The sequence below is a fragment of the Morus notabilis genome, unplaced genomic scaffold (assembly GCF_000414095.1).
Source record: "Morus notabilis unplaced genomic scaffold, ASM41409v2 Scaffold1568, whole genome shotgun sequence".
NCBI lineage: Eukaryota > Viridiplantae > Streptophyta > Magnoliopsida > Rosales > Moraceae > Morus > Morus notabilis.
The window spans coordinates 107,259-249,607 of NW_010368046.1; the positions used below are offsets into that span (position 1 = coordinate 107,259).

Genomic DNA, 142,349 nt, shown 5'->3' on the forward strand with positions numbered 1-142,349 from the left:
TGCTTGATTTTGCTTCGTTTGGTATTTACTACTACTAAATTGTTGAAATGCTTATAGAACTGCTAAATGTGATTGAGTATTGTTGCTCATGGAGAAACATGGTATCTGTTATTTGCTAATATACTCCCTGTCCAAGTAAGGACCCTATCAACATATAAACATTATGCAACCTATCCTAATCATTGTAAACATAAAGCATTATAATTATGATTATGATTATAATCATCTACCAACATTGTACCACAATTCAATGATATTAATGAAATTAGACCAATTTCTTACTCAGGAAAATTATCAAGCAACTGCTCAACGGAATCATCCAAAGGATGACCGAGTTTCTTTTCCATCTCTTCCTCATCTTGCTTGAGATAGAGAATGGCATGAACTCTCTGCCTCATAATTCTATAATCTTTTGCGAGCCTCTCTACTGTGTAAACCTCAGAGTTTTCCTTGTGCAATCGATACATCTCGGCCTTCTCCGAGTCCTTGAGATAAGATCCTCTAGCACCCGGTTCTCGCACTTGCTTCAACAGCATAGCGGTCTCCCGCATCCGTTTGTCCCAACCACCCACTACCTTCCTACTTCTTCGGTACTCCTGTTTCAAATTTTTCACCGGATTGTCAACATTTTGCGACTCAGCTATCTTTGCAGAATAAGTAGGGGCGCGATGGCCCGCGACCTCCCCATCAAAATGCTCCTTGGTCAGTCCAATCGACCATGAGGACACTGAATCCCAACCTAGACCATCTGACGGAGAACCACCAAACGTTTCGGCTGCGGACTTGTCTCCACCATCATTTACACCACTAGGTTTTTCTGAAAAAGCTCGGGAGGTGACAAGCTGACGAGCATCAACACCATTCTCCGAGGGCATCACAGTGCCAATTCGAAAGACGCACTGGGTTTTCTCACAGACAACTCTTGATGCAGATGAGTTCATGCTAAATGAGGTTGAGGCTAGACGAGCTATAGCACGATGAAGATTCAGCATATTTGTAGTACTATTTGAACCTCAAACCAGAAGTTCTAAGAAACACCTGAAGTTAAATAAATAAAGAAGAAAAAAAGTTCTTATTACATAGTTGTAAAAGGCAGAATTGGTAGCTAAGCCCCGAATGAAAGGCTTTTTACACAATAACATCAATCAACAATAAACAAATTCCACATAAAACTAATTCTATAAACTAACATCTATATCAAAGAAAAAACTTGAATAATGTATAAACCCAACTTCAAGTAAGTTGAAACAAAAATGACAAACACAATGGAAGCTCTTTTCATTCGTATAGTCAACAACTTAACGAAAATATCCATATCTCCTTGTAAGTTCAAGTTCTAACTCTCCTATTTTGTGTTCTCCCCAAATACTAATACTTAATACAAAGGCCTGCCTGTTTATTTGTCTCCACTTGATATTTGTTCCCAATCCTTCCTCAATTAGTCTCAATATCATCATCACAACCCAAATAACCATTATTGTCCATATCCAATGAGCTATCCAAAGAAACCCACTTTGAGATTTGTAAAATAAATAATCTATGAAACCCCATCATCGCATTATAGAATAGAATATAATAGAATTAGAAGAAAAATACTTACTTTTGAAACAAAAACTGGAAACAAAAAAATTACAAAAAAACAAAAAACCGACCGTTGAGGAGCTTTGGCTTGAAATCGGCGGTAAGACTGACGCGACGGTGACGGCGCTCGCACAGCGGGAGTGAGTGAGGATGAACTCATTACATCTGAGCGAGCACTAGGTTTCTTTTTTATTTTCTTTTTATTATTTCGTTTATTTTTATTTTTATTTTATTTTTATTTTTATTTTTTTCGATGAAACCCTCAGACGTGTATGAGGGAAATCAACGGCTTTTTAGCACATTTATCTTTTAAATTTCTCGTAATTTAATAAATTATCTTTTTAAATTTTTAATTTTAATAAATTACTTATAATTTATAAAATTATTACAATACCCCGTATAAAATTAAAAAAATAAAAATAAAATCAAATGTAAGTAATAAAGGTTCTGAATTTATAACCTTTATTATTATCGGTAAAGTTTTTAGTACAATCGTGTTTTTTTGTGTGGGTAATACGTGTATTTGATGTGCCTTTTTTTTTTCTTTTTGACAGCTGACGCTGTTTGTGTTTTTCTTTTTGCATATTTCAATTTTGTATTCTGTCTATAAAAAAATAGTATTATGTGTTATAAAGAAATCATCTTTTAAAACCTCCTATTTTTTAAAAATTTTAAATTAGTATATTAATAATTTAATGACCCTGGTTTTTGATACATGAAATGCTGAATTTACTTTTTTTTTAATAATTATGATTTGCATGACTCATAAGGTAATAAAAGACGATTTTGTTGTAATAGATGGTACTAAATTGAAATTATTCCTTAAAAAATGTTTTATTGGTTTTTTTTTTCCTTTTGTGGGTTCATGTATTTTGAATTTATGAGCTTGGTTTAAGTTTGATGCGCATTGATTGAGATAGTTTTGAAACTTGATGTGATGTTTAAACCCTGGAAAAATAATTTTGGAAAACTCCCTCTTAAATTCACGGTTTGAACCTATTTACAATAATAAAACCATAGCTTCATTTTTTGTTTTATTTCCTCACAATTCTCACACCATTCCATACACCAGTTCTCTTGATCTTTATTTTTTATTTTTTATTTTTACTAAGTTTAAATAAAATTTTTTTAAAAACCACACAATCCTTCTGTGCCCATGATAGGTTGTTGCATTTTCACCAATACAAAAAACCTGCAATAAGAATCGGCATTAATTTGTATTCTACAATCGCATAGAAACCAGGAAATTCGATTGCCATTTACATTTTTGTGTTTTGTGTAAAATGATTCAGCTCTCAAGGTTAATAGAAACAGCTTTGCGCCAGTTAGATCTCTTCAAATATTTAGATGGTTAGATCAATACACATTTACATCAGCTTTAGTTCCCACTTTATAATATCGATGGGAAGCAGAAGAGATAAAAGCATTAGGAGAGAGAAGCTACTTCTCATGGAAAAAGTGAGTTTTTCTTGCTCAGCCTCTATGATTTCACATTTTTAAAAAAATATAAAAAAAAAAAAAAAAAATTATACATGTCCCACATTCCAAAACATTGTCAAAACAAAAGCAAAGCAAAGCCTGTAAAATGGGACTAGATTATAGAGGTAAAGATGGCAGTTATCATGGGTCAATGGCAATAGGAGTAATGCGCCTTTTCGCAGGCTTATTCCCAATGGAAGGATCACTAGTTGAGGATGTTGACTTTTGTTTCCCTTCGTTCTTTTCTGCTTCAATTTTCTCGTTATTTGCTACAACAGGACCATCTTTTGGTGCTTCTTCAATTTCCATATCTTCTGGCTTCTCAACAGGACAATTGCTACTGTCGTCCGCGGTTTTCTTTTGTTCTACTCACAAGATTGACACAAGAATTTAAGAATGGAAACAATTGAGAAATGAGATGGGCAAACAAAAAGTGATAATAGTTTGCGTGGGAGAGCCAAACCTGATAAGATAGGTGATCCCAGTTCATCATTTTCGAATTCTACCAAGGTGCAGTAACCATCTTGAGAAGACAATGCTAAATAACGAGCATCTGATGACCTTTGAACAGCAAGTATGACCCCCGTTTGGGCCCCGAAATCTATTTTTAGCTCTCGTAACAGAAGTATAAAGAAACTAAAGTATCATTGTGTCCATTAAAAGTTATTATCTTACCAAGCAATGTCTGTTATAGCTGCGTAGTGAAGACCAGCCAATACTGCAATTGGAGGAATACTTTCCGTATCATAAACATACAAAGAATTCAGAGTAGCCACCGCGAAAATGAGACGATAAGGGAGCTTAAAAAATCCAGCTGCACAATTCATCAAAGACTGTTCAAGTTACTACAATCATATGTCATTCAAGCGATCCTGGCAAAAAGTACAGTTTAATATTAGTACATGGAATTGATCCCCGAAGGTTGAACCGCATAGGGCAGAAGCGAACTGCTATTACAGGTTTACTAGCACCAGGAAGCTGTAGAGCTGGCCTGCAATAGAGTGAAATTTGAGATAATGAACAAAAGAACAAAATGAATTTCCTGCAAATTTTATTCGTTTGTTTAACCATTACGTTATTGAAAGACATGGGATGATTATCTCATAGCCAACATCAAATTGAATTTTTAGCAAGTAGCATGGCTATCTTGTTTACCAACTATGCATTACAATTATTAAGATGCACCAAGTTCGACTTCTTAATGTATTATAATTATCTTATGCCGGACTTTTGTTTTAAGACAGAAACATGAATTTATTGCTGGTAGCATTCTCTTGCCTTGAAAGGTTTCTTCGAGAAAAAATGTAAGCCGTGTTTATTGTTTCAGATGCAGGCGAGACTTTATAAGATCCTGAAAGAAGAAAAGTGAGACATCAAGAAAAAGATTATAATATACACGCAAAAACCATTGTGTGACAGTACAGGAATCAAGCTCCTAGTGGCATAATAGAGCGGTAGTCAATTTTCAGGCATCAAACTGGTTATGTAGCCAATAAGATCATCAAGTGAGATATATTAAGGGGACCGAGATCAATAAGAAAAAAACATTGGGTTTCTCATTCTCCCTCTCAGGAATTGGTTGTAATTATGAAAGGATGAAATGACAGAGGCTGGCAATGACAGAAGGGCCTTTTCCGTCTATAAGCATTTAAAAGAAAATCTGTGTGTTTATGCAAAATAATAATACAAATTCCAGGGATTCCTAATAAATCAGAATAGAGTTCTGAGAGCAATTTTCCCTTTGTTTTGCAGAATGAAACAAAAACACTCAAAAACATTGTTCAGTTGCACCTAATTATCATTACTTACTCACCAAATTGGGCAGTGATTTGGGCAATTGTCACGACACTGCATGTCTATAAAACTCTAACTACTAATGCATGGCAACCATTTTAAACGAAATAAAAGATTGTTTTAACATTATGGGTACTTTTTCAAGAAAATATATCAATGTCAAATACTGCAGACAATCAACATTCCTGGAGTTTTTTATATTCATAAATCTGAAGTTCATAATTCGTGCCAATACCTGCTGGTACAAGTAAGAATGATCCATCAGGTGACCAGGCTAGTCTTCGAAAAAAAGATGCAAGCGTCTCATCATGAAAGAGATGGCTTTTTGTAGACTGCATATCAAAACATAAAGAAGCTTCAACAGCATGTGATACCGCTCGTAGATGTAGTAGGGTGCTCCATTAAGTAGATTGATCTGTAGTTTACTAACCTTACAATTATCTGCTGATGGCTGTTCTGCCTTTGTAATTACATGCTGACAAACATAGTTTACCTTCTCAGTTCCTTTTGCTTTTGCTTGAGGCTTATTGACATATATTCTGCAAGTTCTATCAGAACTAAGAGAAGCAACATACTTGGCTAATGGATCCCACGCAACACCCTGAACATAATGGAAGTGGGCATCCAAAATCTGATGGACGGAACCTGAAAAGCATAAATAATGACAATTAAGGTGCGATTTTCCCAGATATTTTAACTAAAATTTTATATCATTATGTATCTTGTGCTGACCTTTGTTCGCATCCCATATAAGGCAAGAATTATCTACTGATCCGGATATAAGAAATGCACCATCAGTTGACCATTGCAGGTCCAACACATCCTTGCGATGGAATCTGGAAGAAAGAAGGTCCAGTCAAGAGTGTAGTCCACAGAGAGGGCAATAAAATGACTAAATGGTGGAATCTTTGGGCCCAATAGGCCATGCAAAAACTAGATTCAACTTGAGCCCCATACTATCTTAGGGGATAGCACAAATTGAAATTGCAATTGTATCTAGTCGAACTTATTTTGTTCATTTTTATAGACTGCACATATGTCTAAACATTATCATATTTGCATAATGGTTCAAACCGGAACCCCAAAAAGAACACACGTGTATATAGAAATGTAGTCAAAATTCTTTTTGTTCTTATTTTATGAATCCAACATATCGCAATATAGTCAAATCTGTGGAGTTTTAATGTTAACCAAGTGGTGTCTGTGTCTGTTTGTGCATGTACATGATGAGCATTTTGCTCCAGTTTAGCTAATAGTAAACGCAATCCAGATTTTGCCTTCTCTAAATGTGCCTACGCCAGCAGAGCTGCCAAACTGTACCCGATCAATTCAGGATTAATCTAAAAGCTGTGTCTTAAGTAGATAAAAATTCATAGACTTACGCTAATGTCTTGAAAACCTTCCATGTTTGACCAGTCTCTGTAGAATGCAGCTTCCATATTAGTAGCTCACCTCCTGAAGAAAAAAAAAATACTAGACTCAGGAGAATATTATCTATTCACTAAGCTAAACAAAAATGCTAATATGTTCCAGATCATATTAAGACTTAATTTCGTATTACATGTCTTACCATCTGCACCAGAGGCCAGTTGTTCTCCTGCAAAGACAAAAGAGTAATTTTACTTTCAACACCAGAAAGAACATCAACGCAAATAAACAACGTAAGTAAGCACAATTACACAATAATTAAGAAACTACTGCCACTAACTAGAGCATGTGGTAAGAGTGTTCTTAAGTGAGTGAAGTTTCAAAGAAAATTGAGAGACTAGAAGGAAAAAAATTGCGCTTTTTACAATTGTTAGAAAGAGATTTATACACGCAACTGATGCAAAGAGTAGTGCAGAAAACAGCAGAAGTAACCCATGTGTGAAAAGTTGGTGTTAATGCTTTAAGGAAAAGTAAAATGTATTTTACCATTGTTAAAAGGAGAATTATACAAGCAACAAATTCAAAGGGTGGGATAGTAAATACTTGAAGGTAACCAGTTATAAAACAAATTGACAAAAAGGAAATGATAGAAACTGGTACATAAACAATTCACAGACCAAAATAACCAGGAAATTGATCGATCAAAAAAGAAGTGCTGGTTTGGTTTATATTAAAGAAAATTGAAAAGAATATAGAGATATGGGTTTTCAAGAGACTCTTGCACTCCCTAGACCAGAACCTCGTTTAAATTCAGATTTCAGATAATTGATCAATATCCCCCACTGACCATCAGCTCACGTTTTATTCTCCCTGCCACTAACTAACTAACCCCAATCCCAACGCACTCAGACCTTTCTCACAACACAGTGCCCAATCAGACTTTCCCCATATCACAGCACCCAATCCGAGTCTCCTCATTTGCCAGCTCAGCAGCACAACTGTCAGATGAAGCTTCTCTGCTCCGCATAAGACCTGTTTCTCTTTTTTGTCCTAGCCAGTAAGTATTCCTACTGCTTAAGGCCTTGTGGATTTTCTTCCTTCTTATACAACAAACTAATAACTCAAGATGAAGATACTCCATCCAAGGATAATTTAAAAAAAAAAAAAAAAAAAAAAAGATACTCCATCCAAGGATGGTCGGTAATCTTCCCTTTGATTTCCAATTATTAACTGATAGTACACCAGCTGAGGAGGATGGTTCATATAAAGATGCGCAATGACACTGTTGACTTGAAGCTACATACATTATCAATTCTCTCTCCTACGAATAGTAAAAATCATGAAAATGAAAAAGAGAAAAGGAAGCTAGAAATCAGATGATACCTAAGTTTCATGCAGTTAGGCATAAGTTTTATTACCTACAGAGTGACCTTATATTACCTCTTTCAATTCTTTACAAAGAGATTGACATCATGGAGCTTGGTTGCATGCATGAATTCTGTGTCATAACCAGGTTACATCTAAATTTTAATGCGTGTTTACAAAATCATGTTGTTTGAATATAGTCCATCAAACAACATGAAATAAAACCCACAATTTTTTTTTTTTGAAAAGAAACGAGAAATTTTATTAATGATTAAATAAAACCCACAAATTGATTAAAAAAAGGTTTCGGAAAGGAAAAAAAAAAGAAGAAATTTCGCTGATTACACTAGTTAACATCTTCTCCTCCCTCTTCTTAATACACTGAGTAAACATTACAGTTGACAAATATGTCTTTACCAGATGGAGAGAAGCGAAGCACATTTACAGCTGAACCATGATGGGAAAGGCTACTTTGATATGAAGCTGTTGGTAGTTTCTGCTCCGTATCATCTGAATTTATTGTCCAAAGCTGGTAAAATTGAGAATTACGAAACAATTAGTCCAAATAACTCATGTAAAATCTCAAGGACATCGTCAATTCTACATACAAACTAATTTCATTTAGTCAGAAGAAAAATCCCAGGTGCATATTAAATCAAATTTTGAACTATTTTTTAATATTGGTATCCCAAAAACAGCAATAAAAAGTGGAAGACTACGTTAGGTAGACTAAGTTCAAATATCAAATAGGCGTTGCCATTTCATTTTTCATGGAAAATTTCATGTTCGTTCTGAATGTGTATGTTCCAATTAAAGGAAAAATAAATTACAAAATCTAAAAACTAACCCTAAAAATGTCTCAGTTGAAGAAAATTCCGATCGTCCTTAACTGCCTCCTAATCCTTTTCTTATTTGATTAAAATTTCTCGGCAGCCAAACAAAGGGAAAAATTTTCCATCAAGGCAAACTAAATTCGACTGTAACAACTCGAAATTAAAACAACCACCAATACTCCGAAATTCAAATAAAAGCAACAAATAACCAAACCAAGCGAAACTAAGATTGAATAATTTTCGAGAGACGAAGGAAAAAAGAGAACCTTGATGTCGAAATCGGCGCCGCCGGTGGCGAGAAGAGAAGAAATGGGGTGGAAATCGAGGGTTAAGACTGGTTTCGTGAGGTGCCAGTTAATCTGCACCGTCCCACCCTTCATTATCTTTTTCTTTTTCTTCTTCTTGGTCTTCTTGTTCTCCGAATTTGATTTTGAATTTGATTTTGAATTTTTGTTATTAGGGTTTTGATTTGGGAATACCAACTGGTTTTAGGGCAACGAGGCGTTTGATCTTTTGGCGCGATTCTTTTTTATTTGGCGGGAATGGAGGAATGTATAAAATAAAATAATATGTCAAATTTGCGGCTTAAGTCCTCGAACTTTTTCACATGTGATACTTGATTCTCCATTTTGAAAATCTTGGCATCTAAGTTCCCAAAGCTTCAATTTCTAAAAGCCTATTAATCCCTTTATAATTATGTCGTTAACCCTCCTTTTACTCCTCTTTCACTAGAAAAGTTTTGCATTTGGATCCCCACATGACATCATGTTATAATGAGAGAATAAACTTGCAATTTGTTATCTCTAATGTTAAATGCAATTCAAATGTTGAAGATGTGTATGAAAATTTATGGGTTTAAGGAGTTGTAATTTTTTTTTTCCTCTTTTAGTTGAAACATAATGGTAAAAATAAATGGTTGTGGGACATTATTAAATTGAACGAAAACTATTTCACTACTTCAAATGAGAAAAAACAAATAAACGTTTTTTAATCGCATATAAATAAAACATTGTACACGGTGAAAGGGGATTACTTGTCTATGTCAAATATCCATCAAAATTAAACAAAATTTTTTAAGTAAAATTATTATGAAATTCAAGCTAAAACCTAAATAAATTACTGAAAACGAAAAATAACGAACGAAAAATACAATTACAAATCACACCAAGGATTTTATGTATGCTCACCGATTTGGTTACGTCTTGTTTCTATTACCACAGATTTTATTATAATTGTTGAAGAAATTCAATACGCAGAATTACTCAATCACTCTTGTGTTTCTCTCTCCCTCAAATAAGTTTCTCTCAACCATCACACATAAATTTCTCTCATAAATTCATAATAATTGAAACCCCTAATGATAGGTATTTGTAGAGAACAAGAAAAGTCTAAAAAAACACACGAAAACCTAATTTTTACAGACTTGGCGCCACGACATTGCCTTCTCGGCGTTGCAGTGTCGGGCAAGAATTTCTAAAGAAGCGCGACACAGCGTCTGGCGCTATGGCGCTAGTTCCTTGGCACTATACCGTCAGGCGTGATTTTTCTAGGCAATGCAGCACCCGAGTCTTGGAGTTGTAGCGCCGAGTCTTCTGCCAAAAGCTGCATGTTGCAACTTCCAGTATCGTGGCACCCATGTCTAACCGGAGCCGCAGTGCTCAATGTCGATTTTCCTCCTCTTTTTTCCACTGCTTTTGTTCCACGCATGTGATTAGGCTCCATCTTCAACACTCAGTACAAGAATAATCACTTTAAGAGACCAAACTTTTTGATACCAAAAAATTTTTGGTAGTAGAAAACACACTTTTTGCTACCAAACTTTGGTAGCTGAAATTATCAAGGCTTTAGTTACCAAATTTGGTAGCAAAAACAACACAATCCGCTACCAAATATAATTTGGTGACAAATAACATGGCGGGAAATGAAATTTGGCTTCCGCCAATAGTTTTTTGCTACCAAAATAATATTTGGTAACAAAAGCATAAGATTCTGCCACCAAAATTTGATACCAAAATATTACTTTTTTACTACCAAACATGTTTTATTAACAAAATGTTGGCGGGAAGTAAAATTTTTTCCCGCCCAAGGTATTTGCTATCGAATTATTTTTGGTAGCAAAGCAAATAACATTTGCTACCAAGTGTTGGAAGCAAAATATAACTATCTGCCACCAAAATTTGGTAGCGAAAAATCAAGTTTTTACTACCGAAAAATATAATTTTTTGCTACCAAATTTTGGTAGCAGAAAACAAAATTTTACTACCAAATTCATATTTTGGTTGTAAAAAGATGTTTTTTGCTACCAAAAGTTGTGTTTGGTAGTAAATCATATAAAAACTTTAAAATTTATATTTTGTGCTTGTATTGTTTTTTTTTTTTTCAATTTTCTATGAATATGTCCTATATTAAGTTCTAACAATCATCCTAGTATATTGTGTATAACAATTATTTGATAATTTAGTTATTTTGTGTAGGAGTAACAAGAGACATGTTCACGTGTACACATATGTGATCTTGTTAATTAAGTATATGTTCCACATAGAGTAGTATATAATCTCGCTATTTGATTGATTTTTAACTTTGAATAATGTATTTCAATTTCAAAACTACATTTTTTGTTATAATGTTATTAGAACAATGATTCTAAAATAATTTTTGTCATTAAAAGGTTATTTTCTTAATTTGTAATATACATCTTTCTGGTACCAAATTCATATTTGGTAGCAAAAAATATGCTTTCAGCTACCAAAACAATGTTTGGTAACAAAAAACATAAGTTTCTGGTACCAAATTTTGGTAGCAGAAAACATGATTCTGCTACCAAATTCTTATTTTGGTGACAAAAATGTGTTTTTTACTACTAAAAGTTGTGTTTGGTAGCAAATCATATAAAAACTTTAAAACTTACATTTTGTGCATGTATTGTTTTTTTTTTTTGTTTTCCATAAATATATCTTATATTAAGTTTTAACAATCATCCTAGTATATTTTGTATAACAAGTGTTTAATAATTTAGTTATTTTGTGTAGGTGTAATAAGAAACTTGTTCATGTTATATATATATATATATATATGATCTTGTTAATTAAGTATATGTTCTACATAGAGTAGTATATAATCTTGCTATCTGATTGCTTTTTAACATAGAATAATGTATTTCAATTTCAAAACTATATTTTTTGTTATAATGTTACTAGACCAATGATTCTAAATAATTTTTCTCATTAAAATATATTTTTTTAATTTTTAATATATGTCTTTCTGGTACCAAATTAATATTTGATAGCAAAAAATATGTTTTTGGCTACAAAAGTAATGTTTGGTAACAAAAAATATAATTTTTTGGTACCTAATTTTGGTAGCAGAAAACATGATTCTGCTACCAAATTCATATTTGGGTGGCGAAAAGGCATTTTTTGCTACCAAAAGTTGTGTTTGGTAGCAAATCGTATAAAAACTTTAAAGCTTATATTTTGTGCTTTTATTTTTCTTTTGTTTTAGTTTTCCATGAATATGTCATAAATTAAGTTTAACAATCACCCTAGTACATTTTGTATAACAAATATTTGATAATTTAGTTGTTTTGTATAGGTGTAACAAGAGGCATGTTCGTGTTATATATATGATATTGTTAATTTAGTATATGTTTCACATAGAGTAGTATATAATCTTGCTATTTGATTGGTTTTTAACATAGAATAATGTATTTCAATTTCAAAACTATATTTTTTGTTATAATGTTACTAGGCCAATGATTCTAAAATAATTTTTCTTATTAAAATGTTTTTTTTAATTTTTAATAAATGTCTTTCTGGTACCAAATTAATATTTAGTAGCAAAAAATATGCTTTCAGCTACCAAAATAATGTTTGGTATCAAAAAATATAATTTTCTGGTACCTAATTTTGGTAGCAGAAAACATGATTATGCTACCAAATTCATATTTTGGTGGCGAAAAGGCGTTTTTTGCTACCAAAAGTTGTGTTTGGTAGCAAATCATATAAAAACTTTAAAACTTATAATTTGTGCTTTTATTTTTCTTTTGTTTTAATTTTCCATGAATATGTCCTAAATTAAGCTTAACAATCATCCTAGTATATTTTGTATAACAAGTGTTTAATAATTCAGTTGTTTTGTGTAAGTGTAACAAGAGACATGTTCATGTTATATATATATATATATATATATATGATTTTGTTAATTAAGTATATCTTTCACATAGAGTAATATATAATCTTGCTATTTGATTACTTTTTAACATAGAATAATGCATTTCAATTTTAAAATTATATTTTTATGATAATATTACTAGAACAATGAATATAAAATAATTATTATCATCAAAATGTATTTTTTTAATTTTTAATATATGTTTTTCTCCTACTAAATTAAAATTTACTGGCCAAAAATATACTTTCAGTTACTAAAATATTGTTTGGTAACAAACAACGTAAATATTTGGTAAAAAAAAAAAAACAAAATTTTTGTGGGAAAAACATTTTAATATGCACTCCCTAAAAATTCAAAACACACCCACCACCTGTTCTCTTTCTCCCACTTTTCTTTTCCTTTTTCTGCCTGTTCTATTTCTCCCGCTTTTCTTTTCCTTCTTCCGCTATTCTCTTCTTCTTCTTTCGATCTGCAACAATCCATGGGGCTCCTCGTTGGAGTTTCACTCGGCCGGCGTCGGAGATCCACTCAAACCCAAGTCTTCTTCTTCTTCTTCTTTCGATATGCAACGATCCATGGAGCTCCTCGTTAGAGTTTCACTCGGTCGGCATCGGAGATTCACTCAAACCCAAGATAGGTGAACAGGTGTTCGCGGTGGCGACTAGGTCGAGACGAGGAGAGAGAACAGGTGCCCGCCGGTGGCTGCGACGTCAAGGCTAGGCTCGTCGGAGAGAGAGGATGGGTTGGGTTATGTTACACCATGGTCGACCATTCAAGCCACCCACTTTTGTCGTACGCGTCGAGAGCTCCGAAAGTCAGGACAAATCCCTGACGTCGAGAACTAACAACTAGGGAGATGTCTCTAGGTTGAGGAGCGCTTTTAGAGTCAGGGTGTTGGAGTCGAGAAGTGCTTAAGGTCCTCTTAAGGCCTTTGCATCGTTGAAGTCGAGAAGTCTACTAAAAGCCCTTTGAAGCCTCTGCGTCGAGGAGTCAAGGTATTGGAGTCGAGAAGTGCTTAAGGTCCTCTTAAGGCCTTTGCATCGTTGAAGTCGAGAAGTCTACTAAAAGCCATTTGAAGCCTTTGTGTCGAGGAGTCAGGAATTAGATCATACCGGAAGCAGTCTAGTCAAATCCAACAATGGTCTTGTCAACTCAGGGAAGGGAGTACTGGTCCAACTGCTACTGCAGGAGTCAGGAAATCAGGCGGCAGATGAGAGGGATCAGCCGCATTTCCTGAGATTGTCATCATGAAAACTCACCTACCCTCCCGAATATCGAGGATGGGAGATGGCTTCCTCCTTGGGAACAGAGAAGGCTTAGTTGTTTATAACCGCCTATAAATAGAGCAAAAGGAACCCAGAAAAGGGTTAGACACCATTTCATTACAAAAGAGGAGAGAGTTTGTAACCGACTTAAATACTAGTGCATGCACAAGTGGATTAGGCAAAGAGTTATTGCCGAACCACTATAAAATTGTTGTTTCCCTTGTGTTATTTTTGTGCATTAATCCTTAATTAGACCGTGAGTACCAACACGTGTCGTTTCTGGAGAGGTAATCACAAGTTGACGGAAAAACACCGTCAACAATTGGCGCTAGAAGGAGGGCCCTAAGCCCAAAAATCTAATACAGTTTTTAACAAAAAAGAAACAGCAACTATGCCTCCCAGGAACGCTCGCTTGCTGGCGACCGACCAGAGGAGCCAGGCAAGTTAAAATCCCATCGCCACGGGGACTTCAACGAACCTACTCACACCAGCTGCTGTGAATCCCCCAGACCGTATCGACCAGCTTCAAAAGCAGGTCAAAATGTTGGCCGCAGCCGTAGAGAGGATGGCTATGGCCCTTGCTGGGCGGGATCAAGGGCATAACTCAATGCCACCATTGGAGGACGCGCCGATGAACCCGGTGAACGCCGCCGTTGGAAACCAAGAGATTGGTGACCAACGCGGTGACGCCGAGGAGGTCAGTGATAGTAGAGCCAACGATCCTCGCCCGACCAAGTCGAACAGGTCTGTGGGGAGCAGACAACGGGCGGCACGAAGGAGAGCGCAGGAAAAGGCTGCGGCGCAAGCTGTGAATAACAAGGATGTGCCCCCTCGACCGCAACAGGACGCGAATAGGAGGAATGTTGTCCCCGTGGGATCTTCGTCTGTGCACGGCGGAGACCTTAGGACGAAGCTCGACGCACGACGAGCCCTACAGCTGGCGAAAGAGGAAGAGCTCGCAGCAGATAACAAGGCTCTGGCCGAGAAGATGGCCAGGCTTGAGAAGCAGATTGGGAGTCGATTAAACAACTTCGAGCAGGTTGTGGGGAAGGTAGCCGAGGCGGTCAACGTCGACACCAAGATGTACACATCCCACGACCACCCGTTCACAGAAAATATTATCCGGGTGCCGCTGCCAGATAAGTATAAATCACCCCCCATTCCGCTATATGACGGAAGGAGTGATCCAGATGATCATTTGGAGGTCTACACCAGACATATGGTTCTCCACGGATATCCTAAGGAGATCATGTGCCGAGCATTCAGGAATCATCTCTCTGATTTTGCTAGGAGATGGTTCAGATCCTTAAAGCCTAACTCTGTAGCGAGTTGGGATGATTTGAAGAATGTCTTCTTAACTCAGTTCATAAGAGTCAAGAAGTATATCCCGCCGAAGCAGAACCTTTCAAGGGTCTACCAGGGGCCAGACGAGTCTCTCAAGGATTGGATCGCGAGATTCGGAGAGCAAGTAGCTGCCACAAAGGGAATCACAGACGAGGTAGCACTAATGGGAGCCTTGGCCAGCATGAGGAGGGACATCCCATACAGTACAAATCTCGACAGGAGGCCACCACAGACATATAAGGAGTTCTTGGTGAGGGCTCAAGGATTTATCAACGAAGAAGAAGCCGAGGCCAATGACCCTGAGTGCCGATCGAACAAGAGCTAAGAAATAGAGGAGTGGTCTACCTTTGAGAAGCAAGAAGGCCAAAAGCGTCACGATAATAGTAATGAGGATGAACCTGAAGCTTCGACTCTTAATCAGCTGGAAGCAAATAAGCCAAGGCAAGAAAACGATGGAAGGCCTCAACCGTTCCAACGATATGACTCAATACCAACGACTGCAAGGACTTGAGAGATGAAATTGAGGGACTCATCTGCGATGAACGACTCCAAGATTTGGAACTAATGAGATTCAAAAGTTTGTTCATGCCACATCAGCTTATCTACGTTTATCCTTCAAATCCTCAAAGAGGTCGACCCCAAACATAACATGTTTGCCTAAAAACTAAAGTTTTAATTTAGCATGGGGGGCAAGAAGGGATCTACGGACCACGTTCAACAGCAAAAATAAGTTCAAAGAACTTATAACGCCGAGTCCTCTAAGGACGAAAGGCTAACAAGCATAGCTAATAGAGCCTCTAAGGAGGAGAGGCTAAAAAAAATATATTCGACTGTTTGGCAGATCAGGACGCTCTCTAATGTTCGACGCTCTAGAGCTCCAGTGCCTCCCTCGCCCCCTTTCAATCTTCCCTCGTCCAGATACTTGACCTCAGCCTCTTTCACTTCTGTTAGCCTCCACTTGCGCTTTGACCTTTTCTAATTCCTCAAGAAGGTCTCATACTTCCCGCAAGGCCTTATTCATCTCCTTTGCGTTGGTCTTTGAGGTGAGTTTTTCCGCGTCGAGGACAACCATCAGGATTGTCCCGATTCGGTCCATCTCATTGCTCGACCCTCGACCTTGACTATGTCAACGAGGATGAGGGAGAGGATAAAAGCCTGCAAAAGTGAATAGGAGGACCTACTTAGAGTAGAGAGTACTAAGGGAAAACCATGAAGGTCAGCTTGCAGAAAGAAATCCAAGAAGGTCGAGGCTTACATGTATCTGGTGAGAGACTCTTATGTTGGCGGTCGAGGAGAGAAGAAATGTTGGCGTCGAGCATTCAGAATAATACGTAAACAACAAAAGGTTAGTTTCTTAGTTCGTATTCTTCTATTTCTAACCATTCTCATGTAGGTATCATCACGAGCTAGCGCGAAAGAATAAAAGAAAGGCAGTCTCTACGGGGATAATGCAGGAAAACAAAGAGGAAATGAAACTTGATCCCACAGTTGAAATTCAACTCTCGACTACCACCTGCTAACATGATCGACATTACTGCTCCACAACCTGAGAAATCAGCAATAATGATGGTGTTGTGTGGGAAGAGTAACTGCCAAGCTTACCAATGAATGATTTCTTGACTTGCCATAGCTTGAAACATCACGACGTAATATTCCAAGCTGGGGGGCAATTGTTACACCATGGTCGACCATTCAAGCCACCCACTTTTATCGTTCGCGTCGAGAGCTCCGAAAGTTAGGACAAATCCCTGACGTCGAGAACTAACAGCTAGGGAGATGTCTCTAGGTTGAAGAGCGCTCTTAGAGTCAGGGTGTTAGAGTCGAGAAGTGCTTAAGGTCCTCTTAAGGCCTTTGCATCGTTGAAGTCGAGAAGTCTACTAAAAGCCCTTTGAAGCCTCTGCGTCGAGGAGTCAAGGTGTTGGAGTCGAGAAGTGCTTAAGGTCCTTTTAAGGCCTTTGCATCGTTGAAGTCGAGAAGTCTACTAAAAGCCATTTGAAGCCTTTGTGTTGAGGAGTCAGGAATTAGATCAGACCGGAAGCAGTCCAGTCAAATCCAGCAACGGTCTTGTCAACTCGGGGAAGGGAGTACTGGTCCAACTGCTACTGCAAGAGTCAAAAAATCAGGCAGCAGATGAGAGGGATCAGCCGCATTTCTTGAGATTGTCATCATGAAAACTCACCTACCATCCCGAATATCGAGGATGGGAGATGGCTTCCTCCTTGGGAACGGAGAAGGCTTAGTTATTTGTAACCGCCTATAAATAGAGCAAAAAGAACCCAAAAAAGGGTTAGACACCATTTCATTACAAAAGAGGAGAGAGTTTGTAACCGACTGAAATACTAGTGCATGCACAAGTGGATTAGGCAAAGAGTTATTGTCGAACCACTATAAAACTGTTGTTTCCCTTGTGTTATTTTTGTGCATTAATCCTTAATTAGACCGTGAGTGCCAACACGTGTCGTTTCTGGAGAGGTAATCACGAGTTGACGGAAAAACACCGTCAACAGGTTAGATTGGCGAGGAGGCGAAGAGAGTAGTGAGTTTCCAGAACATGAAAGTTTATAACACTTCACCTAATGCAGGAACACTTCGCCGGGGGCAGAGAGGAAGCGTGCCCGTTGGTGGCTGCGATGTCGAGGCTAGGCTCATCGGAGAAAGAAAGAAATGGTAAGCATTTTCAGTTTTTTCTCTATTTTTTTGGAGATTTTTTTTTGGTTTGATTAAAGATTGATGCTTTTTTAGTTAATCGACATAGAGGAAGTGACATTTGTTCATTCTCTATATTATATGCTTAGTATAATTGTGTTCTTCTGGAAATCAATTTTGGAAATGTGTGGGAAAATGACTATCTTTGAGTGTCCGTTGTGCCGATAGGGCGGTTTAATTTGAGTAGTTTCTTGTGTTTGAAGGAGAGAATTTGCAAGCTTTGTGGAGTCTTGATACAAAATTGATCGCTGTTCTCGTAAGTGTTCTAATGATTTCTCATGTTGCCATTAATCTGATGTGTAAGTGTGGCTCTTGGAAAGGAATTTTTGTTGTGCAGTCTCTAATTTGTCTGTAGTTGTATGGATAATATAAAATGTTCTTACCATTGTATAGTATCTCTTGGAAGGGGAAGGTATTGAAACATTATGTCACTTTACGTGTTGAACTCTTTGTTTAGATGTACTGCAGTTCAATGCCATTTTGTTAGAGCAGGATCTTATGATTTTTTCCACAAGTATTGTAAAGGACATTGCAACTGCTAGTCAGTGGTTGGGGTAAGAATCAAAAGATTGGGAGTGGATGTGCACCAATTGCTTAAACGATGTAGAATGACAGGTAAAATGAACAACATAACTGTATTATGAGACATTGGTTTGAGAACGTGATTTTGGATATGCAAATTGAACCGAGATGTGTGGATTTAGATTTTTTGGGTTAGTAGAAATTGTAGGGGAGATGATGCCGAAATTTCTATTATATTTTAAGGTTTGATGGCATTTTAATGAGATATTGGTTTGAGAATGTGTTATGAGACAACTTAATTGTATTATAAGACATTTATTTGAGACATAATTTTTTTTCCTTTTTCACTAACTAACAAATAATGATTTCTATGTAGAATACACATTTGAGTTATGACTCGAATGCTTCGGGAGGATACTTTAAGGTCTTCAAGAATACTCTTTAGAGCGAGTCATGGGGATGGACAACTGAGAGAGCAAAGAAAGATTGTAAGAATTACTAAACACTTTATCATTTCGTTTGATTTTGTTTTCTTTTTTTTTACTCTAACTTGAAAGTTCATAACACTTCGCCTAATGCAGGAACAAATGATCAAGATCCGCGATGCTCGTTTAAGTGAAGTACCAGAGGGGTCAGAACTTGACTCTAATGCAGAGGAAGAAATTTACTCTTAAGTTTTGTCAAGTGAGAGGTATGAAAAATATGGTTTCAAGCGTGGCATAGGTCCTGTACTAAGAAAAGCGCCACAAGCTCGCAAATCTAGAGGGTCATGATATGAAAAGCTTGAAAATGAAGTTCAGGAAAACAAACGTCGTATAAGCAACAACATGAGCTTATTCAAAAGCTACTTCAACAGATAAATCTGCCATCAGATCATCCTGGACCTTTCGTCATAAGAAGAGAAGATCCTCCACCACCGCCACCACTGGCCTCGGTTTAATTAGAGCGTTTAATTTTTATAATATTAAGATTTTACTAGTACAATATTTGCATAAGTGTTTGGGTTTGCTTAAGTATGACTATTTTAGTATTTTGTTCGATTCTAATATGTATTGAAATATTTAGAGAATTTTAAATTAATATTTAGTATTTTATTTATATATATATTTTTAAATAATACAAGTATATAAATCTGTCTCAGTTTTGGTGACCAAAAAAATTTGGTAGCAACAAATTAGTTATTTGCTACTAAATATTTGGTACTTGATTCTTGTTCTTTTCGTTATCAAATACATTTTGCTACCAAAAATTTAGTCCTTAAATCTCATATTTTTCTCTACTAAATACATTTTTACTACCGAATATTTGGTCACCAAATCTCATACATTTCGCTATCAAATACAATTTGATACCAAATATTTGGCCCCTAAATCTCATAGCTTTTGCTACCAAATATCTTTTGTTACTAAATATTTGGTGACTGAATCCCGTACTTTTTATTACCAAATATATTTTACTACCAAAATTTAGGGGTCCTCAAGCTCACACTTTTTGCTACTAAAAGTCTTTTGCTACTGAAATTTTTGGTCCCCGAATATTATATATTTTGCTACTAAATACATTTTGTTACCAAAAAAATTTTTAGTAGTAAAAACTATTTGCTATCAAAATTTTGATAATTAATACTTTCTGCTACTAAAATGTTTTGGTAACAAAAACGTTTTACTACCAAAAACAGGGCTTTTAGTTACCAAATTTTTGGTAACAAAAAAATTCAAATTCTTGTAGTGAGTCTTGAAGTGTAGTTTTGATTTTCGATAGTTTTTAAAACCATTTCAAACCACGAGATTTTAATTTATCGTTTCTTCTTAGCTTGTTTTCTCACATTATTTTCAATAGAAAGTAAATGATAAGACAATCACTTTTGTTAGTGGGGTTTGTTTCTAAGTCATAATCTTGACCCCTTCTATCAAAAAAAGTCATAATGACTTTTTGTCGTTAAATATTTCGTCCAAGTGCTAAGTTACCAGCATAGTTCTATTCTTCTAGATAGATAATTAACTAAAATGTTACACCTATCAAAACACCATTCTCAAGCATTGCATCCACTAATTCACTTCAAACGGTCATTTCAGCTGTTAAATTCCCAATATCCTCAACTTAGGAGCTCAAACATGAATTATAGTGCTTCAAGTACTTTGAAAGAAATAAATTCGATAAATAATAAGGAAAAATAGGGAAAAAAAACCTTTCTAATTATACGTCTATAACCTTTAATTTGCCTGTGCTCTAATGAAATGTGAAACTGCGTCAATATCTATTAGATTCAAAAATCCGAATAGTTAGTTTGAAAAGGAATTCAATAAGTTTACAACTGCCAAGAAATTTTACACATCAACATAAACATTTTTACAATTATATAGAAATTGAAATTAAAAAAAAAACAGTATTAAAAGTAATTTTATTTTTTTTAGAAAGACATATATAGATAAGCATGCAATAAGCAAAATGCTAACACAATTCCATAAAAAAATGCTAAAACCACAAGTAATTAATTATAACGTCAATACACATCTTGATAATAATAGTAAAGCATACAAATCTTGACAATTACCAAATCAAACTGCCAAAACCATAATTATTGTCAACAACATAATTAATACACATTTAATTAGCAGAATAATAACAACGTACGGCTAGCTATATGGAGACAACTACTAATCTTATACCTACATTAGTCCCACAATGTGCCATGAAAACACAGTACTAACATATGAAGAAATTTTCAGTGGAACAAAAGTAGTATTATTTATAACACCAGTAGTGCTGAACACTGCCACCGTGTGATTTCGATCGGTAGATAAATTATAATCCGATAGATTACCAACCAAGATTATCAATAATTCCCAACACCACATCACAGATACGCTTCAAACCATCCTCTCTACGCGCAAGCTCAGTCGGGTAAGGCAAGCCGGGGTATCTCCTGAAGGCGTTGTGGCAAGAGTTGGGATAATCCGCAGCCGCGGTGACGTGCATGTAAGTGTAGTCGAAGCTCTCCGCCGCCAAATCCTGCGCTGACGCCTGCAGCGCCTCGGCTGCATAGCCATACTTATCAGCACACTCCTTGAACACTGCCTTCTTCTTCGCGGCGGCTGCGGTGGTGGTGGTGGTGCTTGGCAGTTGGGAGGAGATGTAGGCGGAGGTGGCGGTGGAGTTGGCGACTCCGATGGCGATCATGATATTTGCGAGGCCTTTGGCGTCGGAGGCCTGCAGGCTTGTGGGGTCGGACTTGAGGGAGGAGACGCAGAGGTCGTAGTGTTTGGTGGTTTTGCAGGTTTGCTGGATGAAGGTTGCGTCCGCAGCCGCGAGGAGACGGCGGTGATGGCCATGTGGGAATGAGAGGAGGAGGAGAGAGAGAATGGAGGGTAGGAGAATGGGGAATGAATTATTAGGCATTTTGATTGAGTAGTAATGTTTGGACTTTGGGAGCTAGCTAGGAGAAATAAGAAAGAAGATTATGACTCTGTGCCCGAGGGAGAAAATATATATATATATATATATATATATATATATATATATATAATGAGAAGTCGGTCTATATGCACAATACAACAAGCTGTGACTAGTTTTTTTTTTTAAGATGTTTGGGGGAATTTGGGGTTTGACTTGTGTTCCCTTGTGCCTAATTATATTTTATTTGGACAGAAGTTAATTATTAAAAAATTCTCTATGTTAATGATCTGGGTCCTTTTACGCTGTCGGGAAATTTTTCTGCTAACATGTCGAAATATACGATAATTTATAAATTTTACGTTAGGATTTACAAACTCGAACGATAAAATTACAAAAATTATGCTTATAAATTTTAAAAGAATATGATGAATCGTTTGCAAATTCTAATCTAAAATTCACAAATTATAAAAAGTATCTTTAGTATTTGATGACCACTTGCATTCTCATTATAGTTTTACCATCTCAAAAGTCGTGTTTCTAGATATTATCATATTTTAACTTAGAATAATGCTATCAATCAATTTTAAAAATACAAAAGTAATATCATAAGTGAATTATTACCCTTCATATGCCTTTTCTTCCCAGTCAAAAAAGCAATAATAACTTACATACCATATCAACTAATTTTTAAGTTTGGTGTGTGGACTGAATTTTAAAATTTAAAGCAATATTACTTTTAACACAACATGTGCTATGTGAAATGAATGAGAATTTGTCAACACTAGAGTCTTAGCATTTTTAAATATTTTAAGATTATGCACGTCGGTGTTAGATTAGTATAATTTAAGTCATAATTGATTTCACACAATTCGGCTAAGGACAAACAGGCCGAAACAAAACTATAAAGTTGGTGTTCAAATGGGTTTTGCTAAATGCAAAAATGCTAAAATTTACTCATAAAGCCTTACTTGGAAGCTAGCAGCTTATATAGCTAGCAAGATGCCAAACCACGAGTCACGGGTCACAACAAAGATCCAGACAAATAAAGACACTTACTTCAATGTCCTTTGATTTCTGATATATCTATATCTATATATGTATATTTCTAATTAATAATTTGTTTTCACAAGATCAGTATGAGACCATGATATATAGATCGTGGTCCAGCGCATAGGATATCTTGAACCACCAAATTATTGGTTATGAATGCTAAAAGATTATCTGCAATATAGTACGTTTCTAGCAACTTGATGATTGGACATTTTTGATGTAGTTTGTAGTTTCGACATGTGATCTACGTCCCCCATTCCACTTGTACTCTAGTGTTGTCCCATTCACTCGACAGAGAATGCCAATCAACACTGGTATTTCCCATCCCTTTTTTTGTTTTTTTTTTTTTTCTATATATAGTTTTTATCATATTTTAATACCTTGTGTTTTAACGAAATATCAAATTATGGTACCTTAATATTTGTAAAATATTGAAAAGATACCTTGTTGTAAAAGTTAAAAATGACGATTGGCGGTGGTTGTCCACTTTTTTTAACAGATAAGCGGCGCAATGTATAAAAACCCGTAAATGTACAGTAATGCACAATAATTTTAAATTTTATTATAAATATAGACGTTTTATATATCATTTGATTGTATTTTTGATATTAGTATTTAATATTAGAGATTTCTTCTCTCTCAGTTTATCTCTCTAAAATCTTTTTATCAGTTTTATATCTCTTGGTTTTATAATAGTTGTGATTTTTAACAATATCAATTTGTTACCCTGAACCTATGTTTTGTGACAAAATTTCCATCTTACCCTTTTATTTACAAATATGTCAAATTAATTTCGTAAAACTGCTATAAAAGAAAATCAAACAAACGAGTGAAAAAACTCATCAAACAAAACCATATCAGGGTATATTAGAATGGTAAATCACAAGGTACCTTTTTAATATTTTCTAAACAATTGGGAAACCAGTGTGATATCATGTTAAAACACCAAAAAATTAAAAGAGACTTTTCCAAGCCTTATTTTGACTCATGTAACATAATAATTATCCTTTTTTAATTGGCAAAGAGATTATTGAATGGACTAAAGCGTCAAATTACTAATCCGTTGTAGCAAGTTCTTACGCATTACTCACCCGTCCATCATTTTTCATTGGGAACACTACTTCCTGTCCGGCTTGTATGTATTAAGCATGCCATTAGCGTTAAATGAGGTGTTAAGCGCCACATGATGATCATATGGTCAAAATAAAACAAAATGTTTTAAAACCCCTAAAAATTAGAACATTTTGCCCTTATGTGGTTGTTTTTTTTTTTTTTTTTTTTTTTTTTTTTTTTTTTTTTTTTAAATCATATGGTTATGCAATGGTTTCAAAATTTAAAAAAATTTTAGGGTTAGAGACCGAGAACAAAACTATCATTTTTAAAAAAGTTTAGCGTCAAAAGTGTTCATTTTAACATAGTGTAAAAATATATGGGATTTTCTCTGGTGTTCAATTCAGCCGTCAATCCGTATCAGAATTTGTTTATTCTGCATACTTTTTAATTTGATGTGATTTTGACAAGATCTAATGACTGAAAGAGTAGAGAACACCGATATTTCTAAAAAGGATGGTGCAACGGAGAAACTCTCAATAAATATAAATATATATATATATATTCAAAACAGGAAGCTGCTGGACTGCCAAAAAGAAGGCGAAGAACTACCTAATCGGAAACAATTAGTACATTTGTAGTTCTGATGTTCATGATGCCCTGTCCTTAGATACAAAGGAATATGATGCTACATTATGCCACGAGAAATATGCAACAATGAAGACCCTAGTCCACAACTTTGCATTTTATCTCGGATCTGCCATACAGGTTGCCTATTTGTTGTCCAGGTTTCCTTTGTAGCGTAAGCTTTAAGGAGAATTAGACCTTAATTTCTTGCACTTTAGAGTTTAACGTTCACCCTTTTTAATACATATATATATATTCACATGCAATTAATAACATCGGTAATTATTGTGTGTCACACTTGATTTACTTACTACATGCATATTCTAGCTAGATTGTGTATTGCATATGACATTCACTGTTGCATTGTATTCAGTAATATATAAAACAAAATAAAACAAAATAAAGCACTTAATTGAGTTTGGAGCTTTTCTTTTCTGTTTTAATTTAGGTAGAACTTGATAATATGTTGCATATGGCTGGAAATATGGGCCACGACACGAATTTTACGAGTTAAGGTTGAGAAAAAGAGATTCCAGTTAGAATTGGGTCGACCTGAAATTGACACAAAAAACACATATCAATTTCGGGTTAACCCGTTTAACCCGAACACGATACGAAACTCATAAAAAACTAAAAAAATATATATTTTTCATTACTTATTTTAAATTTTATTATGAAATTGTAATATCATGATAGTTACACTCAAAATCTTATACTAATACTTGCTTAATGTTGACGGATGTTATTATATTTTAGTGTGTTATGAATTTTAAGTTATTTATAATATGTAACAAACTAAAGAAAAATATATAATTTTTGTGTTAATATTGGGTTCACGGGTCAAATTCGTGTCACGGGTTATTTTTGTGTCGTGTTGTGTCGTGTCAACCCGTAAAATAGTCGTGTCGCGTTCGTGTTGTGGTTCGTGTTAATATTGGGTTCACGGGTCAAATTCGTGTCACGGGTTATTTTTGTGTCGTGTCAACCCGTAAAATAGTCGTGTCGCGTTCGTGTTGTGGTTTATAAAAAATTTAGTGTCACAGGTCGTGTTAGGATCGACTGTAAATTTAAAAAGAAACAATCAAAACACGACACGAACACAACACATGACACGAATTGCCTCCCCTAATGTCGCATCTAGGTGTCCCATGACATTTAAAAAAAAAATGTACATAAATTTAGAGTAGGTTCATATTCATAACTCAAGTCATATTGCTACAATATTTTCTCTCATAAAAATTCAAAATATTTTTCTCTCACGTACACAACTCAAGACATACAAAAGAACAAATCCTTAGCTCCTCCATCGCACGCGAAAGGAAAAGAAAATAACTTCTCGCTGAAATTGTCTTTCACCCATTTTTATAACCAATTAAATGATCAAAGTCTAGAAGGCCCAAAATAAATAAGGCTAAAAAATATGAAAAGTGAGACAGGGGTCGTGTCCAAGAGCAAAGGATATTAGATACTAATATAAAATTAACTCTGCATTTTTCAACAGGAAATATACCACGAGGCTTGCACATGAAGCATCTTTTTAAAACGTTGCATTGCACATCACGAAATATTAAAGATTTCTACTATTGATTCAAAATCTCAAACACTTGCAAACTAAGCACGAGACTTCTTCATAAAACATCTTTTAAAACGTGGCATTGCAGATCACGAAATATTAAAAACGGCTGCGTTGCTGTTTGGATCGCCTGAAGGGGCTTGAAATGGAAGCGACGTCCTTAAGAAAAAGCTCAAAAGTCATAAACTAGTTCAAGAAAGCGCGGTGAAAATAACAATGATTCGCACTAGAATAAGCAGTTAATTAAGATCTCTCTTATTCAAGATATAAGTGAAGGAATCAGTACATCACTAAATCAGGCACCCTCATTCTACTTCAAACACCTATCCGTATATTTGCAAAAACATCTAAGTTATCACGAAAAATGGGTGCAATACGCCAGTGATACCACAGTCAATATAAGCAACTCACAGAAACACAGGAGCCATAACAAGTGTAATCGTCGCAAGCATTTTTATGAGGACGTGGAGAGAAGGCCCGGCTGTGTCTTTAAATGGATCTCCAACGCTGCAGAACCAAGGGGGGAGAAAACAGATTAGTGACAGGAAGAACAAGTTCAATTCGAGCAGCCCTAATTATTCATTTTAGGGTTCAAGGAAAAATGACTACAGCTTTCAAGTTTTAGATGAGTCAGTATATAATGAAATAGAAGAACTAAAGGTGCACAAAATGGACCAAATTGCTTTCTGAAAAAAAGAAAAAAGAAAAAAAGGAGAGAGAGAGAGAGAGAACCCAGATAACAGCAGATGAAGAGTACGAAGAAGGCTTACGTATCTCCCGTTATTGCAGCTTTATGAGAATCACTTCCTTTACCACCAAGAGCCCCCGTCTCAATGTACTTCTTAGCATTGTCCCATGCACCTCCTGCTGTGTTCAGGAAAAGAGCCATAAGAATACCAGAAACTGTTGCAAACATGAGCATTGAAGCGACAACTTTAGCCCCAAGTAGAGGGTGTCCAGTATAATATCCCAAAATCCGGAACAGAAATCCTGCAAGTAAAATGAGCAAACATAATTATATCCTTCATGAATATAGTCCATAGGTATAGTTCCAACCTGTGCAGAGAAGAATAAAAATAATTCAGAGATAAAGAGGGAGGGAGGGAGGGAGGGAGGGAGGGAGGCAAAAGCACCAATGTCTCGGAGAGCAATGATTACCAAACTGAGCCAAAACTATAAAACTGAAAATTTGTACTGTATGACTGAGAGAGAGAGAGAGAGAGAGAGAGAGAGAGAGACAGTGATAGACACAAACTATATAACTAAAAGATACATTCACAGAAAAAACTAAGCAAATTGCTTTGCAGCAGCTATGTCAGCAGAGCATCTCGAGCAATATTTCACAGATGATTTATAATGAAATTGATAGGATTTTACTTGGTTAAGGGAATTAGTAGTTTGTTAGCAGTTAGTGGAGTTAGTAGTATAAATAAGGGGATAGTAATTAATGAGGCTTAAGGTCTGATTTATGGGAATTGGGGGAACCCCTTGGGAGAGTTGCAGCCTCTTAAATGCTGCTAATTGTTGTTTCACTGTTATTGCTATTCTTGTTCAATAAGCCATCTCTATTCTTGTGTGATTTCTACTGTGTTTTTCCAAGAAACTGCTAAGATCCTATCAGCAATCTCTCGGCATGCCAAAACTAAAACACTATAATGGTACACAATTGAATACACTGGGAAAAAACGTAATATATAACAAGGCATTTTCATATTCATGAACACTTGATTCTCCATTTCACTACCTAAGAAAGCATAAGTATGAGCATAAACCCACTCATACGAAGATTACTCCTCGAACACTATCGTTAACTTACCAACCACTATAGGTGAAACAATAGCCAAGGCACCAGGTTTTATCATTTCTCTTAAGGATGCAGATGCCACAATAGCAACACAACGACCATAATCAGGCTTCTCCTTGTAGTCCTGCAGCAAGAGTGCCATTAGAAAGTCCATATCAAAAGAAGATTACGCATCAAAACACTAATAAAATTTTGATTTAGGAATTACTAGGTTTAAGGAGTCGAAGAAACTTCATACTAACCATTATACCAGGCCTTTCAATAAACTGTCTCCTTACTTCCTTAACAACTTCTTGAGCAGTTCGACCAACTGCTGAACAAGCCCAAGCACTAAATAAAAATATAAGCATTGAACCCAATAACCCTCCAATGAAGACTTCTGGAATGGCAATGTCAACCTGGAAACCAAATAAAAGGTTTCAAACCAAGAAAAAAGGCTCAAAAAGTGTTTGAAACCGGGGAAGATAACCTTAGAGCACGTACATTTCTCTTACCTGTGTAAAAGGTTCATGAGCAAATGTAGCAACCTCATCCATATAAGCACTAAACAGAAGGAAAGACGCAAGTGCAGCAGATCCAATGGCAAAACCTTTTGTCGTTGCTTTTGTAGTGTTCCCTACTGCATCCAAGAGATCAGTGATCTCCCGAACACTTTCTGGCTGAAAAGACATTTGTTCAAAGTTATAGAAGCTCGTAACAATATATATATATATATATATAAGATACTACTAAAAAAGTGCTCAAGAATTCACTATAATCACTGAAATAAACATATTTGAGAACTCGTTAGGTCACAGGTTACCTGCTGACTCATCTCTACAATTCCACCAGCATTATCAGCTATAGGACCAAACATATCCATAGTGAGAACATAGGCAGCAGTGCTGAGCATTCCCATTGTTGCTACAGCTGTACCGAAGAGTCCACCGGTTGGTTTTCCGGTTTCATCTACCAGTCCAGAGGTGTGACCAAGCCAGAATGCAGAGATAATAGATGCACTAATAGTGAGAACAGGAAGAGCAGTTGACTCGAGTCCCAAACTCACTCCAGCAATTATATTTGTCCCATGACCCGTGGAGCTAGAAAGAGCTAAAGTGCGTACAGGTTCATGCTTGTAATCAGTGTAGTACTTGGTAATCCAGACAAAAATATAAGCTGTGATGATACCAACTAGTCCACATAATGCAAAGTTAAACCACGCAGAAGGAGCTTGTTCGGTGTAAAGCAACCAACGGGTAGACTGTGGAGTATTCGACAAACCACACTATTTGTCAAGCTTTAGAATATTAAAAAATAAATAAATAAAAGTTACAAGAACTATGGCAGATTTCCAACATCTGAATAAACTAAGATGTAAAGTCAAAATTGTTTTCAGATGAATAAAGGAACCCTAAATCATAGCAGACCGGCAGCTGCAATTTTGAAGAAATTAAATGAGTTTTGGTTGTAGATGAGGAATTACCAGACCAAATGTTAGTACAGCTAACACTATAGTGATAGAATATCCCTTTTGAAGAATTGCCATTGGATCCTCTATTGGGGCCTTCACACCAGAATCACGTGTACCCCTAATTGATAGAATTCCAACAGATGATATAACCAGATCAAATGAGTGAACAACAAGAGGGAACAATATGAAGCCTGATGGATCTGCGCAAACAAGAATACAGGGTCTGAGTCGTTCAAAGTAACGATGACATCATGTAAATCATAAGTGTCACTCTAATGTCAAAAAGACTCAAAGCAACATAGAATATAATATATCTGTGTCTAACAATATCAAATAAAACTTATACTGAAAGAAAAAAAAAAAATATTCATGCCTTCAATTTTACAACGTTGAGCCATTGTTCCCCCAAGTATCATAGCACTGATTATTTCAGCTGCAATACTTTCAAAGAGATCGGCACCTCTAGCTGCACAGTCGCCTACATTGTCTCCAACCTTAATGTGATTATTTCAAGGATCAAAGTCAAATCAGCAAGTTTGAAACAACAAAACCATCACAGAAAAGATAGTGAAAAAGTAGCAGAATCAATTGGAGAAAAGTTTTTGACAACAGCTAAAAGGGTTAAACCACATTTTATGATTCTGGTATGCCCAACAATTATACTAGTGTATGTGTACAACTATGCAACCTTAATCTAGAAACTATTGACATGATACGGGAAAAAACATACTTTCCAAGACATTTTTTATATTTCGTCAGTACCATTCCATTTTTCCTTTCATAGTTTTAGATTTTATCATTTGTCTTTTTCTTATTCTCCAAATTTACATTCAAAAGGCACTAACCTAAATGATGGGCCACACGACTTCCCCAGGGAAGAAAAGTGCCATACCTATAACCTTTGTTAAAGCAGAGGAAAATTTAAAAGACCTAAAACCCCAGAATCGCAGATACATTTGCGGAATATACCATAGGAAAAAGTACTGCCTAGACCATTTCCATGTCTCTTTTGCCATATTTAATTTATAGCTTAACTTTGACAGATAAAAACATCCCAGCAAATACTTACATCGCAACATTATCAGAATCTTCAACAAAGCTGAAGTTATGAAGGCAATGGCTCAATAATAAAGCTAAAATGAGAAGAATAATTACCAGATCTGCAATCACGGCAGGATTCCTAGGGTCATCTTCAGGAATTCCCTGCTCCACTTTCCCAACAAGGTCTGCTCCAACATCTGCTGCTTTTGTGTATATTCCACCACCCAACTGAGCAAACAGGGCAACAAAAGAAGCTCCAAAGCCATATCCAACAAGAAGAAGAGGCACTGGAAGATATGTAGAGTAAAAAGTCAAGCACCACATAGTGGAAAGAAGGCATAAGTAATTACAATCCCAGAATATAATACTTAGGAAACAATAATTTTATTTTATTTTTTTAAAGTAAAGGAATAAATAATCACACAAAACAAATCAAGAACTCAAAAGCTAAGCAACCGAGATCAAATCAGTTTAGTATTGTAGCAACATTTGCAAACTTGAATAACAAGGAAAGTTGACACCTACAATCGGTAACCTTCATTGAACCCGGGGAATCCACCCCCAGCCAAACATAAAATGTGGCATATAGAATTGCTATGCCAATTACAGCCATACCAACAACAACTATAGCAGAAAAACCACCAGCCCGAACGGCTACCTGCACATAATGCATTCTCTTAAAATTCAACTCTAAAACTGCTTGAGGGAAGTAAACAAATAAGACACAAACCTGCAATGCCTCTCTTGCAGATCTTCTTGCAGCACTAGAAACTCGAACATTTGCACGAACTGACACCCACATCCCAACATACCCTGCAATCCCTGAACACAGGGCTCCCAAAAGAAATGCAGCTACCGTGATATATGCAGAAGTAGACCTACATCAGCAAGTTCATAACCGTGAATATGTATTGCCTGAAAGTTTGGGCGAGAGGTGGGGAAAGGTGTGTGGCAGAATTATGTTATCACCTCCCAATACCAGAAGATTCTTGTTGAGGAGTTGTATTGCGAAACAAGTATATGCAAAGGATGACTACAGCTAGCAAAAATGCCATCTTAGAGATAGTCCCATACTGGGTCCTGAAGAAACCTTCAGCCCCGTCACGTATGGCTTCTGATATCTAAAACGAAGCACAAGGATAAAGAAATACAATATGAGGCACTTTAAATAAATATTGATCATCATGAATTTTCAGACCACCCGCCCGTTGAGATCAAAACATTAATTCAATCATTCTATAAGCAAAATATATTTAAAGTGGATGTACCTGAATCATCTCAGGAGGCCCCTCATCCTTTGAGAGTACCCACTTAGTAAGGTATATTGAGAAAAGAAAGCTGACAATACAAACTGAGAATACAAATACGATGATTGGAGAAGTTCTTGCTCCAATGTAAAAGACCACTCCAAATCCCACGAGCAAGAGTACTAAAAGAATGCGGAAATTTATCCCAAGCAGGATTCGAAAAATCTGCACAAACAAATGGGTTTCTATTATCAGCAAATAGAATTATAGGCCAGCACAAAGGTGCTAATGTATGACCAACATGAAAAGAAATAAAGTAAAAAATCATGCAATTAGATTCTAAGACGAAAAAAAAGAGCACTAAAACAACCACGATGCCACCAAAAAGACAAAATATCTTAGTCACAATACATTTTTTTCCATTGATCCAGCATAGCTCATGAAAACAGTATAATAAGAGAATTAGAGCTTTGCATCAACAATAACAAATAAAATCTAAGACACTATATTAGGAAAGAAAACACACGGCTTTGCATTTGAAAAAGGGGGGGAAAAAGTAAGCATACAAGTCTCCCTCAAATAACAAGAAGAGTCAAAATTTTACTTAAGATCCGTACCCATGGGGTGTAAGCTTTGCTGCGCATATTGGGAAAGGTCCTTGGCCTGTCCTGGTAAGGCCCCAAATTACCGTCCTCCAAATCCTCATCCATGAGCATTGTATGGGCGGAATTCACCCTTCGAGCTACAGGAAAAGGGTTGTACTCGCCACCTTGGGGCAAGTCACCCCCTGAACCTGGTCGCTGAATTTTGAAGATTCTTCTTTATCCACCAAAAAAACAATTAGTGCAATTCAACCTCATGCGACTATGCAATTGTAGAAGTAAATGTCACTAGTAGACCACCTGCTTTCCTATAAATCAAAACTTGTTTATCCTTTCTCCTCTTCCAAAGCAAATAACTCTCTTTTCTGCCGACCGAATTCCTATAAAATAGAAAAAGCGCAGTTTATTGACTTCAACTTTAACCATGTAATGTAGCTGAGGGAAATGGATTTCTGGTAATCATATGATTAGGCAAACAAATAGCATTACAAAGAATATCAAAGACTGGCAATCATATTGATGCAGATATTAATTATAAAGAATTATTTCTTCAAATCACCATACCCAAGTTATTGAAATATATCCAGAAAAGATTCTTCCTTTGGATACTATCACGCAAACAATTCCGTGGATTGAATGATTAGTTTACATTAAATCCATGGCAAATTTCCGAGAAACTTCAGTCCTTTCAATATTATTTTAAAGAAAAAACAAAGGGAAAAGTTCACATTCCTTACAATCACTACAACAAAAACTGATCAATCTGGAAACAGATAAAGCAACCAAGAAATGGGGAAATTTCAAAGTAAAACCTTCCGAAAAACGGAATTCCAAATGCTTTATGTGATTTTGAAGGAAATGCGAGAACAAAAAACGAAGGACCATAACGGAGAATTCTCACCGAGTAAACCAAAACAAAGATTGAAAAAACGAAGCAAATCCAAATGAAAGCAATCCAAAACCAGAGGAGATCCGGAAACAAAAAAACCTAGGACTTCAATAATACGGCGAAAATCACAACAATTCAGCATCAGAAGAACAACAAAGGAAAAATGAAAGAAGAGAATCGCAGAGAGATCAATAGAAACACCGAAATTGTGAGGGCAAAGAGAAGACATTACCAGCAAACAAGGGAGCTGAGAGAGATCTTCCTTTTGAGCGCGCTCTTTCACTTTCTCTCTCCAAAAGGATTTTGAAGCTTTTTAGAGAGAAACTCGATGACTTGTTCACAGAAAGTGAAGGAAATGGAATATGCCTGCCAGTGCTAGAGAGAGAAAATAGAAACATAAACGGAGGAGTATTAAAAGAGTTATTTTTCGTGTTTGGTTAATGTGGATTTCTTACTCAAAAATAAAAAATCAAAATCAAAATCAAAAGAATAAAAACAAAAAGAAGAATTAAAAAAATAAGTGTTTTTCACCGGCCAAAAAGAAACTACTATCGATTTATTTTACAAATTAAGGAGACATTTAGTTCATAGATTAAAATCATGTGATTAGAATTATTTTTTATTTATGTGTATTTTTTATGAGAGAAAATACTGTAACGAATCACAAATCATAATTCAAATCAAAAAACGAATCTAGATACCAAACATCCTCTAAGATCAGTTTTTCCACAATCAAATATTAAAGTTGGTACATCAATTTAATTCTAGAATAAATAAAATTGTCAACGTTACAGAATGGCAACACTAACAGCAGCAGTAGGGGAAATTTGCCAGCGCAACTTTTCCAATCAAAATCCGCCACGTCATTTTATTACACATCAATTGTAGAATTGCACCTCTCTTTCTATTGCGAGCATTATGGAGATTGTATGCTTGAAACATCACCTGGTTTTATCAAAATGTCATTTTTACCCTCCTCACTGTCTTAAACATCAACACCATTTGTAAAATCAATCACCAAATTTTTGAAAATACTAAGACCTTGTTCATTTTACGGATTTGAGTTTTTAATTTGAGTTGAGATGTGACATTTTTTGAGAGTTTTTCACTGTAACAGAAAAAGTTAGATGTGACATTTTTTAAGAATTTTTTACTGTAAAAACTTAAAACTGAAAACTCGAATCGGTGAAATAAACGATGTATAAAACTATCATTTACAATCTACATCGTATATTATCTAAAATATCAATCAACAAAAATGTCGAATAAAATAAATGTAAAACTAACAATACTCTAAAAAAAAACAAAACTTACAAAGCAAATCTCCTTATCGGGCCGTCGTCATTACTAATCCCTTTTCATGACAAGATTTGACTGTCGCAGAACCATCCATACGTGAGGTTGCCATTGCAATTTCCCCTCGTCTCTCAAGCTGAGATTTTTCGTCATAAAGTTGCCTGAAGACGAGGTCGTTATTGCGATTTGAATGAGGAGAAGAATAATAAGAACAAGGAAAAAAACAAGTTGTTTCTTGTTAGGCAACAAAACAATCGGTCATGTATCTACCAATTAAATTGCCCTATTTAGATTTTCATGTTTATTCAACAAGAATCCCAATAAAAACTGCAGCCTACTGAATATTTAGAGGTTTCTCGACCACTCAATTTTGCTTGTTATTCTCTTCTTGTGAATTAACAAGTGTGGGATATTAGTTTAATGTTCTCCTTCTTTAATTCCCTTTATAACCTTTTATAAACGCGGTTTTTTTTGTCACCTCTACAGGTGAGGGAAGAAAAACTCTGATGGAGCCTAAAAAAGATCTACAAGTTATCTGTTTGTAGCACTAAAGGCTTGTTCATTTACACCGAAACTTAAAAAAAAAAAAAATTTGAATTCAAGTTACAATTTTATTTAAGTTTATGTTCTCTTCTAAAATTTGAGTTTGAACTTGAGTTTGAGGTTAAAATCTTAGCTCAAGTTCATCATTCAACTCAAGTTCATAAACTTAAACTCAAGTTAATAAACAATATTTTTTCTATTCTTAAAAATGTCATAATTTTTTCATTTTTATTTCGATTGAAATGATTTTTTTCTATGCATTCACAACGAAACATTCTCGATTTACGTGTATTTTTTTGTGAGATAAAATACTGTATCGAACCATGAACCATAATTCAAATCATGGTTCGAATCTCCTTACCAAACAGACTATAAGTATTTGTTTGAGATCCCCAAGCTTATCACTAGGTTGTTGAACACACTCACTTCCGATATATATTTCTAACGCTCCAACATTTGGATAACTAACATGTTACTGTAAAATTAAAATTGATATATATTTTTATTCTTACAATTAAAATAACTTTTTTCATACTCATCATAACTAATTATTTTACAACAAAATAATTAATCATGCACAATATTCATCAACTTTTAAAATAAATATTTTATATGTAACTCATATCACAAGAGATGAGACATTAATGATAGGAGCTGGTGGTTGTCGCAAATTTATAAACCCGTTTGGTACCTAGATTCGTTCCCTGATTCGAATTGGTTCGTGGTTCGCTATAATATTTTCTCTCATAAAAAATACACGTAAATCGAAAATGGTTCTAATCACATAGTTTGAATCCATGAACTAAACGCCTAAAATTTGAGTTTTTAAGGAACTTAGACCTCTCAAAATCATAAAATGCCTAAAAATAGGTATGACCTGTTTAGTTGTTAATTTAAATTGTGTTGATTTGAACTTTTTTGATTTAAACAGAAAAATCTGAACAACGTGTTCTAAACAATAGTCCGAATTGACGTTTTGTTGTGTATTTAAAATTTTAATTCGAACAGATAATATAATATGAATTAGAGTTTGGATGACAATTGAGAACTGTAATTTGAACTGAAATATAATAATATAATGCATAAGAAATAATACAACATTTTTTAATTTGGCAACAATTTTTAAAAATAAAAAAAAAGATAATGCATAAGCATAATACAACATCAAAAATTTAATTTAAGACAAATTATCTATATACTAATTAAGTTTTTTGTAGGTGTTATTTTTAATTGGGTAGCTTTTCTGACCTCTTTTTAAGTTTTTTTTTGTTGAGTAAAAATTTTCTATATAATAATTAATTTTTTGTAGGTGTTATTTTTAATAGTAAACGACTGAACTGAGTTGGGCGGAATTCCCCAACCAAACAGGAAGTAGTTTATTCTCTCCACTCCTTTTATCGTGAGCTTTTGTAATATAGAATAGAACATACAATCACAATTAATCACAATTTTAATTACAATAACTAATAATTAACACTATTCCACTAAAATTACATCTTACCCATAACATAAAAAAAGACCAACTCCGATTAAAAAAAAGTCCAACGAAAAGAATTTATCCTAAATATATACATATATATATATATATATATTCTAAAAAGAATTGATCAAAATAAGTTAAATAACTAACAAATTATTACAAACAATAAAATAAAAATTACGAAAATAAAATAAAAATTATAATATTGTAGGAATAATTATAATATTGTAGGTACGTAAAATTGAGGCGCTTCGTTTAAGTGGTTTTTGTGAGCTGATAATCCGCGTAATGACACGACGATACGACTTGAAATTCGCACGAAATTAACGAGTTTAGGTTTATCTTAAATATTACGGGTCAAAATCATGTCAAATTTGTGAAACACGATTAAATAACGTGTTATTTTTAAGTTGACCCGTCAACCCGTAATTAAACCGTCATAATATGTTTATTAAACGTGTCATATTTAAATAATACAAATACACAACTCAATTACAATTCGTTTGTTACTTTTTTTTACAAATATATATTTTTAAAAAATATTAATAAAGTAATAGAATAAAAGTATACTGTATACAAAACAAAAACTAAGGAATACGGAATACACATTATTCATCATCTCTGCTAGCTAGGTTTTCCTCTTCCCAGTTCCCACTATTTTCACTCTTTCCACCGCCGCCGCTCATTCTCTTCTCTCCACCGCCGCGCCTTGTCTTCTCTCCACCGCCGCTCCTTCTCTTCACGGTGGCCCTCTCTTTCTCTCAGAAGTCACCCACCCTTGTTGCCCTAGAGCTCATATAGCTCATCAGTGGCGAGCGCCGTCGCGTCCCCCCAGTCTTACCGCCGATTTCAAGCTCCTCAACGGTTGGTTTTCTGTTTCTTTTTCTTTTTTTTTTTTAAAATTTTTCTGTTTCCAGTTTTTGTTTCAAAAGCAAGTCTTTGAGGAGATCATGTGAACGTTTCCGTTTTAACACGATCCTTCATTCCCCTTTTTCTATGATGTGATGAGATTTAATTGATTGTTTTACAAATCTCAAAATGCGTATATTTGGAATGGAAATATTTGATCATTTGGATGCATAATAATGGTTATTGATTTAGGTTATGGAATGGTTGTTATAGTTTGCAAAATATGAGCGTGAGATTGAGACATTGAGGAGCGAGTGGGAACAATGGAGATGCTAAACAGGCCTATTTGTATTTGGGGAAAAGTAGAAAACAGTAGAATGAAAATGAGAAGGACATTTTCGATAAATTGTTGACTATAAAAATGAAATGAGCTTCAATTTTGTTCTTCATTTTTGTTCGAACTTGAAGTTGGGTTAATAGATTATTCAAGTTTTGTGTTTGAAATTCTTATTTCAACTTTAAATTTATGAAATGGAGATTGGGTTTATTTTCGAAGTTCTTGGTACTTGATAATTTATTGATGTTTTTGGAATTTCTTTTATGGTTGAAAATTGCTATTGAACTGTCGCAGAGAGCTAGATGGGTAGGAGGATACTAAATGATGCATTGAGAGCAATGGTGAATGCAGAGAGAAGAAGGAAGTCTGTGGTGGAGTTGAAGCCCATCTCGACGGTTATGTCTTCTTTCCTCAAAATCATGAAGGATCGAGGTAGAGCCCAATATTCTTCTCCTTTTTTGTTATGGATTTTGTTCGTCACTTCCAAAAGATCACAATGTTTTGCTGCATTAACATCTCATTTGTGAACTTTGCTAGCGATGTGATTTTGGATTAGAAAAAATGTGGAGCTTGAAATAGTTTGGAACACATGCAGCATAAATACTTTTGGTGATTTTTGTTTTCATCTATGAGAATAAGGAGTTATTCTCTTTCCATATTCCCATTCAATATTTCTTAGAATTAGCATTGCTACTTTATTTGTTCTAATGTTTAGGTTGGGACTATGTTTTTCTACAAAGTACCACTTTCCTTCTTGGTACGGGCATCTGAAGAACATGGGGTAGAGGGGCTAGTCCAAAATTTTTGTGCTTCAGTTACGAGTTTTTGCACATAACTGGTTACAGGATGACTAGATTTGCTAAGTATTTTCGCACATCTTACCACGCTTTTTATTTATTTATTTATGTAGTTTTTATATCCCTCCCTAGGACGACTTTAAGAATAAAATCGAAGTTCATTTGGTCTTTTGGTCTTTTGCAGATATAGAATGAAATGAATTTTACAGAGCAGAATAATCTTGATATCTAAAGTTCATTTGTTTGCAGCTGTATGTATCTAACTGAGCTTCTTCTTCCAAGTATGCACCTTTATACTTTAGCTGCTTTTGGAGAGGTGCAAGTAGTCACACTGCTTATCTTATTAGCAGCAAGAATAACAAAAGTCGTTGCGCTGCTTTTCTGGAAACCTATAACTCTCTTACCCCTCATTCTCTTTTTCTTTGTTTGCTACACTTTAAGGCCAATCAGCAACATTGCTCTGAATCTTTCTAGCAAAAAAACATCATTCCTCTGAATCTTTCTGGAAAAGATAAGCATATCCTTAATGCTCTTTGTTGTCCATCGATGAATGAATTATGCTGCTGTATTTTTTGATGAGAAAATGAATAATTATTTGATACAAAACCGATCAATTAATCATTACGTCCACAATTTTGTTAATTTGTTCATGTGACAGTGTCCCTGACTTAGATATATAAATTTAGGTTACATCAAGGATTTTCAAGTGTATGATCCCCACAAAGTGGGGACGATAACAGTTCAGCTACAAGGCAGGATCAACGATTGTCGAGCTCTTACTTACAGGCAGGACATTGCAGCAAGAGATATTGAAAGTTACAAAACATCGACGCTTCCAACGCGCCAGGTCCGGTTTGGTTACTTTTGGATTTACAAAATCCCATCATTTTTCCTTTTCTCGTTCGTCTTCGTCTTTGTTGAGAAGGGTTGTTACTACAAGGTCCTTACAAGCTTATAGAAGGGAAATGATTTAATGTCTTTAACCTTTCCTTTTGTGCAGTGGGGTTACGTTGTGATCACAACTCCAGATGGCGTTTTGGATCATGAAGAGGCTATCAGACGTAATGTAGGAGGTCAGGTTCTTGGTTACTTTCACTAATAATATATATATCCATTCTATTTCTCAACCCTTTTAAGTGAATGAGAACTGCAAAATGTGTTTCCTTTTGTATGATGACACTATGCTAGTATTCTTTCGCAAGAAAAAAGGGTGATGTAAGAATAAGGATGATGGAAAACCTGATTAGTGAATTTTTGTTCTCGTGAATTTATTTGTCTGTGTTTTTAATCATAGGCCAAGTGTACGTCATCACAACTAGTTGACTGCAACGTGCAGTTTCCGCCGGCTCAACATGCAAACCGTAAATATATATATATATATATATGTATATCATGCAACGTTGAACACATGGAAGGATTTAATGCAATCCTAAATTGTTTAATATCTAGATCCAATATTGTTCAATTTATCAAGTTTAGGGGTCTGATAATGTAATAAAATCGAAGTTGTGAAAACTGCAAATAAGACGTGCAGTTTCCGCCCGCTCGCTTGTTGGAGATGAGAAAATTCTTAAATCCCAACCCAACACCGTCCAAGTATGCGCGAGTTGGAGGCAGACAACATTTTAACAATTTAACAAGTTGTCACGCAAATTTTCTAATTTTAGTAAGATTACTCCAGATCGATTACGACTTTTCAAATCGGGATCATGTCATGTGAGCTTGTTTGAAGACAAAGATTAAAATTTAAGATGACAATAGAGCACGTCATGTCATGGGTATGAAGGTGTTTCTTTTCAAATTTTAACACATTTTTTTATTGATTTTGTGACATTTTCAAACTTTCTTTAAAAAAAGAAGGGAAGAAGGAGAGTGAGACTAGGGTCTGTTCGGGTTACGCGTGCAAGTCAGTGATTCTATTAATATTATAAAGATAGTTAACTCTATTATCGAAAAAATAAGGAAAACGGCGATGATTTGGCACTAGATATCTGGGGGAGTGGCAAGAGCGGCTGTGAGAAGCGGGAATCCGAATAAAAGGCCGAGCTATAAAGAGCTCAGGTTAGCTCAATAGATCACTTTATTAGCGAGAAGAAATTTTTAAATTTAAATTCTTTAGATAGATATTAGTCCTCCTTTTTCATTCTTTAGGACATAATCTCGCCTGATTTAACATTTCTTTTACAAGTCAGCTGCCATACGGAGTCCTAACTGAAAAAAGTCAAAAACTTTTATTATTTTTTTTGGTTCCTTTTTTCTTTTTTTTTTATTTTTATTTTTTATTTTTAGCTTCAATGAGAGAAAGAAATATCATTCAATGTCATTTTAGACGTACAAGTGGTTATTAAGAAATAAAATGAATCTCAGACATTATATAGACATTGGTCACTTTTGAGAAGGTAAGATTCACAAAGTTTCCAATGATAACCGTGGAAATTTGTGATATTATGTTGTAACAAAACATAATAAGACTCTAAAATGGATTAAAATTTAACAAGTTCCCCACCAAATTATCACTAAAGTGTAACATAAATCCATTGATTCCTATAATATGGACTTGTGGGAGACACAAAGAGCCATTATTATTCCTCATTTGATTTGTGAAATTTTAACTTGCATTATACCAAAAAAATTGTACCAAGATTAAGCTCTGGTATCTATTATAGAAAGATATACAGCATAAGAAGTTATTTAACTTTGTTCACATCACTTTTTTTTTGTTTTTTTTTTTGTTTTTTGAGGTCTAATCATAAGCTAAAAATCTTGAATATTCACCAAGTCAAAATTTAGAAGTTGATATAGGCAGCGATGACCAACCATTTTTACCGCTTACTTACCTCGGAGTTTACAGTAAGCATACAAACAGGAACCAAAGAATCCAAGAGATTGGCCAACAACATTTAGCTGGAACGAAAAGAGGCAAATAGTTCAATAGTGGAAGAAACGAAAATGAAAAAAAAAAGAAGAAAATATTAGAAGATCATGACCCAATTTGTACAAGGGTTAAATGTCTCTTATCACATTTTTTTTTTTATCTATAAATAACGCTCATTTTGATTGTCTTTTTTTTTTTTTTTTGCATGACTGTCACGTCAATAACTATTTAATACAGTAAATAATTACTAAATTACTACCATGACTGGTAATTATTAGAATAACATAACAATAATAATAAAAAATAAGAAAAATGGTAATAAATAGTAGATTTATGAAACTAAATTAAATAAATACTATATTTTAAAATTATTTGAAGTAAATAGTTGTTTACCATATAAATGTTTTGACTCGTAAAAAATAATTTATATGGTAAATAATCTTTATTTACGTGAAAAAAAATCTTTTTATTAATTATAAAAAGAAAATTTATGTAGAAATAAAAAAAATTTACACGTTAAACTACTATTTACTTCAAATAATTTTAAAATATGTTATTTATTTAATTTAATTTTATAAATCTGCTATTTATTATATTTTTGAATTGCTTGTACTGGCTTGGACTTTACCAAATCAAAGGGGGGCCCACCAAACAGCAACCAGCCAAGCCCAATTGTGAAAAGATCTTACAACATGCAAGTAGTGATATTCTGTGATTGGTCTCTGGGCATGAAAATTGACAAAAGATTATGTGGTGCCAACCTAACAACCCAAAAGCTTATAGACTAAAAATGAGGTAAAGCTGACATGAGGTCCAACACTTTATCTGTTATCACTTTTGAGTGACCAATTGAATTAGAAGTCAATTAACAAAAAATGCTTTTTCACTTTTAACTTGTAATCTTCTTATTCCTTTCACATTAAAAATGCTGTATTGGAATTTACTGACGTTATAATCTTCTTGTTTCTTTCATATTAAAAGTGCTATATTGGAATTTAAAGAAAATTGATAAAAATTATTAACTGATCTTGCAGTCATATGTATGGAGATGCCATTTCTTACACCAAATAAAAAAGAGAATTACACCAGCTGGAAAATGGTGAAAGTTAAGTCTACTTGTAGTTGCAACATATTACTGTAATAAGATAAAGAAATATATGATATAACCGACTTAAAATATCTCTGTTGTCTCTCTATTTTTCATTACAGAAAACGGTTGTCCCAAAATGCCTTATATAAGATGAGAATTATGACAAACTAAAACCTGTATAGAATATCTAAAATACCTTGAAAAATTCATGATCCGTGAAAAAAATAAAGGTGTTCATCGCATTCAATCAACCGATCAAACTTACCGGTCCAATCAATTCAATTTATTTTTAGTGGATAACCGATCTCAATTAGATTGGATTAGATGTGAATTCTTAAGAACAGACTTGAATTGGATGAGATGTTAATTTTACTTTCAAAACATCATACCGATTCAAACTTTATATATTATATAAAAATGTGATTTATATTATAGGTCTAAAATTTAAATTCTAGTTTTCTCTTAGATACTTTCTTTTTATGTTTTTCATTATCCTTTTTTGCTAATTTTTTTTAAGTATATCATTTTGTAACTTTATTTTCATTTCTCTAAATTGTTTGTTAGATGTTTAATCAACTTTAAAGTAATTTGGCGTTTATATACTTTTTTGGATTTATGGATATTAATTCTTGCTTTATTTTTTCAACTGTAGCATCTAAGTTTTATAAAAAAGATTTAACAAAATAGGTCGAATAGAAAACTAAAAAATAAATAATGTATAAAAAATTTATTAGTCCAACCCAATCCAAGCCGACCTTTATTGGATTAGATTGGATTGAATAATATACTAGTAATTAGAGTGGATTAGATGTAATTTTTAAAAACCAATCTTAGATTGGATTGGTTGTTATATGATCAAAACATGTTGAATTGGATTGAATGAACACCCCTCGGAAAAAGTGAAAAATAATTATAAGACTCAACATAATAGAAGGTGAGAAATGAGAAGTATACGCACCTTCAAATTACCACAAATATTCTGTGTGAGTGCTGAATTGAGTGTGGTATTCCAAAATACACAGTAATTTATCATGAAAGCCATAATACAGGAAAGAAGCATCACGGCCTGCGAAGTGATCGGTTTCAATTAATTCAGATGGGACTTATCAAGTAATTCTTTTATTTTTCTCTGAAACATAAAAAACATAAATACCAACATTTCTTAATACTGCGAGACAAATGCAGACAATAGTAAATTAAGGAATTTGGTTATGTGGGAGTGAAACCCATGTTAGTTCCATGGGTAGAATTATGGTTGAATTTTTTAGTTATTTGGGAAGAAGTTTGAACTATACGATATGCATCTTATAAGGGGTGGGTTTTTTCAATAGAAACGATTCTTAGGAAATGAAATTGACATTAAAATATTATTTCGATAGCAAGATTTTTGAATATAAATAGTTTTATCAATTTGTCCCTAAAATTTTTCACAATGGCCAAGTTATCCCATGAACTTTTATTCACTTAAAATAAACGAAGTTTTATATAGTGTCCCTAAATTGTTGATGATCCTTAAAAAAATTAGGTTATATAAGCTTGATTGAAGAAAGAGACTTAAATTTTAGATGATGATTAGAGCATGTATCGTGTTATGTGGTATAACGGTGTTTTCTTTTAAATTTTACCATCGTGCATTGATTTGAGGGCACTTTACAATATTTTATTAAACTTAGGCTTAATTTTGCTCAACCGTAGTTCAAGGGGCAACTTGCTAATTCATCAAAGTTCAAGTAAACCTATGAGAAGGACATTTTCGATAAATTGTTGACTATAAAAATGAAATGAGCTTCAATTTTGTTCTTCATTTTTGTTCGAACTTGAAGTCGGGTTAATAGATTATTCAAGTTTTGTGTTTGAAATTCTTATTTCAACTTTAACTTTATGAAATGGAGATTGGGTTTATTTTCGAAGTTCTTGGTACTTGATAATTTATTGATGTTTTTGGAATTTCTTTTATGGTTGAAAATTGCTATTGAACTGTCGCAGAGAGCTAGATGGGTAGGAGGATACTAAATGATGCATTGAGAGCAATGGTGAATGCAGAGAGAAGAAGGAAGTCTGTGGTGGAGTTGAAGCCCATCTCGACGGTTATGTCTTCTTTCCTCAAAATCATGAAGGATCGAGGTAGAGCCCAATATTCTTCTCCTTTTTTGTTATGGATTTTGTTCGTCACTTCCAAAAGATCACAATGTTTTGCTGCATTAACATCTCATTTGTGAACTTTGCTAGCGATGTGATTTTGGATTAGAAAAAATGTGGAGCTTGAAATAGTTTGGAACACATGCAGCATAAATACTTTTGGTGATTTTTGTTTTCATCTATGAGAATAAGGAGTTATTCTCTTTCCATATTCCCATTCAATATTTCTTAGAATTGGCATTGCTACTTTATTTGTTCTAATGTCTAGGTTGGGACTATGTTTTTCTACAAAGTACCACTTTCCTTCTTGGTACGGTCATCTGAAGAACATGGGGTAGAGGGGCTAGTCCAAAATTTTTGTGCTTCAGTTACGAGTTTTTGCACATAACTGGTTACAGGATGACTAGATTTGCTAAGTATTTTCGCACATCTTACCACGCTTTTTATTTATTTATTTATGTAGTTTTTATATCCCTCCCTAGGACGACTTTAAGAATAAAATCGAAGTTCATTTGGTCTTTTGGTCTTTTGCAGATATAGAATGAAATGAATTTTACAGAGCAAAATAATCTTGGAAGGAACCGTCAGAAAGCCCTAAAAGCAGCCCACCATTAGATGAGCTCGAGAGATGACTTGTAAGCTATAAAAGGGGCAAAACCCCTGAGAGAAGAGGAGGATGCATCTCTATTTTGTGTAACTTGTAAGAACCAAACAAGAGAAATATAATACAGTGAATGTAACTTTTTTTTCATAAGGGTGAACTACTATAAAATTTCTGTGCGTTTTTATTTTCAGGAGCGTTATCACACCTTCTTCACAATACATCCAAAACACCAATTCGAACTCTAACATAATCAGTTAAATCACAAGTTTTAAACCGGTAACCCAACGGGTTACCGCGGGATAATCCGGTACGGTTTTGTTGGCGAAAATCGACCGTCAACAGTTTTCATTTCTATTTTGTCTTTAATTGTGCCAAACGTCATTTTAGAATCGTTTTCATTTTCTTTTTTTAAAAAAATGTGAAAAACAAAAACAAGAACAAGAACAATTCCAAACATGACATTTGTTTTCCATTTTTACCCTTTTTTGAACAGTTTCTTTCTCTGTTTTTTTTTTCCCCAATTTCTTCTCAAATGATCCGTTTCTGTTCGTCTCTCTCTCTCTCTACTGTCTTTCTCTCTCTCACAACCTCCCTCATCGTCCCAATCAGAGCAACAAACTCCACTATATACCAAATTCTGAAACGGAAAAAAGGTTAATATTCCAGTATACAAACAAGCTTCAAAAATTACAACAAAAATGGATTTACAGTATCAAATTTTCAGCAGAATTCTCTCATGGTGGTCGAAAACCGTCACACTCCGGACGGCTAGTCGAACTAGACGACGGCGAGCACAAGGATCGTCGGTGCATTGAAGTAGAAATTCTAATTTGGCTTAGCCTTTTTATCCTCGTTAACTTATTTAGATCTAAGTGGGAACCCATTTGAGAATATACCTTCAAGCATCATACAACTTCATCGGCTGGAAACACTTGCCATTCAAAATTGCAAGAAGCTCCCATCTTTGCCACAACTTCCATCGTTTGTTAGCTTTCTTTTTGCAAGTGGATGTACTTCTCTGGAGACAATATCAAGTTCGGGGTGGTGTGTGACTCACCCTTTCATTTTATTTGAGTTCAGAAAGTGCTGGAAACTAGGACAAAATGGACGCAGCATTTTAGATGATGTCTTCTACAGAGTTAATAAATTGAAATTGGTACGTCATACAATTACAGTATGTTATCCGGGAAATGAAATTCCAAAGTGGTTCAAGCATCAGGACGAGGGGATTTCAACAACTATGAAGCTTCCCCATGGTTGGCATAATTCTAATTTGATGAGTTTTGCCATTTGCATTGTTGCTCCAATAATCCCAGCAGGCGCAGGCTCCTATTCTTCTGAGTACTATCAGTGTGTGCGAATTATGTTTGACTTGCATTTTAAGTAGGCCATCTACTTAAAATTGAAAACCTTGGGCCATAAATTTCCCATAAATTGCCGAAGGATGGTGGTTGTTAACGGTGAAAACTAGTTAACTTGGAATTAAACTTTTTTGAGAACATTCACAGTCATTTCTCACGAATAAATCAAGAAAATAAAAGTGCAAAAAGATTAAGAACGCAAACATTTATAGTGATTCGGCATAAATTTTTTATTTATGTCCACTTATAGATGCACTAGTACTCTTTGAATTACAATCTCTTGTGTAGTAAAATTGTGCGTGAAAAACTAAATGAAGGATTCAGGCTCTATTTATAGGCCTCCCTCACATCGGAGATTCTTATCTCTAATTTCCGGGGATAATTTCCTTATCCTTAATTTTCAGGACTTGACGGTTGTGTTTTCATATATAAATGACCGGATTTGAGGAACTATCCTTATCGACTATCTGGTTTTCAAATTCAGATCTCGACAGTTGTTGTAGCTTATCATTTCCTGATTTAGTGGGATTTAATTTGAATATGACTAGGTTGATCTCTCGACGTCGTGGCCTTCAAGACTAGGGAGAGTTTCTCGACCCATATCTCTTCTCCTGTAAGAGCTGTCCTCGGCTCAAGGACATTTCATAGATCACAAACTCTTCGTCGTTAATGGTTAGCCCTCGACTGAGAATATCTCGGTGCATAAGTGTCAGAGGGATTGTCGATCGCTCAGCAACAGTGGTTATTTTGAACCATTTCAACACTCTGTAACGAGCAGAAGAGAACAACCTTCAAATTGAGAAGAGAATTCATTGTAAACGGCACAGGCAAGTGGAGCCAATGCGTAAAAGTGATTCAATTTTCTCAAGGTGTTTAGTTTATTTATTCCCATCAGAGCCTCAAAGTGTGGCACAGTACACGATGGGATGCAACTTAACTTACTTGCAACGTGTTCAACAATCTGCTTAACTAGTTTCGGCTCATGCCTAGCAAATAGAAGACAAATAAGTAGTAATTAATTAAGAGATAAGATCCCGTAGGAATTATTAAACGAGCAAATTCTATTTTACCTTTTTTTTTTTAGAATGAATTGAACTCTGTTGCGAGAGAACTAAAGAAGAGAAGGTGCTAATTACATTAACAGGCGTAGCCGCGTAGAAGTAGTAATTGTTGTGAAATAAAAGTCTTAAGAATTAATTTTGATGCTATTTTTTTGTCCTCAATGGTTCATGAAATAATCATGTTTGCTATAGATATCCGCGCTAACATCATTAAAAACAGGGGTTTGATATTCAACTAAAAAGCTTGACAATTGACACCACCCCCTCCAAAACTTTGCGTTGGACTTGTAGCTTTAGATTCTTATAAATTAAAGTGGATAAATTTAAAATTATTTTTATTTTATGTATATTTTTTATAAAAAAAATATTATAAAAAATTTTGAATTATAATTCAAAAATATAAACGAATATAAAAAAATAAACATCTTAAAAGTTTTCAAAAGTTGAAGCATCAAAATTAAGGAAATGAAAAGTCACTTGGAAAATTATTGTTATGATGCTATCCAACGGAAGAAATTAGGATCTTCCTTTTCCACTTTTCTTTATGAATGGATGGATCTCTATTAAAAAGTCTTCGCCATACTGAAGACTCTTCAATGTGCATGTTCCGAACATAGATATCCAAAAAAATAATAATAAAATGATTTATGATTGTGACCGTCTTTCTTTACTTTTCTTCGTTGAACAAGTCATATTTCTGGAATAAGATGAAGAAGTTAGAGGCGTGTTTAGAATAATGATTCAATTCATTTCACCGATTTAAATTTAGAATTCAAGTTTTATTACAGTAAAAAATTCTCAGAAACAGTCACATTTAATTTTTTTGTTACAGTAAAAAACTCTCACATAAAGTCACATATCAACTCAAATTAAAAACTCGAATCAACGAACTAAATGGGTGTTTTTAATTTTTTTATTTAAATAAATTTAAATTTTTTTAAATATAATTTTTTTAAGTACTATTTAAATACTAATTAAAAATTTTTAACTTATATTTATCTTTTTTTTACTACTTAAACACATAATCATTGGATGGATCTTGGAAAATAAAGGAAATAAATATCCAAGAAAATAATAATAAAATGATTTATGATTGTGCATATTTCGTGGAATAGGATGAAGAAGTGAGAGGCGTGTTTAGAATCATTATTAAAAACAATTTTTATGAATGAGACGTTTAATTTATGAATTATAATTATGTGATTAAAATTATTTTTAATTTATGTGTATTTTTTATAAGAAAAAATACTGTAACGAATCATGAATCATAATTCAAATAAAAAAATGAATTTAAATACCAAACATTCTTTAAGTAAAAAATAAAAAAGAAAATAAAATGACGTTTATTTAATAAATATTTTAAAAATTAAAATAATTAAAATAATTTTTTATAAAAAAATTAAAAATTATTTTTATTTTTTAATATTTATTAATAATATTATAATATATTAATTAATAAATACAATTTTATTTTTTTATTATAGTCAAAATAATCTCTAAAAAAAAATTATTACTGTTTTAGTGAAATTAATCACCCTAAAATCACCTTTCACATTCTTCTTTTCATTTGCAATCCGAAAAGCTTGATTTGATTTCTTCCATGCTAGGGCAGTTTGGGAGTCTCTTTCCGGTGACTTCTTCTCCGTATGAACGGGGTTTTCTTTTGTTTGTCTACAGAATGCTATTTTTTTAAAAAAAAAGAAAAAGAGTAAAAAGCAACAACATTCTAAAAAAAACATTTTTGAATAAAAACTAAAATCAGATTATATAACCATAATGCACTTTTGTTGGGGTGGAGGAGGTGGGCTTGCCGCGCGGATCTGGGAAGCTCGCGAGAGAACCGGCTCGCTGAGGGTGGGTGTGCCATGGTGTTGGTTCGCAGGCGGAGGGCGTGTGGACTCTCATTTATCTTTTTAATATAATTTTGTGTGTTAAATTTTAAAAAAAGAAATTATATATTATATTAATTATCTTAATATTAGAATAATTAATTAATAATTAGATTTTTTAATTAGATTTAATTAATTATTTAAATTATTTTTCTCAATAAATTTTGAAATAATTTAAAGAAAAAAATATAATGATGAAGTAAAATAAGAACAAAATAACTAGTTTTAAGTCATAAACTTTAAAAAAGAAGTTCTAGGTCATAAATTAAAAAATATTTCCGAAGCATAATTTAAAGTACTAACATAATTTAAGTAAATTAATAATTGACTAATCTAACACTTAAATCTCACGACTAAGAATTTTAAAGATGTATCTCTTCTTGAGTTGATCTTGAATATTGTAGAATACACGTAGTAAATCATACATCATTGCCAATTTCAATTTGTTAGTAGAATTTTTTACTTTTTATTTTTATATTTACAAATTTATTAGTAGAATTAAATATAAAATCGTAATTCACATTTACTATCAAGATTGTAAGTGCTAATTCAGTGGGAGATAGAGAGAGTGCCAATTATATTCCTCATCCTTAAAATTAGTGTAGGACCCACTTATTATCACTCTCATTCTAAGATAAAAATAGGTAAGTAAACATGAGGTTAATTCTGAAACTCAATTCTCATTCTCAACTCCTAATAAGGGACTATTTAGTTCATTGATTAGAGTTTTTAATTCAAATTGAGATAAAATTTTATGTGAGAGTTTTTTACTATAACAAAAAAGTTAGATGTGACTGTTTCTGAGAACTCAATTCTCATTCTCCACTCTTAATAGGGGACTGTTTAGTTCGCTGATTCGAGTTTTTAATTCAAATTGAGATAAAATTTTATGTGAGAGTTTTTTACTATAACAAAAAAGTTAGATGTGACTGTTTCTGAGAACTCAATTCTCATTCTCCACTCTTAATAGGGGACTGTTTAGTTCGCTGATTCGAGTTTTTAATTCAAATTGAGATATATTTTTATGTGAGAACTTTTTATTGTAATAAAAAAAATTAAATGTAATAATTTTTTAAATTTTGTTACTGTAGCTCAAATCAATAAAATAAAATAGACTTAAATAAACATGCCATGAGTGTTTTGAAAGTTGATTGTTTTTCTATTAAAAAAAACGCTAATCAAGGACCCACTATCAATGACGTAACTCTCTCTCTTTATCTTTCTTCTCTCTCCTCTCTTTTCTTTTTCTTCTTGTCTGTCTTTCTTCCTTTCATCTCCCTCCTTCCTTCTCGTCCATTCATTTCTCTGCAACTAAAGAAAAAAAGTGATTTTTTTTTTTCTAGTGAGGTGCTATATTAGTTTTTGAAATGTGTCTGTAGTGGGGAAGAGGGCTTCGCCAATAGGGATTTCGTTAAAAAAATTTGAAAGTTGTTGAAAGTTTGTTCTTGGATTCAAGATAGAGAAATGGAGGAATGGTGAGGATGGCTGTAAGGTATAGAGGAAGGTAAAAGCAATGTTTTAATATTGTTTTGTGGTTCTTTTGTTTTGTGGCTGTAAGATCCTCTTGCTGAAGAACCCAAAATAGAAAGGGCAAAGGGCAAGAGGAGAGATTTTTTGCATTACAGTAACAAAAGAAAAAAAAAAAAACTACTAATAATACAAATAATAATTTAAAGACGTACTCCAACCTTTCTTCTGCTTCTTCTTTTTTACTTAGATGGTCTTCTTCTTCTTCTTCTTTCTACCTTTCAGGAAATCGCTAAACCACTAGGTCATGCAGTTCTACCTTTAAACAATATTCATCTTTCTTTCACAAAAGAAGAGCGAAGAAATCATTTTCTCATTCTTTTCCTGCCAACGATATGGCCATTGTTGCTTCTTCTTCTTCTTCTTTCATTATCAACAATGAAGTCTTTATCAGTTTCAGAGGGGACACTCGTAAAAACTTTACTAGTCATCTTTACTCTGTTTTACGCGGTAAACACATTCGAACCTACAGAGATGATCCAGATCTCGAGAGAGGAGATGAAATTTCGCCTGCACTTTCGAGAGCAATTGAGGAATCAATGATTTCAATAGTCGTCTTCTCGAAAGAGTATGCTTCTTCTAGATGGTGCTTGGATGAGCTCGTGTACATTCTCAAATGCAAGAATGAAAGAAGTCAGATCGTTTTACCCGTCTTTTACAACATCGATCCATCGGATATTAGGAAACAGAAGGGGAGTTATGCTATTGCCTTTGCCGCACACGAAGAACGTTTTGAGCTGGAAAAAGTGAAGGAGTGGAGAGATGCTCTGACTGCTGCAGCTGATCTATCTGGCTTTCACGTACAAGATCAGTAAGTATGATATTTGATCATGCCTTAATATTATCAATAAGCTCCGTATGTTATCATCCTAGATAATACTCATTAGATGTTCAGGAGTTATTTTCGTTTCATCTAATTATGGGGTTATGTTTTGTATATTATCTGCAGTGTATAGCTGTGTGTTATATCTCCATATGTAACGAATATTTACAAATTTTATATAAATCTTCTAAATAATATTTGAAAATAGAAAATGACTAGATAAGTAAGAATTAATTATTACTTCCTCAATTTGTATTTTTTTTTTAATTTTAAAATTAAAATAGGTAAATAGTATTAGCAAAATCTAATTAGGTGAATTTGTTACTTTTCAGTTTTTGAAACAAATAACAAAAACAAAAGTGCAAGCAAAGCTGTAGTGCCAAAAGTAACATATTTTGATTTAAAATGCGTAGTTAAGCAAAACAATAATACAATCTGAAACTGTCACATAATGAATTACAATCCGTAATATGAAAGAATACATCTGATTTCTCAAAAAAGAAAAAAAGTATACATTTTAATTTGTTTTACTTTTTTGCTAATTTCATCGTGATTTTTTCATATTAATTCATCTCTCTTTTATATTTATGCTAGGTATGAGTCAGAATTAATTGAGAAGATTGTGGAAGATGTATTGAGAAAATTAAATCGTTTGCCACAAATTGCTATGGAGACTAAGGGTCTTTTTGGAATAGATGAACGCCTTGAGGAAATTGAATCATTGCTATGCAAACCAAATCCTCGGGGCATAGGCCTTTGGGGGATGGGTGGTATAGGCAAGACTACTTTGGCTCGCGCCATTTTCAATCGGTGCTTTTATCAATTTAAAAGTCGTTGCTTTCTTGAAAATGTTAGAGAAAATTCACAGAAATATGGACTGCCTCATCTAGAAATCAAATTGTTTTCAATGCTATTGGATCAAAGAAATCTGGAAACAGTTGACCACTTTGTGAGAAATAGACTCGTAGGTAAAAAAGTACTCATTGTTCTTGATGATATTGATGATATAGACCAGCTGGAGAAATTGGTTGGAGATGGTAGTTGGGTTGGTGAAGGAAGTAAAATCATCATAACGACAAGAGACAAACAAGTTATTTTGAGCGCTGACAAGGAAGTATATGAAGTTAAACAATTAGATTTTGAGAAAGCACTTCAACTCTTTCAGTTCAGTGCCTTTAGAGCAAAGCCTTCCATGACATTTTTGGAGCTGTCAAGAGCGTTAGTAAATTATACTGGATGCAATCCGCTAGCTCTTAAAGTTTTAGGTTCCTCCCTTCGTTCCCAAACCGTAGAATATTGGGTTAATACATTGAACAAACTTAAATCAATTCCCGATCCAAAAATTCAAAAGGTGTTGAAAATAAGTTATGATGGGCTAGATGATAAGCAACAAGATATTCTCCTTGATATTGCATGTTTTCTTAGAGGGGAGACAAGAGATTTTACAGAAAGCATACTAAATGATTGTGATTTGTTTGCAAGTTCGGGGATTGAAATTCTCATAAACAAGTCTCTCATAACCATTATTGAGGGCAAAGTTTGGATGCATGATTTGATACAAGAGATGGGTTGGGAAATTGTTCGCCAACAATCTATTAAAGATCCTGGTGAGCGTAACCGGATGTGGATTCCTCAAGACGTCTATAATGTTCTAGAAAACAACATGGTGAGTATCAAATTCTAAGCGACTATAGAACATCATCTCTCTCTCTCTCTCTCTCTCTATACATAATTAATTTTAGTAACTGTTCCTTTTTATTTTTCTTAACTCATATTCTCATTTATCATTTTTTTTTTTAAATTTCTAGGGAACTAGAGCAATCGAAGGAATATACCTTGACATGTCTAAGATTGATGATGATCTACACTTGGAACCTACGGTTTTCAACAAGATGCATAGACTGAGATTGCTCAAGATATACATTGCAAATCATTCCTATCATCATAAATTCAAAGTATATCTTACTCAAGGTCTGCAGTTTCTTCCTCCTTCCCTAAGATATCTTTGCTGGTATAACTATCCATTAAAATCTTTGCCATCAAATTATAAGGGGAAAAATCTTGTTGAACTTGACATGCCCTGTAGCGAGCTTACGCAACTTTGGAGTGGTGTACAGGTATGCTATAATATTAATTAATAAGTTGAATATCATGTATTAAATGTTTATGATTACCTATTGTTTTTAATCTAAAAAAATGACTTACTAAATTCTTAACGACCCGAGTTTTCGGACCATTACTTTGTAAGACCAAGAAAATTCAGAAGTTGGAATTCAACTATTAAAAATCTACATAGACAAAATTGACTACCTGACTGTTACTTTAAATCAAACCTTGGACTTGGCTTGAGTTGGAGTCTTATGGTATGATTTGCATTACTGAGAAAGTTAGTCTACTTTATGTGTTTGTATCCAGTTTACGGATATCCTAGCTAGGAACTTCCTTTAATCATGCTGTGGATTGAATTTAATCCTTGTGAATTAAATAACTTTCATAACCTAAGTAATACTCATGGAACTTTATGCATTCTTAATGTCATTTATCATTTTGACATTTGAAGTTTTACCACTTTTAGGATCTATTGGAACATTTAGAATTCCTAAATCGTTGTAACTTAATATTACCAAGCAGGGATAAAAATCTTTAAAAAATTTATATTCTAAAGATCTCATGTACAATTTAAATTCATGAACTAAAAACACACCTATTCAGACATGCTTACATAATTGATCATCAAATAACATAATAATTCCCTTATTGCAAGTAAGTATCATGGCATGTACTAATGGGGAAATTCATAATTCAAATTGTCATAAAATCACATTTTTATTCATGAATTTATCGGGGCTTACAAAATTAATTAATTAATTTTTTTTTGTAGAATCTTGGAAATTTGAAGTGTATTAATCTTGGTTATTCCAAGCAACTGATTAAACTTCCAGATCTATCTCGAGCTCCAAAGCTAGAAAGTATTAATCTTGAGGGTTGTATAAATTTAGTTGAAGTTCCTTCACTTAATTTCCAAGGATGTTTTGGATCTCTTACATTACATGGCTGTACTAAGATTAAGTCTTTTCCAATGATATCGGGGAATATCAAGTACTTGAATTTAGACAGGACTGGAATAAAAGAATTGCCCTTATCAATTGGGCGTTTAGAAAGTCTTGTGGAATTGAGCCTCAGTGGTTGTCAACATATCAAGAATCTTCCAGCAGCTCTTCCGAGTAATATACAAGTTTTAAATTTGAGCGACTTGTCAATAAAACAAGTGCCATCAATTGGGTCTTTTGAAAATCTTGTGGAATTGAGCCTCAGTGGTTGTCAACATATCAAGCATCTTCAAATAGGTCTTCCGAGAAATCTAGATATATTGAATTTGCGAGACTCATCAATAGAACAATTGTCTTCACCTTCAATTGAGGGTCTTGATTGTCTGAGGATATTTTTTCTTGGAGGATGCAAAAAGCTCCGGAGTCTCCCAACCAATATTTTTAAATCCAAATCTCTTCAAACCCTTGAACTTGGCGATTGTTCGAGATTGAAAAAATTCACAGGGATCCAAGTGTTAAGCAACTCAATTGTAATTGAAAAGTTTTTTGGGCTCCGTCGTCAAGATATGAGTTGGCGCAGAAAACTCGAGTTTGTCCCAAAATGGATTTATTATTTAAGTTGTATAAAATTCTTGTCTCGCCGTGGGTGTTTGGAACCTGAACATCTCCAAAGGAAGCAATTTTTTTTGTTCTCCTTAAACCGGCTAGATCTAAGTAACTGCAATATTGTAGAAATTCCAGTTTGGCTGAGCCTTTTATCCTCGTTAACTTGGTTAGATCTAAGCGGGAACCCATTTGAGAATATACCTTCAAGCATCATACAACTTCATCGGCTAAAATGGCTCATCATTAAAAATTGCAAGAAGCTCCGATCTTTGCCACAACTTCCATCGTCTGTTATAGTTATTAATGCAAGGGGATGTACTTCTCTGGAGACAATATCAAGTTTGGCGTGGTGTGGATTCAACACACGGCGTGTGACTTACCCTTTCATTACATTTGAGTTCCAAAAGTGCTGGAAACTAGGACGGAATGCACGCAACATTTTAGGTGATGTCTTATACAGAGTTGTTAAATTGAAATTGGTACGTATGTATGTATTTTCTTTCACTCTCTCTCTCTCTCTTAAAAACAAGAGTAAGTAATTTGAAGATTGAAGTAATTAAACATTAATACACTATTATTCATGTATATTGGTGATGTAGGAAGGAAGGCGTCATACAATTACAGTATGTTATCCGGGAAATGAAATTCCAAAGTGGTTCAGGCATCAAGACGAGGGGATTTCAACAACTATGAAGCTTCCCTGTGGTTGGCATAATTCTAATTTGATGGGTTTTGCCATTTGCATTGTTGCTCCAATAATCCCACCAGGCGCAGGCTCCTATTCTTCTCCTATAGAAATTAAGTTTGACTTACATCTTAAAACTAACTGCGGTCAAATCCACAAATATCACAAGTACGGTAATTGGGTGATCCACAGTGATGAGGAGGAGGAGGCTAAAATCACAAGTAGTGATATTAGTTCGGACCATGTGTTCATGCAATACGACTCTAACAACTTGTTCAACAAACATCCTGATGTAATGGAGGCATCATTCTATTTCGAATCTAGAGATTTGTGGCAAAAGAGAAATTGTGATTCGACTGTGAAAAGGATTGGAGTTGGGTTGGTATATGCATGCAAATGATTGATTATGTGATTGAGGAGGAGGAATCAGCTGAACAGCCAAAGTTGATTATTGATTATGTGATTGAAACATACGCACCTAAAGTTGGAGTCGGACATTGAGGATCTGTTCATGTTGTTTTGATGTTTAACACTCAGGACACTTGTATAAATAAAAGGGTAAAATAAATGCATTTTTGTACTAAAATTCTTTTTTAATTTTATATTTCCGTATGCTTCCTTGTATGCAATTATTATATTGATTACGTTGCATATATATGATTCTAATTTCTGTTACAATTTAAGTAAGAATTCTGTGGAAAAATCATTACCCGTAGGTGACTATATGAACATAGAGTTGGGACATTGAGGTTGCCTCTTAGTTGCTTGATAAAATGCGTCAATGAATATTTGAACATTTCTTTTTCTTAAATGCTGAAATTTTAAAATTATAACATTTGAGTTATACGCTGAAAGTTTTAGCCAAAATCCCATTGATAACATCTCCCCCTAAATTGGAAAAACTGACTTTTCACTCCAAATTTAGAGTGTTAATCTGAAAGTTTTAGCCAAAATCCCACTGATAACATCTTCCCCTAAATTGGAAAAACTGATTTTTCACTCCAAATTTAGAGTGTTAATCTGAAAGTTTTAGCCAAAATCCCATTGATAACATCTTCCCCTAAATTGGAAAAACTGACTTTTCACTCCAAATTTAGAGTGTTAATCGTCAGTTTGATTGGTTTAAAAATTAGTTTCCTTTTTTTCTTGAATATTCTTTTGTTAAATTTGTGTGACTTCAAGTGTTAGAAGAATAGCTTTACGGATACGATATTTGAATTCATGACTCAAATGTTTTAGGGATATGTTGTGTTTTCTTTAGTCCATAAAAAATGTCTTTATAATTCATTTTGGTTGTATAAGCTTTCTGATCGTCCTTTTTCCTATCTTCTTAACTTTGTTGTCTTTACCTTTTTGTGTTATACAGAAATAAAGGTGAAAGGGCAAACTTGAAATCTGAAGTTGGAGGGAATGTTTTCAGCATTTTTAAGGATTCATAGGTACTTTAAATGTTACCACACCTCTTTCTCTTTCCCGTCTTTATGTGTTGGCACTTTTCAAAGTTTTCATGGTTCAAACTATGATAGTTGGTTCGGGTACAATATTTTTTTCTCACAAAAAATTTAAATTTTAAAATTCAGAATCAAAACCACTTGTTTGGGTGTGTGATTATGTGAATAAATTCTAACAAGTTGTATAAAGAGTGGGATTGTAAACATAACAGTAAAGAGTCGTTAGTTGGTTAGAATATTAATTACAGATTGTTGAAAAGAATAAAAAGCATAGTGAGAGTGGAGGGAGTATCGGAGATCAGAGAGTTGTTTTGGGAAAAGTCACATACTTTTAGACTTTTAGGTCCCGTTCACTTCACTGATTCGAGTTTAGAATTTGAGTTTTACTACAGTAAAAAGCTCTAAAAAACAGTCACATCTAACTTTTTTGCTACAGTAAAGTCTCTCACATAAAGTCACATCTCAACTCGAATCAGCGAATTAGTATTTACTCATTTAACAATGAGAGGTCGTTTTTGTACCATGTGGTGTTGTGATTTTGGTAAAAATGTTGCTCCGGGTAATGTAATATAATTTATAGAGATAACACGTCTATTTTTTTGTTTAAATTTTGTAATTATTTATGTGGTATTTCTCACACACAATGTTGATTTCTGAAACAATTTTGGATATGGAAACGTATATTTAACGGATTGTGTATAATAAAATTTTTTATAAAACCTTTGAAACACATCTATAGAGTATATTATTTTTCACTAATTTGAGAATGATTAGAATTATAGTTAGCGACCGATTAAGATGATAACTTGAATTCTTTGATCACGAACAATCGTCGCTCCAATCGAATTGTAATTTTTGGGCCTTCCTCCTCAATTCCTTGTTTTTACTAAGAAAATGTGTGGGCACACCTGAAATAGAACATGATTAGAACTCGAACACTCACATTGGGAGATTGAAGAATCTTTTTCTCCTCTTCCTCTAGATGGTGCTTGGATGAGCTCGTGCACATTCTCAAATGCAAGAATGAAAGTGGTCAGATTGTTTTACCCGTCTTTTACAACATCAATCCATCAGATATTAGGAAACATAAGGGGAGTTATGTGATTGCCTTTGCTGCACATGAAGAACGTTTTGAGCCGAACAAAGTGAAGGAGTTATGGCCCCGTTCATTTCGCTGATTCGAGTTTAGAATTCGAATTTTGCTACAGTAAAAAGCTCTCACAAACAATCACATCTAACTTTTTTACTACAGTAAAAAGCTCTCACATAAAATCACATCTGAACTCAAATTAAAAACTCGAATCAACGAACTAAACGGGCCCATAGAAATACTTGACTACTGCAGCTGATCTATATGGCTTTCATTTGCAAGATCAGTAAGTATGATATTTTATATAAATCTTCTAAATAATATTTGAAAATAGAAAATGACTAGACAAGTAAGAATTAATTATTACTTCCTCAATTTTTTAATTTTAAAATTAAAATAGGAAAATAGCATTAGCAAAATCTAATTAGGTGAATTTGCTACTTTTCAGTTTTTGAAAATTTTGGTCTTAAGTTAGAGCCACATCCTCATCCATTTAGGGTAGCCTGGGTAGATAAGACTTTCCTACCTGTTAGAGAACGTTGTCTAGTCACATTCAAGATTGGACCATATTCTGAGGATATCTACTGTGAGGTTTTACCTATGAATTTGTCCCACCTTCTTTAAGGTCACCCATGGTTATACGATAATTCTGTACAATATTGCGGTCATAATAATACCTATAAGTTCACGTGTGGTAAGAATACCATTCTTTTGCGTCCTGTCAAGCCTGTCGCTAAACCATCTTTTAGGAAACTCACGGCCCAAAGACAACAAATTTTGACCCATAAATCTTTTGAGAAAGAAAGATCCACAAGTAAAAGTCCTTTTGAGATTGTCTATAGCCTCCTTCCACGTCAACCTGTTGACCTTATTCCTTTGCCTACTGATTACTGTCATTCTGATTAAGCTTTCGCTCATCACATTCATAATTTGCATGCTGAAGTTAGATAAAAAATTATTTTGAGCAATGGTAAATATAAACTTGCTGCGAAGAATTTAATGAAGGTGATTATGTCATGGTTCGCATTAATCCTTAGCATTATACAAAACATGCTGTTAAAAAGTTACATGCCCGAATTGGATCTAATGCTTATTTAATTGATTTGCCATCAAATATGTCTATGTGACAACCTGATTTGACAAGCCATTATTAGTAGGTTTTCATAGCGTAAATATGAAAAAAAAAATGTACTTAAAAGAATGTATTAAGAATATTTTGCAATAAATTTTTCCTTTTTTTTTTTTTTTTTTTTTTCAAAAGTACGAAGGTTAAAGTACATAGTTAAAGTTTGAACATTAAAATAAAAATTAAAAATACTTTTCAAAATGGAAAATCTTGGATTGTGATAATTTCATGTTGTCAGAACCTTTAATTGATAGTTCATATCTTGGAACTTAACTCTTTTGATGAAGGATTCATCTTTTGTTTTGTTAACTTGATCGGTTCTAACAAACGAGAGAGGTTCTCATTGAGCTTGTAAAAAAAACTTGTTCCAAAATTTGAGGGAAATATAAAATTATTTAAGCATTTTAAATGGACCATTTTTTTTATAAGTCTCTTAAACATTTACTATAAAAATATCTTGTTTAAAATAATATTCTCAAGAAAACTCTTTAAAATAGAAATAAAGGTAATTAAAACTTGTAATTCCATAATGGGGCATTTTGGACCAATTTTTCAACTTACTTAATTCCTTAGATAATTACTGGATACTTAACTAGATAGGTTCATGCCGGTTTCGTTGTATCTTTAGCTGCTTAGCAATCTACTAAAAAAATAACAGTCCCAAAATAATAAAAATAATTTCAAAATAAACTTTCAGAAATAGTTTGTGTGGAAACATTCAATGGCTCGACCCATCACCCTTGTACCACATGCTCTATCTTGTCAGACTGTCCATACAAAAAAAACACTCTGACATTTTAAAAAAGATAAAATCCTTAATTGCCAGACAACTAGGTTGAAGTCACAAGATAAATACCTATAGTAGAATGGTACAATGTGAGCTCGGGAGTTGACACCGTCAGAAACAATGTCATTCTTGGGATATAATACATAAATTTAAGTTTAGAATTTGTTTAGTCTAGAATAAATTTCAAGACTTGAAACAGTTTGAAATATTACGCGAGTAAGAATTTAACGTGATATCGAAGTAGTCGGGGATTGATATTGAACTGTAAATAAGCAGTAGAAAAGGAACCGTCAGAAACTAAAATTTTCTGTCGGCTAAGTACTTCCTTACAGTCAGTATAAATTTTATCTGATGCAAGAGAAATTTAAGAGATTAGACAAAAGTACAATGGGTATGTTAGAGTTTGGTTGGATGAGATGTGATGTGATGGTAGTGGTTGAAGAGAAATCATGACAATCTTTTTCACTATTTTCTCTCATCTTGGCTAACCATGTTAGGAGGTTTTAGCAAAAGTTTTGGTTACTTGAGTGTGCTAGAAGATTTTATGATGAGAAGTGATGTGATGACAGTGGTTGAAAAGAAATCATGGCATACTTACCCTTTCTTTTCTCCCACCTAGACCGGCCATGCTTAAGGGATTTGAACCCAAAAATTTAGTTGATTAATGGAGTTAATTTGGTGCTAAAAATGATTACCAACTTGTCTATAAATAGAGCCATCATAAACTAGGCCTCACTTTTACTCTATTCTTTTCTTCTCCACACCAAAACCGGATTCACTACAATTCCAGGCCTCCAAAATTTTCTCCACTCTCCCTCACCAAACCGAGCCTTCTTCTAGTCCACATACACTCAAAAGTTTTCATATATCTCACCATAAATCTTAGCTTAAGTTGGAAGAGAAGAGGAGGATTTCAAAGGTTTTCAAAAGAGAGTTCTTTAAGGGTAATTTCTTGAACTCTTCTCCATTATTTTTATAGCCAACTTTAAGCTTGAAATTATGGATGTAAATTGTGGTCCTTTGTTGTGAAAAATCGTAACGCAAGTATACGCTATCGCAATAAAGTAATATAATAGTGAATAAGAATATCGTCCCCCGAGAATTGTTGTTTACTAATTACCGAAATTGTATTAACCCCAATTTTATTTGAATACTTGAAAATAGAGTTTATAAAATTAAGTAAAGCAAAACTAAAAACAATTAAATAAATTAAACAATGCTAGCAATGGATGAAAATTCAATAGATTAAGATTGTAGGGTTTTCGATTTCACCAAATTAATCATGTTCAAATTCTCATAATTCAAGAAAATTAACATTCAATCCTATACTGACAGCAATTTCTCTAAAGCAATTATTATTCTTTCTCAAGCAATAATAATATTAATCCAATAAGCAAAATCTACATCTCTGTCAGACTTCTAAACCTGTTGAAAATCATTAAGTGCAAGAAATTCAAAAGAACTGCACAAGCATCGTAGATATCTCTATCCTATGAACAACTCATGGTATTTCAATTAAGAGCTTAGTTAATTATCACCTCTCGGTCTCAAATTAAATACATAATCATGTAATAGTTGGCCAAACAATCACAAGCATTAAGAATAAATTGAAATACTCAACATATATGGATTAAACATCAATTACTTAAAAAATAAGATTGAGAATTTGAACATTCATAATCCGGCTACATCGTAGCCCTAGAAAAAGGAATTAGTTCATCTCTAAACAAAATAAATTGCTAAACAAAGTCTTAATCATTGGAAAGGAAAGAAAAGAACTAGTTTGGAGTTGAATTGAAGCGTCTCCGTCTTCGGATTTGAGCCATTCTTCTTCTTCGTCCCAATTCTCCTTTTCTTCTCTTGAATACTCTCTCAAAAGCCAGCCGTCATTCCATAGTCTAAAAGTCTCTTCTAATTGCCCTAGAATATCTATTTATATGTTTATGAGCATTAGAGTCAAAATGGGTAAGTTTTCTCGCGATTGGCCTTCAAAACGCGTCTTTTCTCGCGTCGTAGCGCCGCGGCGCTGAGTTCCTAGCGCTGCGGCGTTACTGTGTAAAATCCTGGGCGCTGCGGCGCTGTAATGGGTGCCTAAGCGCTGCCCATTTTGCCCCAATGCACTAATTCCGTCGGAGTTCAGCGAAATTTGTCCAAAACTTTCCAAATCATAGACTTTCACCTAACCTTCAAACAAAGAACAAAAACACACATAAAAACTAACAAAAACCTCAAAAACCAACTAGATATTAAGTGCAAAACGATACTAAATGAGTGAGTAAAACTCACTCATTAGTAAATAAGAATATCGTCCCATGAGGATTGTTGTTTACTAATTACTGAAATTGTATTAACCCCAATTTTATTTGAATACTTGAAAATAGAGTTTATAAAATTAAGTAAAGCAAAACTAAAAACAATTAAATAAATTAAACAATGCTAGCAATGGATGAAAATTCAATAGATTAAGATTCTAGGGTTTCCGATTTCACCAAATTAATCATGTTCAAATTCTCATAATTCAAGAAAATTAACATTCAATCCTATACTGACAGCAATTTCTCTAAAGCAATTATTATTCTTTCTCAAGCAATAATAATATTAATCCAATAAGCAAAATTTACATCTCTGTCAGACTTCTAAACCTGTTGAAAATCATTAAGTGCAAGAAATTCAAAAGAACTGCACAAGCATCGTAGATATCTCTATCCTATGAACAACTCATGGTATTTCAATTAAGAGCTTAGTTAATTATCACCTCTCGGTCTCAAATTAAATACATAATCATGTAATAGTTGGCCAAACAATCACAAGCATTAAGAATAAATTGAAATACTCAGCATATATGGATTAAACATCAATTACTTAAAAAATAAGATTGAGAATTTGAACATTCATAATCCGGCTACATCGTAGCCCTAGAAAAAGGAATTAGTTCATCTCTAAACAAAGTCTTAATCATTGGAAAGGAAAGAAAAGAACTAGTTTGGAGTTGAATTGAAGCGTCACTGTCTCCGGATTTGAGCCGTTCTTCTTTTCCGTCCCAATTCTCCTTTTCTTTTCTTGAATACTCTCTCAAAAGCCAACCGTCATTCCACAGTCTAAAAGTCTCTTCTAATTGCCCTAGAATCATCTATTTATATGTTTTCGAGCATTAGGGTCAAAACAGGTAAGTTTTCTCGCGATTGGCCTTCAAAACACGTATTTTCTCGCGTCGTAGTGACGCGGCGCTGAGTTCCTAGCGCTGCGGCGCTACTGTGTAAAATCCTGGGGGCCGCGGCGCTGTCATGGGCGCCTAAGCGCTGCCCATTCTGCCCCAATGCACTAATTCCGTCAGATTTTAGTGAAATTTGTCCAAAACCTTCCAAATCATAGACTTTCACCTAACCTTCAAACAAAGAACAAAAACACACATAAAAACTAACAAAAACCTCGAAAACCAACTAGATATTAAGTGCAAAATGATACTAAATGAGCGAGTAAAACTCACTCATCATCCTTTGAAGCTATGGTTTGTAATAAAGGTGTGTGAGTTTTAAGTTAGTTTTGTGTGTTTTGAGGTTAGTTGGATTAGTATTATGTGGTATGCTTATATTTGGTTTAAGTTGCTTATTTTGGGGTTAGAGGTAAAATTTTCTAGTTACTTTGAATGCGAAAATGAGGACCCTAGAGCGGGATTTTTCAGTATTTCTAAAATTGAACTTATGGCTCTCAATGTTTTGAATGTTTTTATGTGATTGTGACAAAACCCAATTTTAACTCCAAATGCAAGTTTTAAGCCGTTTTGTAAAAACGGGATAGGCTGTCTAACACAGTTTCAGGAAAAAAAACTACAGCCACTGTTTTCAGCCAAACGAGGCCTCTAGGGGCTGAATTTCAGTTTTCTTTAAAAACGAAAATTTTAGATCTCGACGAGGCGAAGAATTGTCGCGACGAACAGATTTTCAAAATCCAAACCTAAGATGTACTAAAACGCAGATTTCAGAAACTGCACAGTTTTAACTAAACAAAACTAACCAGTGTTGGTTTTAACAAAAGGTTATAAAAGTACATCTTAAAGTCCTTTTAAAATCAATAATTTAAATCGTCATGTTTAAAATTTGTTTATTTGTTGCATGCACTGTTGCAACGTTCTAAAACTTAAATACTCAAGACTAGGGTTGTTAGCTAAAACCTCGATTTTCTTAACATACCTATGTACATATACTTTTCAAATATATATGCTTGAAACCTTTGAATCATATATACATATACATGATTTTACTTACTCTTACTGCGGAAGATTTAAGTGTGAGCGGTATCCATTCCCATCTCCACCATTCGTCCGCCGTTCGCCATTGCCCTTCAAGAATTGCTGATAGGTTTCTTACCTACAACATGAACATATCTGATTAAGTTTTCGCTCAGCAAGTAGGAACTATCTCTCGTAAAATAACTGTAAGTTCACATGAATAAATATGCATGAGTTGATTATGCTTAATTATGATGTCTTATCATAATCTTATTATCTTATCTTTCTTACTGATGAGCCTGAGTGCTCGTACCACTTGCGCGCAATCATCGGGATGTGAGGGTTTGCAAGGTCCCCCATGACACTGTGATTATAACTGAACTGAATGCCTCCCTTGTGGAGGACATTATTATTATTTTTTTCTTCTCCCTTGGGAGCCTGAGTCACCTCCCTCTCAGAGGCCGGTACGACACTCAACTGAGATTATTCTTATAGGTTCTTCTTGACTTATTAAGGTTTATGCAATATGACATAGCATAGCATACTATAACATGAAATGTACTCAAACACATATAATTCATGTGCACTGCTTAAGTATATACAACATGACATAACATCGCATACAATACTTAAAGCATAAACATGTATATATAACATGTGTAACTTTTTCTTTAAAATCTATTCATACTGTAGGCGAGATTCCTACTTACCTGATTTACAGAGCTGGAATCCACTTTTCGCCAAACAGCCTATTCTCTTACTTGCTTACTTCTGAAAATGAACACCCATTGAGAGTGTGAGATTATCTGTCGTTTGCTATTCTATTTTAGCAGCCCATGAAGGAAATCTAGCGCTTTACTTAAGGCAAGTATTCATTTCGTTTACTGAAAGACAATTTACTATAAGGATCAATTTATTAAATCCTCAAAATCTTATTTTTCTTAATTGCCCTTAACATACTTATGTCTAGATTGAAAATCATTTACCAAATCTAGTAACTTATTCTCCATAATTTTTCTCATTGGACTTATTATGGTATTAAGGCCCAATTCGGCCTAGAAACTTATTCACGACATTCTAACTCTTAGGCCGTTGAAAATTTAAATTCAAACAGGGTATCTTGAATTAAATGCGGGCGTTGGACCCACATCCAATCTTTAATGTAAAATTAAAGAAATAATAGGGACAAAAAAGTGTTGATCTGGAAAAAAAAAATTGCGCGGCTCTATAAAATAATTTATACGCTTCCGCTTTTTAATCTGTTGATTCTTACTAATTTAATATGAATTTTTTTTTAAATTTTGAGATATGTTTTATACCTAAGGATATTTTCCAACATAAGAGCCCAAGTTGATTCAGTAGAAACTTGTTAGAAAACAAAATTATGAAAGCTGTCAAAGAAATTGAAAAAAGTCATACACAGAATGAAATCAGGAACAAGAAGGGATTTAGAGATACTATAAGAATCAGTGATTCCGAAATCAGAAGAATTAGGAGACGTTTGTTTCCTATATTCGTCCATGATTTTAAATCATGATTCATAATTTTTTATAATATTTTTTTTCATAAAAAATACACGTAAAATAAAAATAATTCTGAATCATAATTTTAAATACATAAATTAAACGTCCTGAGTGATTCTAAAATCACAGAATCATTAGTCCTTTCCTATATACCAACCCAACTCCAACCTATTGGACCACAACTCCAACTTGAATTTTCTGTTAAATGCCGTATTTCAAATAGAATGATGCCTCTACTGCATCACTATATTCCAAACACAAGTCCGGATAGTACGAGATGAAGACATGGTCTGAAGTAATACCACTACTAGTGATCCTGGCTTCTTCTTCTTCATCAATGAAAAATTCCCCACGATAGATCATCCAATTACAATTATATGCAGCAAGTTTGTCGATTTGACCGAACCTAGTTTTAAAATGTAACTCACAATCATTTGCATGCATAAACTTAAATTTCTGCATTATATCCCGGGAATGACATTGTTTCTGATGGTGTCAACTCCCAAGCTTATATTGTACCCTTCTACTATAGGTATTTATCTTGTGACTTTAACCTAGCTGTCTGGCAATTAAGGATTTTTTCTTCTTTTAAAATGTCAAAGCATTTTTTTATACGCTGCTAACATCATGCTATGCTTGGAGATTCTTAGAATTAAGATTCTCAAACTACATATGTACTGAAAATTCTTCTGCCTTATAGTACGGCGAGAATTTATCGATCGAATTTACTTGATTGTAAAACATGAACTTAGCATGAAATCAATTACAGAATTTAGGAATACAGATGTTAATTCCATAAATCCTTCAGTTAGAAAATATAACATAGTATTTTCTAGGAAAATCCTTAGTTTAAATACATAAATTGTATTATTTAAAGTCTGAGATTTTCTCAGTCATTACAATGCGTGATCCTATTATCACATTCACCTTAGGTAATTTTGAGCCTTTTTTTTTTTTTTTTTTCTGAGGCACACACTTGTATAAAATAATGTGTGTTGAGTCTATGGACCGATTACGCCCTATGGAATAATTTCATTATCGCGAGTTTAGATAAATGGTGAAAGTCAACTATTGGACGTTTACCCTCTAGATTAGAATTTTCAAAGAACAATGTTGGGTTCAACTTCTTAAATAGGTTATTTATTAAACAATCTCTAAAGTGAACTTATAACAAGAAGTTTAAGAAATTGATAGGTTCGTGTAACTAGTTCAATTAAGAACTATTTATTAATAATTATTGGCTTTAATCCCATCACAAAACACCTTACATTTAAGCTGGTCATAAATCAAAATCAAACAAACATAGTAAAACCAAAATTTAACATTCAACACTCAAAATCATAATGTACATGTCGTTTTTAGTCATCTCCCATTATAAATCCACCTAACAATTAACTTTTCTAAATACCAACATTACAAAAATTGGTCTCTTAACACAAACTCTGTCAATTGGGCAGATTCGACCTCAGTTACGAGAAAGTTTATAATAAACTGTAGGAAATTCTAAAAATTACAAAACTACTGCCAAATCAAAGTTGACTCATGGGGCTTTCTTTAGAGCTATTCTTTGCTAGGTTTTAGATTCATTAGACTCATAAAAATCAGCTCAAAATCTAGACCAAACTTTCCGTCAAGAATTTGACAGACTTTTAGGCATGAACTTGTAAAAATCATAACTAATTATAGAAAAATCTTTTTTCCATGATTCTTAAACTCACTTAAAGCTTAGGATGTCTATTTTAATTGTTCGATGGGACGGGAAAGAGAGTTTCTATCACGAGTTTAGGTACCTTTTGAGCTGGGGATGGGCTTTCTTTTAAAGTATGGTACGAGTGACTGACCCTCTAATGTCAATGATTCTCTAAAAAACTTAAAATGTAAAGCTGGTTCAGAAACTCATTGATGTTCATTTCAACAAACATATAATATGCAAACTTTTATGTTTAAAACTCACATGCGAACACTTGAATCAACATCCTATTTCGAGTTGATTAAGTTCAAATCAACCAAAACTCAATTCAAAGTCATACGACTAACACATTTATCTCAACATCAAAGCTCTAAAGGTTAAAAGTCTTACCCTTGAAGATTAATCGATAGTTCGGTTTTCTAAAAGCTCAAACTTGTAGCTTTAAGTGTGAGCTGGACATGGCTGGTCATGGATGGATGCATTTGAGAAATAATATTGAAGACAAAACACAAGAAAATTCGTGTTAGTTGCTGCTAATAGAAGAAAATGTATTGGGAAAGTGATTGAGAGAGCTACCTTACCACCAAAACCCAACTCTATGTTGAAGGAGCTTAAACCTTCTTCTCGGATTCCAATTTGACAGTAATTTTGGAAGGGTTTTTGGGCTACCAAACACGTTTAAAACTAGGGAAAAAGCAAGAGTTTGCTTCCTCTATGGATTAGGAAGAGAAATGATGGAGAAATTTCAAGTTTGGAGGTGTGAAAGGTGGTTTTCTTGTAAGGAGTTGAGGGAGATGCGGGAATAGTTGAGGGGAGAGTGAGAGAGATGAAAGAGAGCTGATTTTAGACTCTAAAAATTTGATGGGTGTGTTTTTAATTGATAGCCTCTTTCCAAAGTGGTTCAGCCATCGTGCTGAGGGGGATTCAATAAGTGTGGAGCTTCACCAAGATTGGAATGATTCCAATTTCATGGGCTTCGCCATTGGCTTTGTTGCTGCATCAATCCCTGAACGCTTCCATCCTTCTGAGTACGAATGGGCACACTTCGATTGTGAGTTACATTTTAAAACTAGGTCCGGTCAAATCGACAAACTTGCTGCATATAATTGTAATTGGATGATCTATCGTGGGGAATTTGTCATTGATGAAGAAGAAGAAGAAGCCAGGATCACTAGTAGTGATATTACTTCAGACCATGTCCTAATCTCGTACTATCCGGACTTGTGTTTGGAATATAGTGATGCAGTAGAGGCATCATTCTATTTGAAATACGGCATTTCACAGAAAATTCAAGTTGGAGTTGTGGTCCAATAGTGATGAGGGTTGGAGTTGGGTTGGTATATAGGAAAGGACTAATAATTCTGTGATTTTGAAATCACTCAGTACGTTTGGTTTATGTATTTATAATTATGATTCAGAATTATTTTCATTTTACGTGTATTTTTTGTGAGAAAAAATACTATAAAAAATTACGAATCATGATTCAGAATTAAGAACGAATATAGAAAACAAACGCCTCCTGATTCTTCTGATTTCAGAATAATTGATTCTTATAGTATCTCCAAATCCCTTCTTGTTTGCTATTTAACTAAATGGTACTTTGCTCTTTGCTCCCCTCTCTCTCTCTTGATTTCGTTCTGTGCATGACTCTTTTCAATTTCTCTGACAGCTTTCATAATTTTGTTTTCTAACAAGTTTTTACTGAATCTACTGCTCCGTTCACTTCGCTGATTCGAGTTTAGAATTCGAGTTGAGATGTGACTTTATGTGAGAGCTTTTTACTGTAGTAAAAAAGTTAGATGTGATTGTTTGTGAGAGCTTTTTACTGTAGTAAAAAAGTTAGATGTGATTGTTTGTGAGAGCTTTTTACTGTAGAAAAACTCAAATTCTAAACTCGAATATGCGAAGTGAACAGGGGCCTTAGGCTCTTATGTTAGAAAATATCCTTAGGCATAAAACATATCTCAAAATTCAAAAAACATTCATATTGAATTATTAAGAATCAATAGATTAAAAAGCGAAAGCGTATAAATTATTTTATAGAGCCGTGAAATTTTTTTTTTCTAGATCAATACTTTTTTTTCCTATTATTTCTTTAATTTTACATGCTATCTATAGATTCTTTTAATTTGGGTGCACCGACGATATTAGAAATTACATGCTGTCTATTATTTCTTATATATATTGTTTGGCTAATCACTTCGTTTTGTGTTTGTGTAGATATAGAAGTTGTCTTGATTAGGCAAGTTTTGCTGATTAATACGAAGACTATAAGGTGCAACTTTACCCTGTAATGCATGGTTTTTTATTTGGAGAAGATATATCTATATCCTATATACATAAATGACATCAAGACAATTATGAAAAATAATAATGTCGTATTAGCTATATTGATAGTTCAAAACGTAATTTTTTTAATATGGAAAGAAAACCGTAAGTGGTGCACAATTGGAAATACGTGTCAGTCGTTGTTAATCTAAATATGATATACATTCACCTAAACAAAATTACTGTATAAATGATATCCGGATGATTATCTATGGAAAGAAAAACCATAATTCATGTACAATCGGAAATCCGTGTGAAGGGTTATTCATCTAAAATAGCGTATGACATCTATCTATGGAAATAAAACCATAATTCAAAGTGTGAAATTCGTGTCAATAGGTAACATATAATTTTTCATTGATTACTCGCATTTTTTTTTAATTAACTCAACGTCATATTAAGGTACAATTCAAAAATTGTTGTCTTATTTAATCAGCAGACTTTTTGGTAATATATGAGTATGATTTTAATGGTAATTTAACTATTTTATTCATCAGTGTATCGTTATTTTAACTATAATATATTGATTTGATATTGTAATAAATTAAGTAGTTAATAAAAATATTTTTTTTCACAATTAATGAAATTAAATTCTTATTATATTTATTATTAAATTTCCATGTTTCATAGATAACCACCGTAAAAACGTAAACATTAATGCAAACTCGTCCATCTATGTGTGTGTATATATATATTTTTCTATTCAAAAGCTACGGTGGATAGCAGAAACCCAATTTAAGTATTCGGTAAAGTATAAATTAATTTTTTAGGAGATGTGTATGAGTAAAACACGCATATATTATCTTTACTTTGCTTATTTATAGTTATAATTTCTTGTTTCTAATATTATGGTCATCAATTTATAAAATTTTAGACCAAAATTCTCTCTCTCTCTCTCTATATATATATATATAGAATAGTTTTTATTAACTGTTGCCGTTTTGAAAATATCTAATAAATATTTTAGAGTATTTGAGTGTAATTCGGTATAGTACATTTATCAAATAACACTTAAATAAAATTTACAACTTTCAAATAAATAATGAGAAAAAATTACTAGCATGAAAGGAAATGTACGAAAGACATTTTTTTTTTTTTTTTTTTTGTTATAAAGATGTATAATATGAGTGGATACTTTAGAATTATGTATCACTAAGGTCAGTTTTCAATAAATACAATGAAATCAGATGCAGTAATCCAAAAGTAAACCATGAGTTATTTATTTAGTTTTACTGTTGAAGAGTAGTGTTTTGAATCTGCAAGGTGAAAGTAAGGTGAGACAAACATCCTCCCATGTTTTCAAAAAGACGTAACCCATAAACATAAATTTGCCTAATAGTTTCTTTCTCTCGTTTATTTGGAGCGAGGAGAATAAATCAACACTCGAATGCAATATTGTTATCAAGTTAATCCACTATTAATTATCTTGTTAATATGTCTTTCACATGTTAAAAAAAAGCTCAATTACTTTATTATGTGTAGACTTAAATTAATTCCATAAATGTCTTTTGAACAGTGTATCCTACTTCCAACATGTCTCCTGAACTTTGAAAAAGATTAAACTATACATAATCGTTCAAACACCCAACTCACTTATAATATAAACAAAATGATGGCATGTCACTACTTATAATTCCATAAATACCCCTCTAAACTGTTATTTAAGTCATTTTCTAAATGATTGATTCTGTGTCAACTTGCCCCTCTCCTTGAAATCGATCCGTGGTAAATTGACACAAAACCAAATGATTGTATAGTCTTTTATTAAATTACATTAGCTTTCTGGGTGCTTTGAACTAATTGTGTAATTAAATTTTGATTCTTCTTCAAAATTTGATGGGCATGTTGGACTAAATAGTTTAATAGAATCCGTGATAGTTACGTACCAATATGAACATGAGAAAAATTTGATAGCAACTAATTAGATCAAGCGAAAACAAATTCACACACGCATAAAATAGTAGTACTACAAATTACTATATATATAGTTGAAAACGGACTCATTAGTTGCAAAAAATTGTAGTACTAGTTGAAAACTGACTCCTCATTAGTTGCAGAATATCTGATTCCCAAGTTTGACCCATCGTCTTAATCAATCGACTTCCAAATTCGTTACAAAATACAAAGTTTAACCTTCATACCTAAGGAAGGTAAGGAATACGATGCGTATGATCAAACCTTTTATCCTAAATCTGATTTTATATGGGAATGATTTAATCTGAGCCATTCATTTCGAACCCACAAAGGCAAAAACAATTTCAATTAGTATCTTCTTTGTGTTTGCTAAAAGTTAATTTGCACGATTGATAATCCATGAGACATAGTCCTATATATACACCATATATCATGCATGCTTTTAAGTTCTAATAATTAAGAGCATTTAGTAGAAATATAGCCTTGAAGTTGTGAGCCAGAGTTCAACAAATTGAGTTCAGTCCCTAAGAAGCGGTTCTCTGCAAAGAATTTGTCAATAATCTCTTGGTCTTTGGTAACCAATTCATCCCTTTTTCTTTTTTTTTTTTGTTAAACTAATTTTTAAATTCTGTTATAGTACTACAATATAGAAAAATTAATTTATTACTGATAGATCTGTAATTACCTTAAGTGGTTGTAATTAGCACATATATAATGTAAATTTGTATACTTAGAAATCAACATTTTAACATATAATTAACACCTAATTATTTGAAGGAATGTGCGCATATACTATGTAATTTTGCGGCTCGTCATGATCATTGCAGATAAATATGAGTTAAAAATTAAGATAAATTTTTTTAAAAATTTTTTTAAAAACCAGCTAGTTACGGAGATGAGTTGGTGCGACTATTATGTACTGTTCCTGGGAATATCGTTAAGATTGTTCTCACTAGAATCAGAGGCAGTAGTACTTGTGGCTGATCAGAAACATTTAAGTGATGAGCATATTGATCACAAGAAGCAAAATGGAACAAAGTGGGCAGTTCTTGTTGCTGGGTCCAGAGAATATTTTAACTACAGGCATCAGGTATATATATATATATATATATATGTATATATTACTTTGTAAAATTATTATATATATATACAGATATATATATATATATATATAGGACATTAATATTGAAAAATATTATATTGGCAACTCATTTACTATTAATTAAGCGACATGAATATTTCGTTCTACTGCAGGCTGATGTATGCCATTCATATCAAATACTGAAGAAAGGTGGATTAAAAGATGAAAACATTATTGTTTTCATGTACGACGACATTGCGTTTAACAAGTATAACCCTAGGCCTGGTATCATTATCAACAAGCCTGATGGCCCTGATGTTTATGATGGAGTTCCCAAGGTCTCCCTTTCTTTTTCCTCTTTTTATTTTTTTTATTTTTTATGTTTCACTTGATTACTTGATTATATTAATTAATCTAATTTTTATCTATCTTGTATATTAAAATGGGCATAGTTACGAGCTAGATTATTATCTATAAGGAGATTTTCCCATTATGGACTTAATTATTTTACTAATGATCGATGATATAGCCTTGTACTGATCAGTAACTAAAAATTTGTATGTATCTATATTACTGCTGCTAATTTGTATATATATATATATGCAGGATTATACAAGAAAACATGTTACTGCTGGTAATTTTTATGCTGCTATTCTTGGGAATAGAAGTGCTCTGACGGGAGGTAGTGGCAAGGTTCTTGACAGCGGCCCAAATGACCACATTTTCATCTACTACGCCGATCACGGAGCTCCGGGGGTGCTTGGTTAGTCAAATTTTCTTGATTCAAATAACAAAAAGAGGTTTTCTAATTAATAGTATATATATTTTCCAAAATAAGTTACAGACTATGCTGTCCATATATATACACATGGTGTATGGTGATCTGTAGCTAGAGCTATTGTATATTTAGTGTCTTTACTTTGTTTTCTAGGGAGAAAATTTAACTTCTTATATTATGTAATTCTTTGATATATATATATATATATATATATGAGTGTGTGTGTGTGTGTATGTACGCATGTATGTACTTCTATGCATGTGTATGTTAATTACTTCGTGTATTATATATTCAGAAATGCCGTCGGGAGATGATCGTGTCTTTGCAAAAGATTTCGTAGACGTACTGAAGAAGAAGCACGAAGCCAAAGGATACAAAAGCATGGTAAATATACTATATATTATTCCTTTGCTTTTTAGGATCATTTCCTAATTTTACTGTAGTACATATTATATATATAGATATATGCAGATATGATATAAGGTCATTATAATTTCTATATCTATATATTATATATATCATACATAGTACGTAGACCAATGACATGTAGTAATTCACAATTTTGTGTAATGTTCAATAGTATAATATTAATATATGTCATATATATATATATATGATGAAATTATAACATTTATATTTAGGTGATATACATCGAAGCGTGTGAATCTGGAAGTATGTTTGTAGGGCTTCTTCCAGAGAATATCAATATTTATGCAACAACAGCAGCAAATGGAAAAGAAAGCAGTTATGGTACCTATTGTCCTGGTGATATTTATAGTTCTCCTCCCGAGTATGACACTTGTTTGGGAGACATGTACAGTATTTCTTGGATGGAAGAGTGGTACGTACGTATTACTAATCATATGTAGTTATACAATATTATTGTATAATATTGTGTATAATGTATATATACAAAGAAACACTCATTTATTTATTCTTGAAATATATACCCTCAAACACTCATTTTCCATGGGTTTTCAGCCCCAAAAAATAAGTACTACTCTTTTTTGGGTTTAAGTATCATAGCTGGCCAAGCAACACTATGGTTAAAATATGTGAACACAATATATTTTAAGTAAATGGTGGTTGTACAGAACTCTCAAATTCCATTTGGGGATGAGAAAATTTGACCTGTATGCTAATCTTAGCGTCAACTACTCTAATTATGTGTACATACTTGCAGTGTTATGCAATATATACGAGTGTGTATATATATAACTTATGATATACTAATTTTATTCTTACTTTGCATGCATGTGATATCAACAGTGACAAAATTGACTTACGCCAAGAAACTTTGGGACATCAATATGAAGTGGTAAAATCAAAACAACATTTTTAGAACAATTTTTAATCCTTCTTGCTAACAATATATATAATTTTCATTTTTCCTTTTCCTTTTTCGTTTTCTTTTTTGAAGTAGTGAAATAATCATCATCTTTTCACTTCTCTTTTGAATGATATATATATATATATACATATATTGAGTTTAATTAATTAATTATCAATTGTAACATATTAACACAGGTTCGAAGGAGAACGGCAAATAGTAATTTATTCTCCAGTTCCCATGTCATGCAATTTGGAAACACGAATCAAAAAGAAGATAGCCTCTCCACTTACCTAGGCTCAAATCCTGCCAATGATAACTTTACTTCCACTATTAATCATGATGACCATGATGATCAAATTGATTTCTCTCCATCAGTACGATCAACGGTTGTCAGCCAACGTGATGCAGATATCCTCTACCTTTGGCGCAAGGTTTCTACTGTATACATATACATATAGTGCCTCCCTAATTTATTAATGTCAATTAATTAACTCTTAGAAAAATTCAATTTATTAATTTTTTTTTGTATTAATTTCTACATAACATATTTATATATGTCTTACCTTTTTTTTTTTTTTTTTTGGCTTTTAGTGCATGATCAATATGATAATATAGAACTAAAAACTTACGTATATTTAATGTGTTTTTCCAGTTCCAAAAGGCTCCCACCGGCTCTGGTGAGAAGCTTGAAGGTCATAAAAAGCTCCAGGAAGAACTTTCTCAAAGGAAACAAATTGACCATACAATTCAACAGATTGGAAAGTTTCTGTTTGGCACGTACGAGGAAACCTCAAAAGTCTTAAACAATGTTAGGCCATCCGGGCAACCACTTGTGGATGATTGGGACTGCTTCAAGATGCATGTAAGAGCTTGCATACAACATATATATATATATATACACACACACACACATTACGTAATGATCGTACTAATTATATTAATGTATTATAAATTACAGATGAAGACTTATGAGAAATATTGTGGAAGATTGTCGAAGTATGGAATGAAGTACACACGAGCTATTGCCAACATGTGCAACGCTGGGATCACCACGGACCAATTGGTTGCGGCCTTAATGCCAACTTGTGCCAGTTAAAGAAGAGAAACCCTCTTCTCTTTTCATCTTATATTATGTATCCGAAGACGGTCTACGGTTTTGTCATTCACAAAATGACCAAGTTTTATAAATAAAATGGAAAAATAGTACTAATTAATATGACTCATCTCTACTCTTTTTTGTTAACTTTATAGCAATCTAGTCTAAGAAAGGAGTAAAAATAGCTCTAAAACAATGCATGGATTAAATAAGATACGTTAAAATTATACTTATAAGATACGTGGAAAGACGATTTGTTTGTTTCACGGAAAGAAACTATACTGCTAATTGAGTGATATAGATATTAAGTTTACGATATTGAATGATATAGAGGGCAAAAATGACATCCTCTAAGTGTCACTACTGTGTTTTTCTCAAGTTTTATACCTTTCTGTTGTAGTTTTTCTCTAAAAAAAAAAAAAAAAAAATTTAAACCTTTGTTCAAAATTATGAACCAAACGGGCTACATGAGTAATTGTAGGAAGAGAGATTTCAATGAATGCCCCAAAAGACAAACTTTTTGATTCTTGCTATCGGATATTGGAGCTTTTATTTGTGCCCCTAAAATGGACACGTCGAAGGTTCATAAAGTTTTACCATACTCGTCTCCGAACAAAAAGGCAATTTAAAAGATTACCACCAGTAATCTAACAAATTATATTTTATTTTCAACAATAGGCTGATCGTTTCCAGCCATTGAAGCCAGTAAACCGAAAGTAAACTGGTAGATTTTTTATTTTTTTGCCCAATAAGGGAAATGGTCATCCATCTCCGGTTGTTAGTTGTTGGAAAGTATGCTAATAAATTATTTTTGATGATCTACTAGATTATTTTGCTTTTTTCAACGGTGTCATTGAACTACAAAATTATTACGCACAAAATAACTAGATTTGCAAAACAGAGAAGCAACAAATCAACTAAAAACCAAACTTACAAAACTTCCGTACTAGAAACCACGTTATCAAATAAATGTACACAAATTAAAAAAAACAGATCAAAACTAGAACATTACAAAATTACATGCCAGTAAAGTTACAAAAATTCCATACAAGCTCCCGCAGATTTATCCAATGTTTAGACGTACTTGAAAATGACAACAAAAATTAACGTCAAAATTTGTTCACACATCATACTGAACCTCTCGATAAATGGTCAATATTGAACTTCACTTTTCGGCGATGATGACATGTCTTTAATAGAATATCTTACTGAATCACGAAAAGCCTTGAGAAAAAAAGGAAGTAGCTCCACTTCATCAACTTTTTTTTTTTTTTTTTTTTTCATGGAAAAAGTGAAATAAATATACAAACTAATTCAAAATTGAAAAACCATAGAAGTAATAATCAGAGCTCCATCGTTATTTTTCCCTAATTTGAACTGGGTCTTCGACGTCTTTGCGTGAGCCTTGATAATGTTTCATCAATTTATTTATTTTTGTGGTGTTGTGTGTTTTTGTGATGAATTCAATAAAAAACTCTCACAAAAAGTTACATATCAACTTAAATTAAAGAAGTGAACGAGTTAGTCTTATTATTGAACACTCTTATTTATACCGATAGGGTTAAAACCCCACTACTAAGATGAAGTGGATCATGATAAGTGAGTAGGTAGGACCCAACTTTATAAGATATATTCACCATTTTTTGAGTAATGGGGTTTTATCTTGAAAAATATCATTTTTCTTTATGATTTTAGGGTAGAATCATATTATTATGTTGCTGGAGTGAGGAGTCATAGGCGCTCCGGATGGATGGTGATGGGCGCGTTTGGAACTCGTTCTAAAATGATTTTATTTTTTGTATGAAAATGAAAATGAAAACGTTTTTAATCTCAGACATAAATCATTTTTAAAAATGCGTTTGGTAATTTTATCAAGAGATTGTTTTCAGTATAAAAAAAAAACTCATTAATGTCTCTCTCTCTTTCTCTATGCTCGAGAGAGGAGAAAACGAAAACAAAAAATGAAAAATGACTAAAAGTCATTTTTCATTTCTCTCTCATTTTACACAAAACCAAAAATTGTTTTCATTTCCGTTTTTTGTCTTTATTGCGTTCAAACGCCGTTTTTGAAACGTTTTCATTTTTTATTTCTTAGAAAACGTAAAAAATAAAAACATAATCAATTCCAAACACAACCATCATGTTCAAGATTTGGAATCTTAATTTTTTAATTATTTTTTTTAGTCATTTATATGCAAGAAAGCTGGAAATAAGTTGAGAAGTTCTGAAATGTAATTACGTGATCTACATAACCTGCTTTTGAAACTTCAGTTATATGCTTAATTAATCTAGTATTACGGGAAGTTGAAAACCAATTAGGCGAAGTTCGTTGGTTGACATGAGTTTCTCCATAATTAATCTAGGTACATAAGACTTCTCTAATAGATTAGGCTGAGAATCTAATTCCTATTTTGATTGGATTTTTTCATTTCGTAGTTTTATGCCCAAGAATTTGAAGTGGTTGATCATCTGTTTCCCCTAGAGTGCCTCTTCTTTTATGATGTATTATTAGAGTTGAGAAATTACTGCCTTGTTCACAGCTCAAATTAAAATTAAAATTCTTTTACTACAATGTTAATTTATCGGGAATAGTTTTCTGTGTTTTTTCTTCCATTGGCAATTAGTTTTAAATTTGAATATTCTTTTTTTGGGTTAATTTATCTGGAATAGTTTTCTGTAGTTATCGTTTATTTACCATAATATCTATTTGAATTAAGAAAGGACTTGTGTTTCATTTTACTAGTACTAAGCGAGGGGAAAAAATGTTGAAACTGCATATATGAGACTTAACTTTCTGATTGGTACCGGTGTTAACGCTCAGTAAAATCATGTTTCATAGGATTCATCCGCATTAGAACCAAATGTGCTTCTTTTCGTTTAAAAAAATAAAAAAATTTATGGTTACGAAATGTATTTTTTTAAAACAAAAATATGTAACAAAAGATATGAAGTAACATTTTTATTTTTTGTTAAAAAAATAAAAAAAAAAGGAATGAAATTGGTGTCAATTTCGGCCTTAGTGTTATAAGGAGGTGAGAATTGAGGAGATTCAAAAATACTGCAACCATGGATTTCACATCTCAATATAACTACTGGATAATGCGGTTAATTTCGGAATTTCCGATGTCATGATAGGACTGAAAAACAAAAGACAACGAATAACAGTTTTTTTCTTTGAGATTGTAATTATCGGTGGACTTTCTTGTATAAACTTGCAATTTCAAGCATAGTTATATCCGATATTCTTCATTGATATTATCTACATTCATATATGTATATGTATATATATGTATATATAAGAAATTTTGTGATGACCTCAATTTGTTACTTCAAAATTAGCTCATCGAATAATTTCTGTATTCCCAGGACATCTGAAAATTTGAAATAATGCCTAGTAGTTACGGTGGTGGTCGATGTGGCGGTTCAATAAAATTAGCAGCTCTTAAAAGCTGTCTGATTATTAGTATTTGGTGGCTCAGCAGTATAAGTAGGGCAAATGCATCATCAAAACTGGGCTTTGCAGATTTCATTGGTGGCCAAAGAGCCGCTGCCACTCTCAGTAGTAATGGCGGGACGAGATGGGCAGTTCTTGTTGCTGGATCATCTGGATGGATGAACTATAGGCATCAGGTACCTATAGATTATGGCCTCATTCACTTTATGAATTCGAGTTAATTAGCTTATATTTACGTTTTGAATTCTTATTGCTACTAACTATTTTAATGCATGATTCTGCATAAACGTATTGTTCTCTGAGCTATCAATTCGTTTAATATAATTAGTATTATTATTTATTTTGTTTTGTTTTTTGTTTTTTATTTTGGTTTTGAAGTGACCTAAAAGTTAAACATTAGCGTCCACAAGATCTCTTTAAAAGACAGTTCGTGAAAAAAAAAAAGGCACAACCCATTTAATTTTTTTTAACAAGAAAATCATCGCTGAATCTTTTAGAGACCGTTTTTGGGCTTTTAGCAACAATATCATTGCTAAAAGACCATTTTATGAGGCTAGTTTTTTACTGGTATCACTTTCATGTGTAAATTAGACTTAAGTTTTTTTTTTTTTTTTTATACAAGTGGTATACTCGGCTACCAAGTATTCCTCTAATCCACCACTATTTTTGTTATTCTAGGTTTCTATTTAATTTGGATTAACTCTACTTATAGTGTATCGATCATTTTACATCAATTTTGATTTAGAACCATGCATGGTTTATGGAAATGACTGAATTTATTCGGCCAATCACTATAATCATGGTTTAACCCTTTTTTTTAAAAAAAAAAAAAAAAAAAAAAAAAACATCTTTTATCAGTTTTTATAATGCAGGCGAATGTATGTCATGCATATCAAATACTAAAAAAAGCAGGACTCAAAGATGAAAACATCGTCGTTTTCATGTACGATGACATTGCATTCAGCGTGAACAATCCAATGCCTGGAGTCATCATCAACAGGCCGAAAGGATCAGATGTTTACAAGGGAGTTCCCAAGGTCTCTCTTTCTATATCTACACACAAATATTGATGCTAACCCTATGTTTTGCTCTGGAATTGTATGTATAATTGATGAGCACTTTTTTTGTTTTGTTTTGTTTTGTTTTTTTCTTTTCCTTAGTATTTTTTATTAGGCATCATGAACTTATCGATTCTAGATAACTTAGTCCCGAATTTTAAATTTTGAGACAATAAGATTCTAAATTCTGAATTCTATAACATTTGTGGTCCAGTAATTAACCGGCGTCAATTAGTGGACATAGAGCTGAATAATTTTTATACAAAATGCATCTGAAACTATTTCTTGATCAGTAAGTTGGACATTGAACTTTTTAATTTTATTATTTGGGAGCCTTTTTTTTTTTGGGAACATTTGGGAGTACTCTAGCTAGTGTTCATTTGTTAACATATTTACGTTATTAATTGGACTGCATTGTCAAGAATTGTCAAATTTAAGGTCTTAATCATAACAGTTTCATTAATGACTACAAGCAATTGTGTGTTTTCACATTGTAAATTTGTAATAGATCATATATCATCGAAAAATTAATCAAACAGCTGAAACAATTATTTCAACCGATAAGAGAAAAGGGCAATTCCTACCGCAGAAAGTTCTTTTTTTTTTAGGATTAGGTAGATTAATATTTCTGTTCATTTGTCTGGATGTCTAACAGGATTATACGGGGGATAATGCCACTGCAAATAATCTTTATGCTGTAATCCTTGGAAACAAAACTGCTCTCTCTGGAGGCAGTGGCAAGGTTGTCGATAGTGGTCCAGATGATTTTATTTTCATTTACTATACTGACCATGGTGGTCCCGGTGTTGTTGGTTAGTAGTCTCAGTCTTAAAATTTTTTTTTTAATTTGTTTATTTTTTTAAATCCTCAATTATCCCTAGTACTAATTTTACAATCTTATGGTTTAAGAAATTCAAAAGCATTATTATTTTGTCCTCAGAGATGGCAGCTGGAGATCCCATTTACGCCAATGATTTGGTAGACGTATTAAAGAAGAAAAATTCCGCTAATTCTTATAAAAGCATGGTAATACATGTCTTAAGTGTCATTATTTCCTGATTAGATGAATTCCTTATGATCAGTTTTCCTAACGATATTCTTGCGATGATACACGCGCGCACATATATATATATATGTGTGTGTGTGTGTATGTGTGTAAACTGTAGGTATTTTATCTTGAAGCTTGTGAATCTGGGAGTATGTTTGATGGCCTTCTTCCAAACAATATAAATATATATGCAACGACATCAACAAACCCCAAGGAGCTTGGTTGGGCAATATATTGTCCAGGGGATCACGGCAGTATGTCTAAGGAGTACGATACTTGTTTGGGAGACCTCTTTAGTGTTTCTTGGATGGAGGATTGGTACGCACCTCTTATATATATACACACACACACACACACACATATAATTTCTTATTTTATATATATTTCCATGCAAAAAATATTGAATCTTTAATAATCAAACATTGAACACAACAAAAGGCTAGTTTCTCTAGCGCAGATGAATATATCACATGGTTTCTTATATAGCAGTTTTCGACTAATATTCTTTCTCGCTCTCTTCTTGACAAATTACTACTTTTTTCTATGTTTTGTGAATGTTTTGGAAAACAGTGACAAGGAGGACTTACGTGAGGAAACTTTGGAGCAGCAATATGAAGTGGTAAAATCCTTGAAAACTCGAACATTTTGGAAATTGATATTTACCTTATAGAAAGATGGTCATATTCCTTTAAAAGACAGAGAGATGGTCATATACTAAATTTGACGCTTGGTGCTTATTAATTGATGTGTTGACTTTTCCACTTAATACTTACAATATTTTTAGTTTCGAATCATTTAAAAAAAAATCATTTCAAGTTGAATTTTAGAGCTTAAAATATACAGAAAAATTAAATATAAAATTTCGAATGCATTGGAGCACAACATAAAACATCGTGTAATCATATATGCAACTTAATTATGAACTTTATTTGATAATTAAATATACCATAGATATTAACATTCACGTTGGAGACGGCCATAAAATGTATTTTTCAAATGAAAGTAAGAGTGTCAATTTCCATGATATAGGTTAGAAAGAGAACAGGAGAAGGTGATGGGCTCAATCGAAGTTCTAATGTCATGCAATATGGTGACACGAGTTTCACTGGGAATTTGCTCTCTGCTTACATGGGCAACAACCCTAAAAACTCTAGTACTGCCATTGATGAACTTGACTCATCAACTCCACTAGGCTCATCCGTGTCTCAGCGCGACGCCGATCTACTTCATTTTTGGCACAAGGTTAATTAATTTCTAATTAATGATCTTCGTTTTTCTAAACACTTTTATGATCATGTTGAATTTTGATTTAATTTTTCGATTAATTTTTAATTTTTTTTTCATCCTTCTTGTTTGTAGTTCAATATGGCTCCTACTGGCTCCAGGGAGAAGCTTGAAGCTGAAGACAAGTTATTTGCTGAAATTTCTCACAGGAAGAAAGTAGACCATAACATAAATCAAATAGGGAAGCTTTTACTCGGATACGAAAACAATGCAAAAGTGTTGAAGAATGTTCGACCTTCGGGACAACCTCTTGTAGATGACTGGGACTGTCTTAAGAATCTGGTAATAAGCTAGCCTTTCCTAATCAATTTCTATTATTAGTAGACTTCATAATATTCAGGTCCGTTTGGATCGCGATTTCGAATTGTTGCGTTTGAGCTTTTGTTTGCACTTATAATCCGTAAAATGTGGTCTAAATTGTAATCCAATTAAGCTTATGTTTAAGCATGCAATTCAAATGTAAATCTGAAAAGAGAATGAAATAACCATCCAATTCGAATTTTGGACCCTTTTTGAACTTACCAAACAATATTTTGAACCCGTATGATCAGACAAACGCTCTATAAGTTTATAATTTATTTGAACCAAGTTCCTTTTTTTTTTTGGGGGATAAGGAGGGATATTTTAAAAGGAGGGACCCTTTTTGAATTGGTAAAATGATTACTAAATTATAGCATATTTTAAAAAAATAGTAAATTATAATATAATTTGATATTTTAAGTTTTAAACATTATTAAAAACCCAAAAATACCTCTAAACCTCCTTTTCCACCCCACTCCTCCCCTCAAAACATCTATTTTTAAAAAAATAGTAAATTACCTCCTTTTCCCTTTTTTTTTTAACTCCCCAAATGTTGCTTATGTTGAATCCCTTTTTCTCCCCTTCTTCATACAGGTCAGAACTTATGAGAGATATTGTGGATCTTTGTCAACATATGGAATGAAATACACACGGGATTTTGCCAATATGTGTAACGTTGGGGTTAACAACTACCAAATGGTCGTGGCAACGGTTCACACTTGTTCCTAAATGAAATCTCTCTTAGTTCCATTAGTGTATGGAACAAATAATCATGTATGGCTTATGTATCTTCATGGTTGTATCATGATATATAGAAATCTCGTGAAATAAATGAAACTTGGTAAAATTTGGGTGCATTAGTGCCACATCAGTTTCTTCTTGTGTGTACTAAGGAATTTCTCTTATTGTTTAAATGTTTTGATCTCATGCAATACTGCGTTTAAAATAGGTAATGTAGCTGAAGCTTAAGTTAGATACATGGAAATGAATAAAAAAAGGGTTAAATTTATTAGCATGAAATTCATACAGAATATTTTAAAATCAAAATTAATATTTTTGAAATTTGTTGATTCATACAAAATATTGCTAAACATTAGGAGAAAAAATTGCAAGTACTAATTATAGCTCAATTTTATTCAATAATGTCTTTTTTTTTATATACAAAAGAGCACCAATTTATAGGAGAAAATACAAACGATTAATTAAGTCAAAACGACCCTTATATAATTAAAAATAAAAAGTGAAAATTTTCAAAACAGAAAATATTGAACATGAATGAAAAATTAAACCTATCCGACCCAAACAATAAAGAAATGCAATCAAAATGAGAATCAGATAAGTCTTGGCCAAATTAGGTACTCGTATATAAAAGGAAGTCATAAGCTAGGTGGGAGCTTTAACTTTCTACTATGTGGGACTTCTACACCAAGTATGTGTGCGCAGCTTTTCGTCTAATTAATAAGTTTTGGTTTAGGGATTTTGTTTTATGGTTTGCATTGAAGTTTGATATTTATCTTTTTTTTTTTTTTTTTTTTTTTTTTTTTTTTTTTTTTTTTTTTTTGTGTGTGCGTTCAATCTTCATATATGATTATTAGATTTTTCCTATCCTACTTTATAAGGCAGAGTCATTCCTTGACTTTGTTCACGACATCATTGCCTCGTTCAGTCCAATGTCAAATTATATTGGGAGTAAGATTATTCGAGTTTTTAATTCGAATTGAGATATGACTTTATGTGAGAACTTTTTACTGTAGCAAAAAAGTTAAATGTGACTGTTTTTAAGAGCTTTTTACTGTAACAAAACTCGAATTTTAAACTCGAATCGGTAAAATGAAGGGAGCCTAAACAACCAACACAGAATTGCTCTCCAACGATGGTTTGGGACTATATATATCGGGACTATATATACCCTCCATATAGGCTTTATCAAATAGATCAAATACCTAAATAAGAGAGGCCTAAGATTTTAATACGGTTTGGAAGTAAATGAAAAAGACCTATTGATGCGGTAGTTTAAGATGGACACTTTATAGCGAAATATGCATTTATTATCCTGTATTTTGATAATTATTAAGTAAGTAACTCTGGCATTTTAGAAAATGTTTTCTTTTTAATACCGTCATGCTATTTTTATGATGTGAAATGTTAAATCTATCATCCTGATAATTAAATAAAAATTAATAACATAGAAGTCTAAAAATTATTTTAAACAATTAAAAACTAAAAAAATGTTTTAAATTATTTTTAAATTTTTTAACTTTTTTTTGAGTTTTTAAATGTATTAAATTGTTTTAGACTTTTAAAATAATTATTGGATTTTATTTAGTTAATGAGGAGGGCAGATTTGACATTTCACATCTCAAAAATCGGCCTGAAAGTATTAAAAAATTTTTTCTAAAATGTCGACACCACACCTATATGCTTGATATTATAAAAAACACAGGATATCAAATAATGAAGGGTACCGAAATGAAACTTTCAATAAATTAAACAATATATAAAACAACGGAAAAGAAGCAAAAAGAACCTCGCAATTCCTTTAGTTGTCACGTTTCATTTGTTTTCAAGCATCAAATATATCTTTCCTTAAACTAAAACATATACAAGTCTCTCCACGTTAATAATCCCATTATCTTGTTATTTTTATTTTTCTTCCTTTCAACGCAAACAATGCCGGACATAGAACAATAACGCTTATTAATTAAAACGGAAGAAAAAAAATCAAGAAATAGGAGAAAAAAACACATAAAATTTCTTTCTCCATGACAGCCTAGCTTTGAAGGAGGTTTCGTAGCAACTTTAACGCATATATGCACGATCCAGAAAAGCAAAGTTTTATTGATACCATCGACATTATATACGATTGCTAGCTAATGTATATCATCTATATTCTCTCTCTCTCTCTTTTATTAATAAGGTGTGATATTATCTATATTCGTAGGTGCAAAAACATGTCGTGTATGTAAATATTTCATTGTCGCTTCATTCTCTTTAATTGTCTCATAACTCCTCTTAATTTGATTACCTAAATTATAAACTAACGAAAAGCATGAGAACTAATCATAATTCAGTTTCATTATTTCATAATTTAGATGAGAAGCGAATCCAAACAAATGGGAAAACGACAAAAGAGTGCAACATGCTACAAATATATAACAATTCGCCTTTCGTTTGTCACGTTTCATTTGTTTCTAAGCACCAATATATGTTTCCTTAATCTAAAGCATAAGTCTCTCCGTACCCATTATCTTTTTTTATTTTTATTTTTCTCCCTTTCAACGCAGACTGGTATATATATATATATATATATATATATCATATATGGATAACATATATATAACAATAAAATCAAGAAAAAAAAAGCGAAAAATCGACATACAGTTTCTTTGATCCATGATAGCCTAGTTTAAAGGGGGTTTCTTTGCAACTTCAAAGCATAGTTATGGACGATCCACACAAGCAAAGTTTTATTGATACCATCGATATTCTTTAGTATATATATATATTGCTAACTAATTGATCGATAATATCGTAGGTGATCGTGTATATAAATGTTTCATTATCGCTTCATTCTCTTATAATTGTCTCATAATTAACTCTTCTTTATTTGATGAATATCTAAATTCTAAACTATAACTAAAAGCATGAGAACTAGTCGTAATTCAGTTTCTTTAATTCTCGCACTTCTGTGCTGTTTGTTGATACTACGCGCAGCAAATTCGTCAAGGTTACAGCACTCTCCATTGTTTGCAAACTTCTTGGGTGGTGATAAAGGCACACTCGATGACATTGCGACAAATGGGACCAGATGGGCAGTTTTGGTTGCTGGTTCAACCGAATGGTGGAACTATAGGCATCAGGTATATATAGGAGATATATATATATATACACACAAATATATAAAAGCACACATACTTGTATATTTGTGTGTAGATAGTATGAAAATACCGATATCAGTAGAAATATTGGCACTCTGATTTCAATTGACTCTTTCTATATCTTAACGAAATTGAAAATTGAAAAAACATAAAGGGTGAGTTTGGAACTTGTTTCAAAATGATTTTATTTTTTGTATGAAAATAAAAATGTTTTCAATCTCATGACTGAAATTATTTTTGAAAATATGTTTAGTAGTTTTATGAAGAGATTGTTTTCAGTGTAAAAATTTCATTAATGTCTCTCTTTCTCTCTCTCTCTGCTCGAGAGAGGAGAAAATGAAAACAAAAAATGAAAAATAACTCATTTTTCATTTATCTCTTATTTTATACTAAACTAAAAAATTATTTTCATTTCCTTTTTTTGTCTTTATTGAACGCCGTTTTGAAAACATTTTCATTATTTCTTTCTCAAAAAACGTGAAAAACAAAAGCGAGATCAATTCTAAACACGACCAAAGCTTTTTTTATCCAAATATATTTCCGCGTCTCATTAGAATTCTGAAATTTCAAACATTTCCACCGATTTGCACGTGTGGGAAAGATTAATGAAATGGACAAACTCACATAGATTTTATATGCTTTCAAAATTATAAGTATTAAACCAAAATCATATATCAAAACATTAAGCAGATTAAATTTAAATGTTTAAAAACATTAACTACACCTTTATAGGGATTTATTTATTTATTTTTAATTTCTGCCGCTATAGAATTCTCAGTTACTAATAAAGATAAACAATAATAATGCAGGCTGATGTATGTCATGCATATCAAATACTAAAAAAAGCTGGACTGAAAGACGAAAATATCATTGTGTTCATGTACGACGATATCGCATACAACAAGGAAAACCCTATGCCTGGTGTCATCATCAACAAGCCAAATGGAACAGACGTTTACAATGGAGTTCCCAAGGTCTATTTAGATTATTAATCCAGAACTACACATATATTTCTTTTTCTAATTTTTCTTTTTATTTCTTAGTTTCGATCACATTATTTAAATAACTTACTAATAATATAAGGTGCCAACCTAGCTAGAATATATTTTTTTCCCCATCTAGGTTGCTAGTTATTATTTCTCGTCATTTATTTTATTTTTTTTTAAAAGTGTACGCACATATTTAATTACAGGGTTTAAACTTTTTTTCTTCTGATAATTACATAGGATTACACAGGAGAGAACGCTACTACCCATAACCTATTTTCAGTGCTTTTGGGAAATAAAACTGCTCTCACTGGAGGAAGTGGCAAGGTGCTGGACACTAGTCCAGATGATTATGTTTTCATCTACTATACTGACCATGGTGGTCCTGGAGTAGTTGGTAAATATACTAGTTCGAACAATTTTTTTTTTTTTTAAATTTAAAAAATGATTTTTTTTTTCTTTGGAGGAATGATGATTATTTTTGCATTAACTAACTTCCAGAGATGCCTGACAAACCTCTTTATGCCGACGAGCTTAACAAAGTTTTGAAGTATAAGCATAAAGCAAATGGTTACAAAAACATGGTAAGCTAATTTATTGTGATATGAAATCAATAATTACCTAGCTTATTTCTTTTTTCAAATATTCTAATACTATAATGGTCAGAATAAACTAACAGCAGTGATTCCTGACAAAAAATATATATTTTTTTAATTTTTGTGAATTATTAAGATATAGTTAGATATAAAATCACAAAAGTATGCTAATGGCTATAATATTTTATTGAAAACATTATTTAAATTATTATATATGTAGGTGTTCTACCTTGAAGCTTGCGAGTCTGGGAGTATGTTTGAGGGCCTTCTTCCAACCAATATAAATATTTATGTGACCACAGCATCAAATGCTACGGAGGATAGTTGGGCTGAGTATTGTCCTGATTATGGTGCCCCAGCAACCTTTGATACTTGTTTGGGAGACTTGTATAGTATTTCTTGGTTGGAGGACTGGTACATTAATATAATCCCTATCACACACACACACACACACACACACACACATATATATATGTATATATAGATATATATGTATATGTATATGTATATATACATACAAATCCTTTTATGAATAAATCTCAAAACAATCTTGATTTTCCAATTATCAATTCCCTAATTTCTTTGGCATGGTTTTTGGGGTACACAGTGACGCAAAGGACTTACGTAGTGAAACTTTGCAACAGCAATATGAAGCGGTAAGCTGGGAATAATAATGAAAATTTAGTACTTGATACTCTGGTGAAAATTTTATAAAGATATTTCTTATGAAGTGATTAATTATAAACCAAAATTTCATAGTTAATTATAGTTGGATGAGTTAGAATGATGTGGATGTTGTAGGTTCGCGATAGAACCCTAAAGGGAACCGCGTTCAATGGCAGTTCTCATGTCATGCAATATGGAGATTTGAGTTTAAGTGTGAACTTCCTCTCATCTTACATGGGTAGTAACCCTCCAAGTAGTAGCCATGAATCATCAGCAACAGATGCCTTATCACCGTATGTGAAAGTTCCACAACGCGACGCAGATCTACTTCATTTTCAGCACAAGGTCTTCTCTCAAAAGTCTTCAACGTTTAATCATTCAAAATGTTGTTCAAAATTTCATATTTCCTGTCCTAATTACTTCTTTTTAACTTTGCAGGTTCGAAAATCAGCTGCTGGTTCTTCGGAGAATCTTGAAGCTCAGAAGAAACTGCGTGACGAAGTTGCTCGGAGGGAGCATATTGACTATAGTATAAATCATGTTGGCAACCTCTTGTTTGGATCAGAAAATGGCTCGAAAATGTTGAGTTATGTTCGCGCTGCTGGCCAACCTCTCGTCGATGATTGGGACTGTCTCAAGACTCTTGTAATCCTTCTATACACTCTTTGCCATGTTACATATGAAACAAAACATGACACACACCACGTAGCACAGAATCTATATCACTATTTTCCTACACCAATTTTATGCCAAATTTAAAGTCATTGATTCTCGTTGGTTTCCTAATTTGGATGCAGGTGAGCGCTTATGAGAAATACTGCGGATCCTTGTCGACCTACGGGCTGAAATATATGCGACACGTCGCTAACCTCTGCAATGCTGGGGTCACAGCCGATCAAATGGTTGCAGCGTCAATTAAAACTTGTTCGTAATGAAAATCCATCTAGCTTAACTAGCTATGATAATAAGTTCTATCTTTTTTTTAACTTATAAAGCAGTACTACTGTTATAATGAATAAGCAGGATGGACTTCAGTATATAGATATAAACTGAAGCTATGTAATAAAAGAAATCAACGTAGATGCATTCTACACAAAGGCTTAATCAGAATTTCCCACATTTTTGTTTTCTCAATGTTTCTGCTAGAACATCAAATTATTGTCGGGCCTGTTTGTTTCACGGCTTCATGCGATTTGAATTCGTGAGACTGGTTCAAACCATTAGTTGGAGTGCATTGGCTAAGATGGTTTTGAAACCTGATGTGATGTTTGAACCCATCCAAAACCGGTTTTGGAGAACTTTAGCCTCCCTAAGATTCACAAGGTTTGAACCTATTTGCTACGGCAAAATCATAGATGCACTTTTTATTTCCTCATAATTCTTTGGCTTGAAAATGCTACAATGGATTGCGCCAACTTTTTTGGTTCGCCGACAACTGGGATAGGAACCAGATTCTCAATCTTTATTGACCACAACGTTAAAACCTTTCAATTTTTTATTTTCGTGAAAAATCAAATGACTGATTCAGACATTCCTAAATTTTATGAATTTGTGATACGGGTTCAGCAATTAATATGCTGTCGGGTAAAGTTTCTTATCATTGCTTAAGTTATTTGGATGATCACTAAACAACTGTTTAAGTAAATGTTGCCGTTTGATTGTATTGACCTTTAGCAATATGCCAGACACTAATTAAGGTTCTGATCCATATACACAATTAACTTGAAGTTTTCTTATCAATATGTTAGGTAGTTAGAATTTCAATTTGAGAAATAATTCAACTGTCATGTAGTCATCAACGATTGCGCTTGTCTTTAGTATTTTTATCTTTTTTTTTAAATGGTCTTAAAAAATACAGTCAAGCAAGATTCGGGTTATGATGTATTTTAACGAATTAAATTTGAACCCGGATATAATGTGGCTATTAACAATTCAAGGACCTTTTGCTGATAAAAATAAAACTGGGGACTAAATACGCATTCACTTAAAAGTTCATGTTGCAGCGGTATAAGTGTGTGTGCGGAGCCGCAGCTCCGCAAAGCTGTTTAGCAGGCGCTTTGTGCCCATATGGCGGAGCTGTTTAGTATGCTCTTTGTGCCCATATGGCCACATCTCTTAATGACAAATTTTTAACTTTTTTTTTTTTTTTTTTTTCGACAGCCCTCTATATTCAACAAAGTCATCGCCCACAAGCAGTGGAGAATCACATAATCTTACTTACAAGATCAATCCAAAAATTTATATACTTAATTAACTGCCTTTTGTAATATTAGAACTTATTAATTGAACTTATGATACCAAACATTGCCTGCACCCTATCAATATGCTCTCTCTTTTATTATTCTCATCTTTAATGTATAACATTCTATCTTTAGAAACCATCTAGCTATTCCAAATTCCAAATCTTTTCCATAAACCAGCATACTGTCATGGACCTTTTCTTCTTACAAGGTAACCGTGCGGCGTTAGCACTCCCGAGCTATGCTAACAAGCCTAACTTCACGCAAATGCAAGGCTAATAAAGTGAAAGCAGAGAAACGAGAGTAGGAACACACGAGAAAGGGATAAATGTGAAGAGAGCTTCACTAAGTATGGCAATCCTTTATAATTGTTTTCACTCTAATATTTTTTGGTTGGTTCCACAAATAAAGGGACCACCCCTCCCATGAACATTCTAGAATGCTATGGAATTCCTCATATCCTAGAACTTTCTAGAGAATGCTTACAAAGGGTGGTCACTCTATAAGTTTCTAGAGTCTTCTACAAGGGACTCCTCTATGGAACCATTCACAAGGTTTTAGAGAACTCTAAGGTTCTCCCTAAGAATAGACTCCTCTGGAATGTTCTAGAACAATCCATATGGTAGACAATTGTAGAGTGTTCTAGAGAATTCCAGAGTCTTCTGAGAAACCTCTAGTATTCAGAGTGGGGTAAAATCTTGCAGTTTGTGACATTCTCCCCACCTAATGTCGCGACGCCCTCATCGTGCCTTCATTGAAGTGCTGGATTCGATCCTTGAACTGCCACAGTGCATCCTTGGACTCCCAGCTTGCTTCTGTGTCGGGCAAACCCTTCCATTTGACGAAGTATTCTTTATAGCTTGGTACACCTCTTCGTCAAACTGTTCGATCTGCTAGCACTTCTTCTACTTCTTGGTCGAACGAAGTGACTACGGCTGTCAGCACCCTTTTTGAAACTCCCCGCAGTGGTTCATCCAAGTCTTCGCTATATGGCTTCAGTGAGCTCACATGGAAGACTGGGTGAATCTTTAGCTTCGGTAGAAGTTGGAGTTTATAAGAAACTTTGCCAACTCGTTTGATTACTAGAAACAGACCCTCATACTTACGCACTAGGCCCTTGTGCACCTTGCTCAAGGTTTTGAACTGTTGTGGCAAAAGCTTCACTAGGACAAGGTCGCCTTCTTTGAATTCTAAGTGCCTTCGCTTCTTGTCTGCCCATTTCTTCATTCTCTTAGCAGCCTTGTGCATCGTCGTTCAAGCCAATTTTGCTTGCTCATGCCATGACTTAGCGAACTTGAATGCTGCAGGACTCTTCCCTTCATAGCGGGTGGCAAGGGAGAGGGGTGTTATCGGCTGCTGTCCCAAGATGATCTTAAAAGGACTTTGGTTGGTGGCCTCATTCTGCTGCAAGTTGTAGGAAAACTGTGCCATGTCTAGAAGCTAGGCCCTATCCCATTGATTGGCACTTACATAGTGCCGCAATGCCGAAAGCACCTTTGTTTCTTGCTTGGCTGCTCTGGCCGTTGGTACCACGCAAGCCTTGTCACAATCCATGATGCACATACTGTTGGCAAATGGCACTGGGATTGCCTTGATCAAGGAACTCCAATCCTAAGACGAGCCTGAAGTCGTCCATCAGAACCACCGAGAAATCCATATGGCCAGACTATGTGCCAACACTGGTCTTGACCCCTCGGGCTATGCCATGAATGGGCCGCGCTGCTGAGTTAACTGCCTTAATGGATCCTCCTCCACCTATTGCCTTAAGACCTAGCCAGCTTGCTTCATTAATAGAAACAAAGTTGTGAAACGCACCTGTGTCGAGCATGGCTTTTGTTGCCTTCCCATTGATGGTCACGTCCACATAGAGCAACCCCTTTGCTTCGGTCTTTGGGGCGGATTAGATAACGTTAAGCAGTTGCATGGACCCCATGTGTGCACCCTCGTCACCTCCAGTGGTGCCTTTCTCCTCTTGATGCTTTGCTAGGAGCGAGTTAAGGGCTTGTTGTTGTGGGCAATCTCGCATCTAATGGTTGCCATCACAGATGAAACACTTGTTGGGCGGCTGCCTTCCCGAGCCACGGTGTTCCCTCTGCTTACCCTTATCCTTGGCTTTCCACGAGGATGAGTCCTTGTTCTTGGGCATGTTGGGCTCCTAGTTGCCTTCCCTGTGTTGGCCTCTGTCTCCCCCACCTTTGGCTTGACCTCCTTTCTTGTCCTTTGGCTTGCTGGTGGACTCTTTCTGGCTATTGTAGTCAATAAGGCTCTCGGCTACGGCTATGGCAGTGGCGAGGTCTTACACCCCATGATGCCTTAGCTCGGTCTTGGCCCATGGTTGAAGTCCATCCATGAAATTGAAGAGCGAGTCCTTGTTGAACAGGTCGGGGATCTCAAGCACTAGGTTGGTGAAGTCCTTGATGTAGTCGCGAATGCTCCCTGACTGTTTCAGCCTTCGTAAGCGGGCTCTCGCCTCATTCTCGGCATTTTGTTGTTTGAGCTCCTTTTTAAAGTCATCAAAAGTAGAGATGGTGCACATACCTCTCTCGATGTCTCCACGGCTTCTCCTCCACCACAGCATGGCGGTGTCAGTGAGATACAGAGTTGCGGTCTGGATCTTGGAGGCTTCCTCCATGACGCTGATAGCTCCAAAATATTGTTCTAGCCCCCACAAGAAGTTGTCTACTTCTTTCGCGCTGCGTGATCCTGTGAAGGTCTTTGGTTTCGGCACCTCGACCTTCCTAGCCTCAACCACAGTGCTTGGCCCAGCTGCCAAGGCACGCTTGCAAAGTGCAACGTCGCCCTGTAATGCCTCATACTGGGCTAGGGTGCTGTTGATCTCGCGCTGGAGTACATCACGCACCTTGGAAAGCTCCCCCATAAACTGGTCGCGCATCTCCCCCATTTCTACTCGCATGGTCTCCTCTAGTTGGACCATCATGGACTTCACTGCAGTGTGGATCTCGGCATCCTCCGCCTCAAGGCCTTCTACCCGCTGGTAAAGGTCATCCACCTGGGCACCTACGCCAGCCACACCTTTCTCCACGTGGGTCATGCGTGACTCAAAGCTAGAAATGAGATCCTTAGACCTACCCCGTGGTCTTGCAGCAGTAGGGTCGACCATCTCCTCGCGACCTCGTTGTTCTTGCGTGACCTCCACATCTGATGAGCCAACAGTTTGATTCTTGGCGTTCTTCCCCATGTCCAGGTTGTGGCTCTAATACCAACTGTCATGGACCTTTTCTTCTTACAAGGTAACCGTACGGCGTTAGCACTCCCGAGCTATGCTAACAAGCCTAACTTCAAGTAAACGCAAGGCTAATAAAGTGAAAGTAGAGAAACGAGAGTAGAAACACACGAGAAATGGATAAAAGTGAAGAGAGCTTCACTAGGTATGGTAATCCTTTACAATTGTTTTCACTCCAATATTTTTTGGTTGGTTCCACAAATGAAGGGACCACCCCTATTTATAGGCCAAGAGGACCCTCCCATGAACATTCTAGAATGCTATGGAATTCCTCCTATCTTAGAACTTTCTAGAGAATGCTTACAAGAGGTGGTCACTCTATAAGTTTCTAGAGTTTTCTACAAGGGACTCCTCTATGGAACCATTCACAAGGTTCTAGAGAACTCTAAGGTTCTCCCTAAGAATAGACTCCTCTGGAATGTTCTAGAACAATCCATATGGTAGACAATTGTAGAGTGTTCTAGAGAATTCCAGAGTCTTCTCAGAAACCTCTAGTATTTAAAGTGGGGTAAAATCTTACGGTTTGTGAATACGCTATCTTCCCTTATATACATATACATACATACATATATATGCACACATATATCTATATATGTACACACTTACGCATAAATGTGCTAGAACGTAAATATAGATGAAACTGCCCATTCCCAACAAGTTTGTGAAACTATGGGATGTCTGGAATCTCCAGAACTGTATTATCTTAAGTCTTTTCCTACAAGCTCTCTTGGTGTTGTTCGCGTCCTTGCGAAAACGATCCAAGAATACATTTCTTCTCTTCTTGATTTGGTCGGCCTACTTGACCGCCGACTGGGTCCTCGCAGTTGCGATAGGCGTTATCATCAAAACCCAATCCAGTTATGCTTACTCATGTCAGCCGCCAAAGGGAAGCAACAAGGATCTCTTCGCATTCTGGGCTTCATTTCTTTTGCTACATCTCGGCGGACCTGATAACATTACCTCTTTCACTCTTGAGGACAACGAGTTCTGGCTCAGACACTTTTTAGGCCTCACTTTGCAAGTCCTCGCTGCTGCTTATAGCATATACCTTGCTCTTCCCACCACCAAGCTATGGCTGACTCCCACCATTCTTGTGTTTGTTGTGGGAACCATCAAGTACGGGGAGAAAACATACGCTCTTTTCTCGCAAGCTCCGACCGCTTTGGAGCGGCAACAGACTCTTCATCAATGGGCGATGACGATGCGGCGGTTTCTGAGATCGACGACGTGAAGCTACTTAAGTCTGCGTATAAGCTATTCGAGATCTTCAAGATAGTCTTTTTCGGCAATTGTCTGAGCGCCGAGGTTCGAGCATTTTCCAGGAAAATATTTCTGGAAATTGACGACCACAAATGCGCTTTTTGACTAGTGGAGTACGAGCTGAGCTTGCTATATAAGGTTCTGCACACCAAGGTGATGGTAATGCGCCGTCGAATCGGGTACCTACTTCATTTCTCAAGCTTATGTTTCATAATCAATGCTTTTATATTGTTCTTTATGATCAAAAAGCAAAGTTTAAGGAAGTTCGACGTCGCACTCACATATTCCTTGCTTGTTGGAGCCGTTGTCTTGGATCTCATATCCATTACTAAGCTCATTTCCTCCGATTAGATCCATGTTGTGCTAAAGGAAATTAGTTGGATTAAAAGATGTATTATTAATTCAACATATATACTGAAAAGAAGAAGGTGGAGTCGGTCGGTCTCTCAGTATAATATGATCAACTATTTCCTCGATGAACGTCCTACATGGGGGTACAAGTTTGCTAGACGCATTCATGTCTTGGGAATTCTTGACAAGTTGAAAATAATGTACTTTTCATCGTCGGAGATGGTATCCGAAGATCTGAAGTTTATTTTCAAAGAGTTAAAGTAGAAATCCAACGTTTATGCACACGACCCAGCGGACGCGGTGAAGGAATGCTTACGGCGCTGTCACTCGACGCTCTCGGTCAGAAAACTTGATGATGATGTGAAGAAACTTCAATGGAGTGTCAAAGAGTTTTAATATGCCGAAAGCCTTCTCTTGTGGCATTTAGCTACTGAACTCCTCTGCTCTGTTGATGACGGCGGCCATGTTCATATTATTAATCCTCACAGAAGAATTTGCAAAATTCTTTCGGATTACATGTTTTATCTTTTGGCCATGAAGCCTACGACGTTATCTCCTGTTTGGGCAACTGGGGTGTAGCCTTCCGCGACACCTGCGCGGAGGCCAAGAGGTTTTTTGGCAAGTACAAGAGCAATCTCGTTTCTCATGATCACTCAAAAGCCTGCGAGAAGATCATTTCCGTCAAGACGAAATTGCGAGCTTCTGCTGTGAAAGGATCATCTAAGAGTAAATCTGTGTTGTTCGATACGTGCATACTCGCCAAACAGCTTCAACGGTTGGAGAAATGGTGGGAGGTAATGGATAGAATGTGGGTGGAGTTATTGTCCTACGCCGCCGTGAATTGTAGGTCGATTGTGCACGCGCAGCAACCAAGCAAGGGTGGAGAACTTTTAACTTTCACTTGGTTACTAATGAATCATATGGGCTTGGGATTTCACTTCTCTGAGGAGGAACAAGATGGGTCTCATTTTTCTTGAACTAGGGACAAGTTGAATTAAGTCAAGAAAACAAATGCAAAAAAGAAAAAAAAAGAGATGATAAAAGTACTTCTAATGTCTCGTTCATTTTACCGATTTGAATTTAGAATTCGAGTTTTACTACAATAAAAAAACTCTCAAAAACAATCATGATTACGCCCAAACGTGTCAAAAATAAAGCGGTCGCGATAGCAAAGTTAGGGCAGTCATATCCACGAGGAGGAGACAAATTGAACAAGAAACGATTAGCAAATAAAAAGCGTTAAGAGATGAATAATAAAATCAAAATAAAAGAGAATGAAATTTTTGTTGAGAAGTTTAAGCATAAGAAAAATATATGAGAAAATTATATAATTAAAACCGGTAAGGCGTTGAGATTCTCCTATATGCTTGGTTCACCCGAATGGATTTTGATTTTTGAGATTACTCAATTGAAAGTTTCACATCCCAAACAATCAATCGGAAAATAAGATTTGAAGAACTTGTGAATAAAAATGTATTTCAGTAACTGAAATCCTTACGTTTAGAACTAGGAAAAATTATCTTATGAGAAATCTAAAAGCGACAATATACCGTTGGCAATATTGTAGTAAAAGACTACTCATAAAATAATACCTACCAATATATAATATCATGCAACAATCACATAAAAAGAGCTTGACTAGATTTATATAAAAGTTGACAATAAAATATATTGATATGAGAAATTAGAAAAAGATAGAAGAAAATTAATCACTCAAATATATAAACTTTGAAGAACAAATGGAGAATCAAAATCCACTCAAGATCACTTCACATATAGGTTTCTTTCTAACCTCACCAACTAGAGAAAAATGTGTCTAAACTTAGACTAAAAATCAAACCCCCTCATACACTAAACATAGCCCTTATTTATAGAGTTTCTGGGCATGTTAAATGAAAACTCAATCAGCAAGTGAAAACCATACAAAAAAGTTGATCCCAAATTAATTGGAATTTACACGGTTTAATGGAGAATGAAGGCTGAGTTATCCGTGAAATTTAACGGAACAAAATGGGCTGAAGAATCCCAACAGGTGGGACACGTGTCACGCGCTGAGGAAGGAAACGTTGCTCTGCTTTGGACACGTGGCTCGCGTTGATTCGCAGAGAGGAAAAAGTAGCTGACATCTGGGTCCTGCATGGACACATGGCGGGAGTTGAATGGAGAGCTGCTGCAACGTGGGACCCACGCGGAGAAGGAAGGAAAACCGAGTGACGCACGTGTGGAGGAGACTCGCGCAGGGGGAAGGCTGTGCGTGCCAAGCGTGCGTGTGTGCTGGGACAGCTGGGTCCCACGCGGCCGAGCGTGCCAGAAAATGACACGTGGTGCACTCAGGAGAAAGGAGCGGCTCGGCTTGACTCGGACGGCTAGCTGATGGCTGATGGACTGATGGGCTTTAGATGGGCTTCAGATGGGCTTCTCTTTCTCTTTATAGTTTTGGCCCAAGTGTCTTATTTTCCTACAAAACAAAATAAATTAAATTAAAATAAAATACTTTCACAAAATATTAATTCCACGAAAATATTTAATTAAAACTTAATTTATTTAGCAATTATGAACAATTTAAGTGCATTTTCATACACTTATCAAGTCACATCTAACTTTTTTACCACAATAAAAAACTTTCACATAAAATCACATATCAACTTGAATTAAAAACTCGAATCAACAAACTAAACGGGCCCTAAATCTAATTGTTTAAAACTTCTCAATACATAATTTGTGGCATTTGCACTTTCTTCTAAATATATTTAATTTTTTATATTTCCTAATTTTGTCCATATTGTCAATAAAGCATCTCCAATGTAATGTTAAATTTTGGTCGAGCTTTTGCTTTTGTTTTTAGCTAGTAAAAGAAGAGAAGTAAAAGCTGTGGCTTTTTAATAAGTGTTTTGAATTAAGAGTTTAATGGGTCAAAATGACTTTTAAATTTTCTAATAAGGAATACAAGTATTGGAATTAAGTTTATAATACCTTAATTAAACTCTGGTATAAATTTCAAAATCTATTTATAAGTGTTTTTTTTTAAAGCTAAATTTTCTAGTTTTAATTAGAAGCTCTTTTAAAAAGTCAAAAACACTTCTGACAATTTATCCAAATATTTTTAGAAGCAACTTTTAGACCTAGAAAGCCAAAACAACTTTTAGGAAGCTTTACCAAATAGGCCCTTAGTGTACCAATATCAAAATTTAGTATTTGAGTAAGAAAATCACTCTCTAATGCAATACTATATATTGGTCTAAATTTGACATTTATTGATGCGTCACTTTTTAGGTTTCCCTCGAGGCTAAAGCCTCTCTTTAGTTTCATTATAGTTGTCTTAAATTTAATAAAGGCATTGTTTCTTGCCTTTTGGTTATATTTTCTGTTTGTTTTTTAGTTGTTTTAGTATTGTATTAATAGAGGTGGTCTCCACATCTTTCAGTAGTAGTTGTTGTTGTGTCTATTTTGTGAGAGTTCACTCTCAATGGTATCTTTGTTTGTCTCTTTCATGTGGATGTGACCTTTGCGCTACAGTGTCGTGACCCTTAATCAACGTTTCTTTCAATTTTTAGGTTTTGTTAAAAGAGCGTTGTGTTCGAATCTTGTTATGTTGAGCCACTCCACGTCGTCGGACTTCTGACATAAAGTTTACTTTAAGGGAAATTGGAAATGGAGCTAGCCTTCTTTAAGGTTTATGCTTTGTGTTGCAAGATCATTCACATATATCTTTACATTGATTTGCATGGAATTCTTCCTTTTCTTTTCCAAAAAAAAAAAGTCTTCTACGCTTAGGGAAATGTATTTCTTGTATGTGAGATCTTAAACAGTCGCTTTTTGTTTTTTTTTCCTCTCTCTCTCTCTCTAAAAACGCATTCCTAGATTGTCTTCCACGTTTCTCCCTCGTCTATTTGCTAATTCCTTTTTAACTTCCCTCTTTATATGCTTCCTCTTTCATCTGTCTCCTGTTGCCAAAATCTCCCTCACTCTATGTTTTCTTTATTACTTTATTTCCTATAAGAAGAAGATGTGATCATGTGGCGACTTTTCCCTTTAAAAAAAAAAAGTTATTTATTTATAGCTTTTTTGCTAAGAGATATTTATTTTTTTAATTATTTTGCAAAGCATTGCTTGGATCATTGGATTGTTGAAGTCACGACTTGCGAAAAAAAAAAAAGGAAAATTTCTACTTTCGCGCCCACGCCTATATATATAAATTGTTTTAAGCAATGCCAAGGTTGATTTTAAAATTTGGAACCAAATTTCTTTCATGTTGAACAAGTTAAGAATCCCTAGCGATAAAGAAGAGAAAATAATCAAAACCAAAATGAGAGTTTTAGTGGTAGAAAATAAAAAGAAAGTTATCAATGAAAACAGAAAAGAGAGCGATTCGAACCCAATGGAAATAAACCTTAAATGATTAAAAGATAACAACAAATTTCGGTTATTTCTATTATGAATGTTCATACAGTAAGACTAACGGTTGATCAACTAAATGTTTTTTTTTTTTTTTTTTTTTTTTTTTTTTTTTTTTTTTTTCTCTTTATCACTTCACACAACATTTGCAAGTGTTGTTTCTTTTTCCTACTATTTTTATTAAAAAAAAAAAAACTTTTAACTGCCAAAAACTCCTATCATTATTCTCTACATGATCCAGAAGAAAAGCACCAAACCAGAAAATAATAGAAATTGAAACGGACGCTTTTGCTATCTTCAATGTCATTCCCTCGTTAACATCACCATCTCCCAATCCCTTGCTTCCACATTAGTACTATTGAAACCAATAGAAAGCCAGCAAAAAGTCTCCAATAAGAAAACCCATGATATACTGAGTTCAGTAATAAGGAAAAGTCGATCAAATCCTTTCTTTTTTTTTTTTTTCAGGACACTTTCCAAAAATCAATCTAAATTAGGAAGGAATACGTCGTCCTTTGTGTTCCCATGATCAAGCATCAAGCTTTTCTTGGTAATCGAAGCTCTTAATGTCTCTTTTCATCTTTCATTTTTCTTTAAGTATGCTTTATAGTTTTTTATTTTGTGACTCCGTTTTTTATACATTTGACAATGTGTGTTTTTTTTTAATATGACGTGGCATAATTTGATTCGAGGGACAGTCGAGGAGACAAGAGGTTAGGAGCAACATTTGATTCGTGGGACATTGAAGTAGACAGTAGATTCGGGACGACAAATTTGAACTCATTCCAAGAAAGGATTTTGGAGCAGATTTTGGCTCTTAGGTACTCATCTAAGTTCCAAGACGAGGGAATATATATGGAACTCCCAATACCCAACAAGGTCGAGAAGCTATGGGATTCGTTGGATATTCGAGGTTGCATTATTTTGAGCCTGTTCTTGCAGGCTTTCTTGGTGTTTTTTGCATCCTTCAGACAACGATCTAGAAACGCGTTTCTGCTTTTCTTCATCTGGTCGGCTTACTTATTGGCGGACTGGGTCGCGGCAGTGGCCATCGGCCTAATCACTCAAAGCCAGAGTGACAATTGTGATGAGCCAAAGGGAAGTATTGAAGACCTGTATGCATTTTGGGCTTCTTTTCTTTTGCTATTACAATTGGCATATAGGCACTTGGAAAGCTTTAAGGGTCTCATCTTCGGCTTCTTTTTAAGCCCCGAAGTTAGAGCATCAAGCAAAACATGAAATCAGGTGATCCTGGTTCTGAGCACCACCACTCTAGTGCCTTCAGGGTGATAGAATACGAGCTGAGCCTGTTGTACGAGGTTCTCCACACCAAGGTAGTTGTGGCACGTCGCGGTATTGGATGTATCTTTCGCTTTCTTAGTTTCTGTTTCATGGTTACGGCAGCTCTAGTTTTCTACTCGGTTGAAAAAAAGCATGATAGTAAGCTGGATATCGGCCTCACTTATGGGTTGCTTGGTGGAGCCATCGTCCTCGATATCGTGTCTATCTTTCAGCTCATCTCTTCAGGTTGGTTTCTCAGTATACTTAAGGAGAGATGGACTAGGAGATATCTCCCCTCAATCATTGTGAAAAGACGAAGGTGGTCTGGTTCTGTCTACCACTACAACATTATCAGTTATTGCCTGGATGAACACCCCAAGTGGCTCTACAAATTGGTTGCATATTTCCGTGTTGTAGGTATCCTAGACAAGATCAAAATCCTGCTCTTTTCATCTATAGAGAAGGACACTGAAGTTTTGAAGATGCTTATATTCTCTTGTTTCAACTTCAAGGCCTTAATGGAAGAGGAAGAAGTGTATAACTCAGAACGTAAAATTGATAAATTATTAGGAGACTTGAGTCTCCAGGTCATGAACCTTAACAAAGTCCAGTGGAACTTTAGAGCGTTGAAGGGCTTTAATGCAAAAACCTTTCTCACATGCCACTTAGCTAGTGAGATATTCTTCTATCACAAGGTTAAGTCATGTGAGCCTGAGGATGATGATAATCGAGAGACCGAGCAGCTATCTGACATAGCCGTAATTGTAAGTTTAAGGATTCTGTCGAATTACTTGTTTTATATACTGCTCATGAAGCCCGCGATGTTGTCCACAGTTATAAGCGATTGGGAGGTAATCTTCCAGGATACATGCGCTGAGGCTAAGATATTCTTCGAGAAAAACGAAATATTGCATTTTTCGGAAGCCTGGGAGAAGATTAGATCCGTGACTACGTCGGAATTTCAAACTTCTTACACCATGGACGGAAACAGTTTAAGCAAATCTGTGTTCTCTGATGCATGTAAACTTGCAAATGATCTCCTTTCGCGTGGGCAAGCACTCCTGGACTTGCTCTGTTTCTGGATGCAATATTTTGCCAATGCCGCGATTAACTGCGAACCAGCTATACATGCTCAGCAGCTAAGTACGGGCGGAGAGCTTTTAACTCTCGCATGGTTACTGCTAAATCATTTGGGCTTCGGAACACAGTTATCTGAACAAATGCAGCAGCCAACAGAGGGAACAGAATGGTTGATAGAAGCACGGGATTAATTGGTACATACAATAAATAAATTTTTATAGTTTCCTCAAAGTTGTTGTTGCAGATTTGTTATCCACCAGCCAAATCTAATTTGCTTTGTTTACTTTCAACATATTCACTATATTTTGTTAGAGTTGATGAGACTTCAGAGTATGAAAGGTCCTTTCAGTACCAATCTTTTCTTCTTGTTATTTTCTGTTGTCACTGTGCTTCTTCATGGAGATGGAAGAAAGTTAAACAAAATTAGCAATCTTCTCCTTCCTGTGTTGTTATCTGGTGTTGTAATTCTTTGATAGTTCTAAATGTCAAATCTTTAAGTACTAAATGTTAATAAACTTTGTTGAGGACGAGTTTAGATAGGGAAGAAAGGAGGGATTTTTTTTTTTTTTTTTTTTTTTCCATTTAATCACATGTTCACTTACAAAATCAATAATGAGAGTTTACATTTTACTGTAAGATCTAGCCTCGGAACCTCTTTGTTATTTGCTGTTGATAACTGTGAGTAGTTTTAAAGTCTGGTGAAATATCCTGAATTGTTCAAACAATGCTATTGATCGGCCAACTAATAGAATGTGAATTCCGTAATATGGGGCTCACAAGTTAGACTCACCTTCTATTAGTGGTGGTGCTTTGTCTCCAAGCATTTTTAGAATTATTCTGGTGTCTGCGGGGCTTGAATCAACATTGTTCTTATTATCTTGAATCTAACTACATCAATCAAGCTGGGCGGATAACTCGAAATGGAATCAGTAACCTTATCCTCATTAGAATATCCCTAAGAAGAAATATTATTATCTACATTAACGGGCAAAAATTATCTTTTCTAGCCACCTCTGCAAATTCTTCAGTTTTGTGATGTACTTTTTTGGTAGTCGGCTCTTTGTTATCCTTAGAATTTTCAGTCATGCCATTGTGGCCATCCAATGAATCTTTTGCAATAATTGCAAATAGTTGTTTAAACACTCAAGAGAGAGAGAGAGAGAGAGAGAGAGAGAGAAGGAAAGAAAATCTACATGAATAAAAACTAGTAGTTATTAATCAATAGAAGCAGATAATACAACATATACAATCAGTTGTGGAACAACTTCTAACCACACTTATGTCTTCTTTCAACCTAAGGGAGTGCTTAGCTAAATCATGTGTTGCATTGTTAGACAATATTCTCAGAAATTGATTTATTCTAAATAAATGCTATACATGTGCTGCACCCATTTGTAACTTCTTTTTTTTATTTTTTATTTTCTTTTCTCCTTCTAAGCCTAAGATGTCCCAGAAAAATTAAAGCACATTTTTAGATTATTCATGAATTTTATGAATCACATTTCAAGGGTTTGACAAATCAAATTCTTAGATGTGTTTCTATCACGAACCATATATCAATGTTTCAAGTAGAAAAAAAAAAAAAAAAACGTAGTGCTAATCTGATGATAAATCAGAAAACTTACATATTGATGATCACCTAAGTCTCCTCCTCTTGAAAGTTTTGGCTTTCTTTCCAACGCTTCTCACTTTTCTTGGCTGAAGCTGCCTTGAGCTTCTTAGTCGACTAGATCCGCCCTTTACATGTGCAGACTCTTCCCTAGACTTCAGCTTCACACGTCGGTGGTGACGAGAGACATCAAACCCGCTTGAGCCGCGAAAAGAATTCAACCGCTCATCCTCTTAAAAGAATAGTTCTTTCTATTGACGTGGATCAAATTACGATAATGATGTGGCGAAAAATCAGTTTCATCACTTGAAGTTGAACTGCACCCTTGCTCAATGTCTTGAAAATGGCGGCTGCGGCGGCGGCGACGCCGGTTTATCCTCTTGGTGTTTATTAGCTTGCGCCACAAGAAACAAGTAATATCTTCAAGTGCAAACCAGTATACTTCGCACGCAGCCCAACACATCTTACAAAGGCTTCTACCAATGCATTGGCAAATCCCAACCTTGAATAATATGTAGAAGAGCAATAAAGCTGGACGTAGATAAACAAAAAAATAATAATAATAAAAAACAGCTAAAAATTCAAAACAAAATTTCAAAAACATTACAAGCTAAAAAATAACATATTAAAACAAAGCTGGTGAGAGAAACTTACTTATGTAGCATAGGACTAATATCATTAATAGTCTCAACAGATTGGAGATACACAAATGCTCAAGGAAACAAATTATATCCCACGGTCCAGAACAGATCCCGCTGAAGATTTAAACACACAAAATTGTCTTTGAGGTTGAAAAAATTAGGAAATAAACTATACTTTTCTCATATCTTCTAAATTAGAAAACAAGAAAAATATTCTTTTATGAGTTTTTAGCACTTCTGCCCCTGAACTTCAGGATTTTGATAACTTGCCCATAGTCATCGCACTTCATCCCCTCAACTTGCAAAACCGAAGCAATATTTCCAATTTTACAAATGGTCACTAAATTAGCAAACACAAATAAAACAAAAACAAAAAAACAAAAAACAAAAACAAAAAAACAAAAAGAAGAGCCAACAAGCCTCACCTACAACCAAAAATTCCCAAATCTCAATTCAAATCCTAACACAAATCAGTAAGAAATCCGACCGAAAAAAGTGAAATATGATAATACTGCAAGCAAACTGAGGGGATAAAATGCAAATATTAAAAGTTCAGAGGGTTAAGTTGTAAAAATTCAAAACAAAAAAAAAAACAAAAAACAAAGAGCAAGACAATGAGATGGGAGGAGAAAAACTTACTCGCATGATTGACCAAAAACAGACTTGAAGGGAGCCATGAACGCATTTCCCAAAAGACTTCCAACGCCATCCGCGGCTTTGCTGATCACACTCCCCATTTTGCTAATTTTACACTTTCGACTGACTCACTGAGAACAATAATATTACACAACATTAATCAAATTACATAAAAAAAAAACGACATTTAAAACAGTCAATAATATCTCAGATCACAAACAAAAAAAAAGGTCAATAATATTCATCAAATGTGTTTTCTAGAAGGAAAATAGATGAATATTACACCAACAATAAATAAACAAACGAAATTCGAAAATAAGAGAGAGATAGGCATCCCTGACCACCTTGAATTTGAATACAAAATGATGAAATGGTGAAGAACCCAAGAAAGGAATTCAGGATTACACCATTTCCATTTCTTAAAATGAGAAAAAGGAGATTCTCAAAAAACAATTAAAAAAAAAAAGAAAAAGAGAATATTATGAACAAGTGTGCTAGAAACAGTTTCAACGGTCGGTGAGGATACTTGAGAATGGACTGGGCCTAGAGTCTTGGGCTCCAGATGTACAGTCGTCCAGGGCTGCATTTCTTCCGAGTCAGTGGTGTCTAATTTTCACTGAATATTTTATAAATTTTGGTAAAATTACAAGATTCTACCACTTACCTATCCCTCTTTAAAAAACTGTACCCTTTTTAAAAAAACTCTATCCCTGACTAGTTCTAGTCTAAAAGGTAGAAATATATAAATTAATATTAAGAGATAGAAATAAAATGAGCTCTATTTTAAAGTATATTTTTAAAAATTTCCCTTTTATTTTTACTTCTACAGATTTATAATTCAAATATATCCCCCTAACTTTAACATGAAAGTGGCCAAGGTAATATGTATATATATATATATACATATATATATTTATACACGCACATATTAAAAGTGGTATACTGTCAACTTTACACTCTGAGTCATGGATCACATAAATAAGATTAGTTAGAGGAATACAACTTTAGAGAAATGCCATTTCAATAAACCACTATTATAAAAATTTTAAGCCTACAGATAAAAGTGGTATAGGCTTGGCATGTCAAAGCAGAGAACGCTAGCGTTCTAAAAAAAAAGAAACACCAGATAAAGTCCCTACATTATACAACCTAATTATTCCATTTTTAACGTTCACTTTAAAAAAAAATATATATATATATATACAATTTGAAATAAGATTAAAATTTGAAAAGGTGATACAAATAGTCATTATAATAAAAATTGCAACTTATAATAATGAAATTAGATTAAGGTTTTGAAAATGTAAATGTGATTGTGAATTGCAACTTTATGTAAATTGATTGCTATCATAAAAATTGCAACTTTATAATTATGATCAACATATCATAACAAATAGGGAAAAAAGGGTACCACAATCTTAAAATAAAATAAAAATAACAGAATCATAATATTATAATAACGTAGGCAAATTAAAGTGGGGTTCTTAAAATGGAGATTTTATGTACTCCATATCATAAATTCGGTTGATTACCACTTTTGGATAGTTTGGCATATTGTGGCATGTGTTTTTTTTTTTTTTTTTTTTTTGAAGGGTAAAAAGAGACGTTGAAATACAACGAAGAATTGAGAATAGTTTAGGAGTAACAAATTTTTAAATTTTCTTTACACGAGTGGTAAAAAAATGTCCTGTTTGTTTTTAGGTGTATTTTTTTTTTTCTTGTTTACATTAATTGATCTCCTTATATACTCTTACTATTTTTTTCAAGATTCAATGATATGATTTTTTTTGTATCTTTTTATGCACAGATAGAATTTTTTTACAGAAATAGTATAAAATATGCTAATATAAAAAACTTAAGGAAGTATATAGGCCAACTTTTAATTATAGAAATTAATAAGCTATAACTTATCAAGTTATAGTTCATAACCAGATAAGTTATGGACAAACTTATCAAGTTATGGTTCATAGCCAAACAAGTTATGGACAAAAACTGTGATTTATAGACAATAACTTGTCAAGTTATGGTTCATAAGACAAGTTATGGACAAAAACAGTAATTTAACCTCTTTATTAATTTATGTGAACTATTGGTCTATTAATTTTAATTCATCTCAAGTCTTAACCTACTTCCCTCTTTCTCCTAATTTTTTATGTGTACTAAAAAACGCCCGTGACATCTTTTAAAACAATGATTATATAAATTGTTAAAAAAAAAAAGAAAGGAAAAAAGAAATAAAAACAAAAACGGGAGTTAAAACAAAAGAAAGAAAAAGTAGTGCGAAAGTTGACTCACGTAGCCTCTAAAGGAGAAACGGATTCTTCTTTAGAGGATAGTAATAGATAATAGATAGATGAATCAATTCTGAAGAGCTCGAGCTCTTGTGTACAGCACCGGTACTGTTTTGCGGATCCTTTGTATTTTTACACCATTTACTGTAATTTGAGTTAAATATCTGAAAATCAGAAAGAAAAGCTTGTCTAAAATACTGTATTTTCACTCAATCCGAGGTCCCACAGGTTTTACTAGCCTTGGCATGGCTTCTACAACCTTTAGGCATAACACACTATAAATCAATATTGATACCATAATAATGTGGTACCTGAGATTGTTAGTCAACATAAAATTCAGTCTTGCAACAGCACAAATTCACCAAGCATGTGAATTGCGTAACAGATCTCACTAATCTTTTACATGTTCTATCAAGATAGAAAACACAAACACGATGGCAGATAAAAGGCAAGCCTAACATATTTTCCATTCCTCGAGCAATTCATGAAAACATGGACGCGTATCTTTCAAGAGCCTGAAAGAGAGAGGGGGGCCGGAGAGTGCAGACAACCGCCCACTTGGGCTAGAAATCAGGTAAGAGACCAAATCAACATTATCTGAACTATGTCCAACAAATTGGTGGGGGGGAAAAAATTCACATGCACACAATTCTCAAACAATCAAAATCCAGTGGGTTCTAGACATACTATAGACAATTGTCTGCCTTGACGATGAACGCGGGATTCAGGGCACAAACGAAATATCTTTAAAGTATTCATGCTCAAGAGCACTCCTGGCTGTAATTCTCTTGGTGGGATCCAAGCAGAGCATTTTCTGTCATGTAAACGGGGGAGAAATACTTAGGTTATAAATAACGTAATGGTAGTAGATGCTCGGCGTCATGTACAAAAATTTAGCGCAAACATTGAGGTGAAAAAAGCAGATATGATCTTACGGAAAGTAGATCAAGACCAGCTGATTCAAGATTTGGAACAACAGTAGCCAAGTCCTGGGAAGCAGGGGTACAGATTTTAATATTTTCAGCAACACACGTCCTTGGGATTTCTAAAACAATTAACAGCAAGCAAACTTGAGGTACAAGAAAAAATTACCTTCGCTGGCCACTTCGGGAAGGCAGATTTAAAATCAGGCAAGGAACTCACTCCCGGCCATGTATCCTCGTTAGGGGTACCCAAGATTCTTCATGAAGAAAAAATACCCTTTGAGCATATGATATATACATGTAATTTGGAAATTTTTGCAACTAACTTCTTCATGAAGAAAAACAAGGTTATCCACAATAAAGGCTTGCTAACAATCCTAGACTCATCGGTGCTGATTGCCTTTTTTAAAGAGTACAGAGCCAATAACCTTTGCTTTTCCTGTTTCTTCTTCTTCTTCTCTCTCTTTCTCTCTCTCTCTCTGCCCTGCATTATTGGACTTTGACGCATGACCTTAATAAAAGTGTATAGGAACAGGTTTTCCGAATCCTAATGCTCTCTCTCTCTCTCTCTGCCCTGCATTATTGGACTTTGACGCATGACCTTAATAAAAGTGTATAGGAACAGGTTTTCCGAATCCTAATGCCAATCCTAGACTCATTGGTGCTGATTGCCTTTTTTAAAGAGTACAGAGCCAATAACCTTTGCTAGTGTTGGATCCCCTATTCTAATAGACAGAAGACGAAGAAGAAGAAAAAGAAGAAGAGGGAGAAGTAAAAGTACTTGGCCAGAAATATACCTGAATATCTTGAACAACTCATCAATCTCCGAGTCCCCAGGAAATAACGGTCGTTGATTCACCATCTCAGCAAAAATACAACCCACCGACCATACATCGACTGGGGTGGAGTAATGACGGGATCCAAGCAATATTTCTGGTGCTCTATACCAAAGGGTCACCACCTACACAAAGTCACCAGAAAATTATTCATCCAAGCTTGGTAATGAAATATAGACTGAAGGAGTAATCTCAGTAAAAGATAGCTGTCTTAAAACAAAAGGCATTAAAAACATCAATATGGCAATTAAAAGAGAAAAAAAATCCCTTGCCAATTTTTACTCGGCAATCATTAAATTCCACAAGTAAACCACGTATTATGTCCTCATAGCTATCTAGGAAGGTGCTGCCTATGAATCCACTCCTGGAAGAATACAAATAAATTTACGATGTACCTCCCATTGTTTGAAAGAATAACACAAAATCTTTTTATGCCAGTTGATTTTTTCTCAAGTCAAGCTCACAAACATTATATACCATCTGTATCGAAATTACACCAGCTCTCTGGATTCCTTTTTCAATTCAATATGTAGTCGAGCATAATATCACGGGAATAAACTGCACCCTAGTTTCAAGTTGTATTTCTGATATTTTTGGATCACGCAAAATTTTAGAGATATTAATTTACTAATCAACTATTAGGAAATAACAAACAACAGGGAAGGAAATCTAAAATTTTTATATAATAATACCTCATGAGTAAAAGTTCTGACTGGAATACCAAAAGCTCTTGCCAATCCAAAATCTGCAAGCTTTAGTGCATTGGTGCGACGATCTATCAGCAAATTCTGGGGCTTGAGATCTCGGTGGAGAACTCTATGAGAATGACAATAAGCAATGCCACGGAGAATTTGATAAAGAAACATCTGCAGAAAAGCAATAATAATATGATCTTCAATTGCAAGTAGTCCGAGTGCATCAACAAGATTAACTAAAGACCAAATAGGCTGACTCATTCAAGCATAAAGCAACGTTTAAAATTGTGCAATATGCTGAAAAATATAGTTAAGGTGTAGGCCTCATATGGAAGGAAAGAGGCGTGTGCCTCTGTATTTGAGACATGCCTTGAGGCTTAGCCTCAACACGCTTTTTTGAGGCCCACACCCCTCTTTTGCTCTGATGTTTTGTTGGGCTGAATTAAATAAAAAGGCACAAGGGCCATACATCAGTATTCCACCAAAAAATATCCCAGAAACCTTTTTCTTATTTAGAAGTCCATAAGTTCGCCAAATTTTTCATACAATCGAGAATGTGAGAAGCAGTATAAGACAGTTGGCTTATGAATTTGAATATGTTAGTACTAGTTCAGACACATGGCTTACGAATTTAAGAATGTGTACATTTCATTATATATATACGTGTATATATATTGGGCTTGCACCTCAAAATGCCTTTAAGGCTTAGACGTAGCCTCAAAAAGAGGAAACGCCTCAGCACCCATTGTGCAACTTTAAACCTTGGCATAAAATAGCATAACCTTAATAAAAGCTACAAACAAAACTTAAGAATCAAACTAGATTAAGGCATTAAACACTAAAAATATGCTTACAGACCAAGAAAAGCAAGGCTAAGATGAAGGACAAATGACAGAAAAATAAATGAGGCAAATAAGTACCTTGTATCTGATATTTTATTGTGGAAGAATGAAACTTCTGTTTTTTTTTTTTTTTTTTTTTGGACAAGAGATAACACATATTATTAAATAACAGAACTCTATTTAAATTTTCCTGAAGATAGACTCATAGGATATTTGATATTCTCCATTTAACATCATCAAAAATTAGAAAAGTAAGCTACCGGGAAATAACCTGCAACTTGTATGAAAATAGTATTCATTTTGGAGGTACATAATGCAAGAGATGCTAAAGAGAAAAGGCAAAACTCACTTTTATCTGGTGTAGATCCTTTGCAAATTCAGGAGAAGAATCCATGTGCTTCTTCAGATCCAAGTCCAGGTACTCAAAAACCAAATACAACCGCTTCTCACTATGCACTACATCCTGTAACCTGTCAAGATGGTTCAGTATTAAAACGATTTTCTAGGTTGGAAATTAGAACTACATAGGTTTATGCAATAAGTACATTCTTCCCAAAGATTATGCAGATTAGCACTCATGTCTTACTGGATTCCAAATCTGGGCAGGTACTTGGCCACTCTACTTCAACTTAGAAAAACAATGGGCCCAAAGTCTTGATCACTAACCCATATATCACAAATTCACAAGAAAGCTCAAAGGACGAATTAACAAAACATAATTAACATAAATGCTGAAAAATAGTACTACAAAAATAGTGGTAAAGTTCTGCCATTCTGCTTGTGGATTAGACGCTAAACAAATTAAGGAAGTTTCAAAGTGATTTAGACAAAAAGAGTAAAAAAGTTAAAATTAAAATTAAAAAAGGACATTATAGGTATAATTTCGGGCTCTCAAACAAATTCCTTTCAAATACTGCAAAAACTAAGGGTGAAGTTAGTATCATAGAGATGATCTGGACCATAAAAATGTTTGCCTCAACCAATTTTTGATACCATTTCTGTTCTTGTCATTGTCCAAACATATTTCTTAGAATGCAAATCAGGCAATATCTATCACCGAGCATAATTACCCAAAATGGGGAAAAAGTACAACTGCATTTGACAATATCTTCTAATATGTTATACAGGAACTTCTCAACTCATACCTGACAATGTTTCCATGCTGCATTTCCTTCAAGAGAGAAATTTCCCTTATAGCTGTGCTTGGCACTCCCTCATCTTCCTGCTCCAAACGGATCTTCTTCAAAGCTATTGTCTCATTAGTGACACGGTCACGAGCCTTGTAAACTACACCGTAGGTTCCTTCACCAATCTTCTCAACTTTTTCGTACTAACACATCGATAAACATCAACAATTAGAGCAAAACAGAAATGGTATATGATGAAATCAGAGAGAGAGAGATCAACTACTAACCTGGTCCATGGTAAAGCGCCAATATCCTTTATTGAAAGTGAAGTTGTAAAACCTAAACCAAACGAAACAATTAGAATTAGTACGTGGTGTGCATTATTTTTCAATACACATGTAAATCATAATTTTAAAAGGCGGAATCGGGAACCGATGGCATTTAGTCTGATCGAGTGAAGAGCTTTTTACACAATAATACCAATCAATTATCAACAAATTCCGCAGTAAAACACATTCCACAAACTCATTTATATATCATAAATTAAACTTGAAATAAAAATTCCAAACCCAAAACTTCAATAACCTATAAACCCAACTTCAACTTCAAAAAAAAAAAAAAGGGACAAACACAATTGAAGCTCTTTTCATTCTAAAAGGTCAACAAATTAAGTCAAATCTCCTTCTCCTTGTCATTCTACTCTTCTTTATTCTCCCCAAAGACAAATAGGGCAATTTATAATCTCCATTGTTCCCACTCCTTCCTCAATGTCTCAAACCCATCTTCACATTTTACAAGCAAATTATAACAACAACTGCATAACCCAAATAACCATTATTATCGTTCCAATGAGCACAGATTTCCATTCCAAAGAAACCCATTTTGAGATTTGTAATATAAGCTATGAAATATCATCCCATCATAGAATAGAAGCAAAGGCAAATGAAAGATCGTATTATAGCAGAAACCTTAGCATCTCCTCAAAGACCACAAAATATTAAATTCAGAAAAGAAAAGGAAAAAAAAAGAGCAAAAGGTACAGCAGAAAACCAACCGTGGAGGAGATTGGCTTGCAAATCGGCACGCAGAAAATGCTGGGACGATCGGAGAGGACTGGCGCGACGGCGCTCGCACTGGGGAGGGTCAGTGATGAGCTCTATCTGAGCTCTAGGGTCGACGGCTGAGATATTACAATTTATTTTTATTTTTATTTGTATCACTTTGTTTTTTTTTTTTTAATTTTTTTAAAATTTTATGTAGAATCTCCTGCCTCTTTCTTCACATTAGAAGTCGGGACCCACCAATAAAATAAAAAAGACTCAATTCAATTCTACTTAAAAAAGATAAGAGGTTCAACTTTACTTATATTGGTGGACGTTTAGTTCATGAATTTAGAATTATAATTCAGAATTATTTTTATTTTATGTGTGTGTTTTATAAGAAAAAAATACTGTAGAGAATCATGAATCATGATTAAAAAAAATGAATATAAGAAACAAACATACCCTTAATAATCACCATGCACTCAGTGGTACACTACACATAAATCGAAAAGGGCCTTAAAACGAGACTGTAGAGTGCATGCTTAGATTATATTTATATATTTAGATTTTGAAATTTAAACTCTGTTTATTTCACCGATTCGAGTTTTATTATAGTAAAAAACTCTAAGAAACAATCACATCTATCTTTTTTATTACAGTATAAAACTTTCAAATAAAATCACATCTTAACTCGAATCAATGAACTAAACGGGCCCTTCAGATATGCGTTTTTAGTTGTTCCTCTTTTCTAAGTTTATGCTTAAAATGTATTTTTAGTCAATATGTTTATTATTAAATTTTATAATTAAAATTGTAATTGTATGCTCTCCGTTTAAAGACCTCATTAAAAAAGAAATGGATAAATTAAAATACAAATTTTGGACATACATGTGTTTAAGGTTCTTTTTTTACTTTTTGTTTTAAGAACTAAAAAACTGTTTAAATAAACGTTATTGAACGAGCTCTTGATAAAAAGAAGATGCATTTTTTTTTATTTTCATTGACGCATAGTTTGATTTAATCGACTCTTTTTGTCCACAAAGTGACCACCAACCTAGTGCAAACAAACTCGAGAATATTCTTGAAAATCTATAATGAACGTCCTGTCTAAAATAAAAAAGATGCGATTTATATTCTGTAATTATTTTATATAACATTTGAGATAGTTTTCAATGTGAGAATCTTCCCTTGTGAATATTTTTTATGATGAAAAGATTTGCATAACATCTGGTGTACATAACTCTATTAAGTTTAGATATGAAATGACAAATATGTCTTAATTATATCCAGTATTCATCTAAATTCGCGTATTTCACGATATAAATATAGATCTTAAATAAGAAATAAATAAATAAATTTAATTTGAGGGAACTTTAACCTCAAAATTGAACTTTCAAAAAATTCAAACCTCTCAAAACATCCACGTTCTTTTTAAAATTTAAATCGCAACTTAAACTTTTTATTACTGTATTTTCTTTTATAAAAATTTAAATTTTACTTTTTTACTATGATGTTTACTCTTATATAAATTCACTTTTCAACTCAAACTCATGAAAAAAATAATAATGGAAACAAAAATTTATTACTTTCAAAATTCTTTTGGGCAAAAATTTTAGGTTGTGGTTACTACTAAAGCTGAGGTCACCATCGAGTTAGGATCAATGGTGTGGTCAGTTTGATGTTTGGAACGGGACCGTTATCGTGGCTAGACAACGGCAATGCCGCCACTGAGCTTCGACTCGTGAGCTCGGATCAGTAGAGCGTCTAGCCAGAAAACTAGTCGATTACTTTCCATAATCTTCAAGATTACCTTTTCATAAAAAAATTACCATCAATCTTGATTGTCGACGCTTGGAGAGAAATTTGATATAATATATTTCATACTTTACCTGAACATTTTTTATTTTCAACTACAAAATTACAAACAAAAAAAATGATAATACACCAGATTATGTTTGATTTTTTTTTTTCAAGTAAGAAACCAAAAAAAAAAAAAATCATAGCTGAAAAATTTTCAACAAGTTCTTCAAAACACAAACAAAGATGCCAAAAAATTCAAACCCAACCACAAACTCATATTAGATCAAATAATTCAAATCCACAAACAAAGATCTAACACTTTCTCATAATCCGACATTAAACGATATCTTAGTGAACTGGATCAGCATATAAATAATTTTTAAGTTAACCGTTTAGATATAAAGAACTTTTATTCTATTTACATTAGATGACCAACTTATAAATGACCTCGTACCTGAATGCTTTATAACGTCACATTCTTATGTTTTGTCTTTTGATTTATTAATAGGTGAGATTTGTTTGAAAATAAAAAACTTGCGTATTAGTTAAAGTGGACGAGCTTAAAATAAATTAATCCTATAAATATTGTTTAGAGCTTTTCATAATGCACAAATGATTTAGATTTGATTATTTAGTAGTACAAATATATCAAAGTTAATTGCATAATTTAAATTATGAGTTTATTAAATTAAATATTTCTTCTTACAGCTTAAATTATGTAAGTTCACTTGGTCCTCTTGCTAGCTCAATTTTTCTCTGAAATGAATCTAGAAATTAATTTGGATTTGATTTTTGGAATCTTTTGTTCCTGTCCTTGCACTACAAGTGCAAAGCATAGTCCCCTCGGGAACTGTATGGTCAGCGCGCTATTACCACATGTAACGTGGAAATATCTTTCAGGGGAAAAAAAAAAGTAACGTGGAAATATTTATTTCATTGTCAAATAAATATTTTGCAATTTTCAATTCTTGAAAATGTATTAAGTTTTGGACTTTCCGAAACCTAGAAGGTGACTAGCGTAAATTGTCCAATTTACAAAAGTTGTAAGTGAATTTGTAAGTGAATGAGCTGTGGCACTAATACGCTGGATTTTCGTTCCGCAAATTTGAGTTTTCAATTAAAGTTGATATGAGTTTTCAATTCAAATTGAAATGTGATATTTTCTGATAACTTTTAATTATAGCATAAAAAGTTAAATGTGACATTTATTGAGAGTTTTTAACTGTAAAAGTTTAGAATTAAAAACTCAAATCGGTGAAATGAACGAGATCTAAATTTTACTCCCCGAACTATGCAAAACAATTGAAAACACCCAGTTCGTCTATAATACTACAATACTTGTAATTCTATTAAAAATTTAAGAGATAAAATGACACAAAATTAAGAGTTCATAGAGCACTAAGAAATTAAAATAGTTTGAAGTGTGTTTGAACGTTATTATTTAAGTGTTCAAGAATTAGACCAACAAAATCAGGCATAAATCTAGACAATCAGGCCTCATTCATCTCGTTAATTCAAATCACAATTTATGTTTTTACTATAATATTTTTTATCACAAAAATTTAAATTTAACGTTTTCAATTACAATATTCTCTCACATGAATTCACTTTTAACTCAAGTTCTTAACTTAAACGAACGATACGAATGATTTGTATACCAACTGTAAGTAGTTGGCAAGGTATTTAGTCCCTACATCTACCGGACTTGCTTATCCTCAGCTGTTTCCCTATCTAGATGTGCAATCCCACCTATGTACTCAATCACTCATGGGCGTTTGGTAAATGAATCCAGAATCATGATTCTAAATCCTGATTGAGAATTAGTGTTTGTTTACAGCGATTCTGAATCATGATTCAGTATTTGATTTGGATGATTCAGAATCTAATGTTATGTTTTAAACTAGAATCACTCATGATTCTAAAACCACCATCCTCTTGATTCAAGGTGATTTAAACTCTTGATTCTGAATCATAGTTTCAGAATTATGATTTGAACCAAAAATCATGAATTATGGTTCTAATTTTAAAATTATAATTAAAATCACCTTAATTTGAATCCTCGTACCAAATGATTCAGAATCATTTTCTCTTTCTTCTAACGCAGGAAAACAGGTACTTTTTTTTTCTTTAAAAAAAGAAACTTTGTATTAAAGAAAAGATTCATATACAGAGAAGATGAAGAGATATCCTCAAACAAAAAACCTTGGGGCGGGGACACAGGTACATGTTGAGATTTAAGAAAAATGCTTGGAACACTACCGGTAGGCGCTATTTTCTAGAAATATATGACCTTTCTGCAGCATCATTGGCGAGTGGGGGAAGCGGGAGGTGGAACTTTCGTCTTTCCAACTTCTAGGAAATCGGAAGCAAATTCTTCGTCATTTTTTCCCAGCATGTCTTTCAAACTACATTCGATATTCCTTTGTTTCAGAATCCAGAATCTTGGTTTTATCCTCTTCTCCAAGGAATAGCTCAAGAATCTGGGATATTCCACCACATCCCTTACTGGCTTTTCCATGGTGTTTATGAGAAAATCAAGCTTTGGTCTCAGAACCTCATCAACGCTATATCCGAGCAAAGGCGAGAATCTACGAACCATGAACGCGACATCCTTCTCTGACAGCCCCAAGTTCATTAAGTACCTCATCCTACATACCAAAATTCCCAGATTAGCTCAGAAAACAACATGGAATTATATTCTAATCTAGACTGATATAGGAGTTGACACAACAATTTCTCTCAAAAGTTGTAATCGATAGAGCAAACGATAGAAGAGGCCCAATCAAAATCCCTTAAACACCACCTTGGACCAGATTGAGGAATCCACCCCAAGCACTATCCATTTAGGCCCTTAATTCGAAATGTCCCAAACGAATCCATGGGCACGCCCAGTGGCTGGCTCAGTATGCTTGCTCCTACATCATGGACTACAGCTTTTACAGAATAACAACATGCATGCACTATTGATGCAAAGTCATGGCAGAAGATACTATACTGATCAAAAGCCGACTCAATCGCAACTAAAAGAGCTTGTTATAAAATTTGATTAGAGATTTGAGAGAAAATCAGGGTCTTGCTCTCTATGTTATGGATCATCTTCAACATCACATCAGCTTTTTGCTCTATAGACGTGGAGGTCATGATTCTGTACTGATTTATCTTATTTATGTTACATAAAGCTGAAAATAAGATAGCCAGAAGCTAATCATGCAAATGTCAGTTGTGAAGTTGTCCCAAAAACGATTGTTTTACTTGCAGTCATTTTTCACAACAATGAAGGTGTATAAAAATTAAAATATGTTAAAAGAAAAAGAGAATTACCGTGGAAGAAGAGTTCTTTCAGTGTCAGATACCAGTAACTCGGGATATTTTTTTATAACCCGAGGAAAGTGAACTTGAGAAACACCAATAGTAGCAAGAAATTTAAGCTTCCTCGTAAGAGTTCTTTCAACACTGGTTGCAAATATTTCTGGACAGCGACAAAGAATACTTCCACTTGTTTCTTTCTCAAATCCTAGCTCTTCCAAAAGTGAAACCACCTGTATAAAGAACCACCAACAATTGCTAATACACTCAAAAGGGGCAGGAAAAAACCAATATAGTCCATATCCTGTGATGAAGACAGATGATACAACAAATAAGGAGAAAAATCATAAGCTAAAATATAGCCAATTTTGAGGTCAGTGCCAATTTGGGCCGTAAATATAATGTTGAAACTATCTTGTTGATCTTGAACTTTAAAGGCAAAGACATCAGATGCCAATCCTGATAGGTAACAATATTTGCCACACTTGAAGTTATTAAAGAAAGAAAGTTATTACAAGGCGGCAACATCAAAAGTTTCCAAAGACTCATTCCTCCCATGCATTAATGTTCTTTAAATCACTATTTTCTCATTGAAGGCTCCTGGAATAGTGAATTATCATAAGAAAAATCTAAAGCATGAAGGGGAGAGCCTTGATTAGTATTGCGAATTATCACACTCAAAACATATTGGCAACTCAGAACGGGATTCTGATAAGAACATTTTCCCATGAGAGACATTACAATTTACAGCATTTAAATTGGGCAAAGTGAAGAAACTACGCCCACAACTCTAAAGAAAGAAAATATTATGAACTTAAACAAAGAAATGAGATATACCCACCTCAATGAACTCTTGTTGTTTCCGTAGCAATATCTGAGGGCTTTTACTGATAGCCTGGCCCAGTTTTTTGTTTCCAACACCCAACTTGCCAATCTCTTCAACCATCAACTTTATCTTGCTAGTTGAACTACCCAATAAATGAGGCCAACTTCTAATTGCACCGTCAACACTAACTTTAGGCACCTATCAAGAGGAGTAACTTATCTTAAAACTAAAATCAAATTAGTTAACAAGCATTCATTCAAATTGATCTACCGTTCATGCCCTACAACAAAAGAAATCTACTATGCCACTAGTAAGGTGACGAGATAAAAGCTTGAGTCTCTTTTGACATGGACAGCATAAACAAAACATGTAGCAGCATCGCGAGGAGCTTATTTCCGTACCATAGGCTACAACTTCAAAAAGAAGGAGATGCACTGAGCAAAACCAGCACTTGAAAGAGAATAAATGATAGGTCTTGGAATTAGCTTGAATAATAGAGTGTGGGTCTGTTATTAAGTTTGTTAAGACGGTTTTGTTCTGAATAGTTTCTGTTGGCTGGTGTAGAGAGGAATAAATCAGGGGACAATTAGTTATAAAGGCAAGCATTAGGTCGGCAAAAAATGATATATCCCCAATAAAGACAAAAGGAAGAAGAACAAAACACAAAAAATGGAGGAGTTGATCATCCAAGAGAACAAATGGACAATTTAAATGAGAAGGATGGGAACTTGGCGATACATGAAAACTGGAGAACATTCTTTTGATTTCTTAAGAACAAGTAATAACAAGCTTAGATTCCTCCAGATTTGTGCCAGAATCAATTTATGATCAGCTTAGCAATGCGCAATGACAGCAAGAGTTGGCTAGCTCAACACATAAGCCAAGTAATATTCCTTGGTACTGAAATATGAAACATGTTGAAACAAAAGAAGTACAAGATCTTAACATTTCTTTTATAGAACTTACGAAAAAAAATGAAGAAGTTGAAAGGTTTGGATAGCATACCTTTTCTGTGTCAAAGAAATGCAATATCTCCTTGTAATTCTCTTGAATACTCGTGGATATAATCCACGAATATTTTATTAGCAGCTTGCCAACATCCTTGTCCTCAACCCCCAGCTGGAAAATCCAGGAAAATTTCCCAAAGGTACAACAGTAACATCAGAAATCCACGTAGGTGCATGCAGCATACAGAAGAGGAAAAAATGAACAAGAAAACAATAAAAAAACTTTATGCAGGACAAAAGACAGGGAAAGAGATAAGACAGTCAGAAAAAAAAAATTAAGAAAACTCAGAAAACTATGCAACTAAAGACTAGTAAAACTAATGTGGAGCTGAATAATGTTCTACACCCGGTATAAAAAATTATATAGTTTTAAAAGTTGAGGATTTGAAACCTGCTACTGATACCCATGAGAAGACTTGTAAACTGACTAATGGAGATCTTATCATTGCCTGCATTTATCCTCATTCCTACACCTTGGCTTGCTGATTAGTAAAGGAAACTGAATGCCAAAACTCGTGGACAGTGCTTTTAATATCCTTATATTAAGTGCATAACAGGATCACTTGTTCAATTTTTGATGAGCTAGATTTTTTACTTAACAAGATGTTCAAGCCCTCCGATGTTTTCAATAACTATTGCATGGAGTAAGTGAGCCGAATGTCAATTCTCCAATTTCTATTGTAATTGTCAAATCAATTATTGAGGTTGAAAATGCTTTTGTGCTTCAGATTGTTGCTTCATGAGGGTTGTCCGCACTTTTGCAGTTAAAACTTGAAAAGTCAGATTTTTGGAACCACAGAGAATAATGTAGTAGGCGATGTCAGATAATTATGCTTAACTAGGAATTCAGGATTGTTCTATTGATCATGGTTTATATACGTGTGTGTTATCACTTATCATGAATGAGTTCAAATTTTTTATTGTTATTTATTGTATACAAGCTTCTTGAATTCCTAGTCAAATTAGTATTGCCCACCTATAAATAGGCTATTAAGTTAAACTTTCTATCTATTAATCGATGAACAAACATTTTTATTCCAACTATTCCCTCTCTTGATTCTATTCCTCCCACTAATTCTTCCTTTTTTTTTCTTCTCTATTTATCTTCTAATCTCTTTAGTCCTACATCAATGTGGTATCAGAGTACTTGGATAATTTGTTCAAAAGAGGGAAAAATAAGTGCTTCTTAGGTATCTTTTATCGCTTTGATCAATTTGATAATCAAATTCAAGCTAAAAAGACGAGTCCAGAATATTAAGAAGTATAAATGATTAATCACTGATACCAATTGATGCAAGACCAAAAAGAGTAAAAGAACGATACAGAAAAAACTAAAAAGATGAATACACAAGAGAGAGAATAATCATAGTAATATGATAGCTTTATCCAGAAGAGTATGAATGATGACATGAAACTCGACTAGAATAAACTCTTCCATTTGGATAATCATAAAGCTATGATTACAAGTAAATTCAAAAGTAATTAACTCCCAGATTTGCACCTATCATAAGCGTTTAATCTCTTTCTTGACTGCCATCAAAATCCCATAAAAACTGAGAGAGACGTAGGATACCAAATAGATATAAACTTCATACTAGCACATCGTTATGTTAAATAGCTTTTCTAGCATCAAATAAGAAGTAATGCTAATCATATTAAAAAAAAAAAAAAGGAAAAACAAAAAAACAAAACTGTTGTTGGTTTTGCTACTACTATAAAGAGCTTTTTAACCCAGCGTCAACAAGTGGATAAACAGAGAATGAAATTTTGCAAATTCAGAAAAATAGAGTTGGAACCAACATAAAAGCCAGCATAGATATTTTCACCACAGCATGTAGTTGCAGAACAATTAAAAGTTGATTAAATCATATAACTTATGTGCTTTTTAATCCATAAGTTAAGATTAATAAGTAGTCGTGAGAATCATTACCTCCTTGAAAACCAGCATTCTTGTTTTAATGACTTCAACTTTGTAAAACATAATTGGTGGAAATGTTAGAAGTATGTTTCTCACACATCCTCTAGAGATTCCCTTATTTTCAAAAAATTCCAAGATGGTGTTCATTTGAGATTCCAGTGGTAACAGAAGAAGGCGCGGAAACGATTCCACTAAATAACGGAAAGAGATATCTTTGGAGCTCAACATGTCCAAACCCCCGCGTCTTGCCTCAATCTGCACCAAAAAAAGAAAAAAAGTTTTATCAATTCATTCAACAGTGTGAAAACCTTGTAAAAGAAATTTGCAGCTTCAAAAACAGATAACTGTAATTTGGAAGAAAGATACCAGACCTTTTCAAAAAAGGACAAAGTTTGCTGCAAATCTTCATCTACTGGAATTGATAAATGCCTCATCATACGGCGAGCATTTTTCCCAATGATTCCTCCATCATTACTGCCAGAAAAGAAGATTTCCTTCATATACTTGACCTATAAGCCAAATGCATGATAAGCAGCAGTTTTTCACTTGATCAATAATTAACCTGCTTCTAACCAATATTCAACATTCATCTTCCTCATTAAATATTACGTCAAAATTCAAGGTTGTTAACCAGTGTGGTGAGAGGATAAAAGAATATGGACAGGGCTATACCTTATCTCGAATTTTCAAACCTAACATAACTATTAATTGAAAAATATCAGCTTCTTCAAACATATATCACGATAAATTGACAAATTCAAGGCGAGTATCTTAAGATCCTTTAGCCGTATGAGTGAAAAGAATCCCTCAGGTTAATCTGTATCATACCTCCTAGATTATTTACTTTCTGGTCGCTCTTGCAGGCTAAATACACAATAAAGAAAACACAATTATTGGTGACAAACTAATTTTACATAAGGTAAAACTAAATTCATATTCTTATTTGCTAGACACAACCTAATAAACATTCTCTTTCACGTCACAGAGAAATAGACATACATTTCCATTAACATGCAACAAATATCCCCTACAACCTACAGGATGTACGCAGGATTCAAAATAAGTAGAACAAACTAAAACCAAAGCCCCATTTCCCATCATAAATCTTCTATACCCAATTAACAATCAATTTTGATTAAATATTTAGCAAAAAAAAATCAATTTTCATTAGAAGAAGTTACCATGGAATGTCAACAAAGAAATCACCTCCAATATAGTAATATGTACCAATCTAACACAACAATTTCCACCAAAAGATAATGTCAACAAAGAAATAGGCAATCCAACAAACATAACTTTTCACCCAAAAAAAAAGAAAAAAAGAAAAAAAGAAACAAAGAAACAAAGAAACAAAGAAACAAAGAAACAAAGAAACAAAGAAACAAAGAAACAAAGAAAGAAAGTTGGGTTTGGTCTTGACCTTAGCAATGAGAGCCGGGAGAGTCTCAGCCGATAGATATCTGGCGACATTCATGGCGGAGGAGAGGCTCAACCCAACAAGGCTCTCCAACAAAGCAACCTTGCCATTATCACCTTTCTCCTTGGCCATACGAATCACCTTCTCCTTAAACCCCATTTCCATTTCATTTTCACTATTCCACGAGCTCCACAACTCAAGCTCCTCCAAGTCCCGGACTCCCTCCACCAGCATACCCACGTAGCGCGGAGAATTCTCCGATATGGCGGCGGAGTCCTCCTCGGAGACTCCGAATTCGCAGAGAACTTCGAAGAGGGCTTCCTGGGCTTGCTTGAATTCCTCCGGAGAGGGCGTGGGCGCAGGGGTGGTCGGTGGGGCGGCGAGCAGGGGATTGTATTTATGGCGGCGGTGGAGTTTGCGGTGGTGGGTTCGGATATGGTGGAGTTTGGTGAGAGAGAAAGAGGAGTTGGGGAAGAGAGAAGAAGATGAGAATGATGAAGAGGAGGTTAAAGGAGTGCTGAGATTTGTGGGGAAAGGGAAGAATTTGGAGGACATGGTTGAAGATGATGATGTTATTGCTACATCCATTCATAGAACTACACTTTCTAAACTCTCTCTCTTTCTCTCTAAAAACTCTGGTGGCAGTTTGTGTCCTAAAACCCTCAAAAACTTAAAACCCTGATTTGATTTAGTGAGGAGGCGGAGGAAGTTGGGAAGTTCAACAGAAAACGACATTAAGTTTGATTGGAAAACGACATTAAGTTTGATTGGAAAACGAAAACAAGGCAAGATGAATGTCATTATATGGTAGGCCCATCTAATAAAATAGTTCCATTTGCCTGTTTTACTCATTTTAACTTTACAAAATCATACTTCTCTCTCCTATTGTATTTTTCATTAATTCTTGTCATATTTATGGTTTTTTTAAGGTTATGACCGTATTTTTTTTTGTGTTAATTAGTTTCAACTTTCAAAAATATTTATTAAAAAGGATAATTATTTTCTACACTTGGAACTCGGTAGAAATTAGCATTCTATGAACATATTGCGTTTGAGCGAGAGCCAATAATTAGTGTGGAACCGCCAATAATTACGTTAAAAAAAAAAAAAAAAAAAAAAAAAAAAAACTCGAACCCTCTTTTCCCTCTATAATGTATACACACACACACCGTAAGTTAGTAGTTTCGTTAATAAACGTTGGAAAAGTGAAGATTCTTGTACCATGCATATGTTCGACTTTTTTGAAGTTATTTTTTTGAGTGTAATTTTTGAGTTGAATTTGAGTTATAATTTGAGTTGAAGTTAGAATTTAAATAAAATTGAATAAAATTGAATAAAATTGAAACTTAAACGTGAACTTAAATAAAGTTAAAATTTAAGTTGTCTTTTTTAAAATTTTTTAGACAAAAAAACATGTCCTTTATTTTCCTTTCCATTTTATGCTTATTATAATGGAGAGAGCCATTTTAAACAAAATAATAGTAGAAACAGGAAATAATAATAATAAGTGGAGACATGTTCTCTTGGGAACATGAATGATAGAATTGAATTTTCGATCGAAAAATGTGAAATTGGGAAGAAAATGATGTTAGAGATAGAGAATTTGCTGATTACAACTTTGGGTTGGTTTTTTTTTTTCCAAGAAGAAAATGTATTTTTTTTTTCAAGCAAAAAAAAAAAAAAAATTGTTGATTACGACTTTGGGTTGTTTCTTTGCGGAGACATCTAAATATATTACGACATTGCGTAGAGGGATTTTAATAAAACTGACTTAACCAACTTTTTATTTCCTTTATTTTGGGCTTAAAACGTTAGATCTCAATTGCAAATTTTCATTGGATTGATACTTAGTATGAGCTTTAGCGGTAGAAAAATAAAAAAAAATCGGAAAAAAAGATGTTAATATCTACATACTGACTTCCTAAATTAGTAAAGTGTAGAAAATAATGTATCCTTTTTAATAAATATTGTTGAAAGTTGAAACTAATTAACACAACAACAACAACAACAAAAATACTGTCATAACCTTCAAAAAAAAAAAAAAAGCCATAAATATGACAACAATTAGTGAAAAATACAATAAGTATCTCCCTTTTTTTTTCTTTTTTTCCTAACCAGAAAAAAGTATCTCCTTTTTTCCTGCGAGGCTGCTTATTAGACTCCGGTTTTTGCTACGGCATTGAGAGAGAATGCGAGTCCCACTCCCATGATCCCATCAAACTACACTTTGTAGACTCACGCTCTCGTGAAATTTGAAGAAAACGACATTAAGTTTGATAAAGAAAACGACATGTTATCTTGTGAAATTTTAATCCTTCTGTCTCTGCATTGTCAAGCTCGAGTTGTCATCTTCTTTTTGTATGTATTCACTAGTATCTAGTTGTTTTCTTACTAGCTACTAATTATTAAACTCTGTGCACGTGCCATGCGCGGATAACTTTTGGGAAGAAAAATGTTGAGAATATTTTGGTGAATTTGGAAATTGCATTTAGCACCTCTGTGAGAAAATCCACAGCTATTCCAAATAGCAACACTTTCTCACCTAAAACACGCTATGATCAATTCTTCGTCCCCAGTAAAGTTTAAAGTCCCGTTTATTTCATCAATTCGAGTTTAAAATTTAAACAATTTTAAATTTTAAATTTTATTACAATAAAATATTTTTAATTTAAAATTTAAATTTTATTACAGTAAAATGTTTTAAAAACAGTCACATTTAATTTTTTTATTACAATAAAAAATTCTTATATAAAACCACATCTCACCCAAATTAAAAACTCAAATATTATCGACCTACCAAATATGAACTGGACTATTGCAACTTTAACTGGACTGAATATGAACTGGACTGTTGTAACTTTAGACCTTTTTTTTTCATGGGGTAACTATAAACTACTTGTACGCTACTTTTATAGACTCTTTTTATGGGGTAACTATAAACTACTTGTACGCTACTTTAACGAGTAAAGTGCGTCAGTGGCTTTTCTATTCCACTAGTGGATCCAATAAATTGTCCGAGTGAAAAAGCCTAGTAATTATAAAACTAATAATAATGTTAAACTATATTTACCTGCATAAGAGTTGGTAACATCAACACAAACAGTTCGTAAATATGGAAGCAATTGTACCTGGAAACAACATGCATGTACGAATAGTACTTCTACCTTTCATCGCAAACCGTACATATAGAACAATAAAAGAAGGGGGAAAAAAAAAGAGTTATTTCGTCAGAACTTCCATTTGCCCATAATATACGTCCCCTGCCTGCAAAACATGCAACTAAACTACCTACCTTTGACAACACAACACAACACAACAAACTTAAACGACAGTGCTTTTCTTGCTAACAGAACGTATATACTACATACATCATACAAAAGAGTCAACAGAGTTCAAAACCAAGGGATTTTCATTAATTCTTCAATCATGCCCAAGTCCCTTCGAAAAGGGGTTTAGCCGAACCAATCTCACCAAAAGTCCGAACCAAGTCGGAACAAGACTTCTCCTCCTGATCACACTCCTCTGCCTTCAGATCAAGCCCCAACTCCTCTTCTATGTCATCCGAGGCCGCGATGAGCAAGAACTCGCACCCTTCGTAGTTCAAGAAATCCGGCGGATCGGCGGCAGCGAACCTGCGATGTCCAAACTGGCCTTGGAGATGGGCGGGGAATGCGGCCCTGCGCTTGTTCTGAAGACCCCGGAACCGGGGACTCCCCGGCTGCTCCGGGTTCTTTATCTGGATCAGAAACGAGCCTTGTCGTTCGATGTTGAGACTCCTGGGGCTCCATCTTCGCCTTGTTCTCGGGTGGGAGTTCCAGCTTGTAGACCAAATGTGTGTGCATTCTCTTTTTCGGGTTGTGCCTCAGAATTCTGTAGACACCCTCACCTAGGGCTCTCGCAGCCGGCTTGTGGCGGTGACCTCTTGTTGCAGTATCATACTCCTCTGCAGTTCATTTGCGAGGCATATACGTATAAGTACTCGTATATGCAGCAGAACATCATTGTATGATTGTAATAATATTGACCGCAAATGGTTATAGTTAATGGAATTTGAACTTATTAAAGACTTAGGTTTCCGCATTAAAAGGAAGTGGGGTGGATTAATATCCTTATAAATAAAATAGGTGGTCATTCTTGTCTTTTAATGATAAGAGACTCGAGTTTATTTTACTCTTTAAAATCGTCTTGTTAAGTCTTAAGAAGAAGAGTGTCTTGTTTTATTTTATCTAATTAGTGAGTTATGTAAGAACATAACCAAATACTAAAATGACAAAAGAATTTATGGAACGCAAGTGTTAAGGATTCAATATAAAAGCAAATGAAGCAACATCAAATGTAATGTTATTGATCCATCTTTGATTTGTTAAACTTAATCACAACAAAGTTCAAATTGTTGGGACTATTAAATGAGTGCAGCATGCATAACGTTATGAGAAATCATCTTACAAAGAAAATGTGAATATATGAGGGAATAATTTAGTGGGTGAAGAAATAATAACATATAATATATATACCTCCTTTGAGCGCATTCTTGATATCTTCTATGTCAGTGGTGACTAATTCTACATAGCCCCAATAAGGGAGGCTCTTCTTGGCTGGATCAGGAAGGCTTTTTTTCCCCATCACAATGAACCTCAGCAGAGGTTGCTTCTCTATGTTCACCTCCTAATATTCATCAGATCAATACCATTCGAATTAGCAAGTAATAAGAGTTTTTTTTTTCTTTGGTTCATGGGATTAGAACATAGTTTTAGTTTGAGAACTTATTGACGAGAATTTTTTATTCACGTTTTTTTAAGAGCATAATGGTTTAAACCCAAAAACGAAACGGGAAGTAGGTAAAATAAACGCGAAGAAAGGACTTGAATGAATAATTAAATACCTGGCTTCCATGACCACCTTGAGTAGAAGAGCCAATATCATCATTGTTGATTTTCTTGGAACCTTCCTTGCCAGAATGAGGGTCCTGCTTCTCTTCAACGGGCCTTTCACCGGACTCCGCCCTCAGAACTATATACAGCCTTTGCACATCCTCCGGACTATGCGCTTCTTCTCTCTCTACTTTTGGCCTGTAGAAGAAGAATATTTCTCCTCTCTCCTACACACCAAAATTATAATTTAAAAACAAAAAAAAACCAATTTATGAAAAGTAAAAGATTAAGCCCCGTTTATTTCGCTGATTCGAGTTTAAAATTTGAGTTGAGATGTGACGAGAGCTTTTTACTGTAGTAAAAAAATTAGATGTGATTATTTGTGAGAACTTTTTACTATAAAAAAACTCAAATTTTAAACTCGAATCAGCAAAATGAACGGACATAAGATATTACGTATAGAGTAGAAATGACCTGAATTTCGACCTCCGGATCAGGTCTGGTCTTGACATCTTCGCCTTGTCCCATTCTTAATAATATTTGATACTATTGATTTATGATATGATCTTCTTCTTATGATTTGAGAAAACAGAGAATCTGTCTGTCTTTAGTTTCTACTCCTATTTTCTATTAATAGCAAAGTAAAACGACGGTGAATTCTTTTTTACTTGCAAAAAATAAAATAAAAAATAAAAAATAAGCGACGGTGAATTCTTTGTTTATGAATAAGCAACGATTAGAAACTGCCCACTGGACACGTATCCGGTTGAAGTGACAGATTGTCTATTGTTGGGATTCTGGAAACGACGCGTGTTTTTCTTAAAACTTGCACATTTCGAAGATGAATCTAGCGGAATCCAGTATTAAGTTCTAGCTTTTTATTTATTTATTAAAGAGAAAATTACCTAAATAATTTTTTTTCGCCGTCGGGAAAAACTTTATATTGGTATCCAAAATTATATTTTAGTATTATGTGATTTTAGTAATTATAAATTAGTACCTCAACGTTTTAAAAAATTATTTTTAATATTTATTTTTTGAAAGTATAATATTAAATTTAACTTTCTCATTATTTTACTAAAAATTAAAATTTTTTGAAAAGATTTGAAAAAAATTATTTTTAATTAAAGCATTATTTTTTATTTTTATTTTTAAATGTTTAAAAAAAGTCAAAATTTTTCAAAATTTATTATTACTTTTTTTGTTAATTAATAAGAATGATAACTTTGATATTTTACATTTTAAAAATGACCTTAAAATATTAAAAAATAATTTTTTAAAACGTCATACAAATTTAAAATTATTAAAAACACATAGTACTAAAATACAATTATGCTCACACATAGAGTATTAATATGAAAATTTTCCTTATGTTTATGCCATCTAAAATAGGTATGGTTTGGTTGGAGGATTCAAACCAGTGTGTATATAAACCTTTTGGTTCAAATTTTGTTCAAAAAGTGCGGTCGAAATTATTCTAAAAAAGAAGTGTGGTCGAAATCAAACGTGCATATCTTTAGATCTAGTTCGCTTCGTTAGTTCAAATCATAATGTAAATTTTTACTATAATATTTTCTCTCATAAAAATTCAAGTTTAAATTTAATTTTTATTGTTGCAGTGTTTTCTTTTACACGAATTTACTTTGTAACTCAAATTATCAACTTGAACGACGGAACGGATATAGTCTTACTTTTTGCTGGAATGTATTTCCATTATTATATCCCATCGAAATATAATGTATTTTGATGATGTTTTAAAGATTCAAAACTGCGCAATTAAATTCTAAGAAAAAATGTACAATTAAGAAAAAAAAAAAAGTAAAAGATTTTTCATTTGGATGCCTATACAAGTCAAAAAAGAAATAAAGGATTTTTCATTTGGATGCCTATACAAGTAAAAAAAGAAATAAAGCATATCCAAGGGACACTGATCAAGGTGGGAATTCATCGTCCTCTAATTGTAGACATGGAGTTTAGATATTTTGAAAATGGGTGCGTGTATCAAACAAACTTCAAATTGATATCATCGCAGTGAAAACAAAATGCACTCTTTTCTTCATTTTCAATCTTTATTGTCGTCCATATCTACATGTGACACTTCATTGTCATATATTTTTACATGAGAACATACTTTAGACCCTCAGGAACTTGGAATTTGACGTTTATGGCTTCTCTTTTACTTTCTGGCATACTTTTCTAGATTTAGTCTATTCAAACTTTAAACAAAATAGATTTATTGCCAACTCAATGCAAACAGTGGAAGTCTGGAACAACATATAGAGTAATATGGATTTTCCATATTGCATCACAGGAGCTGCCATTGTCTGTCTGCTAAAGCCTCTAGGTTTCTATCTTCAATGCCTTCTTTGGCAACACTTTTCTCAACCTGCACTTGATTAGTTTCCCGCCACTGATGATGCGCATGAATGAGAAATTCCGGGCCGCGGATCAATTATTACCTCCTGCAAAAATGATTTCCCTGCCATGTTATACCTCCAAAGATTTTCTACAAAGGTAGCTTAATCTCCAAGCAAGAATAAACCTTATACATGTCTCAAATGCCATAAATAGATATTATTCTTGGTTTTCTGGAAACCATGAATTTATTGTTTTGTAGTTTCCAAACAATAGGCCATATGCCATAGTCATAATGATTATGCAAGTATAATTAGGAGTAAACTAGCAGAGGTATGCAGCTTTCGATACCATGAGGCATGAAAGATTGTCATTTGTGAAACTAATCATATCTTCCTCTGTTATAAACTCAAGACTTCTTGCTGTGATACCATATAAGTTTACCATTTTTCCGAAAAAGCTCAAGCTGTTAGGAGGTGAGTCAAAAATAATTTTAAATTCTATCAATTAGTTATATTAAGCCATGAATCTTTGATTCAAAAGCTTTCTGTTTTCAGTTGTCTGAAAAAAAATAAAAAATAAAAAATAAATAAGCACCTGTCTCATTTTAGGTGTCCAAATGGTTTCAAACGTTTGAATTCTCCCGACTTACTTGTTGGACGGAACTATTGCTGTGATGCGGAAAGAAACCAGCACCGCCTGCAAAGAAATTGTAGTTCATTTTTGAATCAGCAAACTCTCTCAACTTGTTTAGCTGTGGCAAAACTTCAGTACAAAGATCCGGCCTGTCTTTTCGTCTGAGTTCTGCACACTGTAGCGATAGCTTTGCGAAGCACAAGGCTTCTTCAAGGGGCCAATCAGTCACTGCCGGGTCGAGCATCTCTGAAAATGTCGCTCTCTCTATAGAGTTTTGAACGTAGTGTGTCAGCCCCATTGGCGGCTTGGCTGTTATCAACTGCAAAAGAAGGATTCCTAGGGAATAGACGTCAGATTTCACACCAAGCATTCCTGTCTGTTGGTACTCCGGATCGATGTAGCAGAAAGTTCCAGCTGTGGAAGTAATGTGGTACTGTGTTACGTTTTCAGCAATCGCCGGGACAAGCCTGGCGAGTCCAACATCACCTATCTTGCTGACATAGTTGTAGTCCAGCAAGATGTTTCCAGGCTTGAGGTCGCGGTGCACTAATGGTTCCGGCTTGGTCTGATGAAGAAAGAGTAAACCCGTGGCAATTTCTGCTGCTATACGGAATCTGATTTGCCAAGGCATAAATGGGGTGTTCCCTTTTGGGAAAAGATTGTCATCTAAGCTTCCTTTGGCCATATATTCATATACTAAAATTCCATACTCTGGACAGGCTCCTAGAAGAAGCACCATGTTGGGATGCCTTATGCAGCTGAGTATGTCAATCTACACTTGAAATATAATGGAAAAGTTAAACAACCCTTCCTGCAATATTTGTTAAAAATTGTCCTTTTCTTTTTCCTTTACATTCTGAGGATTACAATGTGTGACCGTAGGAAAGCTAAGAATATTAGCAAATTGTGGGTCTACTTGATAGATAATGCTTTGAACCAAAAGGTTCAAATGAATTAGCGTTTACAAATATTTTTGAAGCTTGGTTCAAATCAATGATTTGATGTCGTGAACCAAAAAACCTCCAAATTCAGAGTTTATGCCCTATGTTTTCAATGTTGTTAACCAAAAACTCAAACCACATGTTTCAAACTCTCCTTTCAAACCATAAAAGCTCAAACCAATCATATCTCACTTGGACTGGAATCAAGTTTTTTTGTTTGAGTTTTCAATCAATAAAGACTATATATTATTAGCAATTCAAGTTACTTACCTCTTGCTGAAACTGTGACCTTCCTTGAGCAGCATCTGGACGCAGAACTTTGACTGCAACTGGTGTGTGATCGAGGTAACACTTAAATACTGGACCATAACCCCCTTCCCCAATCTTGAGCCTTTCGGAGAAGAAGTCCGTCGCTATTTCAATCTCTTCGATACCATATCTCCTATATCTGCCATCACTTTGGGCTAGATTATCCAACAACTTTCGCATTTCCTTCGCTTCTTTGAGCGATTTCACTTCTGTGGATGCTCTTTTTTGCGTTTCAAGCTCTGCAATCCTCTTAGCAGCTTCTGCTGCTTCCACGGCAGCCCTGCACCTGGCTTTCTCTTTCTCTGCAGTTGCCCGTGCAATTTCCTCAGCCAGTCGTGCCTCTTCTAGCTTTCGCTCGTCCTCAAGTCTCCAGTGATTCAGCTCCTTTTCCTTCAGTATAAATCACATTTCTTTTGGATGAGAAAAAGAAAAGAATAGAATAACGTTACTAGAGCAAAACGGGTGAATTCACATAGCATGTCATTGGCATATAGGGACATGAAGAATTTCATCTGATAATCTTATTATTACCTTCTGCTTTGCTGTTAATGCTTCTCTACAGGCAGCACTATACATGTCCATTGTTTGCTTTAGCTCGAGCTTCAGCCTTTTCATCTCAGCTTCAACATCGTCCTGCGTGTTTCAAATCAAATCGAAGTGAGCCTCAGCCGGATCAAGTACAAAAAGTCACTTAGTCAGAACTTGCACTGCCTGCTTTAAAGTTGTCACCAAGCTGTTTATCCTAGGTAACCATGCTAAACCATAATAGAGATACAATCTGAAATTAAAATAGCATAATTCAATGCTAAAGAGAATTCTTTTCAGACATTGTTCATTGTTGAGAGCTCATAATCTTTTATTAGTATCCATTTAGTTAGTACCCGTTTACTTAAAGTTGCCATTGAACAACTTCCACATGAGTCTGTAGCTATAAAAGTATTATTGCAGGAAGACTATCCTCTCAACAAATCTTCCCATACTCTTAGAATGGTAAAATTTTGCAGCTAATAGTACAATCTTAAACAAATTCAGCAGTCTTTTCTTTTCTTTTTTTTTTTTCCTTTTGTTTTTCAGCTGAAGTAGTTCAGTGGGGGTTATTGAGAAAGACAATGCATATCAGATCTTGTTCAAATTTAAGGAGAAAATTATATAACATTGTTGAGATCATAGTGCTGATGAACTGAGTGGTTATACTCAGACGGAAGCAGTTTCTTTAAATATACCAGTTTAGATGCATCTTACACTATATGAAACCTTTTAACCCAAGAAACTTAACTATATAAAACCTCTTACTTGTAGACTTTTAGATTTAAACATGCGAGTCCATTGAGATTACTACCAACTGCTTGCATTGTTATGTGTGTGGTGAATATATGTTTCTGTCGAAGTGATCATATCCATACCATACCCAGTGATGACCATGAGCACGACGTCCGGCCACTCTCCATCGTAAACGAGACATCATGCAGCAAACTGAGGTCCGTGAACTTTGGACCGGATCGGAATGAGCCAAAGCTGTTGTCCGAGCTGGTAGAAAGCCGTGAGGTTCGGCCTGGATCCATGTAATCGTAGAGAACAGAAGATGTTCTATCTGTGCTTGGCCTGTCAGAGCTGACAAATGATATGTCATCATCCAATTCAGACAAACGACTAGGAGAAATCCCGGGAAAACCTCTTCTAGCAAATGGAGACCTGTGTTGGATCACGGTCACAGGATCAGATTTCAGAAGAATTACACAGTATTCACTACTCTATACAGCACAAATTCACCATATGATTGTCCATTGTTGTATTCATCAATTTTTTTTTTACTGATGCGGGACCAAGAAAGAATTGACGTAGATAGAGAAACCAGAGAATCAAGAGAGGGAATAACTCAATATTCTCTATGCATCTTCTAATGTTTAATACAACCGAAGCCTATTTATAGATGGAATCCTAATTCACTACAAAACAAACGTATATAAAATAGAATAAAAGACTAGAAGATAAAAGAAAAATTCAATCTAATAAAGTAAATAAACATTCCTAATGGATGAGATAATCTCAAATCCCAAATTATCAGTCATTTTGCCTTATTCACCTTATTGATTCATCGTGCAAGTTGCGAGGCTTGAATGATACTCTGTCTGCTGCTGCATATCCGTGGAGACATTGTTATATTTCAAACAAGCACCCTATTATAACATTGTTTTGAGAAAGCTTACAGTTGAGAGATACAAACCTCTTATGCTCAATCTCGGTTTAGGTTGGTCAATTGTCTTAACAACTTCCTTAGTTAGGTTCTGAATGTGGCTACGCAGCGGAGAAGAGTATGGGGCCTGTCGGGACGAATTTCTTTGTGAGGAGACCTTTCCTTTGGAAATCACATAAACCGTGCAGAAATCAGGTACCCCTTTTGATACACTGCTAGGAACGCTTGATGCCTTGAATCTAAAGATAGAAACCGTTAAATATAAGGAAGCTGTCATTAGTCCACACATATATCCCTTTTGTTTTTTCCCCCTTGTGATATCCAGACTCATTAGTTTATACTTTATACATATATCTATGATCATCTATTGTTTCTATGTGTCTTTTCTCTGAAAAGCGCGTTACAAAGTAAGGAGCTATTGCCCCAGAGCTCATAGGAAAAGAGTGCATTTTATGATTGGCAATAACTTCTCGAGCTCTCAAACTGAGATGATCTTGGCGAGTAAATTTCCATTTTCATTGAATGCGTACAAATAAAATTGATAGAGAAATCAATTACCTGATAAAACCATGCTTTGAGGGACTACCCATAATCAAGCTATCAATTGCAGCATACGAGACATACTCTATTAATGCTTTTGCTACATCCGAGTCTTCAAGTACGATATCAAGGCATTGTATCTGACGGAGAGAAAAATGAATAAATAAATCAAAAAACACAGAAGGAAACAAGTTTGTCATAAAAGGAAAAATGGGACCTCTCCAGCTACAAAGAACAAGTACTATATCGATCGTCTTGTTTTCATATCATGTGGCGCATTTATTCATACACATTTTATGTGCACAATCCAATTCATATGCATTTTTAATAGGATTTTGATCATGACCATTTAGTAGCAGCAACATTCTTACTAGTCTCATGATTCTATATTACGAGAATAGGATGAAGTGAAAAATGGCAAAGACGTACATCCTTACGGGTACAAAAACAATGGAAGCTAAGGAAAAGATCTCTGGTTTGCTTCTCAAGTAGCTGCTTATGTGGTGATCCACCTGAATTGTTGGCATCACATATAATTGCATGACTTCCCCCCACTGCAGCCACAAATCACACCATAACTCTTTATCATCTCTTGCCATTATGAAATAAGCAAATCAAGCAAGTAACAGCAAATCATAATGGTCAAATTGTCTTAGCAACATTATCCAACAGGGTTTTTTTTTTTTTTTAATGGATATGTAAATTGCAACATGACTTTTCACTCATCTTTTTACATATAAAAATTGGGTTAGTACTTCATATCATCGATTCCGCCCCAATTAGAGTGTGTAATCCGTTTTTCAACCCCGAACTTCTTAATATGCAATGCTTTTTTGTCTAATTAATCCTTGAACTAAAGACAGTCAAGTTTTTCAATAATTTTTCCATAATGATGTTACATAGTAGGATTTAATACAATCAATGAAATCGGGTGTGATTTATGTGTTAGTTACAATTAAATTTGCATTATTCTTTCTAGTTAATCTCAATCAAAATTTTCTCACACTTTTAACAGAATTCATCATTGTTGAGTTATGACCAACATAAAAATAAACAATACTTATAAAAAAAAAAAACAAAGAACCTCTAAAGTTACGCCTACAACCTGGACAAGAGAGATATGATTGCTTTCATTGCTCAACAAAATCTATTAAAAAGAGAAACACAAACTAAAGCTTGATAGTGAACAAATTCAATACAAACTATTCACTTGAGGTTTTGTTTTCTCTTGCCAAGTAATTTAAGGTTTCACTGACACATTTTGAGGTTCACCCATTAATTTGATGACATTAATCCCTTGTTTAATCAAGACAATATAACACCTTCAATGTTACACTTTATATATATATATATACATATATATATTTATTTATGTGTGTGTGTGTGTGTGTGTGTGTGTGTGTGTAAAACAAAATCATTTTTTTAGTTACATTAAAATTACAAAGAGATATTATTATACCTGAAGGAGTATTGGAAGATTGCTTATGAACAACATGAATTAAAACAACAACTTGGCCTTTAGAAAGAATATTCTCTGCAGCCCATTTCAGAGCAAATTGACTTCCTTTATCCTTGTCTATAGCCACTGCTACCAATCCATTCCCTCCTCCTTTCTTTAGATCATTTTTTCTTGTTTGCCACATTTTTCTTTTTACATCAATAATGTCAATAAATTATTGAACCCAAAGAAAGAAGAAGAAGAAAAAAGGAACAAGGACAAAATCTACAGAAAATTTCTATAATTAAAAAAAAGTTAGTTTTTTAATTTTAAAATTTTTTTTTTTTGGGAAGTAGAAGAACACCTGATAGTTATTGTTATTACCGTTCAATGCCGGCTTAACTGCCTAAGGTTCTCCTTAAGTCAAGGCTCCTCATTATTAGGATTGAAAAGGAGGTAAAAATAGCATAATTTTTTAGCTCTTTCGTTTTAGGTGACAAAAAATAGCATATTTCTGTGCTAAAGTTCTCGAAAATTCCACTTTTATTGCCCCCGCCCAGATTCTTTCCCAGCCACTGCCGTTGCGAGAAAAACCGTCGAGAGCCTCCGCCATCGCCGTCTCAGTGTAGAGTCCCGACCTTTCGTGGCTCCGGTACCTGGCGCATCGTCTTCTCTGGCGGCGGCTGGTTGGAGTTGGGTGGGTTTTTACGTTTAGGGTTTAATTTGGGGATTAGGGTTTTTAATTTGGGGCTTTCTTTTTTAGAGGAATTTGGGACTTTTTTAAACCAAGGTAAAATATTATTTTTAAAAAAAAAGGTAAAATATTATTTTTTGTAAATTAAGGAGCTAGTATATTCAGAAAATAAAAATAAAGTTTCAAAAAAGGAAAAAGAAAATAAAATTAAAAAAATAATAAAAATCTGTTTACAATAAATTTGATAAATATTTAAATAAATTCTTAAATTCGGCAGCCGTCTAAATTCAAAAAATGTAACTATTTTTATTCTCGTATAACATTACTTGTAAGTGGGTGTAATATTCTATGTGTTTAGGTGTAATACTTCAATATTACAGGCGCAGAACTACAATTTTTTTTTTAATGTTATACTTAAACGATTCAAGTGTTATTATAGAAAAAGTTACATTTTTCGAATTGATCCGGCTGCCAGACTTAAAACATTTTCATTTAATTATCAAAGTAAAAATTAGAAGATAAAGTATTTATAATTCCTATTTTTTTCATTTTAAGATTTATCAATTGGTAAATGCATATTCAAAAAATAACAAATTGACAATCGTTAATTATAGTCGAGGATGAAAATATCAAATTGTGGTTTTCTCAAGTATTTAGCATTACCCAGCTACTCATGATGTTACAAAGAAAATTACTTTAGTAAAAAAAAAAAAAAAAAAAAAAAAAAAAAATTTTTTTTAAAAAAAAAAAAAAAAAAACTATTTCGAACCAAAAAAAAAAAAAAAAAAAAAAAAATTTGTCTTGAAAAGTAAAGAGAAAAAACTATTTCGAACCAAAATGTTGTTGAACATGTAGGAATGATTTGATGGAAGCTATGTGAGCAAGAGAGAGTACAAAATGCACATTTGTTGAATAACTAGTGCCCATCAAATTCTTTACATGAGAAGAAAAGATTTTAGTCCGAGAAGGCCTAAACTACAAACCCAAACGACTTTAGTATCCCAAAAAAAAAAAAAAAAAAAAAAAAAAAATGGAAAGGAAATTATAATAATATCCCAGTACGTATCAAAAGAATGCATATATTCTGTGTGCATGATCAACTCCTAGATAAATACATTACTCCTGCAAATTAAGTACTCAAAATTATAACATTGCTCTTGAAATATACCCATCTTCTTCTTCTCCATTAACATTAATACCATGAAAAAACTCCCCATCAACAATATTATTATTATTATGATTATTAACAATATTTTCCCTCTCATCATGACTCAGCTTGTCAATCTTCTCAACAGCCTCACTCAAATCCAATCTCCTATCCACATCCTCCTCACAACAACTCACTCCCACCATCAACAGCTTCAGCATCTCCCCTTTGCTGTTCTTGACGCCTCCCATCTCGGCGTCGAACACCTGCCCCGTCTTCTTCTCCTTGATCATCTCGTTCACCCAGCCCGCCAAGTCGGCGTTGGGGTCGTACCTCTGCGTCAGGTAGTTCTCCGGGAACTTCCCGGTGAGGATTTCGAGGATGATGATCCCGAGGCTCCAGACGTCGGTCTTCTTCGTGATGCGGCCGAGCTTGGCGTGCTCGGGGGACTTGTAGGCCATCATGAGGTGCTGCGCGTGGTCGAGGTTGATGGCGGGGAGGAGGCCGTAGTCGGTCATCAGCGGCTCAAAGGCGTCGGTGACGACGATGTTGGAGGACTTGAGATGGCCATGGGGGACTACTAGGCTTGGTAGTGCGTTGTAGAGGTATGTCAAGCCCTTGGCTACGCCTTTGATGATTCTTAAGCGGGTTGGCCAGTCTAGCGCCGGTTGGTCCATGCTGCGATTGCCTAATCAACATAAATTAATTTATTCGATCAATCAGATTATTACAATTGCCAAAGTCAAGAATTAGTTCAGCCATAATTGTCATTGTTTGAAATATTTATTCATGAAGTTAATTCTACAATATGCTTTTGTTACTTACATATTGGGACTAGCTATATTATTATTACAAGTGCCAAGGTCAATTAAGAAATTAAGCATGGCTATTATTATTTTTTTTTTGGAATTTATGTTTAAGAAATGTCACGTTAAGCAAGTAAAATCCTCCTGAGAAGATTGTAAATAATACCTCTATAATTATTCATAAAGTTAATTCTAGATGCTTTTATTAATTACACGACTATTGTTTTAAGATCACAAAAATAATACTCATCACCAGATAAAAGAACAATAAGAGATTAATTAATTTAATAGTGAACTCACCATGAAGATGAAAGGCTAAGCTTCCATTCTCCACATAGTCATAAACCAAGAGCTTCTCTTCTCTCCTATAGTAATAAGCCACAAGGGGCAGCAAGTTTGGGTGGTTCAATCTTCCCAACCTCCTCATGTGCTCATGAAACTCTTCTCTTCCCAAACTGTTCATCTGCCTATATCTCTTCACAACCAATGCATCACACAATATGTTAGCCTTGTATGAAGACCCAAATGTTCCACTGCCTAAGATCTCCGCCGAGGCTCGCAGCAAATCGTGCAAATCAAATCTTTGCCTGTCGTCCCTCAAAAACGACAACTTACCTTCCGTTGCCCTCCTTGGGTTCGGAGTGGCTTCTGGCTCGGATGGTTGGTTGTTCATGAGCCCGTAAGACGTCGTGAACGTATTAAAATGACGATCGTTCAATGTTAAAGACCGGTCTAGTTGTGAATTTCGCCTTCTTGATCTAGCTATGATGAAAGCCGCAGCAAGAATGGCTACTATAAGGGCTATGATCAACCCTATTAGGACAATTTTAATTTCAGATGTACTCTTCTTGTCATTGTTAGGGTAGATGTTAATTGTAAGGGAGCTGCATGATTCAAGGGGAGGTCCACATAGATTCTTGTTACCTGCATAAACAATATTCACATTATATTCAAACTAATGAATAAGCAAATTCATCATTTTCCAATTGGATTATATATACATATATATATAAATATATATATTTATATATATATATATACATGTATATCACTTGCACTATAAACCAATCAAATATATGCATCAATTTTAATCTTTTAACTAATTACAAAATTACATGCATGTAATTTAAACATAAATTCTGGAGCCAATTATTCTAAAGTTTTTTAAAAAATAGAAATTATATAGGTGATCTCAAGGTTAGCATATAAATAGTTACATGATATTAAAGAAAATTCTTAACATTAATACTCATCATATATACAAATAGAGGCAGATTCAAAGGTTCTTTAATTTATCTATTGTAATTCCTTTCATTCCAAAGTCAAAATTTCCAATATTGTGATAGAAGAATGTTTAAATTATATATGCATGCGTGATATTTTTGGAATTAATATGTATATAGTTTTATAATTACCTGAAAAGGCACTTGAATCCATCTTGTTTAGGGTATCCGGAATAGAACCCTCCAATGCATTATTGGACACATTTATCCTCTTCAAACTCTGCTGTCCAAAAGATGGTATTCTTCCCTCAAACTTGTTCCCGTCAAGCCTCAACACAACAAGTTTAGCCAATCCTACGAGCGATGAAGGGATTTTCCCCTCAAACTCGTTGTTCGAAAGCAATACCTTCTTGAGAAACCGCATTCCCGAAAAACAATCGTCCGGGATCTCCCCCGAAAAATGGTTGTACGACAAGTACACCGACCTCAATCTGCTCAGCTTCTTGAGGTCCGGGATTGGACCGATCAAGGTGTTGTTCATGAAGCTCAGCGTTCGGAAATGGG

At 34.1% G+C, this 142,349-nt stretch overlaps 15 protein-coding genes across 18 annotated transcripts in view; 6 read left to right on the forward strand and 9 right to left on the reverse strand.

Moving 5' to 3' along the window:
• LOC21396992 overlaps positions 1-1,794 on the reverse strand; it is a 3,486-nt gene extending 1,692 nt beyond the window's left edge. Inside the window, exons 1-2 of the mRNA XM_010114142.2 lie at positions 1,653-1,794; positions 283-1,038 (exon numbers count right to left, since the gene is read on the reverse strand). Coding sequence (XP_010112444.1) covers positions 283-992 — 710 coding nt within the window. The 5' untranslated portion in view covers positions 993-1,038; positions 1,653-1,794. The remainder of the gene's footprint in view (positions 1-282; positions 1,039-1,652) is intronic.
• Positions 1,795-2,939: 1,145 nt separating this feature from the next.
• LOC21396993 (chromatin assembly factor 1 subunit FAS2) lies at positions 2,940-8,929 on the reverse strand. The gene is made up of 12 exons (XM_024176099.1): positions 8,687-8,929; positions 8,005-8,116; positions 6,425-6,451; positions 6,237-6,309; positions 5,587-5,690; positions 5,285-5,499; positions 5,090-5,186; positions 4,339-4,411; positions 3,963-4,051; positions 3,736-3,874; positions 3,524-3,621; positions 2,940-3,425 (listed from the first exon to the last, which is right to left on the reverse strand). The coding sequence occupies exons 1-12, from the start codon at positions 8,798-8,800 to the stop codon at positions 3,202-3,204; spliced, it is 1,365 nt and encodes a 454-aa protein (XP_024031867.1). The 5' UTR covers positions 8,801-8,929; the 3' UTR covers positions 2,940-3,201.
• An 11,989-nt stretch (positions 8,930-20,918) lies between these two features.
• Positions 20,919-21,896, reverse strand: LOC21396995 (cell wall / vacuolar inhibitor of fructosidase 2). The gene has a single exon (XM_010114145.2). It carries the CDS (start codon positions 21,824-21,826, stop codon positions 21,248-21,250), a length of 579 nt encoding a protein of 192 aa, XP_010112447.1. The 5' UTR covers positions 21,827-21,896; the 3' UTR covers positions 20,919-21,247.
• A 4,461-nt stretch (positions 21,897-26,357) lies between these two features.
• LOC21396996 (pyrophosphate-energized membrane proton pump 2) lies at positions 26,358-33,523 on the reverse strand. 2 transcript variants are annotated; one of them, XM_024176085.1, is made up of 16 exons: positions 33,389-33,523; positions 32,568-32,647; positions 32,283-32,481; positions 31,687-31,890; positions 31,388-31,539; positions 31,149-31,296; positions 30,944-31,076; positions 30,533-30,705; positions 29,751-29,871; positions 29,390-29,577; positions 28,730-29,167; positions 28,422-28,586; positions 28,170-28,325; positions 27,940-28,051; positions 26,894-27,113; positions 26,358-26,630 (listed from the first exon to the last, which is right to left on the reverse strand). In XM_024176085.1, exons 3-16 carry the CDS (start codon positions 32,379-32,381, stop codon positions 26,531-26,533), a joined length of 2,409 nt encoding a protein of 802 aa, XP_024031853.1. In that variant the 5' UTR covers positions 32,382-32,481; positions 32,568-32,647; positions 33,389-33,523; the 3' UTR covers positions 26,358-26,530. The 2 variants fall into 2 exon arrangements, with proteins under 2 accessions (XP_024031853.1, XP_024031852.1); XM_024176084.1 differs by having other exon boundaries at positions 32,283-32,484.
• A 3,549-nt stretch (positions 33,524-37,072) lies between these two features.
• LOC21396997 (40S ribosomal protein S15a-5) lies at positions 37,073-39,838 on the forward strand. Of its 2 annotated transcripts, XM_010114147.2 has the most exons (5): positions 37,073-37,339; positions 37,956-38,093; positions 39,145-39,305; positions 39,459-39,531; positions 39,753-39,838. In XM_010114147.2, the coding sequence occupies exons 2-5, from the start codon at positions 37,964-37,966 to the stop codon at positions 39,779-39,781; spliced, it is 393 nt and encodes a 130-aa protein (XP_010112449.2). In that variant the 5' UTR covers positions 37,073-37,339; positions 37,956-37,963; the 3' UTR covers positions 39,782-39,838. The 2 variants fall into 2 exon arrangements, with proteins under 2 accessions (XP_010112449.2, XP_024031858.1); XM_024176090.1 differs by lacking the exon at positions 39,753-39,838 and having other exon boundaries at positions 39,459-39,725.
• A 10,935-nt stretch (positions 39,839-50,773) lies between these two features.
• On the forward strand, positions 50,774-58,659 carry LOC21411145 (disease resistance-like protein DSC1). Of its 2 annotated transcripts, XM_024176077.1 has the most exons (8): positions 50,774-50,981; positions 51,230-51,815; positions 52,422-53,493; positions 53,636-53,944; positions 54,709-55,962; positions 56,083-56,726; positions 57,535-57,607; positions 58,602-58,659. In XM_024176077.1, exons 2-6 carry the CDS (start codon positions 51,340-51,342, stop codon positions 56,566-56,568), a joined length of 3,597 nt encoding a protein of 1,198 aa, XP_024031845.1. In that variant the 5' UTR covers positions 50,774-50,981; positions 51,230-51,339; the 3' UTR covers positions 56,569-56,726; positions 57,535-57,607; positions 58,602-58,659. The 2 variants fall into 2 exon arrangements, with proteins under 2 accessions (XP_024031845.1, XP_024031844.1); XM_024176076.1 differs by lacking the exon at positions 58,602-58,659 and having other exon boundaries at positions 57,535-57,724.
• Positions 58,660-73,200: 14,541 nt separating this feature from the next.
• Positions 73,201-76,593, forward strand: LOC21396998 (vacuolar-processing enzyme). Its single transcript, XM_010114148.1, has 9 exons — positions 73,201-73,395; positions 73,560-73,724; positions 73,993-74,149; positions 74,460-74,548; positions 74,806-75,005; positions 75,434-75,482; positions 75,692-75,928; positions 76,150-76,359; positions 76,456-76,593. The coding sequence occupies exons 1-9, from the start codon at positions 73,201-73,203 to the stop codon at positions 76,591-76,593; spliced, it is 1,440 nt and encodes a 479-aa protein (XP_010112450.1).
• Positions 76,594-79,980: 3,387 nt separating this feature from the next.
• LOC21396999 (vacuolar-processing enzyme alpha-isozyme) lies at positions 79,981-84,466 on the forward strand. The gene is made up of 9 exons (XM_024176102.1): positions 79,981-80,223; positions 80,920-81,084; positions 81,761-81,917; positions 82,046-82,131; positions 82,272-82,471; positions 82,724-82,772; positions 83,183-83,395; positions 83,513-83,719; positions 84,332-84,466. The coding sequence occupies exons 1-9, from the start codon at positions 79,981-79,983 to the stop codon at positions 84,464-84,466; spliced, it is 1,455 nt and encodes a 484-aa protein (XP_024031870.1).
• A 2,915-nt stretch (positions 84,467-87,381) lies between these two features.
• On the forward strand, positions 87,382-90,795 carry LOC112094636 (vacuolar-processing enzyme-like). The gene is made up of 9 exons (XM_024176103.1): positions 87,382-87,597; positions 88,425-88,589; positions 88,842-88,998; positions 89,103-89,185; positions 89,418-89,611; positions 89,805-89,853; positions 89,999-90,208; positions 90,302-90,508; positions 90,661-90,795. Exons 1-9 carry the CDS (start codon positions 87,382-87,384, stop codon positions 90,793-90,795), a joined length of 1,416 nt encoding a protein of 471 aa, XP_024031871.1.
• Positions 90,796-102,588: 11,793 nt separating this feature from the next.
• On the forward strand, positions 102,589-103,905 carry LOC21397002. Its single transcript, XM_010114152.1, has one exon. The coding sequence runs from the start codon at positions 102,589-102,591 to the stop codon at positions 103,903-103,905; it is 1,317 nt and encodes a 438-aa protein (XP_010112454.1).
• A 5,262-nt stretch (positions 103,906-109,167) lies between these two features.
• On the reverse strand, positions 109,168-114,530 carry LOC21397004 (cell division control protein 2 homolog A). The gene is made up of 9 exons (XM_024176078.1): positions 114,369-114,530; positions 113,602-113,653; positions 113,333-113,517; positions 112,537-112,657; positions 111,343-111,516; positions 110,612-110,775; positions 109,984-110,071; positions 109,827-109,880; positions 109,168-109,705 (listed from the first exon to the last, which is right to left on the reverse strand). The coding sequence occupies exons 2-9, from the start codon at positions 113,608-113,610 to the stop codon at positions 109,616-109,618; spliced, it is 885 nt and encodes a 294-aa protein (XP_024031846.1). The 5' UTR covers positions 113,611-113,653; positions 114,369-114,530; the 3' UTR covers positions 109,168-109,615.
• A 3,820-nt stretch (positions 114,531-118,350) lies between these two features.
• LOC21397005 (transcription termination factor MTERF2, chloroplastic) lies at positions 118,351-125,295 on the reverse strand. The gene is made up of 7 exons (XM_010114155.2): positions 124,635-125,295; positions 123,586-123,723; positions 123,227-123,469; positions 121,295-121,408; positions 120,305-120,487; positions 119,479-119,696; positions 118,351-118,805 (listed from the first exon to the last, which is right to left on the reverse strand). The coding sequence occupies exons 1-7, from the start codon at positions 125,217-125,219 to the stop codon at positions 118,460-118,462; spliced, it is 1,827 nt and encodes a 608-aa protein (XP_010112457.2). The 5' UTR covers positions 125,220-125,295; the 3' UTR covers positions 118,351-118,459.
• A 2,758-nt stretch (positions 125,296-128,053) lies between these two features.
• On the reverse strand, positions 128,054-130,030 carry LOC21397006. The gene is given in 5 exon segments (XM_024176105.1): positions 128,054-128,404; positions 128,406-128,574; positions 129,146-129,296; positions 129,514-129,729; positions 129,977-130,030. Coding segments are annotated over 5 exon segments (939 nt in total). The 3' UTR covers positions 128,054-128,055.
• A 2,452-nt stretch (positions 130,031-132,482) lies between these two features.
• LOC21397007 (U-box domain-containing protein 35) lies at positions 132,483-138,120 on the reverse strand. The gene is made up of 9 exons (XM_024176104.1): positions 137,937-138,120; positions 136,907-137,031; positions 136,496-136,617; positions 135,968-136,176; positions 135,827-135,872; positions 135,147-135,435; positions 134,275-134,376; positions 133,705-134,133; positions 132,483-133,265 (listed from the first exon to the last, which is right to left on the reverse strand). The coding sequence occupies exons 1-9, from the start codon at positions 138,118-138,120 to the stop codon at positions 132,483-132,485; spliced, it is 2,289 nt and encodes a 762-aa protein (XP_024031872.1).
• A 1,632-nt stretch (positions 138,121-139,752) lies between these two features.
• Positions 139,753-142,349, reverse strand: part of LOC21397008 (pollen receptor-like kinase 4) — a 7,824-nt gene continuing 5,227 nt past the window's right edge. The window contains exons 2-4 of the mRNA XM_010114158.2: positions 141,978-142,349; positions 140,863-141,486; positions 139,753-140,444 (exon numbers count right to left, since the gene is read on the reverse strand). The exon at positions 141,978-142,349 is cut by the window's right edge and continues 354 nt beyond it. Coding sequence (XP_010112460.2) covers positions 139,753-140,444; positions 140,863-141,486; positions 141,978-142,349 — 1,688 coding nt within the window. The remainder of the gene's footprint in view (positions 140,445-140,862; positions 141,487-141,977) is intronic.

What these genes read in the sequence shown, in the direction of transcription:
- LOC21396997 (XM_010114147.2), top strand. Translation starts at nt 37,964, where the DNA reads ATGGGTAGGAGGATACTAAATGATGCATTGAGAGCAATGGTGAATGCA. An exon ending in CAAAATCATGAAGGATCGAG is followed by an intron (nt 38,094 to 39,144) that starts GTAGAGCCCAAT and finishes ATATAAATTTAG; the next exon opens with GTTACATCAAGGATTTTCAA. An exon ending in TATCAGACGTAATGTAGGAG is followed by an intron (nt 39,532 to 39,752) that starts GTCAGGTTCTTG and finishes TTTTAATCATAG; the next exon opens with GCCAAGTGTACGTCATCACA.
- LOC21396998 (XM_010114148.1), top strand. Translation starts at nt 73,201, where the DNA reads ATGAGTTGGTGCGACTATTATGTACTGTTCCTGGGAATATCGTTAAGA. An exon ending in ATTTTAACTACAGGCATCAG is followed by an intron (nt 73,396 to 73,559) that starts GTATATATATAT and finishes GTTCTACTGCAG; the next exon opens with GCTGATGTATGCCATTCATA. An exon ending in CGGAGCTCCGGGGGTGCTTG is followed by an intron (nt 74,150 to 74,459) that starts GTTAGTCAAATT and finishes TTATATATTCAG; the next exon opens with AAATGCCGTCGGGAGATGAT.
- LOC21397007 (XM_024176104.1), bottom strand. Translation starts at nt 138,120, where the DNA reads ATGTGGCAAACAAGAAAAAATGATCTAAAGAAAGGAGGAGGGAATGGA. An exon ending in TTGCACGATGAATCAATAAG is followed by an intron (nt 135,436 to 135,826) that starts GTGAATAAGGCA and finishes GATCCAACACAG; the next exon opens with GTCTCCATTTGCTAGAAGAG. An exon ending in GGTCACAGTTTCAGCAAGAG is followed by an intron (nt 133,266 to 133,704) that starts GTAAGTAACTTG and finishes TTTCAAGTGTAG; the next exon opens with ATTGACATACTCAGCTGCAT.
- LOC21397004 (XM_024176078.1), bottom strand. An exon ending in CAGCATGGAAACATTGTCAG is followed by an intron (nt 112,658 to 113,332) that starts GTATGAGTTGAG and finishes CCATCTTGACAG; the next exon opens with GTTACAGGATGTAGTGCATA. An exon ending in TCCCGAAGTGGCCAGCGAAG is followed by an intron (nt 109,881 to 109,983) that starts GTAATTTTTTCT and finishes CCTGCTTCCCAG; the next exon opens with GACTTGGCTACTGTTGTTCC.
- LOC21397005 (XM_010114155.2), bottom strand. Translation starts at nt 125,219, where the DNA reads ATGGATGTAGCAATAACATCATCATCTTCAACCATGTCCTCCAAATTC. An exon ending in AACAACAAGAGTTCATTGAG is followed by an intron (nt 119,697 to 120,304) that starts GTGGGTATATCT and finishes TTCTTTATACAG; the next exon opens with GTGGTTTCACTTTTGGAAGA. An exon ending in GAAAGAACTCTTCTTCCACG is followed by an intron (nt 118,806 to 119,478) that starts GTAATTCTCTTT and finishes TTTGGTATGTAG; the next exon opens with GATGAGGTACTTAATGAACT.
- LOC21411145 (XM_024176077.1), top strand. Translation starts at nt 51,340, where the DNA reads ATGGCCATTGTTGCTTCTTCTTCTTCTTCTTTCATTATCAACAATGAA. An exon ending in ATGTTCTAGAAAACAACATG is followed by an intron (nt 53,494 to 53,635) that starts GTGAGTATCAAA and finishes TTAAATTTCTAG; the next exon opens with GGAACTAGAGCAATCGAAGG. An exon ending in GAGTTGTTAAATTGAAATTG is followed by an intron (nt 55,963 to 56,082) that starts GTACGTATGTAT and finishes TTGGTGATGTAG; the next exon opens with GAAGGAAGGCGTCATACAAT.
- LOC21396993 (XM_024176099.1), bottom strand. Translation starts at nt 8,800, where the DNA reads ATGAAGGGTGGGACGGTGCAGATTAACTGGCACCTCACGAAACCAGTC. An exon ending in GCGCCGATTTCGACATCAAG is followed by an intron (nt 8,117 to 8,686) that starts GTTCTCTTTTTT and finishes CAATTTTACCAG; the next exon opens with CTTTGGACAATAAATTCAGA. An exon ending in TATATGGGATGCGAACAAAG is followed by an intron (nt 5,500 to 5,586) that starts GTCAGCACAAGA and finishes TATGCTTTTCAG; the next exon opens with GTTCCGTCCATCAGATTTTG.
- LOC21396996 (XM_024176085.1), bottom strand. Translation starts at nt 32,381, where the DNA reads ATGCTCATGGATGAGGATTTGGAGGACGGTAATTTGGGGCCTTACCAG. An exon ending in TTCAATGAAGGTTACCGATT is followed by an intron (nt 30,706 to 30,943) that starts GTAGGTGTCAAC and finishes CATATCTTCCAG; the next exon opens with TGCCTCTTCTTCTTGTTGGA. An exon ending in GCTGCAATAACGGGAGATAC is followed by an intron (nt 26,631 to 26,893) that starts GTAAGCCTTCTT and finishes TTGGTTCTGCAG; the next exon opens with CGTTGGAGATCCATTTAAAG.
- LOC112094636 (XM_024176103.1), top strand. Translation starts at nt 87,382, where the DNA reads ATGAGAACTAGTCGTAATTCAGTTTCTTTAATTCTCGCACTTCTGTGC. An exon ending in TGGTGGTCCTGGAGTAGTTG is followed by an intron (nt 88,999 to 89,102) that starts GTAAATATACTA and finishes ACTAACTTCCAG; the next exon opens with AGATGCCTGACAAACCTCTT. An exon ending in TACTTCATTTTCAGCACAAG is followed by an intron (nt 90,209 to 90,301) that starts GTCTTCTCTCAA and finishes TTAACTTTGCAG; the next exon opens with GTTCGAAAATCAGCTGCTGG.
- LOC21397002 (XM_010114152.1), top strand. Translation starts at nt 102,589, where the DNA reads ATGAAATCAGGTGATCCTGGTTCTGAGCACCACCACTCTAGTGCCTTC.
- LOC21396995 (XM_010114145.2), bottom strand. Translation starts at nt 21,826, where the DNA reads ATGCCTAATAATTCATTCCCCATTCTCCTACCCTCCATTCTCTCTCTC.
- LOC21396999 (XM_024176102.1), top strand. Translation starts at nt 79,981, where the DNA reads ATGCCTAGTAGTTACGGTGGTGGTCGATGTGGCGGTTCAATAAAATTA. An exon ending in TGGTGGTCCCGGTGTTGTTG is followed by an intron (nt 81,918 to 82,045) that starts GTTAGTAGTCTC and finishes TTTTGTCCTCAG; the next exon opens with AGATGGCAGCTGGAGATCCC. An exon ending in GGGACTGTCTTAAGAATCTG is followed by an intron (nt 83,720 to 84,331) that starts GTAATAAGCTAG and finishes TTCTTCATACAG; the next exon opens with GTCAGAACTTATGAGAGATA.